The 134757-nt window shown below is 52.3% G+C and overlaps 10 protein-coding genes, 2 long non-coding RNA genes and 1 pseudogene across 21 annotated transcripts in view; 5 read left to right on the top strand and 8 right to left on the bottom strand.

Annotated features, from left to right (window-relative positions):
• Positions 1–2241, bottom strand: part of SAXO3 (stabilizer of axonemal microtubules 3) — a 2709-nt gene extending 468 nt beyond the window's left edge. Inside the window, exons 1-4 of the mRNA XM_059152742.1 lie at positions 2025–2241; positions 1547–1747; positions 1283–1447; positions 422–549 (exon numbers count right to left, since the gene is read on the bottom strand). Coding sequence (XP_059008725.1) covers positions 422–549; positions 1283–1447; positions 1547–1747; positions 2025–2180 — 650 coding nt within the window. The 5' untranslated portion in view covers positions 2181–2241. The remainder of the gene's footprint in view (positions 1–421; positions 550–1282; positions 1448–1546; positions 1748–2024) is intronic.
• Positions 2242–3871: 1630 nt separating this feature from the next.
• Positions 3872–7127, bottom strand: NTF4 (neurotrophin 4). 2 transcript variants are annotated; one of them, XM_059152743.1, is made up of 3 exons: positions 6980–7127; positions 5866–5989; positions 3872–4817 (listed from the first exon to the last, which is right to left on the bottom strand). In XM_059152743.1, the coding sequence occupies exon 3, from the start codon at positions 4803–4805 to the stop codon at positions 4170–4172; it is 636 nt and encodes a 211-aa protein (XP_059008726.1). In that variant the 5' UTR covers positions 4806–4817; positions 5866–5989; positions 6980–7127; the 3' UTR covers positions 3872–4169. The 2 variants fall into 2 exon arrangements, with proteins under 2 accessions (XP_059008726.1, XP_059008727.1); XM_059152744.1 differs by lacking the exon at positions 6980–7127 and adding an exon at positions 6415–6890.
• A 324-nt stretch (positions 7128–7451) lies between these two features.
• On the bottom strand, positions 7452–13455 carry KCNA7 (potassium voltage-gated channel subfamily A member 7). Its single transcript, XM_059152741.1, has 2 exons — positions 12843–13455; positions 7452–11907 (listed from the first exon to the last, which is right to left on the bottom strand). The coding sequence occupies exons 1-2, from the start codon at positions 13395–13397 to the stop codon at positions 11092–11094; spliced, it is 1371 nt and encodes a 456-aa protein (XP_059008724.1). The 5' UTR covers positions 13398–13455; the 3' UTR covers positions 7452–11091.
• An 8601-nt stretch (positions 13456–22056) lies between these two features.
• Positions 22057–37974, top strand: SNRNP70 (small nuclear ribonucleoprotein U1 subunit 70). Of its 3 annotated transcripts, none has more exons than XM_059152784.1 (10): positions 22057–22269; positions 23013–23169; positions 24712–24774; positions 24888–24942; positions 29996–30060; positions 30226–30288; positions 30954–31035; positions 34269–34370; positions 36985–37072; positions 37182–37974. In XM_059152784.1, the coding sequence occupies exons 2-10, from the start codon at positions 23023–23025 to the stop codon at positions 37804–37806; spliced, it is 1290 nt and encodes a 429-aa protein (XP_059008767.1). In that variant the 5' UTR covers positions 22057–22269; positions 23013–23022; the 3' UTR covers positions 37807–37974. The 3 variants fall into 3 exon arrangements, with proteins under 3 accessions (XP_059008767.1, XP_059008766.1, XP_059008768.1); XM_059152783.1 differs by having other exon boundaries at positions 37155–37974; XM_059152785.1 differs by lacking the exon at positions 22057–22269 and having other exon boundaries at positions 22991–23169; positions 37155–37974.
• Positions 37975–38460: 486 nt separating this feature from the next.
• Positions 38461–42308, bottom strand: LOC131818372 (uncharacterized). The gene is made up of 3 exons (XR_009348794.1): positions 42219–42308; positions 39021–39140; positions 38461–38727 (listed from the first exon to the last, which is right to left on the bottom strand). It is a non-coding gene; the product is annotated as an uncharacterized LOC131818372 (long non-coding RNA).
• On the top strand, positions 41761–45650 carry LIN7B (lin-7 homolog B, crumbs cell polarity complex component). The gene is made up of 6 exons (XM_059152786.1): positions 41761–41894; positions 42294–42412; positions 42689–42760; positions 43801–44010; positions 45031–45194; positions 45541–45650. The coding sequence occupies exons 1-6, from the start codon at positions 41858–41860 to the stop codon at positions 45560–45562; spliced, it is 624 nt and encodes a 207-aa protein (XP_059008769.1). The 5' UTR covers positions 41761–41857; the 3' UTR covers positions 45563–45650.
• C16H19orf73 (chromosome 16 C19orf73 homolog) lies at positions 45581–46496 on the bottom strand. The gene is given in 3 exon segments (XM_059151244.1): positions 45581–46111; positions 46113–46253; positions 46371–46496. Coding segments are annotated over 3 exon segments (798 nt in total).
• A 112-nt stretch (positions 46497–46608) lies between these two features.
• PPFIA3 (PTPRF interacting protein alpha 3) lies at positions 46609–69124 on the top strand. 4 transcript variants are annotated; one of them, XM_059152778.1, is made up of 30 exons: positions 46610–46904; positions 51077–51331; positions 51605–51706; positions 52082–52246; positions 52605–52679; positions 53013–53087; positions 53415–53636; positions 55667–55813; positions 55921–56055; positions 56463–56546; positions 56681–56812; positions 57431–57493; positions 57659–57738; positions 58003–58147; positions 58688–58881; positions 60157–60379; positions 61059–61222; positions 61352–61479; positions 62199–62292; positions 62631–62712; positions 63415–63615; positions 64847–64909; positions 65072–65098; positions 66175–66350; positions 66754–66851; positions 67041–67216; positions 67306–67374; positions 67606–67777; positions 68171–68242; positions 68331–69124. In XM_059152778.1, the coding sequence occupies exons 2-29, from the start codon at positions 51092–51094 to the stop codon at positions 68227–68229; spliced, it is 3591 nt and encodes a 1196-aa protein (XP_059008761.1). In that variant the 5' UTR covers positions 46610–46904; positions 51077–51091; the 3' UTR covers positions 68230–68242; positions 68331–69124. The 4 variants fall into 4 exon arrangements, with proteins under 4 accessions (XP_059008760.1, XP_059008764.1, XP_059008761.1 ...); XM_059152777.1 differs by having other exon boundaries at positions 46609–46904; positions 68171–69124; XM_059152780.1 differs by having other exon boundaries at positions 58694–58881; positions 68171–69124.
• Positions 62419–62517, top strand: LOC131819011 (U6 spliceosomal RNA; annotated as a pseudogene).
• Positions 69125–69292: 168 nt separating the features above from the next.
• On the bottom strand, positions 69293–73965 carry HRC (histidine rich calcium binding protein). The gene is made up of 6 exons (XM_059152782.1): positions 71094–73965; positions 70948–71018; positions 70402–70470; positions 70094–70148; positions 69610–69646; positions 69293–69429 (listed from the first exon to the last, which is right to left on the bottom strand). Exons 1-6 carry the CDS (start codon positions 72886–72888, stop codon positions 69393–69395), a joined length of 2064 nt encoding a protein of 687 aa, XP_059008765.1. The 5' UTR covers positions 72889–73965; the 3' UTR covers positions 69293–69392.
• A 300-nt stretch (positions 73966–74265) lies between these two features.
• Positions 74266–111994, top strand: TRPM4 (transient receptor potential cation channel subfamily M member 4). Of its 4 annotated transcripts, XM_059152774.1 has the most exons (25): positions 74267–74419; positions 74717–74784; positions 78797–78971; positions 79288–79468; positions 79651–79814; positions 80080–80263; positions 83658–83719; positions 83861–84052; positions 84357–84456; positions 87657–87769; positions 88069–88410; positions 88553–88687; positions 93915–94044; positions 94223–94368; positions 95553–95665; positions 96035–96112; positions 99462–99893; positions 105779–105911; positions 106046–106220; positions 106550–106727; positions 110340–110533; positions 110796–110928; positions 111117–111189; positions 111292–111397; positions 111627–111994. In XM_059152774.1, exons 1-25 carry the CDS (start codon positions 74396–74398, stop codon positions 111629–111631), a joined length of 3636 nt encoding a protein of 1211 aa, XP_059008757.1. In that variant the 5' UTR covers positions 74267–74395; the 3' UTR covers positions 111632–111994. The 4 variants fall into 4 exon arrangements, 3 of the variants coding, with proteins under 3 accessions (XP_059008757.1, XP_059008758.1, XP_059008759.1); XM_059152775.1 differs by lacking the exons at positions 74267–74419; positions 79651–79814; XR_009348792.1 differs by lacking the exons at positions 111117–111189; positions 111292–111397; positions 111627–111994 and having other exon boundaries at positions 74266–74419; positions 110340–110637.
• An 888-nt stretch (positions 111995–112882) lies between these two features.
• LOC131818371 (uncharacterized) lies at positions 112883–116253 on the bottom strand. The gene is made up of 2 exons (XR_009348793.1): positions 115940–116253; positions 112883–115593 (listed from the first exon to the last, which is right to left on the bottom strand). It is a non-coding gene; the product is annotated as an uncharacterized LOC131818371 (long non-coding RNA).
• Positions 116254–117048: 795 nt separating this feature from the next.
• On the bottom strand, positions 117049–132234 carry LOC131818765 (orphan sodium- and chloride-dependent neurotransmitter transporter NTT5-like). The gene is made up of 12 exons (XM_059153420.1): positions 132155–132234; positions 127492–127749; positions 127172–127329; positions 126939–127065; positions 126609–126787; positions 125601–125711; positions 125155–125396; positions 119753–119939; positions 119180–119381; positions 118906–119065; positions 118298–118463; positions 117049–118083 (listed from the first exon to the last, which is right to left on the bottom strand). Exons 2-12 carry the CDS (start codon positions 127709–127711, stop codon positions 117598–117600), a joined length of 2238 nt encoding a protein of 745 aa, XP_059009403.1. The 5' UTR covers positions 127712–127749; positions 132155–132234; the 3' UTR covers positions 117049–117597.
• Positions 132235–134757: the final 2523 nt, after the last annotated feature.

The following is a 134757-nucleotide window of genomic DNA, read 5'->3' as shown; positions in this document are numbered from 1 at the left end:
GCTTCGAGGCAAGGACACATTTGTAGGATTCGGGGACCCCTCAGGAAGGATAGGGGCTGGGGAACCCCAGCCTGGATTCCTGGGTCCTGGAGGTCCTTAAGGGCCTGGGATCTGGAGTTTTCGAATCCAAGGGAAGGAGTATCTGGGAACCAAAACAGGCCCCGCCCTGGACCCTCAGGGTCCCACCCCTGGTCCCGAACCCCTTCTTGGGCAAGTGGCAGGTTTCGTATTCCTGAGAGTTGACACTAAGGAAACCAGGGCGCTAAAAAAGATAGGGGCTGGGGTCTGAACTTCGGTTTCTTGAGCGTGCGGGAGCTGAAGGCTGAGGCACCTGAGTCGGACAAGGGGGAGCCGACACCCGGGTTCGGCGTCCCGCCGGCCCACGCTGGGGGGGCGGCGCCGAGCGAGGACCCAGGCTCACTTAGGGTAGGTCCGGAAGTCCTTGGCCGAGGTGGTCAGATAGAGCTGACGGCGGTCCAAGATGCCCTGGTCAGACACTGTGAAAGGCCGGCCGGCCAGCTCGGGGTTCTTTGTCCAAGGGATTAAAGCCTGAGGAGGATCCAGGGAGGAGGGATGAGCAAGAAAGGTTTCATACCGCATTCAAGGCCCTGGGTCGCTAGACTCAGGATTCCGCTTCGACCCAACAGACCCTCACACCCGCCCCGAGAATCCAAATCCTTCCTGACCAATCGCAAGCTAGCGCACTTTAGCTTCGCTCCCCATATCAAAACCCTTATTAGGGTTACTCCAAAATCCAAACACTTGCGGGTCATCGAACACAAAGCCCAGGCCCCAACCACATAAAAACCTTCCCAGCTCCGCCCCCAGACTCCTGGCTTCCACCTCCCGTCCCTGGAATTCAGCCGCACCTCGGGCCACCTTTCCTCGGAGCAGGTCGACTCCGGGAAAGCCTACCCCCGCCTCCCGACCTTGGCTCGGAAAGTTCAAGACCCGCCCCCCGCCTCCGCGCCGGGACCCTGCGCCTCCAAACTCCCTCCTACACAAGCCCCCGCCCACTCGGGATTTACTTGCGGTGGCCTCAGCCTCAGAGCTGGGATTTCGGTCTCCAGGCCCCTCCTCCTCCTGACCCTACCTCAAAAGGTCCAAGCTACACCCCCATACTCTGTAACCTGATTCCGTTCCAGACCTTTTGCCCACGACCCCAGACTCAAAATTCTCCACCCCAGGGTCTGCTAGCCTGGTCCCCAGCCGCAGAACCCCTCCGACCCCGCCCCAGGCGCTACAAGCTCTTTCCGCGGTGGCAACGGGTGTTCTCCTTTACCTGGGAAGGGCCTCCGCGAAGGTGCTCCGCAAGCTCCAGGGGCTGGGGCCCGACGTAGAAGGTGGGGCGCTGCTGATCCGGGTCGGGCCAACCCGTGTACTGCGCCCGCATCTCACTGCACTGGTGCTTCGTGATCAGCGGGAGGCGCCAGCCAGGGTGTCTGAGCTGCGGGAAGGCGACACGGAGATCCAACGTGAGGGTGCGCGGTACTCCAGTGCCATCCCCAGCCCTGTCCCCTGAGACCTCTGCATCCCAGAACGTTACCTTTTCGTCTAAATCCTTGATCCCCACAGTTCTCGTAGGGTCCGAAGGCTCTGGGGCCCTGGGCTGTGCGTACGGCCCGCCGTGCTGCTTAGGCACGTAAGCCGAGCCAGAGGTTGTCTCCCATCTGCTGATGACCTCATCAAAATCCCAGATGTGCAAATCCTGCTTGGCGGCCGGTGGCAGGGGCTCCGCGACCGTGTACTGGGAAGAAGGACGTCAGCTAAAAGAGTTAAAGTCCGGCCCGCGAGCCCTGACCTCTCCCAGTCGGTCCCCAACCCTTTCCTCCCCCCAGTCCCAGGCCTCCAGGTTCCCTGGACCCTCTTTTTTCAGATCCAGGACTCGGGGACACTCCTGCTTCAGTCAGAGAGGAGCCCGCGCCCCAAACTCCCTTTTCCCTCGGCAGGTGTCTGGACCCCCAGGCCTCTCCTTCAGACACAGGAACCTGGGTCTCCTGGCCAGGAACCCAGGGTCCTCTCACCTGCACAGTGGGCGGGGGAAAGGAAACAGGCGGGATAACGTGGTGGGCGACACCACTGCTGGTGAGATGCCAGTTGGGCCAGGATCCAGGCACCTCGGTCCCAGAGATTGGGGACCATGGGGGACCGTAGCGCAGAGCTAGGGTCCGACCAGCCATGGTCCCACCCCTGCGGGGGAGCCACGCCGGGGCAGGCTTGTTGTTCCTGTTGCCCCAGGTAACAGAACCCGCCCATCCTGAGCTCAGCCAATGGAAGGCCTGCAGGTGTGTAAATGGTTGGACAGAGTGAGAAAGAGACCCAGGGTCAGAGCGACTGGGACTTTGAGGGAAGGGCACAGAAACTCAGAGAAATGGGGGAGGGGAGTCCCAGAGAGAGAGTGAAGGGTTGAAAGGGGGAGGAAGGAGGAAGGGGGAATAGCTCAAATTGTAGGGAATTTTAGAGACACAGAGAACCCCGCCTGGGGGAGACGGAGACCCGGAGGGGGAGGAGGACGGAGACCACCCACTGCCATCAGGGAATCCATGAGAAGCAGTCCCCTTTCCTACGGGGTCCCAACTCTCTCAGCCCCCTCCTCCCTCTGCCAGGCCTGCCTACCTCAGGGGTAACGATTTCCAGACTTCCCCAGGTCTCTCCCTCCCTCCCTGTGTGTGCTGGAGGCGTCAGCCCAGGGCTTGGCCTTCATCTGCCCTGCCTGCCTTTGATTTTGTTGAAAACTTCCACCTGGTTATGGGGGTGGGTGACGAGGGAGAGACCCACAGACACAGACACAGGGAAATACTTAGCAAGAAGAGAGGGGGAGGGGATGTGGAAAGAACTTTGATGAGAAAGAAACACAGGCAAGAATGGATGAGAAACAGAGACAGAGAGCTACTGACCCAGACACAAGAGACAGAGAGGGAGGTGACAAAACGGAGAGTGGGAACCACAGACCTAGAAACACAGAGATGTAGAAATAGAGGCAGCCGGAACCGCTCACCCTTACCCTTCCCAGGGGCCCAGTCTGTGTTGGCGGAGGAATGGGGGGTGTGTGTCTATGGTCTCAGTCCTTAGCCTAAAGCTGGTTCTAGAAGATATTTTGTGTGTGTGTGTGTGTGTGTGTGTGTGTGTGTGTGTGTGTTGGCAACAGGCTTAAGGTATGGACTGGTGATACATGAAGGGGGTATCCTGAAGGTGTGGGGTGTGGGGTCTACTCCTGACTTCCCTTGTCACTTCCTCACTTTAAAGACCTTTTGGTCAAGGGCTCTGGCTTCTCAGCTCCCATTAGCTCATCTCACTAACCCATTCTTCAGATGGGGAAAACTGAGGCTATCTTCTGCAACCTGATCCCAGGTCCCACTGAACTCCTCGTTCAGGCCCCTGGGGCTACTTCTTCTTTTGGATTTTATTGAACCACTCGAAGCCTACCACTGTCCACATGACCCCTGATCCTAGCCAGGAGTCAGGTCAATTGGTCCGAATTTTATACCATACTCAAGCTGGATGATTCTAAGGTCTATTTCTTTCCCAAGATGGGGTAAAAGTTGGGACAGAAACTCCCCAACAGGGTTAAACTCTCCAGCATCCTGACCTCTTATCATTCAACCTTGCTTGTGCTCCTACTGTGATGGCTAGCTTACTACCTTAAGACAGAACATTCTAAGCCAACACTCTCCCCATGTGACCAAGTAAGATTTCTCATTCAAACCCCAGCTCCCAGCTGGTTGCTTATGTGTCCGCTTTTATACTCCCCCACCACTTCTTGATGTATCACTTCCTTGTCACTCTCTCCAGGGTGAGCAAGATGTCCTCCGAGATCAAGCAGTTAGCAATTTAGAAGCTGAAGTTCCTCCGATGGTTAAATCCACCAGAGTTGATCTGACAAATTGTGTATTATCACTGATAAACAGTAGACACTCAGAAAGTATTGGATATCATCATCATCATCATCATCACCCTCAAGTTCATCCAGAAGAACTCCTATTCACTCTTCAAAACCCCATTTGGTTTCACTGTCTTGTATGGCTTGAGCTCTCCAACTCGGAAAGCTGTGATTTTGTGACCATTTCACAAGTTCCCAAACTGAGGCCCAGAGCAGTCAGGCCGCCCCTGTGGTCCCTCAGCATCCAGCTATCTTCTTCCTCTGCCTGCCCAATTCCTGAGCAGGGGCCTCAGGCCCGACCAGTCCGGCTGAGGAGCGTGCAGACGCAGGCAGTGTCAATTCGAATCCATCGCCAGCCTACACGGCCCTGGGCATCAGCAGTCAATGCCCGCACGTAGGACTGCTTGGCCTTACACTCAGACACCCAGTGCCTCCGGTCCACACCCCGGCAGCCTCCCCCACCCCCACCAGGGCCACTTTCCTCAGCAGTGCTGTCAGCCTTGCAGCGGGTCTCAAAGAAGTACTGGCGGAGAGGGCTGCCTCCAGCCGCAGGAACCTCGCCCAGCACCTCCACCTCACGCCCACGCAGGTCCACAGCTGTCCGGCGGTCCGTCACCCAGCCGCTGACCGCATCACACACAGCCAGCTCTCCCCGGCGACTTGCTGGTGCTGTCTCGCTCACCCCTCGCCGACTGCGGTTGGCAGGGCTGCCTGCTGGCTCCCCAAAGGCCCCAGCCTCCAGCAGGAATAGCAGAGGTGGTCCAGCGGGGGTGCCCCTGGACAGAACTACTCGGGGGGACAGGAGGTCCCATTCAGGGGCTAGAAATGGGGGCAGTGGTAAGGGTGGAGGATGGGACTCCATTGGGACACTGGGGAGGAGGAAAAGGAGGAGGATGGGGAGGGAGCAGGAGGGGCTGGGGAGCATCTCGCTGAGCACCTGAGGATAGAGAGGGAAGCTGGGGTTAGAGATGAGGATAAAAACTTAGTGGGGGAGGGGGGTAGAGGTTGGGAACTCCCGGGGTACCTGAATGCCAGAACTATGGGAAGCCCTTGTTCTAGAACCTTGGGAGGACCTTATATTCTAGGACTTACATAACACCCAACTTCTGAATTAATCATAATTATTCTACTACTATTGCCAATAATAGCCAACAAATCAGAAAATGGAGAAATACAGGCTCAGAGAGGTGAGTGACTGATACCAGATCACACAGCCAGCAAACGCCAGAAGTAGGAGCCCCGTCAGAGCAACTCTGCCCTGAATCCTACCCTTACCTACAGCCTTGCGGGACCCTAAGTCCTGCAGCCTAGAGGAAGTTTGAGGTTTCAAATTCTAAGAAAAACCCCAAGTTCAGCTCAACACTGCCACTGAGAAGGTAAGACATTTCCTCTCCCGTGTGGGGCCTCAGTTTCCCTATCCAAGAAATGAACCGGGGGAACACCTGAGTGGCTCAGTTGGTTAAGCATCTGCCTTTGGCTCAGGTCATGATCCCAAGGTCCTGGGATCAACTCGGGCTCCTTGCTCAGTGGGAGCCTGGTTCTTCCTCTGCCTGCCGCTCTCCCTGCTTGTGCGAGCTCTCTATGACAAGTAAATAAAATCTTAAAAAAAAAAAGAGGGACGCCTGAGTGGCTCAGTTGGTTAAGCAGCTGCCTTCGGCTCAGGTCATGGTCCCGGTGTCCTGGGATCGAGTCCCACATCGGGCTCCTTGCTCGGCGGGGAGCCTGCTTCTCCCTCTGCCTCTGCCTGCCATTCTGTCCGCCTGTGCTTGCTCTCTCTCCCTCTCTCTCTCTGACAAATAAATAAATAAAATCTTAAAAAAAAAAAAAAAAAAGAAAAAGAAAAAAGAGGAAGGAAGGAAGGAACCAGCGGCTGGGAGATAGTGGTGAGGGCGTGGACCCTACAGTTTCTCTGCAATATTCTGGAAGTCTGTGGTTCTGGGAAAGTGGTGTGGAGAGAAGTAGGAAGCATCAGGTGGTTACCAGACCTGTCAGCACCCCGTCCACCTCCAGGCTCCAGTGCTGGGGGCCCCCAGGCTCTGGGGGGCCCCTGTGGGGGACACAGGTGGTCCCCCCTTTCCTGACATCTCAGGAGAGGGAAGGGGCAGCCACCTAGGGGAAGAAGGGAACAGGCAGGTTGTGTGAGCAAGTGGGGGAGGAGGCCTGAGCACTCCCCTTCCCAGCGTTCCTCTTAAAGTGCAGGGTACCCAAGAGTCAAGGCCGCGCCCCCTTCCCAGAGGCCCCTTCCCTGACCAGGTGATGGCTCCTGGCTGGGATGGGAAGCAGATGGGGGAGGTGAGGAGAGAGGCGGGAGTTAGGAGGGTGGGGGCGGAGGGGGGAGGATAGAGGAGGCTGGAAAAGATTACATCCTCCACGGCCCATTCATCTCCCAGACAGGGTGGGGGTGGCGCTGGTCTGGACACCCGGGTCCCTGAGGGCCCACACTCAAGAAGCCCTGGGTTCCTGAGGCTGCTTCCTGGAATGTTCTATCCTCACAGGACAGGCCGGGGCCCGTCCAAGACGTCTACCGCACATACCTGGAGTGGCTGCCTGCCTTGGCTCCGAGATGGGGAAATGGAAAGAAGGGTGTGAAGAGACCCAACGATGCCGATCCAACCAGGACCAGAAGTCAGCTACCTCCTCACTCAGACCAGAAGTCCCTGTTCCCGGCCGCCACCTCACTCAGACCCGAAAGTCCTGGTTCCCCGCCTCCTCCTCCTTCAGGAGTCTAGATCTCCAGCTCCCTCTCTCACGTGCTGGCGTCCAGGAGCCCAGCACCCTCCTCCCTGAAAGCCCGAGCAGTCCAGACCCCCAGCGCCCTCCTCCCTCAGACCTGGGAGCTCTGGAGTTCAGGGCTCTCTTCCCCAGGTATCCAGAATTACGAACTCCCAAAGCCCTCCTCCCAAAGAAGATCTGAGCTGGGGGAATGGTCTCCTGAGACCCCTCTGGGGGTAACCGGCGGCATGTCTGGAGGACTTCGCTCCTGCCTCAGTTTCCTCCGCCAAGCCCCGCCCCCTCTGGCCCCGCCCCCGTCCCTCCCTACCCGGGGGCAGGGCGACCCAGCCGCCGGAATCCCGGGGGAGGAGGCGCGGAGGCTCTTACCTGGGGCGCCCGCTTCGGCTTCTCCGCTGCCCCTAGCGCAGCGCGGCTCCTCCTCCCGCTCGTCGGCTGCAAGGACGCCAGCTCGCCCGCCGGCTCCTCGCCGCACACTCTCCGGCTGGCCCGGACGGGGGCGGGGGCGGGGGCGGGGCGGTGCCCGACGGCGGAGGAGGGGCCGGGGGATCCCGCCTTCCAGACGCGTGCCGGCACCTCGGAAGGCCGGCCTGGCTCGCTCAGCAACTGGCCCGTCTCAGCTCCGGGAGGCCAGGCGCCAGCCCCCTGCTCCCTCAGACCCAGGAGTTCTGACCCCCAGCCCCTCCTCCCTCAGACCCAGGAGTTCTCATCCCCAGCCCCTCCTCCCTCAGAATCAGGAGTCTGGGCACCCCCAGTCCCTTCCTCCTTCAGACCCAGGAGTCGGGATCCGACCCCAGCCCCTCCTTCTTCAGACTCAGGAGTTCTCACCCCAACCCCCTCCTCCCTCAGACCTAGGAGTCCTGACAGCAGCTCCCTCTTTTCCTTAGAGCCGGGAGTCTGGGCCTGAGATTTCTTTGCGTTGTGTTGCCAATTAAGTGTCAATCTCTGGGCAGATTCCCACCCTCTGCTCTCATCCCCACTTTCCCAGGAGCTCTAGGCCAGACATTAACCAGCTGGACTTGGGCAGCGATAAGGCCCCAGGCCCTGGGAGACAGTGGATATGGTGTTGGGGGTGTTCTCCCACAGAGTCCCCTCTGCTGGAATTTCCTGGGTGGGGACTGGGGAGAGGGTCTGTCCTGAACTCAGATAAGAGAAATTCAAGGTATTATAGGACTCAGAGATAGACAAGGATTTGATGTGGGAACACAACGACCTGCTTGGAGGAAAAAAAAAATGAGTGACAAAGGGAGATGGGAAAGGCACAGAAATGGAGAGAAAAGGGGGGGGACAAAAACCTAGAGAGAGGAAAGACACTTGACATTTGAGAGAAGGGGACACAATCCCAGAAGGGGGACAGAGACCCAGTGAGAAGAGAGAGATCCTCAGACAGACTGAGGTCAGATGGAATTAGAGTCCCAGGCCCTCCACCCCTCCCCCAGAGCTATTTTAGGAGGAAAGCTGATATCCATCTTGGGAGGGGCAGGGGGTCATCCCATACCCCTCCATCAGCCTAAATATAGCATGGCAAGGTGGCAGGAAGGGTGTCCCCGGATTAGGGTGTTCCCCTCTCCTTTTCCCAGTCCCCGCCAAGGCAAAGGCAACGTAGGAGGCTGTGGAAGGTAGCTGTGGGTTGTTTACTGAGGGTGGAGGAGGGGCACTTCCCAGTCTGAGTGTCCCCTGGGGTTACTTCCCTGACCTCTCCACACTTCCCCCCAACCCCATCCCTAAGCACCCAACAGGTCCCACTCCCTACCAGAGACACTCTATGTGACTTCTGGTCTCTGATGGGGTCACACAGGTAAGTTTTCAAAGAAAAGTAGACCAGTCTCTGTCCCCCTCTCCCTCTCTGGGCCTCTAGCCCCGCTCCCTCTCTCTGGATCTCTGACCTCTCCTCTCTGGTTGGCTTCCCAGCTTCTGCAGATCTCTGGAGGGGGTCTCTGACTCCCCCCTCCTAGGTCACTGCCCTCCTGCTCTCCCTTTGCCCCTTCAGTGTCATCTCTCCAGGTCTTGGTTCCTCTCTGCATGTGTCTCCTCCTCTTCGAGTCTCTGCTGGGACCCAGACTCTGCCTTGTGTCTGTCACCGTGAGGGGGTCTATCTCCATTTCTGTCTCCAGATGTGACTTTCCATTTCAGAGGGAAGGGACCACCTACAGATTCTATGGCTTTCAACCTTGATCAAACTCTTCCCACCATCTGTCCCTTCTACTGTCACTCTGTATAAAAAAGGGAGTTGGATTAAATCACGGGTTTCCAGACTGAATTCCGTAGCTGCATTCTGAGTCACCAAGAAGGACTCCGTGGACGTGTGTGTCCCTCAGACCAGGTCCCCTCGGAGGAACCACACCGCATCAAAGTAAGATTTCACTGGACCCAAAAAGGGAGGGGCCAATAGCTGAAAATAAAAACACCACCACTCTGTAAACCACTGGTTTTAATAAATTAATAAAAGTAAAGGACTTCAGATGATGTTTTGGCACGTAGGAAGCCCTCTAGGTGTTCGTGATTGAGGCATTCTCCTCTCCTCTCCTCCTCCAAATGCCCTTTTGGTACTGAAAGCCGCCTGAAAACGTTTGGCTTCCTGCCTTGGATCCCACCCTACCCTCTGAGCCTCAGTTTCTTGGTTCTAGAGAAACTCGGCCGGAGGACACCTGCAGGCTGATGGGACAGGGGGAGTCGGACAGCCTGCCATAAACCCCAGCTCCTGGGAAGTGCCATGGGACCCCAGGAAGCTACTCCCCTGCCCTAAGACTCTAGTTTCTCCCCTGGAAAATAGAGCTCCCAAATTTACCTGACATTCTTCCTGAGCTGTGGGAGGATAGGGTGGGGTTCCCTGATTTGGGATCCCTTTGTGATTCTGTAGAAGAAAGACTCTGCATATCTCTTGGGTTCAGAGGCACGGATTTTTTTCTCTCTATTCCTTTTTTGGTTCTCTTTCTCCGGGAGTGCCCTGGTTTGGCTCCAGCTCTGGTGCCTGTCCCTCTCCAGGTGTCTGACACACACACCCCCATTTCCATGTCCCACTCTTGGTCTCTATCTCTCTTTCTCCTTGGAGTTTCTGACCCCCCTCCTCTGGGTCTCCATCTCCCCATCTCTTTGGGTCTTTGTCCTTGTTTCCTTCTCCCTAAATCTCTCTTCCTCCCTCTTTGGGTCTTTGCTCCCTCTCTTCTGGGTTTCTATCTCTCTCTTTCTCTGAGTCTTTATCACTTCCAGGTCTCTGTCCCCTCATTTGGGTTTTTGTCCCCTTCTCTCCCATCATGCCTGTACAAAGTACAGATTCTTCCCCTTTCCCCTTCCCTTGCAGCTCTGAGCTCCATGGTTAGAAGAAAAACTGTAGGGGAGGACAAGTAGAGAGGGTATGAATGGCAAAATGAAGCGGGTGTAGAGTAAATGGAAGGACTGTCTACATCTTCCTAGCTCACCCGGAGGCCCTCTGCACAAACAACTAAATCTGGGGGTTCAGCACTCAGCCCCACCCCTTACAGTAAATGACACTGGGCAAGTCGGTTGTTTGTCTTGCAGAGTCCCTAATGCCACACTTTCTCCCTGATACATGATTCTTCCCCAGTGTTGTTATTCTTGGGTCCTGGTGCTACCATTAAATGCAAAACAAACCAACATGGCCCAGTGGAGCCCATACGCACAGTCCAATTCAACCTAACATTCCTACAGGACTCACAATGACACAACCTGGGGTAATTCACCTCAGCATACCCCTACGAGACTCATATGGTTATATAGTTTGATATGATTCATCTCAGTGTAGCCCCTCAAAACTTCCAGCTACATTACTCTACACAATTCAACCCAACAGAACCCTGAAAGACTCAGACCATCATACACACCCTGGCTTACCCTAACATGACCTAGAAAGCTCACATTCAATCACTTGACTCTTTGTATTTCTACGTGACTCACAAGTTCACAGAACCTAAAAAAACATAGCCCTAGAAGAATCACAAAGCCACAAAATTTTCAACATGTCTCAACTCAACTCCACAACACCATGCATGAACACGCACTCAGTCCCAACAATGCCGTGGGTGACCACCTAACTTGATCCAAAATGGCCCTAGGGGACTCATAAAACTACAGAATCCTGCACAATGCAATTGGACAAGACTCATCCAACTCAACAACACAGCCCAGCCCAACAAGGACCTAAAAAACAAAACTATGTGACCAAATCTGTCTCAACATTTACCATGAAAGACTCCGTAAGTCTTGCACAACCCAGTGTAGTACAAACCAAAGGAGCCTCCCCATCAACTCATTATAACTCGTGGCCATTCACCGTCAATTAAGGAAGTACCCACGGGAGCTACCAAACCACAGCTCAAGACCCAACAAGACTCAGTGTTCCCCAACTCATTACCACTTAACCTAGTTCTTCCTAAATCCAACCCCCTCCCCCTAACCTTCCCTTCTACCCCTCCCTCCCTCCCTCCAAGGAAACATGAGGTCCTGCAGACCTCAACTGTCCCTCACACTTCAGTGACCAAGTGTTTCCCAGGGGGGGCCCAGAGTGGAGGTGGTAGCTCAGGCATCTCCCCATCCATCAACCCCCCATTGACCTTGCCGTCCAGTGGGCCACACGGCTGCGTGTCCACATGGCTGTACATCCCAGCCTCTTCACCCTCTGTCTCCCGGTGGTAAAAGTAGCTGAAGTTGGAGACAATGACCGGCACAGGAAGGGAAATGGTCAACACTCCAGCGATGGCGCACAGGGAGCCCACTATTTTGCCACCCACAGTGACGGGTGCCATGTCTCCATAGCCAACTGTGGTCATGGTGACCACCGCCCACCAAAAGGACTCAGGGATGCTGGTGAAATGGGAGTCTTCCCGGTCGACCTCAGCGAAGTAGACTGCGCTGGAGAAGAGGACCACACCGATGAAGAGGAAGAAGATGAGGAGACCCAGCTCACGCATGGAGGCCCGTAGCGTCTGGCCCAAGATCTGCAGGCCCTTTGAGTGCCGGGACAACTTGAAGATTCGGAAGACACGTACTAGACGGATGACTCGTAGTATGGCCAGGGACATGGCCGGCTGGCCTACACCCCGCTGCCTGGCTAGCTCGGTGCCTAGCGCCACAAAGTAGGGTAGGATGGCCACAAAATCGATGAGGTTCATCACGTTCTTGAAAAAGGCCGCCTTGCTCGGGCAGGCCACCAGGCGCACCAGTAGCTCGAAGGAGAACCAACAGATACACAACGTCTCCACCACAAAGAACGGGTCATCGAAGGGCATGCGAGACAGGGGTCCGGGCACTGGGCTGGAGCCATTCAGCCGAGCGGGGAACTGCAGGGAGGAAGGGGTTCAGAGAGGACCACACCAGGGCTGGGACACACATGAACAGCCACATTTGTGATTCAAATGTGCAACTACTTCCATACAAATTGGTCAGCAGTCATTGCCCCCAGGCCTCCAGTGACCCAGCTGTCCTAGATCCCTTTCCAGAGCTCTAGGGATCATGCCTGTGCGGCTGACCTTATATGGTCCCTGATCCTTCACTGGGGGGGGGGGGGGGGGCTCCTTAAAGTGAGGTCTCCTGAGTGAGGCTCCATCCAAAGTCCCACTCCCAGCTTTGATTTTCCAGATGGGGAGGGTCACCACCCAGGTCATGCTTCCTTGTGCTCTGCCCTCCCTAACCAGCCCCTAGAAGCCCAGACTACAATGGCTAAACACCTTGTTTGCTCACCAAGCCCTGTGGCCCTGGCTCTCAGGGCCCTCTCAGCCCCACTTTGTGACTGATTCCTCCCACCTGGGTCCTCTGTCTCCAGCTCCCTCAAGCTCCACTCTCACCACCTCTAGCCCGTCTTTCTATTGGTTACTGCCAGCCGCACAGACCCCTGATTTTTAGGTCTCTCAGCCCTCAGCTTCATTTCTTAAAGTAGGGGTCTTCCTGCCCTCCCGCCCTTGTCTCAACCCTGCCCTGTGATTGGCAGATTCGCCTGCTTAGATCCTCGGGCCCCGCCCCCATGAGGCTATCCCTTCCCCGCCCCCAGCCCGCCTTTAAAAGATTGATTCCCCCGGTCAGGCCCTGTCCCTAGGTTGCACACCTCTCGAGCCCCTAGCCCCACTCATCACGGGCAGGTATCGTGACAAGCCCCTCGGTGCCCGCCCACCCACAGTCGGGCCCCTCCTTCCCGGGAGGCCCCGCCTCCCCGTACCCCCACCCCGGCTCGGCTCCTCCCAAGCCCCGCCTTTCTCCACCCAGGCTCCGCCCCCCTCACCGGGCCGGCAGCCGCTACCGCAGCGAGCCCCGGGTTGTAGCGGTCGTCGCGGAAGTCTGGCAGCGTCTCGAGGCAGAAGACGACGATGGAGACGAGGATGACTAGCACGGAGACGACGGCGAGAACGCGCGCGGCCTGCGAACTCTCGGGGAACTCGAAAAGCAGCCAGAGCTGGCGTGCGAAGGCGCGGCGGGGCAGGGGGCGCTCTGGCTGCATGGGGCAGCCCTCGTCCTCACGCAGGCGCGCCAGCGCCGCGGTGCCTAGCCCGTAAAAGGCCACCTCCTCCAGGAAGACGTCGAGCGGCACGTGCGCGGGCCGCCGCAGCCGCCCGCCCGACTGGTAGTAGTAGAGCACGGCGTCGAAGCTGGGCCGGTGCCGGTCAAAGAAGTACTCGCGGCGCGCGCCGTCGTAGAAGCGGCCGCGGCGCGCCGGGTCCCCTAGCAGCGTGTCCGGGAAGCGGCCCAGGGTGCGTGCCCGCGTCTCGAAACGCATCCCGGCCACGTTGAGCACCACCCGCTCGCAGCAGCCGCACGGCGGCGGGCAACGCGGCTCCATGGCGCGCGCAGCCCCGGCGACCCGCGGACGGACGTGTGGCCCCGACGCCCGACCCGGCCCGGCCCGGCCCCGCCTCGGCCGCCGCCGCCGCCGCCCCAGTCTGGTGTCCGGTGTCCACGCGTAAAAATAGCCCGGCCGTCCGGCCAGGGCGCGGGGGAGGGGGCGCCTGACCCCGGCGGGGCAGAGGGCGGCTGTGCGCCCTCTGCCGGGGTGCCCTCCCCTTCCCCCCAGCCGCAGTTCCCCGCGCCCATCAGGCTCTCCAGTCCCCTTTCCCTTGGCCCCGCGTCTCTCCGGGTTTCCCATGTGTCTCTCGTGTCTTTTTTACGAATATCTGAGCCCCTCTGTTGGAGTCACAAACTTCCACATCTTTCTAGTCATCTGTATGTCTCTGCGGCTGCCTATGTCTTCATTTTAAGTCTCTGTCAAGGGCTGTTTCTCTGGGTATCTCTATCGGTCAGTTATCTCTGAGTTTTGCCATTCTAGAGGACTCTCTATTCGGGGTGTATGTGTCTGTCAGTTGTCTGTGCCTTGGTCCCTGGATCTCCGCCTTTGACTCTTTCTTAGGGGCTCGTCTCAGTTTATCTGTCTCCCTTGGTCTCTATCTCTCCCCTCTGCTGGGATCTCTTTTCATTATCTCTTAGCACTCTGTATCTCTGTCCCTGGGTTTCCCTGAGGCTCCCCTTGGGTCTCTTTTCCTGTATTCCTTTAGTATTGCGAGTTTCTGTCTCAAGCGCCTCAGGCGCTTGAAGACTCAGGGTCTCTCAAGTCGTATCTCACCGTAACTGTAGGTCGGCTCTGCCACTGCCCTGGTGGTTGTCCCGTCCTGGAGACCCCACAGCAGCTGCAAGCCATGATCATGTGTGCCCCACACCCCGTTCCCTCGCCAAGGTCTTGTCCACCTGTATTCTCGGTAAGAATTCGGAGACCCAGCGAAGCGTGAGCTAGAGCCCTGGGTAGCGGAGAAGGAGGCCGGGCCTGCCAGGAACAGGTGGGGGTGGGGTGGGCTGGGTAGATGACGCAGGGTCACTCGAAGGGACCAAAGGACAGACAGACGATGGCCTTCTAGTCACCGGTGTCCTATGACACCGCGCAAAAATAGCCCCATCTGATAGGCTTGGGGGGAAGTGGTGGGGATTAACGGTTACCGGGACTCATAGGAATGGGGGGGTGTCCCGAGCGCCCTCTGCTGGGCAAGTGCAGAGAAACACCAAGGTTATGACTCCCTGTGAATGCTGGCACTCTTTCTCCTCCATCTGCAATTTCTGGGAAGCTGTGTCACCATCCCTCTGGATTTCTGAGTCCCTTTCTCTGGGTCTCGCTCCTCCCTTTGTCAGTGTCTATGTTTCTGTCATTCTCAGAGACCACAGAGAGACCCCTCTCCTTGTGGGTCTCTGAACTCTGTGTGAACTGGTCTGTCCTTCTTGCTGCCTTGTCTTACACCCTCCTATCTGCAATGGCTACTCCTCCTTGCCACTTCCAGACCATCCATTCTTCCTCCCTTAGCAACTCTGACTTTTTTTTATTTAATTATGTAAGCTCTACGACGCCCAAAGTTGCATGCTCTACGGAGCCAGCCAGGCGCCCCCTCCCTCAGCTCTTTTGAACCTCAAGCTACCCACACACACTTCCCCCTCCTTCCCTACTGAACTTACCCCTTTCCCTCTGGCCACTCCAGCTCTTTCATGGAAGATTTTAGATCCAGGTTCTCTATCCTTCATTCTAAAGCTACTGTCCTAATCCCTAGTAATTTCTTTTTTCTTTTTTTTTTTTTTTTAAGATTTTATTTATTCACCTGACAGATCACAAGCAGGCAGAGAGGCAGGCAGAGAGAGAGGAAGGGAAGCAAGCTCCCTGCTGAGCCCGATGTGGGGCTCGATCCCAGGACCCTGGGATCATGACCTGAGCTAAAGGCAGAGGCTTTAACCCACTGAGCCACCCAGGCACCCCAATCCCTAGTAATTTCAATATCCCCACAAATTATCCTACAAAAACCTAACTTGTAACTAGATTGTCTTTTCCAAAACCACACCCCTTTTCTGTTTTACAAGATAAATCCTGAATCTTGCCACTCCCTAGCTCATGGAGACCTTGTCTCCAGGTTTTGGTGACTCCCCCAACCAACTGACCACCTTGGGGGTAACACCACGTGCAACTCTCAGCCCCACTCTTTTCCTTGGGACACTGGCACAGTGGGGCTCCCTGCTCAGCTGCGACCCTGCTTCTCCCTCTCCCAGTGGTAGACCACTGGGTACCAAAACAGAATGAGAATACATTTGCTTGGTTTCAAGCCACTAAATTTGTAGTAATTTTTTAAAAAGATTTTATCTATTCATTTGACAGACAGAGATCACAAGTGGGCAGAGAGGCAGGTGGGAGGTGGGAGGGAAGCAGGCTCCTCGCTGAGCAGGGAGCCTGATGTGGGACTCGATCCCAGGACCCTGGGATCATGACCTGAGCAGAAGGCAGAGGCTTTAACCCACTGAGCCACCCAGGCTCCCCTAAATTTGTGGTAATTTATTACAGCAACAACAGGAAACAGTTTCTCCCATTCCTCTGTATCATTCCTTTCATTCCCATGTTGTAACATCTTCATTTGTTACTTTTCTTAAAAAAGTTTTTGGGGCGCCCCTGTGTTGGGGCGAGGAGGGGCAGAGGGAAGGGAGAAGCAGACTCCACACTGAGCAGGGAGACCAATGCGGGGCTCGATCCTAAGACCCCAGGATCATGACCTGAGCCAAAGGTACACGCTTAACTGTCTGAACCCGCCCCCCCCCCCAGGCGCCCCACAACCTTAGCATTTTTGAAGAATTCTGGTCATTTATGTTGTAGACTGCACCTCTGTTTATCTGGTGTTTTATCTTGACTAGGGATTATAGAGGTGTTTTTTTGTTTTTTGTTTTGGAGTGGAGGATACCACAGAGGTGAAATTCCCTTCTCATCCTGTCATATGGGAGGCATGTGATACGTCTCACTGCAGGCAATGGAAACTTGGATCACTTGGTTAGGGTAGTGCCTGCTGGGTTTCTCCACTGTAGAGTTATTGTCTGCCTATAATTTTTTTTAAAGATTTTATTTATTTGACAGCGAGAGATCACAAGTAGGCAGAGAGGCAGGCAGAGAGAGAGGAAGGGAAGCAGGCTCCCTGCTGAGCAGAGAGCCCGATGTGGGGCTCAATCCCAGGACCCTGAGATCATGACCTGAGCCGAAGGCAGCGGCTTAACCCACTGAGCCACCCAGGCGCCCCTGTCTGCCTATAATTAATCAACATTTGGGGGAGCCAACTTTCTTGTTCTGTCACATTTATTGAGCTTGAGTTGACACACAATAAAATTTACCCTTCATGGGGTACACTTCTGAGTTCCGGCCAACATCTACAAGGCCACATCACTGTGAGTGTAAATCAAAACATAGGAAAGTTCTAGCACTCCTTGAAAGTTGCCTCCCGCCCTTCGTAGTCAACTGCTTCCCTTCTAACAGCTCCTGGAAACCATGGCTCTGTTTTCTACTCCCACCCCCGTCCCTGCAGTTTTGCTTTTCCTAAAATGTCAAATAAATGAAATCACCCAGTCCAGAGTCTGTCACTTGGCATAATGCATCAAAGGTTCATTCTTATTGTGTCCGTGGGTACTATTCCAAGCCATGGACCGATGGTCATTTGTTGTTCTGTTCATTTGAGTTCTATTTCATTTTTTGGTAATTATGAATAAAGCTGTAATAAAAATCCATGTACATGGTTTTGTATGAACATGTTTTTCAGGTTTCCTAAATAATTAGTTAAGAATGGGCTTACTGGGTTGTGTGATAAGTGGATGGGTGGAAGGGTGTCCTTTTTTTTTCCCATCAGGAGACAATTGTGTCAGAAGACTCTTTACTTTAATATCTTTTTTTTTTAAAGATTTTATTTATTTGGGGGTGCCTGGGTGGCTCAGGGTTAAGTCTCTGCCTTCAGCTCAGGTCATGATCTCAGGGTCCTGGGATGAGCCTGGGATCTGGCTCTCTGCTCAGCAGGGATCCTGCTCCCCACCCCCTCGCCTGCCTCTCTGCCTGCTTGTGATCTCTTTTTAAAAAAGATTTTACTTATTTATTTGACAGAGAGAGATTACATGTAGGCAGAGAGGCAAGCAGAGAGAGAGAGGAGGAAGCAGGCTCCCTGCTGAGCAGAGAGCCCGATGTGGGACTCGATCCCAGGACCCTGGGATCATGACCTGAGTTGAAGGCAGCAGCTTAACCCATTGAGCCACCCAGGCGCCCCTTTAAAAAATATTTTATTTATTTGACACAGAGAGAGCACAAGCAGAGGGAGTGGCTGGTAGAGAAGCAGGCTCCCCGCTGAGCAGGGAGCCCAATGCAGGACTGGATCCCAGGACCCGAGGATCATGACCTGAGCTGAAGGCAAACACTTAACTGAGTCACCCAAGCATCCCTAGCAAAGCCATAATTTTGAATGTATCCGAATTTCCAGTTCAGATACTCAGCAAGGTCACAAGCTGATTTGCATAATGTGGCTTTCTAGACAATCATCTCAAAAATATTTGTTGAAACAGAGCCACTGTTCTTTTTTTTTTTTTTAGATTTTATTTCTTTATTTGAAATAAAGAAAGATTTCACAGTAGACAGAGAGAGTTCACAGTAGACAGAGAGGCAGGCAGAGAGAGAGAGAGAGAGAGGGAAGCAGGCTCCCCGCTGAGCAGAGAGCCGGATGCGGGGCTCGATCCCAGGATCCTGAGATCATGACCCGAGCCGAAGGCAGCGGCTCAACCCACTGAGCCACCCAGGCGCCCCGAGAGCCACTGTTATTTATGGAGCCATAATTTTGACCAAACAACAAGTAAGCAATTGTTTTCACAGGAGAACATTTTTTAAAAGATTTTATTTATTCATATGAGAGAGAGAGACAGCACAAGCAGGGGGAGAGGCAGAGAGAGAGAGAGAGAGAAGCAGACTCCGCAGTGAGCTGGGATCCTGACTTGGGGCTCAATCCCAGGACCTGGAGATCGTGACCTGAGCCGAAGGCAGACACTTAACCGACTGAGCCACCCAGGTGCCCAAGTGTCTTTCTTTTCTTTCTTTCTTTTTTTTTTAATTTTATTTATTTATTTGGCACAGAGAGAGAGAGAGATCACAAGCAGGCAGACAGAGAGGGAAGCAGGCCCCCCGCTGAGCAGAGAGCATGATGCAGGGCTCGATCCCAGAACTCTGGGACCATGACCTGAGCCAAAGGCAGATGCTTAACGCACTGAGCCACCCAAGCGCCCCGTGTCTTTCTTTTTAACAACATTTTCTAATTCCAGTTATTGGCAAAGAGTTCTGGCATCAGTTAATGGCAGCAACACTGTGGCGAGCATCTGCATTGTGCCGAGAAGGTAGATCAGGACTTAATCCTTTATTTAATAATAAGCGAATGTTAAAATGTTCAAACGTGGCATTTTGAACTAATTTCAGACTTACAGAAAAGTTGCAAATATTGCACAGAGTCCTCATATATCCTTCACAAAAATCTGCAAAAGTCTTTTTCCATAACCATAGTACCATTATTTGTTAGGAAATTAACACTGATACAATACTATTAACCAATCATCCCACAAACTTTACTTGAACTTCACAGATTTTCCACGACTGTTCTTTTTCTGCTTCGTTGTCTAATCCAGGATTCCATGTTGCATTTATTCGTCTCCTTAATTTATTCTAGGAGTTTTTTGGTTTGGTTTCTTTTGTTTTCTTAAGTAAGCTGTATACCTAAGGTGGGGCTTGAACTCACCATCTGAAAATCAAGTCTCATGCTCTAGCAACTGAGTCAGCCCAGTGTCCCATCTGGGAATTGTTTTTTTTTTTTTTTTTTTTTTAAGATTTTATTATTGGGGCCCCTGGGTGGCTCAGTGGGTTATAGCCTCTGTTTTCAGCTCAGGTCATGATCCCAGGGTCCTGGGATTGAGCCCCACATTGGGCCCTCTGCTCAGCAGGGAGCCTGCTTCCCTTCCTCTCTCTCTGCTTGCCTCTCTGCCTACTTGTGAACTCTGTCAAATAAATAAATAAGTAAATCTTAAATAAAAAAATTTTATTATTTATTTGAGAGAGAGAGAGAGAGAAAGGAGGGGAGGGGTAGGGGGGAGGGAGAGGAAGAGAGAAAGAATCAAGCAGACTGTGCTGAGCAGGGAGCCTGATGTGGGGCTCAATTCCACAACCCAAGTTGATGACCTGAGCCCAAACCAGGAGTCAGATACTCAACTGACTGAGCCACCCAGGTGGCCCTAGGAGTTATTTTTACTGGGTGAGCTCCACCTTCACAATATATCCCTAACCCCAACACTTCTTTCCACCCCACTGCTACCATCTCAGTCCAAAACACCATCCCTTCCCTGGAAAATGCAGTCTCCTAACCATCTCCCTGTTTTTCTTCAGTCCCTTCCCTACATTCTTTCTGTCCATAGCCCATGAAGCAATCACTTAAAAATCTTTTAAAAATGTTTGTCCTCCTGATCAAAACCCTTTAATTACTTCCTCTTTCATTTTTTAAAAGATTTTATCTATTTATTTATTTGACACACAGAGATCACAAGTAGGCAGAGAGGCAGGCAGAGAGAGAGGAGGAAGCAGGCTTCCCACTGAGCAGAGAGCCCGATGCGGTGCTTGATCCCAGGACCCGGAGATCATGCATGACCTGAGCTGAAGGCAGAGGCTTTAACCCACTGAGCCACCCAGGCACCTCTCCTCTTTCATTTCAAATAAAATCTGCCTCTCTCTCATGTAGTACTCAGCTGCAGGCAAGGATTACCAATGGCTAGTGAGACAGGCTGGGGAACAGAGTGTTTGCATGGTGGCAAAGTTTTACCACCCAGATTACCAAGGGAACGATGTACTCTTAGAAGGAGAGATCTGGTAGTTAGGTCCTTGACCAAGTGGCCAAACTCAGCATCGGAACAGTGCGACCATCTCATGTTTTGGACCTTCAAGTGTGATGCAAGATAAAGTTCACAGTATTACTAGGGAAATGTTCTTGCCAAAAATGCTTAACTTCAACCTATTCAAAACTTCAGATTCAATTTCCATTTTACAAGCGAAACAGGGTTAGTGGAACAAACTAAACACCATGAGGAGACAATGAGACAAATCCAGAATGTAGGACATTCTACTGAAAACTGGTCCAGACTCTGGGAAAGCCCAAGAACAACAACAAAAAAGGTGTCTGTGTGTGTGCGTGTGTGTATCCAATATTAAAAGAGAGCAATGCAGATATTCTTGGGTCATTTGGTAAAATCTGAATATGGGCTGGAAAATTTCCTAGGGGTTAAAATAATTTTGTGGTTATGCAGAAGATCCTTATTCTTAGGAGGCACCCACTGACACATTCAGAAGTAATGTGCCACAGTAATTACTTGCGCATGGTACGGGAAAAAAAATACATAAAAATAAAGCAGGTTTAGCTTCATTTTCCTTAAACTTTTTGTTTTGAAATAATTTCAGAATCACAGATAAGATCCAAAAAATATGGCAGAGTTCCACATACGTACATAAATAAAACAAATATCAAGATATTTTTAAAGTATGTGCTTTCATGTTACATGTTTCTTGAACTATGAAGTTAGTTAAATTTTGTAATAACTGCCATAGTTTTATTTTTTAAAATTTATTTATTTTTTATTTTATTTTTTATTTTTTTTTAAAAGATTTTATTTATTTATTTGACAGAGAGAAATCACAAGTAGTCGGAGAGGCAGGCAGAGATAGAGAGAGAAGCAGGCTCCCTGCTGAGCAGAGAGCCCGATGTGGGACTCGATCCCAGGACCCTGAGATCATGACCTGAGCCGAAGGCAGAGGCTTAACCCTCTGAGCCACCCAGGCGCCCCTGCCGTGGTTTTATTAAACAAGCCATTGCATCTATCTGAAAAACTTATACAACACTTAACTCCTTACAGGTCTACAGGGTCCCACGTAACACGGCTGCCAGCTCTCAGATCTCACGGCCAACAACTTGGGATTCCTGCCAACTGTCCCAAATCAGGGCCTTTGCACTTGTTGCTCACTCGTCTAGATCTCCCTTCCATCCGAATCGGATTTCACCTCTCCAGACGAACCTTCCATTATCTCCTTTCTAAAACAGTCCCACTCTCACTGCCCAAGGCCCTCTCCGAAATTTATTCCTTTTAAATGCCTTATCGTCTCCCCCAGTAAAATGTAAGCTCCAAGAGGAAAAAGACCGCCTTAGTCACGTACTACATCTGCACAGCCCAAACAGTGCCCAGCATACACTAGCCGGCGGAAGACCAGTTACTGATTTAGCAGGTTGGACTTCAACGTAATGACACCATTCACTTAGGGACTCTTTGCCAGGCGGCGGAGGGGTATTTCACCGTACAAGGCAACAGAGACATGCGTACAAGATCCGGGAAGTGTGTTAGGAGAAAGGGGCGGAGCATCGAGGAGTCTCGCGCTTAGAGGCGGTTGGAGCCGTGAGCACAAGATGGACAGGGCTCCTGCTGGGTGCGCTACCCGCGTGCGCACTACGGTCCGCAGCCCGCCGGGGCACAGGAGTTTAAGGCGCCCCGGAGGGGCGGGGAAGTGACCCGGCGCGTGCGCAGTACCCGCGCCAGGGCCAGGTTCCTGTGTGTGGGTTGTGCTTAATCGAGCAGCGCGTGCGCAGCGCGGACGGCGGAGGGATTTGCTACTTGTTCCACCCCTTGCCACTGTCGCCAGCCGAGGCCGCGCGGGCTCGTGAGCAGCGGCCTGGTGCGCGCGCTGGGCGGGCGACGGAGGCAGACGGACGCGGACGCCGCCGGAGTCGAAGCCAGAGCAGGAGTCCCTGCTGCTGAGGGGCCGCCGCAGCCGCCGCGAGCCCCCGGACCGTCGCCAGGCCGAGGAGGGCGCCGCGCGGCGGGTGAGTGTGACTGAGTGGCCTCATCGGGTGCGGAGCCGCTACCCACAACTCCCTGCGGTGGGCCCCGGTCTTTTCCCCGCGGCCGGGCCTCTTTCCCGCGCCACCGCACCTTTCTGCACCCCTTACCCAGAGTCCTCTGGGCACCTGGGCCCTCTTTCCGCAGCTCTCCCGCGGCCCCTTACCCACAGGCCCTTGCGGCGTGTTGCCTTTTTCTCCCTCGCCGCCTCGGCAGCCTGGACCCTTACCCACAATTCCTTTCGTCTGTGGGGGGCCTGGATCTATTACCCACAAGCCCCTAGCTCGAGGGGCTTGTTGCCTCTGAGCCCCTTCCTTGACCTGGGACTTACTGCGATTCCCGCCCCCATAACCTGTTCTCCAGGGTGGGGAGGGGGCCCTCCCTTGTAAGGATCCTTGATCCTCCCCCCTCTCCCGCCCCGGCACGCTCACAGGGAACCTCTCAGCCTCACGGCCCTTGCTCCGGACTCTTAACACTTAACTCCTCAGAAACTCTTTTTCAGTCTTTGTTTCCATGAGCGGCTTTACCCCGCCTTCACACAGCGCCCCCCCCCCCACCTGGTTTCTTTTTCAGACTGAGCCTTAGGATCACTCCCGTGTTCTTACAAAACCTTTTTTATATTGAGACCTTGCTCCTGGATCTCTCTTTTCTTGGGAGTCAGGGGACGGTAGGGGCCTCATCAGTACCCGGTCACCCTAACTTAAGCCTGTCCTGCTTCTGCTCTCAGACTTGGCAAGATGACCCAGTTCCTGCCACCCAACCTTCTGGCCCTCTTTGCTCCCCGTGACCCTATCCCATACCTGCCACCCTTGGAGAAACTGCCACATGAAAAACACCACAACCAACCTTACTGTGGCATTGCGCCCTACATTCGAGAGTTTGAGGTGAGTTCACTGAGCAGACTTGGAATGGTTTGGGTTCAGGGGGCTGCAGAGCTGGATTTGGGAGTCTGGTTTCTGGCCATTTTCTAGCCGTGCGATTTAGGCAGGGGACTCACTTTTTCCAATCCTGTCTTAAATAGTGTTGATACTGTATTCCTTGTAGGATTTGTTTTGTTTTGTTTCTGTTTTTTTTGTTTTTGTTTTTGTTTTTGAAAATTCAGGAACTAGCAGTTGAGGATTCAGGCTTTGGAGTCAGGCCATCTTCGGCTCACACGATTTATCAGTTGTGTGACCTTGGGCGAGTGGTATGTTCTCTTAGTTGATGTATTCATTTTTAGGAATGGGTAGTAGTATTTTTCTCACAATATTGGCAGGGAGTTAACTGCAAAACTTGGTACAGGGCTTGACTTCAAGTAGTCAGCAATCATCGATTTTACCATGGTCACCAGTTTTATTATTAATAGAATGATGTTCATATGGGCTTGAGATTTTCAGCTCTGTAACTGCAGGGTAAACACAAATACGTGGCTTGGGCTTCTGGGCCTCCCTCCCGTCTTTTAATTTGTAAACTGCGGGTGACAACATCAGAGGTGGGTCAGAGCACACCTGAGAAGGGCTGGCACACAGCCAGAAGTCAGAGGAGGCCAGTTCTGGTATCAAGTAAGAACGGGCCGCTGAAGGTAGAGGAGAGATAACAGGAGACTGGTTCTTCAGTAGGATTTGCTGCCCTTGGTGAACCGGTCCTGGGAAAATGTTATTAGCTAATTAAACTAATTTAGTGGCTGCAGGCCTGTGGCACCCTAGATGGCGTAGGTTATGTGGCAGAGTTTAATGAGCGGTTGGTGAGCCCTTCGAGAACTACCCTGACCATCAGAAGGTGTCTGGGTATTGCTTCTGGACTCCACTGTCAGCTCCTTTTGCTTCGACCCTGGTCCTGCTTGCCTTCTGTGATAAAGGACAAATCTTTTGCAGGGTGATGTTTATGTTTACAATGGAATGATTTTGATTTTCCTGTACCTTTAAAGAAAGACTACAGAATAAAAGATAGAAAAAAAATTTTTTTAAGATTTATTTATTTATTTGACAGAGATCACAAGTAGGCAGAGCGGCGGGGAGGTGGGGGGAAGCAGTCTCCCCGCTGAACAGAAAGCCCGATACAGGGCTCAATCCCAGGACCTTGGGATCATGACCCGAGCCAAAGGCAGAGGCTTTAACCCACTGAGCCAGCCAGGTGCCCCAAAAGATCAAATTTTTATTAAGCTCGGTGGGTGTAAAGCAGCTCTATCTGGTTACTGTAGAAGTTTCTGAATTCTTCCATTTTCTGTACTTCTCTTGTCACAGACCAGCAGAGGTTTGTGGATAGCATTTGTCCACAGACCCGTGTTTTTGATCTTTGCCACCCCCTCACTTCCACTGGCCTGGGAAATGTCCCATGTTTCTTGTGTGGAGGGGGCAGTGAGTGGCTGAGGTATCTATTGTTTTCTGGATCAGTGTCCCTTGCAACCTCTGTCCCTCCCACCCTGTCACCTCTCTTCTTGTTCCCAGGACCCTCGAGATGCTCCTCCCCCGACTCGAGCAGAAACTCGGGAGGAACGCATGGAGAGAAAGGTAGGTCATTTTTGCCTGTTGTCCCCACATCTTTTTTTCCTACTTTCTCCAGGATGTTCCCTGACATCAGGGCACTTCTGTCTGCATTCATTTGTACCCCTTTCTCCTGACAGAGACGAGAAAAGATTGAGCGGCGACAGCAGGAAGTGGAGACAGAGCTAAAAATGTGTAAGTGTCTCTTTCTCTTCCATCTCTTCTTCAAATGCTCTTGCATTTGTCTCCCACTGATCCACCCCAGGACTCTAATATGGGAAGGTGGGATGGTTCACTTTTTTAGTTCACAAAGTTGGCCAAACACTGGTTTAGGATGGGGTCTGGGTTGGCAGGAAGGGAGCCTTGAGACCTTGGGCTGGGCTCCCTCAACTGGGGAGCGCACATGGAGGGGCTGCCATGGTGTCATGGGCTGAAGCAGTGAGGCAGTTACAGCCCCACTTCTGGTCCTTCACCATGGGAGTTTTCCATCCCTTGCAGGTATAGGAGGAATTGGGACACAGAACCAGATACACTGTAGCCATTAACCAGACTTTACAAGAAGGGCACTTCAGCATCAGATGGTTCTGAGAAGGGCCTTACAGTCAGAAGACTTGGGCTTTCCTTCTACACCTGTGAGGCTGGTGAAGCATGTCTCTTTGGACCTTATTTCCTGGAGAGGCATGTTTCCTCAGGGCAATTATGCAGATGCCTAACCTTTTTTTTTTTTTTTTTTTTTTTTTTGTAAGATTTTGTTTATTTGGGGCACCTGGGTAGCTCAGTGGGTTAAGCCTCAGCCTTTGGTTCAGGTCATGATCTCGGGGTCCTAGGATCAAGCCTTGCATTAGGTTCTCTGCTCAGCGGGGAGCCTGCTTCCTCCTCTCTCTCTGCCTGACTCTCTCTGATCTCTCTCTCTCTCTCTCTGTGTCCAAAAAAAGGTTTATTTAGAGAGAGTATAAGCAGGAGGAGCAGCAGGCAGAGGAGGAAACAGGTTCCCTGCTGAGCAAGGAGCCCATTGTGGGACTCGATCCCAGGACTCTGGGATCATGACCTGAGCTGAAGGCAGACACTTAGCCAACTGAGCCACCCAGGCACCCCAACTTTTTTTTTTTTTTTTTTTTAAGATTTTATTTATTTGTTAGAGAGCACACAGGCAGGCAGAGTGGCAGGGAGAGGCAGAGAGAGAAGAAGGTTCCTTGCTGAGCAGGGATTCCCAGGAGGTTGATCCCAGGATGCTGGGATCATGACCTGAGCTGAAGGCAATGGCTTAACCCACTGAGCCACCTAGGTGTCCATTCTCTACCCTTTTCTAACAGTTTCTTTTTGCTCTTGGCATAAAGACCAAAGTCTCTTTCCTGCCCACTGTTTAAGACTTGTTGGGTACCATGCTCCCCTCGGGCTCTAGCCACAGCTGCCTCTTCTTTGCCTCATTCTTGCCGGAAGGTCTTGGGCTTTTGCCCAGTCTCTTCCCCCAGTCTGTGATGACACCTTGGTTTATTTGTAGCAGCCCTTGGTATCCCCGTTCAGCTGTGACTTCCTTGCTCAGGTGGAGTGTGTGCTGAAAGCCCCAAGACCCACTGCAGGTTGGTCACTTCGGTCTGCGTGGGGGATTTGAAGGGGATCTTTCTTCACTGGAGTTGCCCGACTGCCCCGAGAGAGCAGGGTTCGGATGGGGTTTGCTCACTTACATGGCCCCAGCCTGGCACAGGACCTGGCACACGGAACTGTTGGCCCCAGTTAGTCTGGGAGTCTTTTCGCTCAATTGTTAAGGCACAGGCCTTGCAGTCTAACTCACTGCGCTTTAACCCTCTTTCTGTCCCTTGCAGCCAAGTGACCTTGGGTAAATCACTTGTCCCCCTAGAAGTTATTTTCCCCCCTTTAGGAATGGGGTCTTGTGTTAAATGACCCCACCACCACAGAGGTGCAGTCAGCCAAATTCAGAATGTGTGAAATTATAGACAACAAATTTGTAACACAGTTTCTTTAACCAGTTAAATGACAAGGGAGGTTGGCAGGAAGCCAGACCTTATGGATTAAGGAATCAAAAGCTCTGTCAGCCACGTGGTGTGGGTGGAACTTGTTTGGATCTGGATTTAAATGAGCTAACTCTAAAAATCCAGTATTGAAACAATTGGCATTTGAGTACTGGGTCTTCAGTTAAGGAAGTAACGGGTTAAGGTGCCGCAATAGTGTGGTGGTTCTGGTTTCTTAAAAGTCTCTGTTAGGGATGCCTGGGTGGCTCGGTTGGATGACTGCCTTCGGCTCAGGTCATGATCCCGGAGTCCCAGGATCGAATCCCACATCAGGCTCCCAGCTCCATGGGGAGTCTGCTTCTCCCTCTGACCTTCTCCTCGCTCATGCTCTCTCTCACTGTCTCTCTCTCTCAAATAAATAAATAAAATCTTAAAAAAAAAAAAAAAAGTCTCTGTTAGAGGCAGAAATGGTATATCTGGGGTTTGATTTAAAATACTTCAGTGAGGGGTGTCTGGGTGGCTCAGTGGGTCTGCCTTTGGCTCAGGTCATGATCCCAGGGTCCTGGGATCAAGCCCCTCATCAAGCTTCCTGCTCGACAGGAAACCTGCTTCTCCCTCTCCCGCTTCTCCTACTTGTGTTCCTTCTCTCCCTGTGTCTCTGTCAAATAATAAAAACCCCCTTTTTAAAAAAATAAATACCTCAGTGGGATTGGGGTGCACTTGAAATGGATAGCCAAGGTTGATAATTGAAGCTGATTTCTATGGTTCATTGTATTGTTTTCTGCAGTCCTACATGTTTGGACTTTTGCATAATTGAAAAAAGCATGCATCAAGTACATTCCGGTTTTTATGCGTCTCTCCGAGAGCCTCTGTTCCCACTGCTGAAGCATGCTGTCTCTCATCGCAGTAAACGGCTGCCCTTCAAGGGGACCTTGTCCTTTCTAAAGCAGTTGGTCTGCATTCTATGATTGATTTCTCATAGCTTCAAGGCATGGCAGAGGTTATTACTCATATTTTTAAGACAAGGAAAATCAAGAATTGTTGAGGCCTAGTATGCTTACTGAGAGTTCTTTTTTTTTTAAGATTTTATTTATTTATTTGACAGAGATCACAAGTAGGCAGAGAGAGAGGGGGAAGCAGGCTCCCCGCTGAGTAGAGAGCCCAATTCAGGGCTCAATCCCAGGACCCTGAGATCATGACCTGAGCTGAAGGCAGAGGCTTAACCCACTGAGCCACCCAGGCGCCCCCTTACTGTAGTTCTGAAATACTCCCCCACCCCCAACCCAAAAGTCTTATGAGGTTTCCCCAGCACACAGTACAGTTCTTTGAGCCGCTGCTCAGGGTTCTACCTCGATCAGCCCTTTAGCCAAGGATTTCCCAAAGGCAGAATTTCTCTGCCAGCATGATGGAGCGCTCACTGGTGACCTGCCAACCAGCTCTAGTTCTCTGCTGCCGTCATTGTGCTGACATGTTCTTTTTTCAGGTACAGGGGTGCTCTTGGCTGGCTGCACTAGCTTTTGCCTTTAGTCACATTCATGGGCCCCTCGCGGAAGCAGGAACCACAGAGCCTGCCACAGTGTACCTGTGGTGCTGCTGGGCACCTCCATGCTGCCCGCCGTGAATTCCACTCCCCCAGGCAGCAGTCAGTCGTCCGTCCGTCCCTCTGCTGCATTCCTTCTGCACCTGTTCGACCACCTACTGCCTGGTGTTGGCAGATGCATTTCTTGTTACTGCCCTGAGACTTCTGGGTCTTCGATCAGGTGCCCTCATCCCACTGAGGTCTTTCCTGATTTTCCACTTAAAGCTCTCCTGCCTGGGTCTGTCACTGTCTGATAGAACTAAATGGTTGCCTTACCTTGTTGATGGTCAGCCTCCCTGCATTTGTGTCTGATCTCACAGTTCTCTTTTGGTCCGGTTTGCTGTGAAATCCTGGACACTTAACGACAGCTCCAGGCACTCACTAGTCCTTAATGGGTACCTGTTAAATGAGTGGATGAGAGCGTCCTGGTGCAGACCTAGAGACCAGGGCACAGAAAATGACAGCGCGGAGGGGTGACATAGGGTGAGCAGCTTAAGGGGGCAGGCGCAAAGATGGGGTTGTCTTCAAAGTCTGCCATCAGTTTCCAGGTAGTTATTCCTTTAAATGTGGGCTCAGTCTGTTGGTTTTTAGTAAATTCTCTGAAGTCACCTTGCACTTTGCAGTATAGCCATCTCACAGGAAACAGATCTGGAACTTTATTTCACTGGCTTTTTGCAACACCTGGACTATCTTCCTGAGAAGCCGGTGCCTGGACATTCAGCGTGGAGCCTGGTAGTTAGAACCCCCGGCCTGTGAGGTCAGGCTGAGGTGTAAAGCCGGGCTTGGCCTCTTCATTGCTCTGATGCTTCTTCCTCTTCCATGCTTCAGGGGTTGGCTTTGTTTCCATTTGCCAGATGATGAATCCTCGTGTCGGGGCCTGATTATATGTGCAATGAATTATTAATGTTCCTTTTCTCCTGTTCCCCTACAACACGGCAGGTTGTTCCTGAGGGTGGTACTGTGTCATGGAGGAACCGCCTCCGCTGGGCACTGGGCAGGGTGCCTCTGGGGCCCTGGCGGGAGTCGAGGGCTGTTGTGTGGGGTTGGGTCACCATAGTCTGAAAAGGATTTCTTCCCGGGCCTGAGCCTTCAGAATCCCTTCCGGAATGGGTTCTGTAGTAGATTTTGGCTCCTGTCTGCAGAGATGGTTATTCCTCCGTGGCCTTGTGGTCGGAGAATCTGATCAGCATCTTGTGCCCTGGCTTTCTCCCTGAGGCACAGAGGGAAGAAAGCAAGGCTCTGCCTCTCTGGGGCCCTCTCCCGGCCTTTGAGCTAAGGTTTTCCCACGGGCTGTAGTTGCGAGCTGTGCCAGCGGGTGGCAGTGGGGCCCTGCAGGTGATGGAGGAAAGCTCCCCCACCCCACACACACACCAGTGGCTATCTGGCTGCCTCCACAGAGGTGCCCCGTCTTCCCCTGGAAGGGACTGGAGCCTTTGCATGTATAGGTCTGAATGGCACTTAGGGTGGTCCTGCCCAGTCAGCTTGAGGTCAGCCTCCCCCTTCCCCTGTCAGCTTAAACTGACTACTCACAGAAGGGCCACCGTGCTCTAAGGCAGCTGGAGAGAGGAGCATGCCCAAGGTCTCCAGGTCACCAGCGGTTTTCCTCTATCTAACGGGCCTCTGCCCATCTGTGTGTCTCTGTCTTGCTGGGTGAGGCTGTGGACACTCAGTCCTTACACATTGTGTTCTTCTTGCGCAGGGGACCCTCACAATGATCCCAATGCTCAGGGTGATGCCTTCAAGACTCTCTTTGTGGCTAGAGTGGTGAGTCTGCAGCTCCCCGTCCCTGGAGTGCCAGAGGAGCCTAGATCCCTGGGCTGCTAAGAGCTTGAGTGTGGGACAAAGGACAATAGACTAAGTCCTGGAATGCTCTGAGGGCTTTGGGATGGTTCACTTCTCTGTCTTAACGTTGTGTCTGTCTCCCGATAGAACTATGACACGACAGAATCGAAGCTCCGGAGAGAGTTTGAGGTGTACGGACCCATCAAAAGAGTGAGTGAACTGGGGCTTTGGCTACTCGAATTGGGGCGCGATGCGGGGAGGGAGAAGGCCGGCTCCTGGCCCCAAGGATGTGTCCTGTTATTTTGGGGCTTCAGAGACCACGGCCTACGTTCACATTCTGAGTGCACTAACACGCAGCTGGCTTTGGGTAGCAGAAAGGGCGGCTTTCTGTTGATTTAGGGTATGAGTAGGCAAACTACAAACTTACTGTTTGTAAATATAGGCTTGTCGGTGACCAGCCGAGCCCATTTATTCACTGTTGTCTGTGGCTGCTGTTTCTGAAGGCAGAGTCCGGTAGTTAGACCCTGAGGCCCTCAGCTGAAGTACTTGCTGTCTGGCCCTTCAGAGAAAAAGTGTAAATGTGTGTGCTGACTCCTGTTTCAGAAGAAGGCTTTATGTTTAACCAATGTGTCTTAAATTCACTGAAAAGTCCCATGAGCGCTCTGGGCCTTAGCGAGGGCTGGGGATTATTGCGCACGTACTGCCAAGCCCGGCGCTGTGAGAGCCACAGTCATTCTGGGCTCCTGAGGACAGGGAGAGGGTCTGAGGCCTCTGTCGCTGGCAGCACCCAGCCCAGGGCCTTTGGCACAGGCTGATGATTGAAGGGGTGAGATTTCCTAGTCTGAGAACTGATTTCTACCTGCGGCTCCGCCCAGATACACATGGTCTACAGTAAGCGGTCAGGAAAGCCCCGAGGCTACGCCTTCATCGAGTACGAACATGAGCGAGACATGCACTGTGAGTACCTCCCGGCCTGAGCCCTGCGCTCTGACCCTCTCTCTCCTCTGCTGCCCAGCCCCTTCCCGTCGTCTGTCCCCACCCCCCACCCTGCCAAACCTGACATTAGCGATGTCTCTCCTCCTCCTCCCTCTGTTTCTGATATATCTTTTTTTTTTTTATATACGTGTTTTTTAAAAAACAAAAACCAAAATCCCCCACAACGTGTGTGTGTGTGTGAACCTGGGGAGGTAAGTGTCACACGTTGAACCTCAGGGGCAAGGAGGGAACTGGGTGGGGGCTGGGGCCAGCTGGAGGTGGGGGAGGGGTCGGATGTTTGGGGAGCCTCTCCCCATTCCCCCCACCAGCATTGGGGGCCGGCCAGGATGGAATGAGGACTGGCCTTTGAAACTGCCCTCTCTTTCCCTCAGCAGCGCTGGGGCTGGGCCACCCGACCCTCCGCCTCCCCACCCCTGGCCCCCCACCCTGTTCCTCAGCGGGCAGTGGGTTGGTAGGCATGCTTAGCGCCTGCCCCCACCTCTCCAAAGCCCCCTTTGAGGCTGCGGCGGCGTCCACACGGGCAGGGACGGGTGGTGGGGGGCGGGCAGGGCTGCGGCGTGTCCAGGGGCCGCCGTATTAATTGACTGTTCTTATTGTCACTGCAGCCACCACGCAGCTGGCTTGCAGCTGATGCTTACGCTCCCCTTACAACACCTCAGTGTATGGTTGGTATAAGGGTTTGTATCATGGGTAAGATCACTCAGCACCGCACACCAGCCCAGCTTAGCCAGGCAGCTCAGGAGCAGTGAGGCATCCCTCCTCCCATTCCCAGTTGCCCCCTCAGGCTCCCCGCACCCAGAACCCTTTCCTTGTTTGGGTGCCCTTTGTCCCTCCTGCCGACCCTTCCCCCAGTCCGTATATGCTCTCTGATAGTCTTGCTGATCCCAGGAAGGGAAGGATGAGCCCTGATGGGAAAGGCAGCTAGCCTCTCCGGTTGGGCTCCACTCAACCCCTGACTTAAACTGGCTTCATGGCGTTAGCGGCAGGGTTACAGGAATACTGCAGACCGGGCGCACTAGGGCGAGGGCTCCGTGGGGAACCCTTCAACCCTTTGCTCCTGGCCCCCGTGCTTTTGTGGGGCTGTCACTGTGGTGGCCCTGGAGAATCTTTTTGGTTGCTAGACTCAGGGTGCTGTGCCCCTTTTCTGTCTGCCTTATCATGGTTGAGGCTTGCCAAAGGGCTGTGGTGGCCAGCGGCTCTGCAGAGTGCATGGAATTGGGGGTTGGGGTGTGGGAGGGACCGAGTGACAGGCTGCAAGCAGCTGAAGGTGTTGCAGATTTTACTTAAGACCCTTCCACTGTCTAGAGACCTAAGAGAGGGAGAGAAAGAGAAGCCTAGAAGTACACATGTCACATGGTTTCTTTGTTGGTACTCTTGGGTTGGGCCTTTTCTGGGTTTTGGGATACTGAACCAGAGCAGGGTTCCTTTGCTTGACTGTGTTCCCAGTCCTTAAATCCCTTCTCCCCCACTACCCTCCTCTGGGTTTGGGGGCCAAATGGCCCCTCTTCCTCAAATCACGGGCAGCACTCCATCTCCTGGACCCCCCCCAGGCTGTCTACTTGTGTGCCAGCCTTTTGAGTGGCAGGTGGTGGGAGGGAGTGTGGAATTCGAGGTGGAAAAGTCCTGCTATGTGCTGCGAGGGGGTGGGGCGTGTGCTTAGTTTAGTGTGGACTTTACTGGGAAAGGTAAGGGCGGACAGGTTCACTAAGGTCTCCCCAGCCTTCTTTTTAAAAATTCAACAAGCTAGTCCCCAGGCTTTACCAGCTCCTAGACTTGACGTTAACCCTTGTCTCCCCCGTCTTTCAAGGCTTCCATGAGGTTTCTTTGGGGTCCACCACTTCCTCTGCCTGTCTCCAGGTGGTGCAGGAGATGTGGTTCCTCTCCCTCTTTGTGGCTCCCTAGAACCCCCCACTTCCCTTCCCTGTAGCTTTAGCTGACCCCATGGTGGTGGGTGTGGGGTCTGTGCGCGTGCTCAGGTAAGCTTGGGGGCTCCAGGTAAGCGGTCCCGTGTCCCCCCCCCGGGAAGCCCGCCTCCTCGCCAGGCCCCCAGGAGTTGCCGAGCCCCCCCCATCCCGCTCGGTTTGGACACCCGCAAGGCCGGCATCGGTAAATGGCACCTTTTTCTCTTCCTCTGGTTGTTATTTGGGGGGGAGAGGGCTGGGGCGGGGCAGGGTATTGTGGTTGGTTGAGGACAACTCCCTAGGCCAGGGCTGGGGGTGGGAAAGAGACCTTTTTGGCCTTCCCGACGCCCCGTGTGAGACAGGCCCGGGATCAGGCCTGCCCATCACTGTGCCCTGCCCAAGAGCAGGAACATGCCTCTCCCTGAATCTCCCCCTCTACTCCTCACCCATCCCGAGAGGCTCCGGCTGGGGTTGGCCTCCCAGCATGTGTTGAGCTGGGGGTGTGGAGGGAGAGATGGGATGGGGACTGGGATTGGGTGGCAGTCAGTCGGCTCAGGTAAGGCAGGAATTGTCGGTAGCACCGCACGCCTCCCATGCCTCCCTCCACTTTCCCTCTCCCCCAACTGCTGTAGGGGGCCCCTCCAGGCCCCCTGGGAGCACCATAACCCACCCTTCTGCTCCCTGCCATCTCCTAAAGATTTCTCCCACCCTTTTCTGGTTCATTTTCTGTTCTGATGTCTGTTACCCCCCCCCCCCCCCGCTCACCTCCGCCCCCCACCCCTAAAAACACAAAAAAACAAAAAGGAAAACCGGTGTGAACTGGGGTGCAGAGCGGCCCAGCTGGGCCTCCTGCCCCAGCATGATGGTTTAGGGTGCATGCCTGGGGTTGTGGAGGAGCCCTCCCCCACAGCAGAGTCCAGCCTTAAGTTAACCTCCAGTTTCTTTGCAGCAACTTTGGCCGCCTGGGCAGGAGGGGGCTGCTCTGTCAAATGGGAGTAGGAGGGGCCTGGGTGCCCAGGGGTATGGTGGTTGGGATGGTCTTGCTCCCCCCCAGTAGCAATTGGGGGATGATTAACAGGTGCCAAGATGGAGCAGGCCCCTCCTGGTTTGGGAGAGGGTTGGTCTGGCTGTCAGTTGCCTGGCTGGTGGGCGTGTGTGTGTGTGTGTGCGCGCAAGCGCAAAGAGTGCATTGATGGGGACGTGCGGGTGGGGATGCCACAGAGCTGGGCCCTGTCCTGACTAGAGGACCCTCTGGGGACTCCTCCCCCTCCCCCCTCCCCACGTCTGTTGCAGCCGCTTACAAGCACGCAGACGGCAAGAAGATTGATGGCAGGAGAGTCCTTGTGGATGTGGAGAGGGGCCGAACTGTGAAGGGCTGGCGGCCCCGGCGGCTAGGTGAGCACTTCCTGCCGGGACTGCGCCTGCCGGGACTGGTGGGCCTGACCCCCTTCTGCATCCCTCTGCTGCTTCCTATCTTCCCTTCCTTTTTCGCCTTGCCTGGCTGTTCATCATACCCTTCCCTCCCTCCGGCTTCTCTTGTCACCATCATCCTTCCTGATGGCTGTCTTCTCATTCTGGGTCATTGATGAGTTGGAGCACTGGCTTGGAGAGGCGAGTCTGAGACCAGATGTCAGTTTGTGCTCTTACTAATTGGTGCATTTGCCCTTCTTCCTGCCTCATTTCCCTTGATCCTGGAAAGTCGGGGTAACTGCAAAGTTCACTGAGTTCAGCACAGGATGCCTAGTTTGGCAGTTGGCCCACAGTAGGGCTCCTGAAGGTCTCGCTGTCACCCATATAGTCTTAGCTCTCGCTCCTTTGTTTATTCATCGGTTACCAGCTGTGTACTGTGCTTTCAGTCCGGAACAAGACGTGGACAGCCTCTGTCTGTCTCTGATTGTTACTCAGCCTGTCGGTCACAGTCAGTTTGGTTGCAAGTATTAAAAGCACATTTGAGGTTTTTAAAGCACAAAGGAGCTTTGTTGGGAAAGAATCCTGGGAGTCCCTTGGAGCCCAGACATGTGTGATGGTCCTCCCGTACACCTGGCGGCTGGGTCTTAGAGCTGCCCAGAGCTGCCCCTGGCGTCCCTGCAGCCCGCGTCCACCTTGTCTGCTGTCCCCGCAGACTGGTCTCATCTGTGCTTCCCTGCACAGGCCGTGTGCCTGCTCTGCCGTTTCCGCTTTACCCCTAGTCCTGGGTGCGTCTCTGTGCTCTGAGGTGCTTGGATCTCAGGGGCTCAGCGTGGGGCCTAGACCTGGGGCTGCCGGTCCTGCCATCCTTTCAGGCCTGTGAAGGACCTGCTCCTGCGAGGGTGAGTGACGGCTCTCCGAGAGAGGTGGTCCTACCCTGGCTGACACCTCAGGCGGGTGCGGGACTGCTGCTCTTCTCCCACCTCCCCGTCACTCTTCTCATCCTGGCCTGGCCAGGGTAACCCAGACCACACATGCACCTGCTGAGCCTCAGACAGGAGAGAGCTTCTTACCTTCCCTCATTTCTCTGGGGTGGCGTGAGTTTTTCAGAGTGTTCTGTTTGCACTTGTAGGATTCTGGAATCTCAGAGTCTTCTAGTTCAGCTGGCATTCAGACTTGGTGATAGCAGTACATCCTGACCCAATATATATCTGGAAAAATAGCATCCAGAACAAAAGTTCTGTGAGCAATAATCATCTTTTTTACAGGGAATATGTACTAGTATTTTATGTTCTGTTGTTTTATTATGTTTTCTTAATATATTGGTTGCAAGCCATCCGATAGATGATGGGATCCACAGCTGGATCGTGACCTGAAAAGGGGAGACAGTAGCCCGTGCTACGCCCTGCCTGTGATATTCCAGATGCTTGGCAGTGGTCTCTCCCGCCTAGAATGTTTGCTCTTCAAGCAGTCTTTCTCCTTTTTCACTGGCATTGCTAGAAGCCATTTCCTTATATGAAACTCGGGCCTGCCTCACTGAATCTTTCTTCCAGTCCGAGTGGTGCAGAGAGGGGCACGAGAGGGGAAGTTCTGGAGTCGGCTGGGAGCCCAAGCCCGGTTCTGCACCTTCGTTGCCAAGGCCCTGTGCAAGTGACTTTGTTTTCCTGTCTGCATAAGGTGTCTCCTGCTCCTTGGAGTCGTTGGGTCAGTCACCTGACTTTAGCACTAGACTTTAATCTTTTGGCTGCTCTACCACGTGCTGGTTACGGTGAGCAGAGCCAGTCAGTCCCAACCTTGATGGTGCTGAGAGTCTGCCAGGAAGGGCAGGCGCCCCTTAACTGGCACAGGTGTGTAAATGTGAGCTTCCGGAAGTTTCAGGAGGCTCATATGGTCTGTGAGTGTATGATGGCGGGCAGCTGAGTCCAGTAGGTCAGGGCAGGCCTGAGGAAGTGCCGCTCCGGCTAAGACAGGAAGGGTGAGTAAGTTAGCTCCCCAGGGAGGGTGAGATTCTAGGGAGAGATGAGTGTTCGCAGACAGGGGCAGAAAGGAGGCAGAGGCTGCGAGGAGATTGAGACCACCCAGAACGTAAAGAACCGGGGGCCCCTGGTTGAAAGGTGGGCAGTGCGAAGCCATTGGAGGCTTTGAGGCAGGTCAGTTCAGAGGGTCACTGACTTGGAGCGCTTGGATGGCTCAGTTGGTTGAGTGTCTGCTTCAACTCAGGGCGTGATCTCTGGGTCCTGGGGTAGAACCCCTTCCCTGCTCAGCGGGGAGTCTTATTTCTCCCTTTCTGCCCCACCCCCACTCATGCTCTCTATCAAATAATTAAATCTTTTAAAGAAAAAAGTTACCGGCTTAGGGCGGTGTGAGGCGGCCGCTGTGTGGGAAGGGTGTGCGAGGCTCTGCTGTATCTGGAGGCTGGGGCATGCGCTTTGGAGTCTGAGTGCAGGTGTTTCCCAGCTGGCACCTTGTGAAAGTCCTCACGTGTCTGTAAAGCGTGGCTTTTGTAATGTGGCTGCAGTCCGTCCTTTCGCTCTTCAGTGCCCATTTCCCTTCCCTCCGCGCCCTGCCCAGACTGACCCTCTCTCGCCTGCTCCCACCCTAGGAGGTGGCCTTGGTGGGACCAGAAGAGGCGGGGCCGACGTGAACATCCGGCATTCCGGCCGGGACGATACTTCCCGCTATGATGAGAGGTAAGATTGGGCAGCCGGTTTCCTGGGATGGGGGTGGTCACGTGGGGGAGCCCTGCCACAAACCTCTGCCCACCTCATCCAGGCCCGGCCCCTCCCCGCTGCCCCACAGGGACCGAGACCGGGACCGCGAGCGGGAGCGCAGGGAACGAAGCCGCGAGCGAGACAAGGAGCGAGAACGGCGACGCTCCCGCTCTCGGGACCGGCGGCGGCGCTCACGGAGTCGCGACAAGGAGGAGCGGAGGCGCTCCAGGGAGCGTAGCAAAGACAAGGACCGGGAACGGAAGCGGCGAAGTAGCCGGAGCCGGGAGCGGGCACGGCGGGAGCGAGAGCGCAAGGAGGAGCTGCGTGGTGGTGGAGGTGGTGGTGACATGGCAGAGCCCTCTGAGGCCGGCGATGCGCCTCCTGACGATGGGCCTCCTGGGGAGCTGGGTCCTGATGGCCCTGATGGTCCAGAGGAGAAGGGCCGAGATCGTGACCGGGAACGACGTCGGAGCCACCGGAGCGAGCGGGAGCGGCGACGGGACCGTGACCGAGACCGGGATCGCGAGCACAAGCGGGGGGAGCGGGGTGGTGAACGGGGCAGGGATGAGGCCCGAGGTGGGGGTGGTGGCGGCCAGGACAACGGGCTGGAGGGTCTGGGCAACGAAAGCCGAGACATGTACATGGAATCTGAGGGAGGTGATGGGTATCTTGCTCCGGAGAACGGGTATTTGATGGAGGCCGCACCAGAGTGATGAGGGCCTCCCCCTGTTTTGTTTTGGACCTGTTCCTACCCACCCCCTGCTGTCATCCTCTCCCCTGACCTTGGCCACCACCTAAGTTTGCCAGCCAAGGGTACGAGTCTCCTTATTTGTTCACGCCCCTCAGATTTAAAAATAAAATTAATTTCCTGTTGATAATGAGCACCTTGGTTTCTTCACTGCTCTTCCTGTCTTTCCCCCACCAAGGTCGTCACCTGACTGTTAATAGCCCCACTTGGGTTTGTATCAGGCCCTGGGCTTTATGATGACCTAAGGCTGGACCTATCCACACCACACCAGACCTGCTTAAAATGGGATAAGGAGGTGTTCTCTAAGGGTTCCCTCCATTAGGATTTTTGGTCCCTTTGTGATTTCCTTCCTCCTCTTTTTTTAATGTCTGCCATACATTCCCTTTGGGGCCATCCCTGCCCTCGTCTTGGTGGCCAGGTGGGGCTCCAGACACTATTGCTCAGTGGGAGCCGCAGGTTTACATGAAAGGGAAGCTGTCGTCGGAGTTGGGAAAGCAGGGAAAGGCTGAGGAGATGAACCAGGAGCACAAGCTGCAGAGGGACAAGATTGGGTGCCACAGAGCAGTTGCACAAGGTGGGGAGTACAAAGGGCCTGTGGTTAACGATAGCAAGTTCATGAGTATTTTTAATTTTGACTGCCAGTGTCAGTGGAGGATTAACAAGAGTCCAGGAGAGCTTCCATCAGCAGTTGAGATTGCGGCCATTTCCAGAGGGTGAGGACACGTCAGGCTGGTGACCCCTTGAGAATGAAGCCAGTGAGTCTCACAGAACCCCAGAGGGGCTCGAGACCACAGCTGCAAGTATGAGTGTAGCAGACTCCAGAATCGATGCCTAGAACGGCTGTCCTCCATTTCAGCCCTTGGGATGCCTAGGAGCTGGACATTTCCTGCGTAGGCAAATACAGGACCTATTTTTGTGTCTGAGGATTTTCTGTTGATAGGTAAACTTGGCCTGATAACCCAGAGGCAGCCTGTCCGCTAGATCTGACACAAGGATTATGCTTTTTAACTGCCTCGTTCTACCTAAGCATGCAAAAATGACAGCCAATGGAAAAAATCCTGCAGCAAGAGACCACAAGCTAAATAAAAAAAACTGGTTCTGGAAGGAAGAATTTAGGGACTAAAAGAGAACTCCGTGCCTCTAGTTAGTATATGCTCATAGATATCTCAGATACTGTACCTGCGCTTCTGGAATTGGCCGTGAAGAGCAGGGTTTGGGGCTAGCGTGGCACAGGCAAGTTACACGAAGCCCGGACAAAATCCGCGGAAGGTACTGGGGAGCTTGACTGGAGGGTGATGCCTAAGAAAGGAAAGCACACAGATGAACCTGTTAGCCCTCCCTGTTCCCTGAGGGCATTTGCCACTTGAGCCTAGGGGAATAGACTCAGAAAGTGGCAGTCCGCTGAGTTGAATTCACACAGGTTAGACCGCACAGGTTGGACTTAAGGGCAGAATTTCCGGATGGGCCGCTGAGCCCCCACAGTTCCATGGGCAGCCTTCCCTCAAGACATTTGCCAGCTGCTAAACTGCTTGCTGTCTGTGTAAGACCTGCCAACAAAGGGCTCATCAGAAAGCAGTAGCTGGATGCTAGCGAGCTGAGCAGAGGTGGTAGCAGCCACTTGCACACTTGCATTTGTGGTGGCCATGCGGGACATCTCTGTGGAGATCTGAAACTGGACCCATTGGGATTACAGGTGATCTCCTTGCTGGGAGAGGACTTAGCCCTTTGGGGGAAGATCTAATTCAAGAGCCTCTGTGATTTCTAGTACACAATGCTCAGCATTTACTCAAAAACCATTAGGTATTCTAGAAAGAAGACGTGAGTTGCTGAAAACCAAGGGAGAAGTAGCCAACACCCACACATTCTGCTGCTGGGAGTTACCAGAGAGTGAAATAACCACAGGTTCATGAAACAAGGAAAGGATGGAGAGCTTTGAAGAGATCTGCCATCTTTAAAAGAAAAAAAAATTTTTTTTCAAACTTTAGAACTGAAAATAACAAATTAAGAATTTAGGTGCATTTTGCAGTTCATATACTACATAACCCAAAATGTTTTTGTTAACAACACATTAGAAGTTCTAACGGGGAAAAGAGACAAACTTTCTTGAAAGTAAGAGGAACTTCACAATCTCTTAAGGAAGTTAATGATACATGTCACCAAAACAAAGGTTTACAGGAGAGGAAACAGGATCCATTTCAGAGCAGTGAGGGGAAAAAACCCCAGGATGGCAATTTCTAGAGAGCGGTTAGTCCAGGCTGGAGTCAGGGCTCTGACTCAGGTTCCCAAGGACTTTCAGAGTAAAGAAGGTTCAGTTGCTGAATGGATGGCATTTATCATTTCACGAGGTACACAAACCAAGCCATCGTGCTGTACGTACCCCTTAACCTGCTGCAGTGATGCATGTCAATTCCTCTGTAAACCTGGCTAAAAAGGACTGAATAAAATATGCTGTGATGGAAAGTTTGAAAAGTTGGGAATGTCGTGGAAGAAAAGCAGACTGAAGTTGCAAGAATAAAGCTGTTCAGGAAAGGAAATGTCATCACAGAACACTCCTAGGCCCTCTCGTAAACAGTCAGTACTTACCATGTGAGCACTTTATTGATTGCCCTAAAAACTGGTAGCATAAACCTACCATGGGAAGAGAGCGGAAAGGTTGTAAGAGCAGAAAATCAATACGTAATATATTACTAACACCTAGAACTGAGAAACAGGTTACTTAGATATACAAGCAAAACATCTCTAAGTTGTTGCCTCTTGCAGCGGGGAGACTTAGGACATGCTTTTCGATATTAGCCCTTCTGTTTGATTTTGTTTTCATTAAACTTGTTAAAACGAGAGAAAGATACTATGGAGAGGGATAGACATACCTGCTCTAGTCCTCTCACTTGGCAAAAGCCCTTTTCAGGATTCCATTTCCCCATCCAGCTAATCCTGCTGATAGGCAACAGTCAGCCTTCTCCACAATCTTCTCCACCTTTCCTACATTTCTCTGGCCTCTCTAGCGTATGTGATACCACTGCCCACTTCTTTTTTGAAAGCACTCTCTTAACAGTTCCTCCCACCTGGATTTGCTCCCACTTTCCTGCTATTCTTTGTCTTTTTCCTAACTTTGAAATGGTAGAAGTTTCAGGAACTCAGCCCTAGGTCCTCTTTGTTGTATATTACCTTGCCGCCAGCTAATGAACACAGCCGATCACTAAGACAGGGCCAGACATTTCCAAATCTGTCCAGTTGTCGTCCTTCCTGTCTCCTGACCTCCTCCAAGCCATCACAGGATTGCTGGGGGAGCCTTACTCGCTGGTCCCCCTGCTTCCTCTGTTGCTGCCATCCAATCCAGTCCCCACACTCTGGCTACACGGATCTTAAAATACGCATTTGAATATCACTTTTAACTCTTAGGAGTTACCATGACGTCCAAGGTCGTCAGGTGTATGCTAAAACCAAGGTCGTGTATAACCTGGATCCCGCCTACCTTCTCACCCTCACAAACCACTCTAGTTTTTACTTCGCGGGTTCTTTCTGCTGGAAAATGATTCTCGCCCCACCTCCCGATGATCTTCCCTCCAAGGACTAGGTCAGTGGCCCTAGAACACCTCCTCACTCCTGATTTCTCATCATAGCCGTAGTTGGTAGTCTACCTCCCCTCCTCATAGACTAAATTCCTTAAGGGGAGTGGGCTTGTCTGCCCTGCTCAACATCGTGTCCAGATGTTTTAAAAACGTTTGTTCGATGAACGTGGTAAAAAGAGAAAGCGGAGAGACAGGTGTGGCGGGCAGGGCAGTGAAACGGAAGGAGGTGCAAGAGGAGGGGTCGCAAAGCTGACGGTTGGCGACCGTGGGCTGGGCCACCAGACAGGCGTGGCAGCAGGTGGGGCAGCCCGGGCGCCGGGATCCGAGCGCAAGTCGGGCCGCGCCCCCGCAGGGGGCGCCCGCCGTCCGGGGCGTGGCCTCGAGCAGCCCCGCCCTCCTCGCCGGAGACCGGGCAGGCGGGCGGCTCGCGGCGGCGGCGGCGCAGACATGGCTGCGCTGGTGGAGCCGCTGGGGCTGGAGCGGGGTAAGCGCGCCAGGGGGCCCTGCCCACCGGCCGCGGCCTGCGTCCGGGACCCCGGTCCCCGCCCCTCCACCGCGAAGCCCCGGCGGGTGGGCGGGCAGATCGAGCGGGGGTGGGCGGGGCGGGGCGCCGCGGTTTGTGGGTGTGGGAGGGTCCGTGGGCTTAGCGGGCCCAGGAGCGGCGCCCACCGCACAGCCCTTCCTGTGTGCGTTTGGGGATCCGGGGGCGCAGGACTACGGCCGCAGTCTCCTTTGCCCCCGGCGACTCTGCGGGTGTCCTACTGGGACTCGGCTGTCTTTCCTGGGATCTGTCAGTGCTCGCCCTTACTCGGTTTCTGGCCGCATCGCTCCGTGCTTATCCGAGTCTCTGACTCTGTCTCTGCGCCCCGCCCCCGCCCCGCAGACGTGTCCCGGGCGGTGGAGCTCCTCGAGCGGCTCCAGCGCAGCGGGGAGCTGCCCCCGCAGAAACTGCAGGCCCTCCAGCGAGTCCTTCAGAGCCGCTTCTGCTCTGCTATCCGGGAGGTGAGAACAGCGCGGCGCCGGACACAAGCGGGCGGCCGCGGTCCCAGTCGTTGCCCAGAGCCCAGGGACTACGCCTTCCAGCAGCGGCTGGGCCGGCTCGCCTTAGGGAGCCCGCGCTTCAGCTCCGGGGTTCTTCGGGAGTTGTAGTTTCCTTGGGCTCCGGGTTGCGGGGGGCGGGGCCGATCCTTGGGTGGGAGGATCTGCGGGTCTGGACTCTGCTGAAAGGAGAAGGGGAGTCCCCCTGGTGGTTCTCTGACGCTACGGCGTCTTCACCAGGTGTATGAGCAGCTCTACGACACGTTGGACATCACGGGCAGTGCTGAGATCCGGGCCCACGCCACAGCCAAGGTAGGTGACCCCTACGCCATCGCTCATGGTACCCACCGAACCGCCTGGTTTAGCTTAGTAACTTCCTAAAGTCAGTCATGCCTGTTTCTTCCTACATGATTTTTGCCAAAGCTGTGTACCAGTTTTTGTTACTATTATTTACTGACATTATAATCCCTTAAGTTGTACTTAAATGTCATTTAAAGGCATCTTTAGCAACTTCAAATGGAAACTATTGCCGCATACCTGACATGAAGATACCTTTTTTTTTTAAATTTTTTAAAGATTTTATTTATTTGACAGAGATCACAAGTAGGCAGAGAGGCAGGTAGAGAGAGAGGAAGGGAAGCAGGCTTCCCGCTGAGCAGAGAGCCCGATGCGGGGCTCGATCCCAGGACCCTCAGACCATGACCTGAGCCAAAGGCAGAGGCTTTAACCCACTGAGCCACCCAGGTGCCCCTGAAGATATCTTTTAACACCTACATAATGAAATAGCACGAAACACTGAAATCTTATCAAACTCTAGTTGTATGCTGTTTCTTGCTGCTTCCTGGAGGCTCTCAGCTTCTTCCAGCCCTTGTTTTTCTCTATTAAAAATTGAGATTGGGGGCGCCTGGGTGGCTCAGTGCCTTTGGCCCAGGTTATGATCCCAGCGTCCTGGGATCGAGCCCCACATCGGGCTCTTTGCTCGGCAGGGAGCCTGCTTCCTCGTCCGCTCTCTCTCTCTCTGCCTGCCTCTCTGCCTGTGATCTCTGTCTGTCAAATAAATTTAAAAAAAATTTTTTTTAAATTGAGATTGGCAAGAGTTGACTACTGAAGGTACACTAACACCAAATGGAGACATTCTCTTCGACATGCCTGAAGCATCCAGACTGCATTAAGAGAGACTCATTACAGTGCAAGCTTGTTTGAACTGTGGCAGGTGTCCCCTGTGTGGGGAAAGCGATCTGATCCAAATTGCTCTCCCTGGCCCAGATCCTCCCCCCTCACCCGCCTGCCCGCCCCCCCCCCCCCCCAGCCATGGAACGGCCCTCATCTCCCAATGCTTTCTCTTCCCCCAGGCCACAGTGGCTGCCTTCACAGCCAGCGAGGGCCACGCACATCCCAGGGTAGTGGAGCTGCCCAAAACAGATGAGGGCCTGGGCTTCAACATCATGGGGGGCAAGGAGCAGAACTCCCCCATCTACATTTCCCGTGTCATCCCTGGAGGTGTGGCTGACCGCCATGGAGGCCTCAAGCGTGGGGACCAGCTGCTGTCAGTGAATGGTGTGGTGAGTGGGGACTGAGGCTGGGCTCACAGTCTGTTCCAGGTAGCACAGTCCCTACTTTTCACATTCATTCAACATGCAACGATAGAGTACTGCGTGCTGTGTTCAAGGACTCCCTTCTTGGTGAGGGAGATTGCCTGGAATTGTCCTAATCTGGGGAGATCATAATGAGGAAGCACAAACCATTGCAGAAGCCCAAATGTGGCTCTCACCAGACCAGTGTAGATGAGGGAAGTTTTTGCAGGGAAAGGAACATTTGAGTTGGGTTTTGAAGGATGAGGAGGAGTTCTCCAGGCAAATAAGATAGAGAAGTGTATTAGCAGCTAAGGGTATTGTAGGTAGGCGCTGGGACTCTGCACTCCTCTGAGCTGAACAGAAAGGGCTTAGGTCTAGTGGAGGAGTGGAGCACATGGTTAATTAAAATCACTGCAGTTGGAAGTAGACGGCAGCACAGCTGGATCGGTAGTGGGGGTTGGCTACGCAGGGCCGGAGGGCCAGCCTGAGAAGGTGGGACTTTGTCTCAAGGGTTCTGGGGAGCCTTGGGAAGGCTGTGAAGAGGAGATGGATAGGCTCAGCTTGGAGGTGTAGAAGGATCCCTTTGGGACTCTACAGGGGACAGACTGAAGGTAGAGACTAGAGGCCAGAAAGTTCTAGGAAGAAGGCTAGGTAAAAGACCAGGGAGAGGAGGAGGCCTGAGCTGGGGCCAGGGTGGTAGGGGCAAAGAAGAGGGAATCAGCAAGAGGGAGAGGGCTGGGATTAGCAGGCTTTGGGGACGGAGGGGGATAAAGATGGACCTGGAGTTCTGGCTTAGTGAGGGAGGGCAGATAGGGCTTGTCCCCGACATGAACTTGCAAGGTTTTGAGGTTGGACACTGAGCCAAAAATAATTACTCTCCCCTGAGGCCACGAGGCCTTGACCTCTTGGGCTGGCACCAGGCCCACCAACAGTAGGTCCCATTTCCAGGGTTGGGGCTGGGGGAGGGTGGTAGGTCCCAGGCCCAGGTGTCTGTGCACTGCCCTGCAGAGCGTTGAGGGTGAGCAGCACGAGAAGGCAGTGGAGCTGCTGAAGGCAGCCCAGGGCTCGGTGAAGCTGGTGGTGCGTTACACGCCTCGCGTGCTGGAGGAGATGGAGGCCCGCTTCGAGAAGATGCGCTCTGCCCGCCGGCGCCAGCAGCATCAGAGCTACTCGTGAGCCCTTTGCCACCCCACCCCTGGGGTTTCTTTTGCCTCCTTTATCCCCAGAGTCCCAAGCCAGGCCAGTGATTTCGGGGACCTTCATGGCTACCCCCAGCCCTGGCTCCTCTCCCTGGGGTTCTGACCCTTGACCCCGACCCAGGCTCTCACAAGCCATTCTGGCTACATCCCATGGGGACTCCCAGCTCACTGTCATCTTGAGATCTGCAGCCTACTCTCTGGAATTCCTCAGTCCACTTCCCTGGGCCCTTGGCTCTGGAACCCCAGGCCTGGTTCTCTCCCAAGCCTCCCCAGGTCCCCTCCCCTGAGCTTGGCTCCCATCTCTTCACCCTCTTTGCAGGTCCTTGGAGTCTCGAGGCTGAAACCACAGTATTTGGACCCTAACCCCGCCCCCTTCCCTGTACAGTATTTATTGTCACCGGCTCCTTATTTAAAGATCTTTGATCCTCACTGAGTGTCTGTGCGTCTGTCCTGCATCCTGGGGTTAGAGTGTCTTGGGAAGTGGGGGAGGGAGAGAAGCTGAAGTCTAGAGCAGGCCCGGAAGAAACGCTTTTCAGAGTCTGAGAGCAGAGGTAGAGACTTTCCCCCAAGGTCTGAAGCGGGAGGCTGGCCCGCTTCCTAGGCATAAGTCCAAGGCGGAGGCTAGGACCCTGTTTGGGTCCAAGTGCGGGGTCACAACCGAAGATAACGCCCCCTAGCCTTGAAGAGAGACAGGGCGAAGGCCATGCGCCTTCAGTAGTTGGTCTGACAGAGGAGTCCTGAGAAGCTGCAGAGCCTGTGGGCGGCCTCTGTGTGGGCGGGGCGGAGCAAACCATTAGCTTTGCTCGACAGGGGAGCCCTGCAGGCCGTACTTATGAAAGTACGTGCGGGGTGGGGGGTGCCGTGTGCAGTTCCCGAGGTGGGCGCAGGGGGTGCAGAAAAAGGTGCACCCGCCGACCCGGCATTCACCCCACTTTCCAGCCTGAGCGCGTGGCTCCGGGAGCCGCCCCCGCCTTAAAATCCAACCTTTACTCCCACCTCACCGCCGGTCCTGCCCTCGCGTCCCGTGTGGCGCTAGGGCCGGCGCACGCCACCTCCGGGATCTGGGGTCGCAACTCGCATTCCACGCCGCGCGCCACTAGCTCCAGGTGACATCATCCCCTGCCGGGCTCCGCCTCCCGCCCCAGCCACCTCACGCCGCGCACTTATTGGCCGGCGCTCCTTGAGCTCCGCCTTCCGCTCTCCACCCGCGCGACCCCTCCCAGTCCGCGCGAAGGCGGGGTTTAGCCACCGGCCGGCTCCGACGACGTCTCCCATTGGCCATTCAGAGCCGTCTGTCAGTCTCCTGTTAAAGGGGCCACGACCGCACGGGAGCTGTTGTGGGGGGGGGAGGGAGGAGGAATTTTTTTTGGGGGGGAGGTGGGATTTGGGGGGCGCTGGTGGGCACCCCTGGATCTGGCGGCTGTGGCCTCGCGGGGGGGAGGCTGAACGGTGATAGGGGCAGGGGTCTATTTTAGGGTAGAGGGCTGTGAGACCGTGAGGGGGAGGGGGGGTCCCCAGCGCCCAAGCCGGAGCCAGAGACGCGGAGCCCGCGCGAGCGGCGGAGACAGGGCTCCGGAGCCACAGATCCGGGCCCCGGCCGCCGCCAGGGGCCCCGCCCGGTCCCCCCACCCCACCCCACGTCCCTCCTGCAGCCCAGCTCCGCCCGCAACCGCCGCGGACCAGGTAGGTAAGAGCCCGGCCCAGCCCGCTTGGCAGTACCCACCCCGGGGACCCCTCGCCGAGCCTCCCTTTCCTTCCCGAGATCCTGGACTGCCTTCTTTATCCCCGGGGGCTCTGGAGCCCAGATTTCACAGCTCAACCCCAGAGACTCAGGCGTGCCCCTCCCGGCTCTCAGAGTCCCCAACCGAACCCTAGAATCCCAGGCGTACTGCCGCCTGGCGCCTCGTCCAGGGCCCAGGAGCTTGGATTTCCCAGTTAAGCCCCGGCAGCCCTCTCTGAACCTACATCCTCCTCCTCGGCCCATTCCCGGGAGCTCCAGACACCTGCTGTGGCTGTGCCAGACCCCCAGCCAGGGCCAGCTGCCCCCCGTCGGGTGTGCATAGTCCCCTATTCGTGCACCCGGTCTGCCCATCTCCAGCCTCCGGCTTGAACAGCCAGCATCCTCCCTCGGTCCAGGCCGGCTCGGCAGCCGCCCTGGACTCAAGCCCGCTCTGGAGCTGTCCATGGTCAGCGCACTCGGCAGCCTCACCTCCCCCACCTCCTGCTGCTCCTGCTGCCGGGGAGGGGGCGCCTGCGGCGCCGGGGGGGGGGGGGGAATACCCCCCGCCGCGCCTTTGACCCGGAGATACCCGGGGCCCTCTCCAACCCGGGCGCCCGAGCCTCAGGGTTCCGCTGGCGAGCCTCCCGGCCCGTCCTCAGTATCCCAGGTTTCTGGGACCCCAGCTGCTTCTTAGGAGTCGGGGCTTCTGAATGTTCCTTCCTGGTCCACCTTAGGGACCTTGGCATCCAGGGATCTAGCTCCCACCTGTCTCTGGAAGCCCTGCTTGTGCTCATTCCGTCTAGCTGAAGGCCCTAGCTGGTAACCCCCACCTGCTCAGGACCTGGGAATCCGGTTCCCCAGGTCTTGCCCCCTTTAGAGACCCAGTTCAGCAGCCTCTGTGCCCCTCAGGCAAATATATCCAGCTTCCCCACATCCCAGTATCTGCCTGGTTAGGGATTCAGGCACCATGACACTCTCCCTTTCAGGAGCTTGGAATGCAATTCTTAATGCAATTCTCTGGCTTCTGCCCACCTTCCCCTTTGGACACCTAGATGCTTTGTCCCTGGTCCTGCATCCCCTCAGAGACCAAGGAGTTCAGAAGCCAGCTTCTGTATTGCCCACCAAAGCCATCTGCCACAACCTTCCTTCCCAACAAGGACTCAGGCTCCAAGCTTTCACTGTTCTTTATCTCCACAACGATTCAGAATTCCAGGCCCGTTAGCTCTTACTCTTAGGGAACCAGGTCCCCCGTCAACTTGACAATTTGAGTGTCCTTAACAAATCCCTGCCTCATCGCCATATCCTCTCAGGCACTGTGCTCCCTGGGCTTTCTCTTCTCTATTCCCAGATATTCTCTCTTCTTGAGATGTTTCCAGCACCCTATCATGATGTTTGTGTCATGTTGTCCCATCCTCTGTGTATATCTTCTCAGGCTGATGAACCAAACATACACGCTTTCCTCTAGATGTGTTCTGTGACCTAGGTTCATTAGATGACCCAGAACCTACCTACTGTCTTCTGTATTTACAGTTAAACTGTGCCCTTGCAATGTTCTAGGTTCTTTCTTAATCTTAGAATGCTCTCAGTCAGTATCTTCTGTTTTCGCCCACAGTATGTTCTCAATTCTAGGTTAGATGCTAAATTCTAGGCATGCATTTCCCCAGGGGAATTCAAATGTCTTGATAATGTCCCCAAACCAAATTCTGATCTCACCTTCTCTTCACATGTGTTCTGAATTTTTAGAAACCAGCACTTGCTTATTCTCTACTAAAATTCTATTTTAGGTGTGTTCTAGGTTCCAGCCACATCCTTGGCATTGTTCTAGATTCCGTTCTCCTCCCAGGGGCAGTCTCCATTCTAGAATATGTGTGTTCCAATTATATGCTCTAGCCTTTCTCCACATTGTGCTATCAGGTTTAAAATGCACTTTCCTATTTTAGATTCCATCCACGTCTACCGTCTTAAATCTAAAGGATTCTCACTGAAATGTACATCTTTCCTTTTCAGGTACTCGGTACTAGGCTTATCCATTCCTACCTTTTCTGTCCGTCTTTTCCCCAACATGACCTTCGTTTAGAACTTATCTCCTGGAGGACTGTGGGCTTCTTCCTCCATCTGCCACTTTAGCATTCTAAGCACGCTCTAGGCTTATCTCCTCTTTTGGAGTCTTCAGCTAGAAATGTCCTCATTTCCAGAACATCTCTCCCCCTTTCCTTTGCCAGCTCAGTCCTTATGCCAGTAAATTCTCAATTCCCAGCATGCTTCTGAATCTTCCCCCAAACACTTGTAAGTTCCGGGCAAACTCCTTGCGACTTTCTAGGGTTTTTTCCCCCACGCCCAGAGCATATTCTAGAGTCTATCTTCCACCTTCTATCTGTCATCTAGACACATGATAACACCGAGAGTGTGACCCCTGCTATATTCTTTGTTACACCTGCCTCCCTGATGGGTTCTGAGTTCTAGATGTCTCCTGACTACGTTTGTCATGCATCTCATTAGGTGTGTTCTTAGGTATCATTATGCTCCCCTCTGTGTTTGAGGTTCTTCGGTGACCCAGACCACTCTTTAATTTATTGGATTGCTTTTGACTGGTTCGGGTTCCAGACCTGGGTTCTAGACTATGCCCCTCTAGTTGGCCCTATGTAAGGAATTACCCCAAGCACACTGTACATGTGGATACATATGTCCTTTCTGCACTCTGTACTGTCTTCATGACAATGGCCTTCTAGATCCTACACCCAGCCTTGCTAAGTTCTATTCCTTCTCAGTGAATTGGAAGTTCTAGAGTGGCTTCTCGGAAACATCCTGTGTTGCACCTCCCGAGTAGGTTCTGGGTTTAGATACCATTTGGTTTGACTTGTCTCCTTATAAATATTGTCTTAAATCTGGCCTCTAAGTGCCGACATGCCGGTGTCTAGATTCCCGGGGCACCTCTTCAAAGATCCAAGGGTACAGGCATCTAGCTGCCTTCACTCCCAGTTTCCAGGGTCCTCCATCCCCTCCTCTTCTCACTGAAGTCCAAGACCCCAGTTCCAGGTTTTGGACATAGTCTGCATGCTGGGTGGGGCTGGGAACTATCCACTGTCAGAACCGGTTATGCCGCTGCCTGGAGGGAGAGAAGGAAAGGAGGGAATGGAGTGAAAGTCCCTCCTGCTTTCGACCAGGCCAGCTGGACCCGTCTGACCTGATGTGTGTGGAGGGAGCGGTTCAGGAGACCTCCCTTCATCTCCGCCCTCGGCTAATACAGGCAGATTCCTGGGGCCTGGGGGCCTGGACTCCTGGGTTCTGGGCGGGGTGGGGGGGGAGTGGTCTGCAGGCCAGCTGGAATTTCTGGGTCTGAGGATGGAGGTGGAAAGCTCGGATTCTTGTGTCCCTGTCTGATCCCCAGGATTGGGGAAGAGGCGGCTGGAGGCTCAGACTCCAGGGTCTAGGGGAGAGAAGGGAGCTGGGGACCCAGCCTCCTGTGACTTGAGGTAGGAGGGAGATGGATCTTGGACTCCTGGGTTGTGGGAGATGGCTAGCAAGTGGAGTGTTTTTAAGATTCTTTCTAGGAGAAAGAATTTTTTTTTTTTTTTTTTTTTAAAGATATCTGGAGCTGGGGTCCAGATGTCTGGGAAATTGGCGGCAGGAGTTGGGCTGGATAAGTGACGGCCATCCCTGTGACCCTGTACTAGTACCACTGTCCTAATTCTGTGGTCCCGGTTCTTTGACTTCCTGAAGGCATGATTCTCAGCTGTGCTTGTCTTCTCACTCATGCAGTGGGCTCCTGGGTATTTCCAGTAGGGTTAGAACAGGTGGACTGATTTTTCCCATTGACTGAGGCAATGGGTCACCTGGTTTTGGCTTCTCCGACAAGAGTGGTCTTAGATTTGCTGCTAGTGCCTGATGGAGTATGACTTCAGTTTCCCCAGATTCTCTCACCCACGTAGCTGGGCCTGATTTCCTGAGAGCAATGGGTTTCAGTTTATCCTGTGCCATGGTCAGAACGGATGGACCCCAGTTTCTTCTGTACAATGCCCGGGTTGCCCTACCTCAGTTTCCACTATGGAGTATCCCAGTGGCCGTGCCTCAGTTTTCTCTGTCAGTGCCTCGACAAGGCCGGTCTCTGTTCCCTGCTCCCTCCCCACTCCCGCAGGCCAGCACCGCCGCCATGATGTGCGAGGTGATGCCCACCATCAGCGAGGATGGCCGGCGGGGCTCGGCGCTGGGCCCGGACGAGGCGGGCGGCGAGCTGGAGCGCCTTATGGTCACGATGCTTACGGAGCGCGAGCGCCTGCTGGAGACGCTCCGTGAGGCGCAGGACGGGCTGGCTACCGCGCAGTTGCGGCTGCGCGAGCTGGGCCACGAGAAGGACTCGCTGCAGCGCCAGCTCAGCATCGCTCTGCCCCAGGTCTGGGCGGGACCGGGGCGGGGCCTGCGGGAGGCGGGATCTCGACCACCGAAGGCGCGGAGGGGGCGGTCCGGAAGGGGCGGGACTTGGTGCGTGGAAGGGAGGAGTACACGGTGGGGGGGTGGCCTTGCCGGTGATGGGCGTGGCCTGAGCCGCTGGAAGGGGCGGGATTTAGCAGGGAGGGGCGGGGCCTTCAAACTTCCAGGCCCGTGTAAGGAGGGACATGGGGAAAGGATTGATTTAATTGTCCCGATCCTACTCACATCTGGACAGGAGTTTGCGGCTCTGACGAAAGAACTGAACTTATGTCGGGAGCAGCTGCTGGAGCGGGAGGAAGAGATTGCAGAGCTGAAGGCGGAGCGCAACAACACGAGGGTGAGGGGTGTGGGGGCGGGGCCTAAATGGGGTGGGCGGGGCCACAAAGGTGTTGCTGCCTAACCCGTCTTTTTTTTAACCCATTTTGCCTTCCCGTCTTCTCCCTACTCCGACTTCCTGGCTGGTCTCCTCTGGTCCCTCCTTCCCTCACATCTCCTCCCTTACCTCCATAATTGTTCTTTTCCTGCACCATTCCTTCCTGGACCATGCCCCTACCTCTCATATACCTCTTTTATCCTGACTGCTCTCCTTACCTCTTTGCTTGGCTCCCTTCTTCCTCCGTGTGTCCGCCCCACCTATCTGGACTACTCTTGTCCTCGACCTTGCCTCTCTTCCCTTGCCTCTTTTTCTTGGCCCGGTGACCTAACCCTGTAGCTTCTCCTTGAACATCTGGAATGCCTGGTGTCCAGGCACGAGAGGTCACTGCGCATGACCGTGGTAAAGCGCCAGGCCCAGTCCCCGGGTGGGGTCTCTTCCGAGGTGGAGGTGCTCAAGGCTCTAAAATCCCTCTTTGAGCACCACAAGGCCCTGGATGAGAAGGTATGAGAATCGGAAGAGCCTGGATGCAGAACTTAAGCCCATGGTCAGCTGGGGTTGTCCTGGATAGGCGAGATTCCGGCTGTGATTGATTGGGGATGTCCTAAGTGGGAAGAATTTTAACTGAGATCGATTGGGACGGGCGACTCAGACTGGGACCCGACTGGTTGAAAAATGAATTTCAGTGGGGGCTACGGGTGGGTAGGGCTGCCTTGGCAACTGGTTGGAGCTGCACAACAATTATAGGTAGAGGAATGCTAATGTTGCCCTATCAGGCCGTCCCAGGGGTGTTGGGCCTCACAGTCAAATGTCTTAGATTGTGTCTGATCCCCACTTCACTCTGTCCTGCCCTCATCCCCAGGTCCGGGAGCGACTGCGGATGGCGCTGGAGCGGGTGGCGGTGCTAGAGGAGGAGTTGGAGCTGAGCAATCAGGAGGTGGGGGCGTGGCTAAGGAGGAGGGACTAAGGGGACTACCAATGGGGTGGAGCTGATTGAGTGGGTTGGGGCTAAGGGAAAGAACCGAAGACTGTGGAGGAAATAGTTGGATGGGGAAAATTAGGGATATAGGGGACAGCGCCACAAGGAGGCTAGGCGGAAGAGTAACAGTGGACTTATTCAGGCTGAGCAGCTAAGGAGATATATAATGAAGGCACAGGGTTTAAAGACGGACTGTGGGATGGGGTGGCTCCAGCAGGACCAGTGCCAGTGGGAAGTAGAGCTGCTGGCTCTAGGACTCTCTTCGTCCTGATCTCTGTTTCCTGTTTCCAGACCCTGAGCCTTCGAGAGCAGCTGTCTAGGCGCCGGTCCGGGCTGGAGGAGCCCGGCAAGGATGGGGATGGGCAGGTGAGAGGCGGTAGGCCTTCGCTCCCCTGGCTCTTCAAGGATCCCCATCCCTGTGACTTCCACTCAGCCCCCTGACTTTGTGATCATCTTTTTAATGTTTGGTGTGATCCTCACTGGCTCTATGACACCTGAAGTCCTAAGACCCTTACTGGTCTTTGACCTCTGATTCAAGTCACCTAGCTAACTTCTGCGACCTCTAGACTGACCTTTGATTAACCCCCCCAAACCCCCCCATCCCCTGCATCAACTTTATCCTCGTATTCTCTCTATATCTCTGTGTTCCCCACTCTGTGTTCTGTCCTTCTTCTCTCACTGTTCCCACTCCAGCCCCTGGCCAATGGCCTTGGTCCTGGCGGGGAATCGAACCGGCGGACTGCGGAGCTGGAGGAGGCCCTGGAGCGGCAGCGTGCGGAGGTGTGCCAGCTGCGAGAGCGCCTGGCGGTGTTGTGCCGCCAGATGAGCCAGCTGGAGGAGGAGCTGGGCACCGCCCACCGCGAGCTGGGTAAGGCCGAGGAAGCTAACGCCAAGCTCCAGCGCGACCTCAAGGAGGTGAGGCCGGAGCCCCTGGTGGGCTGCCCTCTGTCCCTCCCTCCCCCTAACCCTCCCTGTCCCCCTTTGCCCAGAGTCACAGAGCTCATAAATGGTGGAACCTGGAATCGGTCCACAAGCTGTGTGGACTCTCCTCTTCTCTGTGCCTCAGTTTGCTCACCGGTAGAATGGGATTTATGTCCCTTTCCAGGGTGTTGGCGAATGACACCTACATGGTAGGCATTCAGTAACTGGTCCGAGATAGGTTATCATTGGGAAATTCTTTTGCGGTTTTTTTTTTTTTTTTTGTCTTGTTTTGTTTTGTTTTTAAGATTTTATTTATTGGGCACCTGGGTGGCTCAGCAGTGAAGCGTCTGCCTTCGGCTCAGGTCATGATCTCAGGTCCTGGGATTCAGTCTCATATCGGGCTCCCTGCTCAGTGGACAGCCTGCTTCTCCCCCTCTCCCTCTGCCCCTTCCCCTGCTCGTGCTCTCTCGCTCTATCTCAAATAAATACATACAATATTTATTTATTTATTTATTTATTTTTAAAGATCTTATTTATTTATTTGACAGAGTGAGAGAGAGCACAAGTAGGCAGAGTGGCAGGCAGAGGGAGAAGGAGAAGCAGACTCCCTGCTGAGCAGAGGGCCCCACATAGGGCTCCGTCCCAGGACCCTGAGATCATGACTCAAGCCAAAGGCAGACACCCAACTGACTGAGCCACCCTGGGCGCCTCCATACAATCTTTTTTAAAAAAATAATATTTTATTTATTTATTTGAGAAAGAGAGCATGAACAGGGAGGGGTCTGTGGGACGGGCCATCCCACAACCCCTGGGATCATGACCTGAACCCAAAGCAGACACTTAACCGACTGAGCCATCCAGGCACCCTACTCTTGTGCTCCCAAGTTGAACTCCTCTGTCTGCGTTTCATCCCATGGTGGCTTAGGCCCCTTGATCCTAACTCCTGTGTCCCTGGGACTGCTGGGAAATGTAGGATATGGATGTTGGAAGTCTGTGGATGAGAAAGAAGAGCGAGCACTTTGTTTTTCATCGTTCATTGGACTTTCACCTCAGATTTTAAGCCTGGATGGTCCTGTTGGGGCTCCCAGACAGAAGTCCATCTTCCATGAGACCCTGGAGTCCTGACTTAGGTTTTTCTGAGCCTGTGCTAACATGGGCCTCTTGGGAGATATTTGCTCCCACGTGGAAGGGACTTTTGTTTTTCATGAGACCCTACGACACTTTCTCTGTAATTCTAAAGCTGGGCTGTGCTAGAATTTGCTGAAAAATCTGTCCTGGATTTGTTTATTTATTTATTGATATGTTTATTTCTTTCTTATTAGCTTCAGAGGTAGTATTTAGTGATTCATCAGTTGAATATAACTAGAATTTTTTTAAAGGTAGTTTATTATTATTATTATTATTTTTAAAGATTTTATTTGTTTTATTTGACAGAGATCACTAGTAGGCAGCAAGGCAGGCAGAGAGGAGGAAGCAGGCTCCCCGCGGAGCAGAGAGCCCCATGTGGGGCCTGATCCCAGGCCTCTGGGATCATGACCTGAGCTGAAGGCAGAGGCTTTAACCCACTGAGCCGCCCAGTTTATTATTATTTTGAAGTAAACTCTACCGCTAAGGTGGGGCTTGAACACAGCACCGCAAGATCGAGAGTCACAGGGCTCTATTGACTGAGCCAGCCAGGCGCCCCTAAGGCCTGGAGTTTTGAGGGGAGGGGACCAAGGAAAGGGGAGATTTCCGATCCCATGGGCTTCAGGTCATCCATATAGGGAGGGTCTAAGACAGTACATCCTAGACGCTCATGGGAGGTGTGGTACCACTGTTTGAACTCTTGGGTGGTCGGGGTCCTTAAGGTTGGCTATTCCAGTTCTTGGGAGGTGTGCTTCCGCCATTCTGATGCCCAGATAGTTGGAGACTTCATTTCCCAGGATACCGTGGGGTGTCTGGTCTGGGGTTCTAAGCCTACACTACCCCCCACCCTGGGGCTTGCTGGGAGCTGTCGTCCACGTGACCTTCTGCGGCCTCTGCAGGCGCTTGCGCAGCGGGAGGATATGGAGGAGCGGATCACCACCCTGGAGAAGCGCTACCTGAGTGCCCAGCGAGAGGCCACGTCTCTGCACGATGCCAATGACAAGCTGGAGAATGAGTTGGCCAGCAAGGAGTCGCTGTACCGTCAGGTAGGGGCACGGCCAGGGAGGGGACATGGGGACGAGGCCGCGGCCTGTGTGACCTGCTTCCTGTCCTTCCCCCTTCACCCCCCACCCCCATGTCTGCCCTCCCTCAGAGTGAGGAGAAGAGCCGTCAGCTGGCAGAGTGGTTGGACGACGCCAAGCAGAAGCTGCAGCAGACACTGCAGAAGGCGGAGACCTTGCCGGAGATAGAGGCCCAGCTGGCCCAGCGGGTGGCGGCGCTCAACAAAGTGAGGAGAGGTGTGGGGCAGGAGGGTGGGGGTGTGGGGTAGAGGGATGAGGCCGGGCCTTTGGTTTGGGGGGGTAGGAGACTTGCCTCGTGGATTCTGGGGAAACAGGCAGGGCCAGGGGTCCAGAAAAGGGAGGGAACTTGGAACGGAGGCAGGACCTGAAGGTTTGTGAGGGGTTGGGGGTTCTCTAGTCCTGACTGACAGGATGGCCTGGAACACAAAAGGGACAGAACAGACCCCCGAGGAAGGGACAGGGTGAGAATCCTACTGTGGGTCTGGAGTCTCTCAGGGGAGGAGCCTGGGGCTTGGGGGGTGGAGCCTGGCCCCCAGCCTTGGAAGAGGCGGAGCCTGAGCCTGACTGGGTCCTAGTGGGGCAAAGTCAGAGGCCCTGGCTTCCTGTCCATTAGGCTGAGGAACGTCACGGGAATTTTGAGGAGCGGCTTCGGCAGCTGGAGGCCCAGCTGGAGGAGAAGAACCAGGAGCTGCAGCGGGTGAGGGGGTGGACGACTGCAGAGGGGCTGGGGCTTTGAAGCTGGGGCTGGAGCTTAGATAAGGGGGTGGAGTTGGGGGCGGGGCTCCGCGCCGGGTGGGCTAGAGCGTCTCTGTCTTGCTGTCCTTTGGGCAGGCACGGCAACGGGAGAAGATGAACGATGACCACAATAAGCGGCTGTCAGAGACGGTAGACAAATTGCTGAGCGAGTCCAACGAACGGTTACAGCTGCACCTCAAGGAGCGCATGGGGGCTCTCGAGGAGAAGGTGTGCCCAGGACTTCAGTAACCTGCAATCCTAGACCGCCTCCTGCCACCATCCCGGGGTCCTAGACCTTTCCCCAAACCCTTAGCTGAAATGTCAAATCTGGGCATCTGGAATTTGAATTCAACAGACTTCTCGGGTCTGTACCTGGTCTAAACACCCCAACAGCTGGGTGGGTGCACCCACCCCCTGAGTTCTTGGCTTTTCCCCAAGCCTCTGACCCTTTGGACCCTCACACTTTGAAGATTATTTATTTATTTTAGAGAGCGGGAGCAGGGGGCGGGGGCAGCGGGGGAGGAAGAGGGAGAGAATGGAGGGGAGGTTGATTTCAGGACCCTGAGATCATGACCACAGCCGAAACCAAGAGTCGGATGCTCAAGGGACTGAGCCACCCAGGCGTCCATGGACCCTCAGACTGAATCTTTATTACACAGGATGCAGGATTCTGGGGCTCCCAGGCATTCCCCTCCCCAGATGCATCTTTGGCCCCATAAGCCCCATGCCCTCCAGCTCACCACTTATATCCACCTCATTCCCCTGGAATCACCTTTGACCAGTCTCTGGACTCTTAGAGCCCCTTCCAGGCTCCAGCCCCTTACTGCCCCTTACTGTCCTCCACAGAATTCACTGAGCGAGGAGATAGCAAACATGAAGAAGCTTCAGGATGAACTCCTGCTCAACAAGGTAAGGAGGGGTCTGGAGGAGAGCATATGGGGGCCTAGGACTGCGGACGTGGAGCAGACATTGCTGGCGGGGTTGGGGGGGTGTTGGCATCAGCCAGGCTGGGAGGGGCAATTCTTCAGGGGTGGGGTGGATTCTGACCTGATACCTTCAACTTCCTCCCACCAGGAGCAGCTCTTGGCAGAGATGGAGCGGATGCAGATGGAGATCGACCAGCTTCGGGGGAGGCCACCGTCCTCCTACTCCAGGTGACACTAGTCATTCTGCCTCACTCCCGCCCATAGGAGCCCCCTTGGCCAAGCTCATCCTTTCTGATCTCCACGTCTTCCCCACCTCCACTCCCTCTCCTCCCATGGCTTTCACTGACTCCTGTTATATTTGACACCTGATTTCATGGCCTCTGCCCTCTGACTTCAGATCCCTCTCCCAGTCCTCTGACCCCAGAGCTTTTCCCATGATGCCTGACCTCTCTGCCCCTTTCCTGACCCCTTGGTCTCTCTTCATGCCCATAGGTCTCTCCCCGGAAGTGCCCTGGAGCTCCGTTACTCCCAGGCACCCACACTACCTTCTGGTGCCCACCTGGACCCCTATGGGGCTGGCAGTGGCCGGGCAGGCAAGAGGAGCCGCTGGTCAGGGGTCAAGGATGAGCCCTCCAAGGTCAGCAGCCACTTTTGGGGCCCAGACTGAATAGGGGGTGGGTGGGCAACAGTAGAAAAGAGAGTCTAATAAGCAGGGCTCTGGAAGGGGGCTGGGCTGAGAAGCAGGGTCTCGTGGACCCACGTTGTATTTTTTCTCCTGGAACTCCATCCTCTCCACTTGCCTGATGTCTCCACGTGGATATCCTGCTACCTGGTGAGAACCTTAGCGGAATGATGAGGTGGGGAGAGGGGCGGTGAGTGGGGGATGAGCACGGTGTAAAATCCTAGAATGGGGATGCAGGATGAACAAAGGAAGTGGCCTGAGTCAAGGGAAAAGGGAAATGGTGGAATCAGGAGACGAGGTAGAGTCCTGGTTGGGGCAGTTGGTCAAGGAAAGGGACTTGTTAAGAGACAAAGCTGGGCTGGGAAAAGTGTGTGGGCTGGATCATAAGGTGAGGCCAGTCCTTGTCAAGGGACATGGGCAAGGTCATGGAAGGTGGACAAGGTCAGTAGAGGTGAGGGAAGCCCCAACACCTGACATCCTTCTGTCCCCACACAGAGACAGGAGTGGGAGCGGTCTGCCCCTGCAGGGTCCATGCCACCTCCATTCCCTGGGGAGCTGGATGGCTCAGATGAGGAGGAGGCTGAGGGGATGTTTGGGGCTGAGCTGCTCTCCCCCAGCGGACAGGCCGATGTGCAGACACTCGCCATTATGCTTCAGGAGCAGCTGGAAGCCATCAACAAGGAGATTAAGTGAGCGCTGGCCCAGTCCTCCTCCACCCTGCCCGAGCTGACCCTGTAGCTCCTCTGAAAGCCTGAGTGCATTTCCTCTCTTACTATCCTCAAGGAACTCCCCCACTCCCAACACTCCCTCTAGTAACTAGGAATCCCTCAGGATATACCCAGCAGCCTCCTCTGTGCTTCCTGTCTATATGTCCTCTCTCCAGTATTCATAATTTCCCAGCACAGCAAAGACTGCATTCCCAAAATACCCAGGTTTGCAAGCCAGTACACCAAGAATCCTTCAGCACACCCTCGATGTTATGGCTTCACACAACTAGTAGCCAGGGTCTCTCACTGCCTCAGGAATCTCAACACAACACAAGGTCCCCAGTCTCAAACACCAAGAGTCTCACCCTAATACTTCAAGAACCTCAATTCAAGATACCAAGAATTTTTACTTAATAGAACAGGAATCCTTGATTTATCACGAATCCCCTGGTAGACATAAAGTCTACCCTGGTTTCCCAGATATTGCCCTACTTGGCAATCCTCTAACAATGCACTGTCCATGGGCCCCTGCAAATACACCAGCGTGACCACCACTTTCCATCTAAAGTCATTGTGAGTTGAGGCATTGACTCAGATGACTCCATGAACTTCTCAGATCCTAGGTTGACCTCAGAGTCCCTGATCTCCTCCAATCTTATTATGATATTGCTCTTTTTTTCCTCCTTGGAATTGGACCTCTTTCCCTTAGTGATTTTTTTCGTTGTTTGTTTTGTTTTTTGTTGTGTTTTTTTTAAATATTTTATTTATTTATTTGACAGAGAGAGAGATCATAAGTAGGCAGAGAAGCAGGCAGAGAGAGAAAGGGAAACAGGCTCCCTGCTGAGCAGAGAGCCCGATGCAGGTCTCAGTCCCAGGAGCCTGAGATGATGACCTGAGCCGAAGGCAGAGGTTTAACCCACTGAGCCACCCAGGCACCCCCCCCCCCTTAATGAATTTTTTATGATTTTATAGAACCATGTGGTTGTCATCATGGAAGCCTTGATGCAGACCCTGATATTCCTGTTGTCCCTTATACCTCCATGACCTTCAGAGCCTCTCATGACCCCTTGACTGCCCTTGAACCTATGAGGCCATGATGAATGCACCAAGACCCTCTGACCTCATTATGCTTTCCTCAGAAATCTTTTCCCCCCTACCTCCAAGCCTTCCTGGCCTTTTGAAATCCCCAGTTGCTTGCCTCTGTCCCCATTGCTTGCTTCTGTTCTCTCACCCAGTCTGCCCCCTTTTCCTCCTCAGGCTTATCCAAGAGGAGAAGGAGACAACGGAACAAAGGGCAGAGGAGCTAGAGAGCCGGGTGTCTGGCTCTGGCCTTGACTCCCTGGGCCGCTACCGCAGTAGTTGCTCACTGCCCCCCTCCCTCACTACCTCTACCCTTGCCAGCCCCTCCCCTCCCAGCTCTGGCCACTCAACACCCCGTCTGGCACCACCTAGCCCTGCCCGTGAGGGCACCGACAAAGCCGTGAGTGTTCTGAAGTCTCATTTTGGTGGGGTGGTGGGGGGGTGGTGAGATTGGAGACAAGGCTCCCCAACCAACAGCAGCAAAACCCCCTCACACCAGTGATTTCTCAAAAGCAGCCTTCACTTTCTTTACAAGATCTAACTTAGAGAATGTAGTGGGGAGGCTGAGCCATGGGGTTTCTGAACCCTAAGTAGTACTTCAGTCAGATCTGGCCTGCTTTTACCTGTTTTATGCAGTACATGTCTTCCTTTTTTTTTTTTTTTTTAAGGTTTCTGTGACTAAACATACATTTGAGAGCTAATACTAGATCCTCAGAATGGATCTTTGAGGAGGAATAGGACATATTAGTCCCATTTCATTGCCTTGCACCCAGTTTTCTGACTTCCAGAATGTGTAACTCATTAGCTTTCCTTGAGCCTGAGCAGATCCCACTCCTGACACCAGAAGCTGGGATACCTCAAAACCGGCCGGTCAAGCTCCAGGCCGACTCATTGCCTTTATGTTTCTGCAGCTCACCCCACCTGGTCTAGGCTGCTTTAAGAAATGGTACCCCAAACTAGGGGCATCCCGGACACCCCCTCGTAGACATCCCAATGAAGGGATCCCTCTTCATCCCTAATGAAGAGCCCCAGCATGACTCCTCTAATTTATTTCAGCCTCTCGGCCTTTCTGTCCACAGAATCATGTCCCCAAGGAGGAAGCTGGGGCTCCACGAGGGGAGGGGCCAGCCATCCCAGGAGACACCCCACCTCCCACTCCCCGTTCTGCCCGCCTTGAGAGAATGACACAGGCCTTGGCACTGCAGGCGGGATCCCTGGAAGATGGTGGGCCCTCTCGGGGAAGGTCAGCAGGGACAGTGGATGGGATGAGGGAGGGGCTTGCTTGGGAGGGTGTGTTGGGGGAAGGGGCAAGGACTTTGCAGGGGAGGAGACATCTCAGGGGGTGTGCCCTCACTCTGTCCTGTTCACCCAGTGAGGGCACCCCAGATTCCCTGCACAAAGCCCCCAAGAAGAAGAGCATCAAGTCATCCATAGGCCGTCTCTTTGGCAAGAAGGAGAAGGGGCGAATGGGACCACCAGGCCGGGACAGCTCTTCTCTGGGTGAGGACCCTGATGCGAACCCTGTCTCCTTTCCTCTCTCCCTTCTTTATTTCTTCTCTTCCTTCCTTCTTCCTTTTCACAAATTCACTTGACATTCATCTGAGAGTTTTCATTCATTTGGTAGTTCAAAGGATGTGAAAGGGTCAGGACTCTGCAGAGGTAAAGGAAGAGGGACAAGGACAGGGCCCTTTGAGGCCTGTCTGGGTTACTGGAGGTGGGGAGCTAAATGAATGTTATTATTGCATTTACCTATTTTTTTAAATAGAGAAAGAGAGAGGACCACCTAAAGGCAGGGCAGATGGTGTGCTGGAACCTGCTTGTACTGGCTTGTGAAAGCCAAGAGTTTAATTTTCAGGGGTTTTATGGGCTTGCCTGACCTTACATCGGTAGCCTGAAATCGGTGGGATTCTTTACATCATGGGAATCGGTGAACACCACAAATCGGGGAATATGCCCTCCCTCCCTCCCTCCCTCCCGTGCAGAGAGTGGTGAAACTGTTACCAGCATCCCTCTGCCCCCTTACCAAGGCCAGCCCAGTGAACCCAGCCCTATGCTGGGCACGTCTCCAGTTCCCACCCGGGAGGTGGAATCACTTCTTATTTGGCATTATCACTCCCCTGGGGCCTCTGCTTCGCTGGCCTCCTTCTCAGCACCCCTGACCTCAGAGAGTCTCTTTCCTATTTGAGACTCTCCAAACTCTGGTCTCTCCCTGCTTTCAGCAGGAACACCCTCAGATGAGACACTGGCCACAGACCCTCTGGGGTTAGCCAAGCTGACGGGCCCAGGAGACAAGGACCGACGGAACAAGAGGAAGTGAGTGTGTGTGTGTAGGGTGGGTTGGGGGTTAGGGGAGGCCACTTACAGAGAGTCACTTTTTTTTTTCTTTGCCCCGTAAACCTTCTACGTCTTCTACCTTTCATAAAAAGTGCTTTGCGGGCTCAGTTTGGCAGCTGCTGTACTAACAGTGGAACGATCCAGAGATTAGCATGGCCTCTGGACCAGGATGCCAGGCAAATTCATGAAGCGTCCCATTGAGAACTAGAACTGTGCTTTGAAAGGGGTTTGTGGGGAAGGGCCCCATCCAGGAAAGCTGGTGGGGGGAGGTGTCTCTGTCCCTGAGAGCTCCTACCCTACTAGGCCTCTGTCCCCAGGCACGAACTTCTGGAAGAGGCCTGCCGCCAGGGCCTGCCATTTGCTGCTTGGGATGGGCCCACCGTGGTCTCCTGGCTGGAGGTACTGGGACCCGAAATGCCCCGACTCTTGATCCCCAACTCCTGTGACAGCCCTGCCACTCAGAATCACCACGGGCCACCCAGCATCCTCCTCCTGGCCCAGGGAGGGTGGGTGCAGGGGGATGAGGCCCTGAAAGACTTCAGCCTTCCTGTTGATCTGAACGCCTTCCTCCTCCTTGTCCCCCTCCCCCTGCGCCTTTGTCCGTGCCCCACTCGGTCCTGCTGTCCTGTTGGCTTTCTCTGTTTGTGTCTCCCCACATCTCTCTCTCACTGTCTGGGATTATCTGGGCCTCTCTCCCCATCTGTGTTACTGTCCTTCCCCGCATTTCTTCCCACGTCTCTGGGTCTTTCCACGTGTCTCTCCCAATGTCTTTGCTCCCTTCCCTCCCCATCCCTCTTTCCCTTCTTTCCCCAACCCCATCCGGTGACGGTGATTGTGACTCTGGCGACTCTGACGTTACCCTCCGGTTCCCCTGCCTCATCCCCCCCTTTCCCCGTGTCCCCTTTGACTCCCTCTCTTCTTGTTTGCCTTGCCCCATCTCCATCGCTGCTCACTGACCACTTTCCCGCCTCTCCCATCTCCCTCTCTCCTTTGCTTTCTGTATCTCTCCTGTCTCTCTGGTGTCTCCCCCAATGTTGTCTCTGTCTCTCCCTGTGTGTCTCTTCCTTCCCTCTCCCCGCCTCCCGTCCTCCTTCTGTCCAGCTGTGGGTAGGCATGCCTGCATGGTATGTGGCTGCCTGCCGGGCCAACGTCAAGAGCGGGGCCATCATGGCCAACCTGTCAGACACGGAGATCCAGCGGGAGATCGGCATCAGCAACCCGCTGCACCGGCTCAAGCTGCGCCTGGCCATCCAGGAGATGGTCTCCCTCACCTCGCCCTCAGCGCCCGCCTCCTCCCGCACGGTGAGCGTCCGCGGGCCAATCCCACCCCTTGCCGCCTTGGGGCCCCGCCTCTTGCCCTCAGACCAGCCAATCCTGGGCTCGCGCACTTCGGCCCTGTCTCTCAGACTCTCACCCCCTTGTGTCTCAGCCCGATTGGATTATTTTTGCGGGGGCGGGGGAGCCCCTTCTCAGGTCTCCCAGCCTCCCCTCTACCTCCGTCTGTCTTACATAGACAGGACCCCATCCCCATCCGGGGGAGAAATCCGAATTCATATGGTTCCTTACAAACTCGTTGATGAGCGCCCCCCACCCCCACCTTCTCATCCTCGAGGTCTCAGCTCAAATGTCACCGCCTTCAGGAAGCCTCCCAAACTCAACGATTAAACTAGTCACTTGCCCCATCACCCCAGTACATTAACACCTAATTTCACTCCCTAGTGTTTATGGCCTTCTAATAGTTTATCCTTTTGTTCCGTCCCCAAACATCTGCATGCCATGCCCAATCCGGCAATTGTTAACTACTTGTCCGAGTTGCTGTTTGCGCGTGCGCCCCTGCGTGCGTGTGTGTATCTGAGACCCTCCAGTGTAATTTGTGGACACCATTACTGGTTAGTCCGCAAAAATTACTTCATCGGGTCATCTTCGAGCAGTAAGAATGTTCTCCCCCGCAGGCACTGCGCCTTTATACCTAAGAACATGACCATTATTGTCAGTTTCAACTCTTAAGTCCATTTTCAAATTTCCCCGCCTGTGTCCCAGACCCTACAACTGTGCCTGGCTCCCATTAGGAGCTACAGAGGAGTCTGAATCCATGTGTGACATCTGAACTTATGGGGCTGTTGGGGGCAGGTGCTCAGTAAATGCGAATACACAGCCCCTTTACCACACTCCAAACTTTTGTCCCACCCCACTGCTGTATCTGCCCCCTTGTTCTGAAAGTCACTTTACACACACCTGCAAGAGATCGGAGAGGTGATGAGCCCAGGGCCACACAGCCATATACCTGGGCAGGCCCTCAATTCAAACTTGAACTTGCCAGACCTCAAAGCCCAAGTTCTTTTGCCTGGTACACAGCAGGTGTTCAATAAATGACCTTTCGGTTTCTCTTTCACTGCCTGGCCCACAGCAGTGACGGGCCTTTCTGAGGCAGAAAGCAGAATGTATGTAAGTGGACCTGGTCTGGGCCTCTAAGAACATCTCTCCCCCACCCAGAAGCCTTCTCTCAATCCCCATAACACCCCTGGCCCCTCAGTCCACAGGAAATGTGTGGATGACACACGAGGAGATGGAGTCCCTGACGGCCACGACCAAGCCTGTGAGTGACCCCTGCCGGTGGCCTTGGGGGTGGCATTGACTCTCCTGGGGAGGAGTGCAGGGGGGGCGAATCTCCGTCTGTTCGTCCGTCTGTTTGTTCCTCCCGCCCTCCGCCGGCCCCTTAACCCATCCCTTCTCTCCCCTCTTCCTACTAACGGGTCAGGAGACCAAGGAGATCAGCTGGGAGCAGGTAGGGGGCGCGGGGTAGGACGTGGACGCATGAACAGGCTGTGCACGCTGCATGCGCGCCCCTCTTTCCCGAAGCCCCGCCCCCTCTCTGGAGCGTTCCATCATCACCGCGGGGGGGCTGCTGCGTGGAGCCGGGCTCTGGACTGTCTCACTGTGGCTTGGTGGGGGTCGGTGGAGAAGCCTGGACTAGTCCATCATTAGCGTGGGGCTCGGGCCATTCCATTATCGTGGGTTGCGGGGGCTCTAGGGGCTGATCCAGTGCTGTAACTAGGGGGAGACCTTTTCTTTCTGATCAAGGGGGACTGGGGCTGTTCCAGTGTCCTGAGGCAAAGGGGGGAAGCATCTTGGGGAGGGGCCGCAGGTCAGGCTGAGAAGTTGTCCGGGAAGGAAGAGCTACACTTTGTTCTCAAGAAGGGAGAGGCGTGAACTCCCCTGAGGTAGCCAGCTAGGTTGGACCTGGGTCTTCCTTTCCAGTGGGGTGGGGGAAGCGTGGGGGTTGTGGGGGAAGGTGTTGATTGCTTCCTTGCGCGGAGTGAAGGACTTTGGGCTGATCCAGAATACTGTCCTGGGGCAGCTATGGCATGAGACTGGTATTTTTGAACAGTGCGAGAGTGATGGATGGATCCATTATCGTGTCTTGTGGGGACAGCTACATTGAAAGAATCGTTTGTTCCTACTGGGGGAGAGCCCAAGAGGTTGGGCTGATGCATTGTTCGGAGCTGGGACTAGTGCTTCTCCCCCTTGACCGCACCAGTAGCCTGAGGCTCTGGTGGGAGAGCAGCTTCTGCTTCCCAGCAGGGGGAGGGTCTGAGATGCTGCAGTGCCGGCAGGTGCACAGGTGATGGTGATCCTGTGGGTCCCGGGCCCACACTCCCAGGAGACAAGGGTCTGCTCTGTTATTAGGAAGGTGTAGGAGACCACTGGATGGGTCCATCGTCCTGAGCAGAGGTTGACCGATGTCCTAAGGTGGGGTGGAGAAAGAACGACCTTGGGTCAGGGGGTTGGAGCGCACTCTCCTACGGACATGGGAAGGGGTCAGAGGGCCTGACCCCTCCCCCCACCTGCCCATGGCCCCAGATCCTGGCATATGGTGACATGAACCACGAGTGGGTGGGGAACGACTGGCTGCCCAGCCTGGGGCTGCCCCAGTACCGCAGCTACTTCATGGAGTCGCTGGTGGACGCCCGCATGTTAGATCATCTTAACAAGAAGGAGCTCCGGGGCCAGCTCAAGATGGTGGACAGCTTCCACAGGTGGGGGCTGCCTGGCCAAGGGGGACAGTCCTGAGGGGAGGCCTTGCTCCTAGAGAGTCGTTGGCCGGTGGGACTGGTGACGGGAACTATCTGTGGCCCTTTCACCCGGATTCTCAGGAAATCCCGAGTTCTGTGTCCCTTCCGCCAATAAGGCGGCCTGCTAGGAAAAGTTCATGTCCTCAGACAGCTTGGCTCGTTGACCCCACATCCTGTCCAGGTTATCCAGTAGGAACTTCCTGTTGGAAATACCCCAAGTCCTGGGAGGGTCAGCGATCCCAAAAACTGACCCAGTAGAACAACTCCCCAACCTTTCCCAGAAGACCACAGCCAGTGGGGAGGGAAGCAGCAGCAGCCGCTGGAGTTGTGAAGGCTCCTCTGTGACCCCGCTTTCCCTACTGCCCAGGGTGAGTCTGCATTATGGGATCATGTGCCTGAAACGGCTCAATTATGACCGGAAGGACTTGGAGCGGAGGCGGGAAGAGAGTCAGACCCAGATCCGGGGTGAGTAGAAGCATAGGAGTCTCCTCCCCCCCTCCCCACACCCGGTGGAGGAGTTTGGAGCAGGTGGGGAGAGGGTGTGATTAAGGGGGGGCGGGGCCAGAGTAGGGGGCGGGGTCCGGAAAACAGAAATGGAGGAGACCTGGGGCTTAAATTGGACCAGCCGGCCACTGAGAGTCGCTTCTGTCCCAGACGTGATGGTGTGGTCCAACGAGCGGGTCATGGGTTGGGTGTCCGGGCTGGGACTGAAGGAATTCGCCACAAACCTCACGGAGAGTGGGGTGCATGGGGCGCTGCTCGCCCTGGACGAGACCTTCGACTACTCCGACCTGGCCTTGCTCCTGCAGATCCCCACACAGAATGCGCAGGTGAGCGGCCGCTCGGCCCGGGGTACACGGGGCACCCCCCCACCTCGCAGACTGCACGCTGCTACCCTTCTTCTATCTTTCGTCCCCAGGCCCGGCAGCTCCTGGAGAAGGAGTTCAGCAACCTCATCTCCTTGGGCACCGACAGGAGGCTGGACGAGGTGGGCGCAGCTGCAGTCCCGAGGCTCAGACCCCGTGGAGGCTCAGCTGCTAGTCATACCTGCGGGGCCTGAGCTGAAGGATGGGGTTAGACCGCACGGGCCGGAGGCGGCTGGAGGCGGGGCCAGGGCAGCGGCTGGGCTAAGGGAGAGGTGCAACCCGAGGGGGGCGGAGTCAAAGGAAGGGGCTGAACTCGTGCGGGTTGCTCATCGCCGCTTGGCCTTTATACCTAGGACAGCGCCAAGTCCTTCAGCCGCTCCCCGTCCTGGAGGAAGATGTTTCGAGAGAAGGACCTCCGAGGCGTAACCCCCGACTCAGCTGAGATGTTGCCCCCCAACTTTCGTTCGGCCGCAGCGGGGGCCCTGGGATCTCCGGGGCTCCCTCTCCGAAAGCTGCAGCCCGAAGGTGGGCGGCTCCCCAGGGCGATGGCCCATCCTCCCTTCCCCCTGCTCGGGGTGGGAAAAGGATCAACGTTCCAGAAGCCTCCCTCCAGGTTCTGTGAAATGGCCTAGTCCTTTTCGCCCCGACACATGACGAATGGATTGCTCAGTCTGCCAATTCCCTCCTTCGGGTGTGGAGTGGATTAACCCCCACCCCTCTCCGAAGTGGGAAATGAATCCGCCCACAGTCACCTGGGGCACCTTAGATGAATCCGCAGCTGCGGGAAAGGGAGGGAAACCGGCGTGGAGCTGGGTGTTCGTGGTCATCGCGGGAAGGGAAGTGTGTGTGTGTGTGTGTGTGTGTGTGTGTATAACACGCGTGCGCACCAGACCAAACCACTGCTCGCTCCCCCTCTAGGCCAGACTTCTGGGAGCTCCCGGGCAGACGGCGTTTCGGTCCGGACCTACTCCTGCTAGTGTAGGCCTCCAGGTGAGGACTGTCCTGGGCGATCTTGGGGATGTCGGGGCGGCACTATGGATCTTCACGGCTCCACGTACTGCCCCCGGCGTCAATGCAGGTGACCTCACTCGGATGGAAGAATCTTCCAGAGGCTGGGCTGTTCCCCCTCCTGCCCAGAGTATGGTCTCGCCGGGGAGAGCGGGCGGGGGAGCTCGCGCCGCGGACTGGACCATCTGTACAGACGAGCGGGGAGTGCGAGTCCCCGCCTCACAAAAGGACTGGGCCTGGACCAAACCACACGAACTGGACTGAGAGGGGGAACGAAGAGGGCAGGAAGAAATCCCGCCCCAAACTTCCGCCTCCCTTTTCTCTACTTTGTAATTTATTGATCAGTTTCCGATGGGAGATGGATGCCCTTTCCCCGCGGGAAGGGAGCGGGGCTTCCCTCCCAGGCCGCATGCTAGGAGAGGCTGCCCGCTCCCCTTTCTCCTCCCCAGTCGCGGGGCCCAAGTCTTCCTTCTTCGTCCGAAAGGAGGGGAGGGGGGACTCGCTGCTACAAGCCTCGCGCCATGTGCCACTCATCCCCGCCCCGCCGCGTCAGGTCGCCGGTGCCTGGGGTCAGCTGCGGATGGAGTCCCTTCTTCCTCCCCAGTGTCTCGTGTCCCCGGGGCCTCTCCGCCCCCCGTGCTGTGGCCGTGTCCGTGCCCCGGGGGTAGGGGGTGCAGAACTGCGCTCCCGGTTCCCCTCCGGCTCCGGGGTTTGCATGGGAGAATCCTCTTTCCACGATGCCACTGGGCGACGTGGCGTGGGGGGAGGGAGGACGGTGGGGGAGCCCTCGCCCGAGACTCTTGGTCGGCCTCCCTGCCCCAGGCGTCACTCAGTGATCACGGGTAAAGAGAACTGTTTCAAAAAGCTCCCGTGTTGCCTGATTTATTTGTCAGGACCTTAGGAAAACCGACCTCCTCAGGAAACCGGGAGGCCCGACCGCCCCTCCCTCCCACCCATGAGTTTAAGTCCCAAGTCCCCACCCGTGCCTTCACTGGTGCCCCGAGAATCCGGACCCCACGCCTGACGACGAGGTTTCGGGGAGCATGTTTATTCATACTGCAATTCAATAAATACGGCTCATGGGAAGGGGGTCGGAGGACCAGGCCGGTGCGTCTGCGCCGCGGCCGGATGGTCAGGGTTCCGGAGTTTCCAGCATGTCCGCCAGGGCTCTGGAGAGGAGGACTCGAGGTTAGCCCAAGTGCCCAAAGCTCGCCCCAGGCGCTTCGATGGGGATGTTAACCTGCCCATTTTTACCGACAGGGCAATGGAGTCCCAGGGTCGTCCAATCACTCAGCGGGACTGCGCCTCTCTAAACAGGGCCCTCAGACTGCCCCCCTCCACACACTTACTGGTACAGGGAGGAGGAGAAATAGTCGACGTAGCTTCCTGTGGGAGAAATGATAAGAGGCTTGAGCGGTACACCACAGGCGAAATTAGAGGAACCTGGAATCCAGACTAGCTCTGCCCCCCCACCCCCTGCTCCCCCTTGTCCTAATTCCTTCCCTAAATTGAATTCCTTCTGTTGGGACGCCTTTCAATCCTGTGCCTCTCTCCTTGCTCCTGGTGTTCCCATTCTCCTGAAGCCCCTTTTTTTCCAGTTCTACCTGCTTTAGCAGGCCCATCCCTCAACCTGCCTGCCACCTCTAGCCTAAGTAAGGCCTCAGTATCTTAACCCCACCCCTCCCTCGGCCCAGGCCCCGCCTCTCCGCGCGCGCCCCGCCCCGCCCGCGGACTCCCAGCCTTGGCCACGCCTCCGCGCTTAGCCACGCCCTGCAGCCTCCCCGGCCCGCCTGTTGGACTGGGCTCTGCTTCCACGGAGTTTGCCTGGCTTACCCGGCGTGCAGACCGTTTCGCAGACCAGCGGGCAGAGGTAGCAGAACTGGCAGTGCTGGGGGCGGGGATGGGGAGAGACACAAGTGTAAGACATGGTCTGGGTGGAGCCGGGTTGGGGGCGGGTGCCGGACAGGGGCCCTAGTCGGAGGTTAAAGTTAGAGGTGGGATCGAGTCAAGGTAGCACCAGGGATGGGGATAGAGGGTTGGGTCAGTCTGAAGGCAGCGGCGAGGATTTGGGACTGTGGGTGTCCAGGGGGCCCCCGGCCGTCCTGGGGCCTGGTGGAACCTGGGTCCTGGGAAAGTGTCACCTGGCACTGGTCGCAGTGCTCCCCCATGTTCTCCTCGTCGCAGTGACAGTTCTCACATTCAGTGCATCTCTGAGGACGGGAGGATTCAGGTCTGGGGATAGCATTTAAGAGCCACCCGCCAGCCCTTCACCCTGCCCCCTGGACATTTCCCCAGCTCTCCATGCTCATTACCTCCCACACTGAGCTCAGCAGCTTCCCCCCTGTTCCCCTCTTGCGAGGTCCCCCTGTCGCTGTGGGCTGGACCTGTGGGTGTTTTCTTCATGCCTTCTCCCTGTTCTCCCCACAGCCTGCCAGGCCCCAGTCCCATTCCACCCACCCTCGACTCCGCCACAGACCCTCTCCTCCATCCCTGAGTTGGCAGGTACAGCTCAGGCCCCACTTCCTCCCAGACCCTTGCCCCGGCCTCCTCAGCTTCCCAGCCTCCAGTCTGCCTGCTGCATGGCCCCAGAAGCATCCTTCTTCACCTGGCACTGCCCCCAGGCACCTTAGAGCCCCGGGACAAATTCCAGGGACAGCCTGGAAGATGGACCTGGGCTGGGCACTCACATTGCAGAAGGAGCAGTAGCCGCACAGGGACCCAGGCTGGTAGTTGCTGTACTCCTGTGCCCCCTGCAGATCTGTGGGGACAGGAGAGCAGCAGTGAAGCACGCTGACTCCGCTCCTCCCTGCCCTCACCTGGCCAGACCACTTACCTGCCTCCTCGCCACTCTGCTCCTCACTGGAGCCACGCCCGGCCACCTCCCTCCTGGCCATCGGGTTAGGGATGATGGTGAAGGGGAGCTCCTCTTCCTCCAGCCCATCTTCCTCCTCTTCCCCCTCCCGGTGGTCTTGGCTCAGTGGGGTCTGAACCTCAGCCCTCCCTTCCCTCTTCTCTTCCTCCTTCTCTTCCTCCTCCTCCTCCTCCTGGCTCAGGCTGAGGCCATGACCTTCCTCCTCATCTTCTTCATCCTGCTGATCTAGGCTGCCATGGCGGGTGCCTTCTTCTCCCCGTTCTGAGCTTTCATCGTCTTCCTCGTGGGAGCTCTGGTTTTCCTCCTTCTCTCCCTCCTCAGAATCTCTCTCCCTCAAATGGCTTCTATCCTTGACCCCCATGTGTTCCAGGGGCTGGTGGCTAATCTCATCTTCCGCAGACCCTCTGTGGCCAGGCCCTTCATCTTGGTGGCCTTGTTGCTTGTGGCTGGGAGCCTGTTGATCAAGCTTGTCAGAGATGTCCTCATCTTCATCCTTGGGGACTCCGTGGGCAGGGGCTACTGACTTATATTCATCTGGAAAGTCGTCCTCCTCCGTGCTCTCGGGGCCCGGGTGTTGGGAGCTTGCAACGTGGTGGCTGAACATGACTGTGACCTCCTCTTCCTCTTCCTCCTCGTCTCCAAGGTGAGTATGTCTGGGAATCTGGTGCCAGTGTTCGGTGGACTCATCCTCATCCCCATCTTCGTCTCCATGGCCTTGGTGTCTGTGGCTGGGGATATGGTGATGGTGTTCGTCTGAGATGTCTTCGTCGTCTTCCCTCCCATGGCCTCGGTGCCTGTGGGCCTGGTGTCCATTCTCAGTGGACATGTCCTCTTCCTCATCTTCTCTGTGGCCTTGGTGTTCGTGACTGGGGCTATGATCATTGTGTTCATCTGAGAGGTCTTCATCCTCTTCCTTCCCGTGGCCTCGGTGCCTGTGTCCGTACTCGGTGGAGATGACCTCATCATCATCATCACCTTCTTCTCCATGGCGTCGGTGCCCGTGGCCGGGGACATGATGGGGATGTTCATCTGAGAGGTCTTCATCCTCTTCCCTCTCGTGGCCTTGGTGCCTGTGGGCCTGGCGTCCGTACTCGGTGGAGACATCATCATCATCCTCATGGCCTCGGTGTCCGTGGCTGGGGATGTGATGGGGATGTTCATCAGAAGCATCTTCATCCTCTTCCCTTCCGTGGCCTCCGTGCCCATGGGCCTGGTGTCCATACTCAGTGGAGACCACCCCTTCCTCTTCATCTTCATCATCCTCTTCTCCGTGGCCTCTATGAACGTGCTTGATGGTATGATGGTGATCCTTGCTGGACTCCATTTCATCCTCATCCTCGTCTTGGTGGCTGTGGCTTCTGTGGCTGAGGAAGTGGGGCCCGGGCTCATCTAAATCATCCACATCTTCGCTCCTGTGGCCTTTGTGCCCATCAGCCTGCTGAGCATGTTCGGCGAAGACCTCCTCATCCGGGATGTTCTCTTCTCTGACCTCGTGGACTTGGTACCTGTGGTCTCCGTGACTATACTCCCTGGAGACGTCCTCATTCTCATCTTTGTGGCCTCTGTGGCTGTGCATGGAGTGGCCAAAGTCACCAGACATGTCCTCTGAGGGCCCCACGACTCCCGCATTGTTGTTCCAGTTGCTGGGGCCCGGCCCAGCCCCTCTCAGCTGCTGGGTCATGGCGGGGGGGAGGAGCAGGCTGGCCACGGCCACCCAGAGGAGAGAAGTGTGCAGCCATGGCCCCCGGTGGCCCATGGGGACAGACAGGCAGCAGAGCTTCTCCTAGGGCTGGCTGCAGCTGCCTCTGTGGTTCTGTGGACGAATGTTGCGTTCCTTGCCCCTTCTTGGGTCCTTCTGGTTCTTTCTGCCTGTGTCTTTCCTTTGCTATGTCCCCTGTTGCCTCTGCCTGTCTGCCTTCCTTCTGGCCCTCACTGCTGGACCCCCCTCCGAGGCTGTCTCAGGAGCCCCCTCACCCCCCTCTCAGGCCCTCCCTCCCCACCTCCCAGCCAATAGGGTCTCTCTCCTCCCCTCTCTGTGGCTAAATTTACTTTCTGCCCTGAGTTATTCTGGGTCAGTCCCCGCCTGCCCCTCCCCTCCTGGTCTTCCCCCTCCCAGAGCTGGGGAAGGGGCAGGTGAAGGGGTCTTAGCCTGGCCAGGACTGGGGACCAAGGGCTTGACTTGGCTGCCAACAAGGTCATGTTTGGTAGCAGCAAAGATAATGGGTAGACTTTTAGTGGGCCAAGTTGGGGGGAGCCTAAGACAACTGTGGGGGCTGGAGGGACCCATCCGAGAAGAGAGACCTCTGCCACAGAAGGATTGGGGATTGGATTCTGGGGAGTTTCTGGCCAGAGGGGGAGCCTTTGCCGAGAGTGTGGATGACAGTATGGAGGCCCTGGACAGGGGTGGAAGGACCTCTCTCCAGCACACACACCTGTGACCTGCTGTCCCTGGAGCCAAGGGCAGGAGACCAGGCCAGGCCAGCGCTATAAATACAGCGAGGGGGAGGTGGGGGGCTCAGGTTACCCAGCTAGGCCGCAGCTGTCCCTGTCAGAGCTGGCAGGAGACACGTGGCCCTGCCTGTCTGTGGGTCACTATCTCCCACTCCTCACCCTGTCACTATTGCCCTGGCCCTCTGGGTCCCCAGCCCTCTTTATGGGACTCCCTCTCTCATTTCTGCCACCCACTGTTCCCCAGCCACAGGATTCTACTATCTTCCTGTCACTCAGAGTGTCTGCTCTCCACCGAACTCTTTGTTTTTCTCTCTCTGAGGCAGTGTACCCCCCCATCTCTGTTCACCTCCTTTCTGATTCTCTGCTCCCTACCTAAGTTTTTGTGCCACCCCCCCCACCACCATGGATTAATGTACCCCCTTCCCTACCTTTGGCATTCCATCTTGGGTCTCTGTTTCCCTCCTCCCCGCCCCAATCTCCGTTTCTCTCTCTCCTGCCTCTGACATCCCTTTTCTGGGTCCTGTCCTCTTCTCTCTGGTTCCTTTTCCCTCTCTCAGTCTCTTGTCCCTTCTCTGGCTCTCTGGCCCCCTCTTTCTGGCTCTCTGGCCCCCTCTGGGTCTTCGACTGGCCCTTGCGACTGCCCCTTTGCCCCGCCTCTCGTTTTCGCGTCCGCAGGACTCCCCGCCCCACCCCCCAGACCTGGCCCCGCCCCGGCTGGGAAGTGGCGGATCCGGTTTGTCCTGGGCGGGTCTGGAATCGGGGTTGGTGGAGGGAATGTGGGGAGCCGGGTAGGTTGCGGCGGCTGCAGCAGCATGGTGGGTCCAGAGAAGGAGCAGGTACGGCGGCCGGACTCCCGGGCTTGGCCTCCGGGTTCCCAGCGAGGAGGGTGCTGAAGACCCAGATTCTTGGTTTAGACGAAGGAAGGGGTTGGGGTGCGGGATCCCGGAGGTTGGGGGGCTCTGGACTCCTGGGTCCTTGGGGACAGATAGGAGTGGGGGGCCAGGGGAGTCCTGAGGCTGGGAGAGGAAGGCGCTGGGGTCCCGGACTCCTGGGTCCGGGGAACGGTGCGGGATGGGGGACTCGTATCCATAGGATTGAGCTGGAGCCCTCCCACCCCTTGTTCCTGTCCCCAGAGCTGGATCCCCAAGATCTTCAAGAAGAAGACGTGCACGACATTCATCGTTGACCCCACAGATGCGGGGTGAGGAGTTCGCCCCTGGGATCGACCCCAGAGCGTCCCCGGCCTGCTGACCCCGCCCTCCTGTCACTGCGGTCACTTCCAAGGGCGTGCCCTGGTGGCACTCTCCCCAGTGGGACGGTTTAGGGAGGGTTTGGGTTCGTGCAGACTCTTCCAACTTCCCTTTGGGCAGGGTCAGTGTTAAAGCCCCAGGCTTGGTTCTGTTTCTTTCCTTCCCTGTGTCTCTTCTCTGTGTCTTCTTAAGTCACTTTCTTTTTCTTTAGGCTGTTTGTTTCATTCATTCATTCGTTTGTTCTTCATTCATTCATTCATCCAATAAGCCTGCAGTCAGTGCTCCCAAGGGACCGTAATTATCAGGAGCACAGGCCCTGGCAGGGTTCAGATGTCACCCGGGACTGGTGCTGTATGGCTTTGGGTAAATCCTTTCATCTCCCTGGGCCTCATCTGTCACCTGCACATAAAGCCAGGCCCTACGTCTTGAGTGGGCATTTATTGTGAGGATTTAAACAAGTACCTGCTTGTGAATTTCTGGAACGGGGCCCAGCATGTCGTTGGTGCTGGAAAATGCCCACGATGACCCCTGGAAGGTAGCAGTTACTTCGGGGGGAGGCCCTGTGCTTGGGCTTGGTGGCTGGGGACACTTGCATGAGGCCCGTGCAGCATTTGCCTATCTCGGGGAGCCCCCTAGCTTTCAGGGACGGTCTCTCCAGTGGATTCTGGCTTTGAAGTTGTTTTCAAGACCATCGTTGGGGGCATGGGAGATGTCACCCTTCCTTACTTAGTGAGTCTTGGGAACATAGTAGTTCAGTAAGGCTTGCAGTGATGCCCAAATAAACAGACGGATGTTACTGGGGGCGAGTGCTCCAGACCTTTTTACTGGTGGGGAGTGTGGCCAAGGCAGTGTAGGGACCTCTGGTCTGGTGGGATGAGGACTAAGGCCGAGAGGTGGGAGCTTGGAATGACGAGCAGCTGGGCCCTCTCCGGTCTGGCTGTGGCTGAGGAGGGCACACAGGGTGTCACAGGTGGCTTCTGGAGGAGGAGGGGCTGGTGAGGCGTCTGAAGGATGAGCTGGCAGCAGGGAGAGGAGAGCGTGCATTTAAAGGCGTGAGAAGAACATGTGCAAAGTTCAAGGTGCGGGAGGTCTCCATGGAGGAGGGCAGGCCAGATGTCACTGGGCCTCAAGAACCTGGACCTTGGCCTGGGGTGCTGGGGAGCAGTGGGAGGGGCGGGATCAGCTCCGAGTGTGGAAAGAGCCTCTGGGGATTGTGTGAGGATGAAGAGGAGTTCGAGAAGCCACAAGAGAGGCTGGGTTGGGAAGAGGCCTGAGCCGGGGCTGAGCCAGGGCAGCAGGACTCCTGGCTGGCTCAGTTGTGGGGACACAGGATGGGGATGGGGACAGGAGCTTGGGGACTGCTGGATTTGAGGAGTAAGAGGAGGGGAGGATGGGAGAGGATGGGTCCTCTACATCTGGTCTGCGACCCGGGAGATAGTGGGGTTGTTCCCAGGATGGGGAATCCAGGAGGATGAGTGGGTCTGGGGAGTATTTCCAAGCTCAGCGTGGATCTTCACGTGTCAGGGGCCTTGGAGGGGACTAGAGGACACCGCAGACCTGGGTCTGTGACTTCTGTCTAGCATTCAAGAAGTCTTAGCTGAAGATGGTAACTGAAACTGTAGAAGGTGAAATGTTGGAGCGGGGGGGATATGTGCAAAGTTGGGGAAGGTGTGCTAGCAACTCTATAGCCTTTTTTTTGCACAGAAGAGAACTTTAATTTTTTTTTTTTTTTTAATTTGTAAAGATTTTATTTATTTACTTGAGAGAGAGAGAGCACAAGCAGGGGGAGCAGCAGAGGCAGAGGGAGAAGCAGGCTCCCTACTGAGCAGGGCACAGGGCTCAATCCTAGGACTTCGAGATCATGCCCCGAGCCAGAGGCAGATGCTCAGCTGACTGAGTCACCTGGGCGCTCCCCCACCTGATGCTTCTTTCCCCTAAATTACTTTCTTGGCCCCTGGGGCATCAACTTTGAGATCCATGCAGGGAAGCCATGTCTGGGCTTCTGGGAACACCTCCACTCGAGGGAGGCACCGAGAAAGAGAAAAGCTACAGATGTGGCAGGGACAAGGCAGCCAGGGGAGCAGGCGAGCCCTGCCAAGGGACAGAAAAGGTTTCTTAGAATCAGTCTTTGAGCTGTGACCAGTGCCATTTTATGGTCACACGAGACCTGAATAGAGGCCGTTGTGTTTGGGGATATGCTGGTCCTTGCTGATGTTGTCAGAAACAGTGTCATCTTCAGTGGCCACATAGAGAAAGAGGGGTAGGAGGTGAGAAGTGCAGAGTGGGGATTCTGCCAGTTCTGTCCACCAGAACTTTCTGCAATGGGGGAAATGTTCTATATCCACGTCCAGTATGGCAGCCACTGGCCCCATGTGGCTCCCAAGCACTTGAAATGTGGCCAGAGTGACCTAGCAACTGTATTCTTAATTGTATTTAACTTTAATTTATTTAAATGTAATGAGCCACATGTGACTAAAGTCAACTAGACTAGACAGCTTAAGTTCTGGAACATTCCATGCAGAAGTTTTATCTACAAGGACTAGTGGGAAGTAGATGGAAGGTAATGAATGGGTCTAGGGATGGGATCGAGATAAGTGAAAGGACCAAGAGGGTCACCTGAGGCATGCTGGGTCCCTGGAGATGGACTCAGAAATGAGAAAGGATGTGTCCTTCACTGTACACACTGCTCCAAGAGCCGGGCTGAGTGTGCTCCGTCCATCCCAGGTGTGGATTGATAGCCGTTGTTTCAGCATCTTTACAGCTTTTAACAGATCCGTGTACCCCCAGTGGTATTCTGTGAAATTGGTCCTTAAGTCAAAGCTCACTCTGCTTTTGTAGACTGGGGTCTCCTCTGCTATCTGCAGTCCCGTCTGGAATCAGGACCAAAGAGATGTATCAAGTGAATTCTTCATTCCCCAAACCTATGTTGCTTGCTCTTGAAAACTCTGAGGCCCATCCCTTGTCCATTTATTTAAGGGACGCAAGGGCTACTTGTGCATTTAAGGGAAACATTAGTTTCGTCTCTGATAACCATAAATGAAAAAGCTTCCATTTGCTGCAAAGACAAAGAAAGAAGCCACAGAAGACCGTCACAATGAGAAGCAAATGAAGGTATTTTCCTTCTAACTGGACGGTGTTGGCAGCCCAATTTTCGGAGACTTCTCTCTGTTTAAAAAAAAAAAAAGGAAGCAGGGCAGCAGGGCTCCTGGCTGGCTCAGTTGGTGGGAGCAGGCAGCTCTGGATCTATATAGGCCGTGGGTTCAAGCCCCAGGTTGGGTGTAGAGAGTACTTAAATAAGTAAACTTAAAAAACAAAAACAACTCAGAACAGACAAAAGAGTAGCGAAGGGTTAGGCCTTGCAGACATTCTAGCGCCCCGGAAGCCTCCCCCCTTGACAGTGATGCGGCACCAATAAGGCAAGGTTGTGTGAAGCTCCGCCCCCCTTGGGGCCAGTGGTTTCTCCACGCAGCCCTCTGTTTAGTTCGCACCGTGTGATTTCACTGCCTTACTGTTGTCTGGATCTGAGGAGGAAATGGGGGCTCAGGGAGGTGAACCCTAATGTCCCACAGCTGCCCCCGCCTCTGAGTGCTCTCTGAAACCTCTGGCTTTTCCTTCTCGAGGGTTCTCTCTTGTTTGGACTGGGGGCAGCAGGCTGGCCCCTGATGGTTGGTGGTGCTGGGGCAGTGCAGCACGGTGAGGGGGGCCGGGGTTCCTCCCCGCTCGGCTTCCTTGAGCCCCTGTGGCTCCCTTCTGCTGGCCTGTTTGGCTCGGGCTGTACTTTGTCCCCAGCGCCAGGCAGCGCCAGAGTCCGCACGGACTATGCGTCTACCTGTGGGGAGGGGGGCGCTTCTACAGGATCCTTAGAGTCAGGGGTATGGAGGTGGCCATGGGTGTGGCCCCCTGGGGCGTGGTTCAGAATAGAGAACCCCTGGGGTTCATGCTCCCCTTACCCCTCCTTCCCAGAGGAGACTTGTGCCAGTGCGGGCGTCCCCGGAGCGCCCACCCGTCCGTGGCTGTGGAGGATGCCTTCGGGGCAGCCGTGGTGACCGTGTGGGACAGTGACTTGCACACCACAGAGAAGCCGACCGATGCCTACGGGGACCTGGATTTCTTGGGCGCCGGCCGCAAGGCCAGCAATGTGAGGCCTGCATGTCTGGGCAGGGCCGGGGTCGGCGAGCCGGGCTGCATACCCCCCACACCCCCGTCAGAGTCTGGGGTTGCCGCTGCTGAATGCTCTCCCTGTTTGCCCATCCCTGTCTTCCCCTCTCCCGGAATCTCTCTCCCTCCACCCCTGTCTTTTCTAAGTCTGTTGCCTTCTCTCTGGGTCTCTGTCCTTTCCTCCTGGGTTACTGTTCCCCTCATCCTTCTCTGTCTGGATCTCTGTTCTCTGCGTCTCTGTCCCCTTCTCTGTCAGTGTCCCTTTCCCCATGTCCTCCCCTTCTGTGTGTCCGCAGTTCCTCCGGCTCTCCGACCGCACGGATCCAGCTACCGTGTATAATCTGGTCACCCGCACATGGGGCTTCCCGGCCCCGAACCTGGTGGTGTCAGTGTTGGGGGGGTCAGGGGGCCCCATCCTCCAGACCTGGCTGCAGGACCTGCTGCGTCGCGGGCTGGTGCGGGCTGCCCAGAGCACAGGTGACTGAGGCTGGGGGCTGGCTGTGCCCCCTGAGTCTGGGGCCCCTGCCCCCTACTTCTCTGGGGTGGATGCGGTCTCCCCCAGCTGTGAGGCTATTTTGGTCTTCCTCTCTCTTCCCTCTTTCTGTCCCTGCACACCCGTGTCTCTGGACCTCACTGTCACTCTCTGGGTCTCTGGGCAGGGGCCTGGATTGTCACCGGGGGTCTGCACAGGGGCATCGGCCGGCACGTTGGTGTGGCTGTGCGGGACCACCAGACGGCCAGCACTGGGGGTACCAAGGTGGTGGCCATGGGCGTGGCCCCCTGGGGCGTGGTTCGGAATAGAGATGCCCTCACTAACCCCAAGGTGGGACCCGGAGTCTTGGAAAAGGAGGGGGTGGGAATCCTGAGTCTGTGGGAGGAAGTGGCTGGGGACCTGGATCCCTGGGTCCAAGGGAGGAGGGGTTGGGGGCCCGGACCCCTGGGTCTGAGGGAGGAGGGGCTAAGGGCCTAGATCCCTGGGTCCGAGGGAGGAGGGTCTGGGGCCTCTGACCAGAGTCTGAGGGAGGAGGGGCTCCTGTTTGTCCTGGTCCTGATGGAAAAACTCTTTGGTCTGGCCAATTGTCACCCAGGGCTCATTCCCTGCGAGGTACCCGTGGCGTGGCGACCGCGAGGATGGGGTCCAATTTCCGCTCGACTACAACTACTCAGCCTTCTTCCTGGTGGACGACGGCACCCATGGCCGCCTGGGCGGCGAGAACCGCTTTCGCCTCCGATTCGAGTCCTACGTCGCGCAGCAGAAGACTGGCGTGGGTGGTGAGTGGCTTCCTCCACAGGGGACCACGGTGTGAGGCTCAGGGTCCCCATGGTCCAGTCTGGTTGAGGTTTGGGGATTGAGGGGCTGAAGAGTTACCTTCAGTCTAGTACCTTCTCCCACTATTTGCTCTGTTTTTAAAAAAAATATTTGCCTCGAAATGTAAACGACATGAAAGCAGATGGCTTGGTAAAGTTTTAAGAAACTGAACCCATGTGTGAAACCAGCACCCAGATCAAGAAACCTATCACCGGCCCCAAGAAGCCTTTTCCTTCTGGCCGCGAGGGTCCCCCAGCCCTCCGGTAGCGCAGGGAGGGGTTCTGGCCGCTTCTCCATGCCTGTGGACAGAATCCTACAGCACCTGCACATTCTCGAGTCTGGCTTGTTGTAGTCTGTGTTATTTCTGTGAGATTCGTTGCACAAGTTGTGGTCAGTAAATAACTCACGGGTCAAAAAAAAACAAAAAAGCAAGAAAATATTTTGAACTGGATGGTAAGAAATGTATGACCTACAGAGCCTGTTAGGGATGCAGCCAAAGTGGTGTCTAGAGGGAAATTTGTAGATTTAAATGCATATATCAAAAAGGGAGGGTGCCTAGGTGGCTCAGTGGGTTAAGCCTCTGCTTCAGTTCAGGTCATGATCTCAGGGTCCTGGGATCAAGTTCCCCATCGGGCTCTCTGCTCAGCGGGGAGCCTGCTTCACCCCTCAACTCCACCTCCCTCTCTTCCTACTTGTGATCTCTCTCTCTGTCAAATAAATAAATGGGAAAATAAATAAATAATATCTTTAAAAAAAAGAAGAAAGTCTGAAAGTCAATGTTTTAACCCTCCAATTAAAAACAAAACAAAACAGGGGCACCTGGGTGGTTCAGTGGGTTAAGCCTCTGTCATAGGCTCAGGCCATGACCCCAAGGTCCTGGGATCGAGCCCCGCATTGGGCTCCCTGCTCAGCAGAGAGCCTGCTTCTCCCTCTCCCTCTGCCTGCCACCCTGCCTACTTGTGCTCTCCATCTCTCTGTCAAATAAATAAATAAAATACTAAAAAAAAAAAAAAAAAAGACCAGAGGGGCATGGGGTACCTGGCTGGTTCAGTCAGTGGAGCCTGTGAGTCTTGAACCTGGGGTTGTGAGTTCAAGCCCCACATGGGGTATAGAGATTACTTAAAAAAGGAAAAAAAAATCTTAAAAAGGAAAGAAAGAGGAGCATTTGTGTGGTTGTTAGTTAAGCGACTGCCTTCAGCTCAGACCATGATCTCGGGGTCCTGGGATGGAGTCCCACCTAGGACTCTGTGCTGAGCAGGGAGCCTGTTTCTCCCTCCCCCCTGCCCCTCACCCTGCTTGTGCTCTCTCTCTCTCACATGCTATCCTTCTCTCTCAAATAAATAAATTAAAAAAGAAAGAAAGAAAAAAGGGAAAACACCTCCACACATGTTTTTCCCCCCTCTTTTCCCCAAGCTGCATTGAATTTTATGTCACTTTTTGATATTTTAACGTGGTGTTTGTTTTCCCCTTTATTTAAGCCTGGTCCTTAAGTAAGGTTTGTCAGTTTCCTCATAAAAATCTCATACCTAGGGCGCCTGGGTGGCTCAGTGGGTTAAGGCCTCTGCCTTCAGCTTGGGTCATGATCCTGGGGTCCTGGGATTGAGCCCTGCATTGGGCTCTCTGCTCAGCGGGGAGCCTGCTTCCTCCTCTCTCTTTGCCTGCTGCTCTGCCTACTTGTGGTCTTTGTCTGTCAGATAAATAAACAAAAATCTTAAAAAAAAAATCTCATACCTTTCTGGATGAATTCATTTCCAGGTAATTTATCATTTTTATGAAAACATGAATAAGGGACATTACTAGTTTGGAGGAAAGTTTTTGATTTTTGTGTATTTTTTTGGTATCAATCGTCTTACCAAATTATCTTACTAATATTTATTTATTTATCCCCCTGTATTTATTTATTTATATTATTTTTATTATTTTTTACATTTTTTATTTCTTTTCAGTGTAACAGTATTCATTGTTTTTGCACCATACCCAGAATATTTATTTATTTTGAGTTCAGTTTCTCCAATTTTCTGAGAATCTAAGTCAGGTTTTCTTCCAATAGATAACTTTGTCTCTTCCAGCTTTCCGATTTTACTTCCTTGCGTCATTCCATTAGCTCAAAACTCCTGGATGAGTGTGAAAAGAAGTAATATTTATTTGTTATTTTACTGGGAATAGAATTAGTAGTAAACTGTCTTACATGATTTTGTTGTTAGGCTTTAGAAATGTATTATATTTAGATAGTTTATTCTTTCTTTCTTTTTTTTTTTTAAAGATTTTATTTATTTATTTGACAGACAGAGATCACAAGTAGGCAGAGAGGCAGGCAGAGAGAGAGGAGGAAGCAGGCTCCCTTCTGAGCAGAGAGCCCGATGTGGGACTCGATCCCAGGACCCTGAGATCATGACCCGAGCCAAAGGCAGCAGCTTAACCCACTGAGCCACCCAGGCGCCCCTTATTCTTTCTTTCATTTAAAGACTTTATTTAGTTGTTTTTGAGAGAGAGAGAGAGAGCGAGTGAGAGAGAGCAGGAGGGGAGAGGGGTGAGGGGCAGAGGGAGAAGCAGGCTCCCTGCCGAGCAGGGCATCTGATGCGGGGCTCAAAGTGAGGGCTTGATGTGGGACTCAATCCCAGGACCCTGGGATCTTGGCCTGAGCCGAAGGCAGATGTTTAACTGACTTAGCCACCCAGGCACCCTCTTTCTTTTATTTTATTTTTAAGTAATCTCTACACCCAATATGGGGTCCAAACTCACAATCCCCCTCTAGAGTCATGTGCTCTACCAACTGAGCCAGCCAGGTGCCCCTAGAGCTTCCTTTTTCTTATTTCCTTCGTTTCTGTTTAAACTTCCATCCTTTCTTGGCTCCTGGGCTGTTAACTAATTACAGGAGTGACTTATGCCATAAATACCTGCCTCATTTGGGAACCTAGAAGTGCAGGCCCCAGCCCCTCCCTTCCCTGGGAAGTCAAGTATTGCTGTTCAAAATCTGGTCCTGCCTAACCTGCTTAAAGATATGACGATTCCCATGGGGTGCCTGGGTGGCTCAGTGGGTTAAACCTCTGCCTTTGACTCAGGTCATGATCCCAGGGTCCTGGGATCGAGCCCCACATCAGGCTCTCTGCTCAGCGGGGAGCCTGCTTCCCTTCCTCTCTCTCTTTCTCTGCCTGCCTCTCTACTTACTTGTGATCTCTGTCATCAAATAAACAAATAACATCTTTTAAAAAATATATGATGATTCCTGTGGGCCCCAGGACACAGGATTAGGCAGGAGTCAAATTTGTCCCAGGGACTCATGGGAAATGTGGTTCTTTCCCATCCCTGGCAAGGACTCATGGGAGGTGACGAAGCCCCCTGCTCTCTTCTCCTCAGGGACTGGAATTGACATCCCTGTCCTCCTCCTCTTGATCGATGGTGATGAGAAGATGTTAAAGGTATAAAGTCTAGGTGGAGAGGCAGCTGGAGGCCCTGACTCCTGGCTTCTGAGTCTCCGGGGAGGACAGGGCTGGGGATCTGGACTCTGGGTGCGATGAACACCTTCCTTCCCTGATCAGACTGCCCTTTTTGTCCTGTAGCGGATAGAGAATGCTACCCAGGCTCAGCTCCCCTGCCTCCTGGTGGCTGGGTCTGGGGGAGCTGCAGACTGCCTGGCAGAGATCCTGGAGGACACTGTGGCTCCAGGGAGAGGGGAGAGCAGGCGAGGTGAAGCCCGGGATCGGATTAAGCGTTTCTTCCCCAAAGGGGACCCTGAGGTCCTGCAGGCCCAGGTATGAAGTTGGGGGCCCAGCTCTGAATCCTGAGATGGGAGGGAGCTAGGGACCCAGATCCCTGGGTCTTGAGGGATGAGGATACTGAGGACTTGGGAGCCTGGATCCCAGGGAAAAGGAGAATGGAGGCCCAGACTCCGTGATTTGAGGGTGGAGAGGCCTAGGGGCCCAGATTCCCAGCTTTTGGGAGTAGAGGGTGCCGGGGATCTAGATTACTAGGTCCTGGAGGGAATGGTCTCCTGTGACTCTGTGGAGAGGGACAGGTGGCATTGGGCAGGGGGGTGTGGAACGTGGTGTTCTGCAGGTGGAGAGGATCATGACCCGGAAGGAGCTGCTGACAGTCTATTCATCTGAGGACGGCCCTGAGGAATTTGAGACCATCGTCTTGAAGGCCCTTGTCAAGGGTAAGTCTCGAACCCGCAAATTCTCCTCCCCTCTCAGCTCAACTTCGGACACCTTTCCTGGTCTGGGGACTTTATCTTCTCTAATCTAAAGTTGGACTCCTTTTTATCTCTTTCCTTTTTCTTATTTCCCTTGGGAGCATTTCTTGGGGATTTGCATGGTGCTATTTGGACAGCTTTCCCATGATACTTTCATTATATCCCAAATTGTTTTCTTCCTGTTGGATTCATGTATGCACCCCTCCATCTGTCTGTACGGTGCTCTTTCCATCTACCCATTTGTTCCACTCATCCTTCATTCTTCTCTCCGGCCAATCATCCTTCCACCTGTCTGTCCACATATCCATTGACAGTTCCAACCACTCACTCTTCCATCCTCCCATTTTTGACCCATCCACCCATCCATCCATCCATCCATCCTTCCATCCACCCATCCACCCATCCATCCATCCATCCTTCCATCCATCCATCCATCCTTCCATCCACCCATCCACCCATCCATCCATCCATCCATCCTTTCATCTATCTACCCACACTGCCCTTTATTCCTTTCCTACGTGGCTCCCATATGCTAGGCACTAAGGGGTAGAGGAGTCAGAGATGAACCAAAGTACTGTCTCCCATGGAGGAACTGATATTTTACTACAGGAATGGCTGATGAAAACCAAAGTAGGCAGCAGAATGGCCACCTGGTAGAGGTTGGGGATGGGGATCATTTATTCATTTAACAAACATCACCCTAGGCTCCAGAGACTAAAGCAGGCCCATTTCTTGCTCTGAAGGACCACAGATCCTACCAGAGTTTTTTGGAAACAACCTTAAGTAAAATGGAAGACCAAAGCATGGTGAGGAAAACTGTTGTCAGTAAAGAGACAAGGACGAGGAGCTATTTAAATGGGTTCTGAAGAGCTAAGAATCCAGACTTAGTGAGATGGGAAGGTAGGGTAAATAAATGGTAAGGAGGATTCCAAAACTCTGTGGGGCTGAGGTGGGGGGGAGGGGTGTTTTACATGGAGTTTTACATGGAAAACATCCACTTAGGTAAAAACTCCACATCCCATAAAGGGCGACTGGCAGTCAGTGAGCAAACCTGATTCACTTCACAGCAGCCAACTCACCAGGCTCTTGGGAGAACAGAGGGAGGCCCTGGGAGAGGCATGGATAGTGTTATCAGTCCATTGCCTGCAGAAGTAGAAGTAATCCCATTCCACTGGGGATATTGGAGCCGGCTGGGCAGGCTCAGTGATAGCGGAGTTGACTGGGTGGGGTTTCGGCAGGTGAGGAAGGAAGTGGGGAAGGGGTGCATGCTCCCTGTGGCATAAGCCCAGGCATGGTGCCAAGCAGTTGGCAGACCTTTGGCCCATAATCCTCCATTCCTGCTTGCAGGGGTGTGTAGGGCAGAGAGGGTTTGGGGAGGGGCTAGAGGGATGGGACTTGGGGATTGGTGAGCTAGGGGATGTAAAGGAAAGGAGTGAGGGGCAGAGATGGCACGGGTTGCTGGGTGGGGGGCTGCCTCATTGACTGGGTGGACAAAGGGGCCAACCCTAAGATGCAGAACCCAGGGAGGGTCGGGGCTGAGCTCCATGTGGGGCATGGTGAGCATGAAGGGTTGGGGGGTGGTCTAGGTGATAAATGGAGAGATGTGTTAAGATAGAATAGAAATGAGATATATATATTTTTTTCTTGTCTTGAAACTGTGAGGAAAGTCAGGGAGATCTACAGAATCTTAGAAAATCCCACCGTGAATTCACTTCTCTGGGTTTTGAAAAGAAATATAGGGGCACCTGGATGGCTCAGTCGGTTAAATGTCTGACTCTTCTCAGCTTAGGTCTCAATCTCAGGGTTGTGAGTTCAAGCCCTGCACTGGGCTCCACACCCAGCATGGAGCCTACTTATAAAATATGTATATAAAGTTATGTTGTCCTAGGCATGTGACTGCCTCTCTCTTGACCTGTCTCCTCAACCCCTTTGAGTTTCCGGTGGCCCAGTGGCAGATTCCTCTCTGAAATTCCATCCCACAGTTATCACCATTAACAGTGCTGCCAAGTGGGGACCATGATTATTCCCATTTTATAGATGAGGGAGCAGAGGCTCCCAAGGTCCAGTGGCTTTCTGAAGATGCTTACTGGTGTTGTTGGAGCTGGGATTGGAACCCAGGTCTGCCTGCCTCAGAGCCCATTGTGCATCTGCACTCCACTAGATTGCGTAGTCCCGCCATTCCAGTTTTTGGAACAACCAAAATGGCGCTCCTTTGTTTCGGAAATTGATGTGGAGCAAGTGGACACAGAAAGCAAAACTAACTCCATGGCACAGGTGCTCTGGGCGCCAGCAGTGCCTAGACTTTGCTTGACTTCTCCTTGGAACCTTTGCTGGATGCTTCCGATTTTTCTGGTCCCTTGTTGGCCGTACATGTTTGGATGTGTTAATTGTTGCGTCAAAGTTTTAAAGGCCTTTGGTTTTCCTCGTTCTTCTTAATGACCTCCAGGGCCTTCCAGAGCACGGCTGAGGCTCTGATTTTTTCCCACCTCCTTTTCTGCTGCTCATTTCTCTGTCTTCTCACAAATACCCATATGTTTCTAGGAAATCAGAGTGACTCACGTTTGCTGTCCCTTCCTGCGCTTGCCTGCATGCAGACCTTAGCTCAGGCTTCTCCTGTTTCCTTGAAGTTTCTTTTCTCATCTTAGATGTGCACCTCCAAATCATGCCCATCTTTCAAAAGCCCTACCTGCATGCTGTCCTCTAGGAGGCGCCCTTGGATCACGCCACACCCCTGTGAGTGCCATCTCCCCTCATCATATTCTGTGCCCACCTGCGAGGGCACCAATCCCTTGGAAGGTAGTTATGTAGTTCCTGGACACACTTCTCTGGAAAGACCTCCTTCAAGGCAGGGCCTGTATCCAGTGTCTTTCTCCATCCCTCCCATTGCCTGGTCCATAATCTACATCAGTAAGTGTGAAATGGATACATGATTCCCTTTCCTTCTTCTTGAGGACTCTAGAGTGCTGGTCTGCTTTGTGCCGAGCTTAACGATCTTATGCTGGCAACAGCGTGACTATTTAAAGACCCCAGACGCTACCCAAAAACATCCCCTTCATTTGGGGTTTAATGTCACGTAATCTCCCACTGAAGCAAAGCAGACATTCATCTGAAGTTCCCGCCTCCCACCCCCGACTTCTCGCCCCCTCTCCCTCTCACTCTTTCAGCTTGTGGGAGCTCAGAGGCTTCAGCTTACCTGGACGAGTTGCGTTTGGCTGTGGCTTGGAATCGTGTGGACATTGCGCAAAGTGAACTCTTCCGGGGGGACATTGAATGGCGGGTGAGGGGGCAGGCCTGGGGGGCTGTGGGTCTTGACAAGGGGGATGCACTCTCTTCCCTGTCTGACTTCTTCCGCATCTGGCTCTGTCTTCCATTATTGTCCAGCCTTCTCTTAATTGTCCATCTGTTCCCATCTTTCCTCCCATCCATTCATCCATCCATACATCCATCAATCCATCCATCCACCCACACACCTGTCACTCATAGCTCTGTACCCCATCTCTTGTCCTTAATGTCTGACCTCACCTGGCATTCTGACTGTGTGCTCAACTCTTTCCCAATCCATCCCGCTCCTGCCAGTCCATCCACTTGGAAGCCTCCCTCATGGATGCCCTCCTGAATGACCGGCCCGAGTTCGTGCGTCTGCTCATCTCCCATGGCCTCAGTGTGGGCCACTTCCTGACCCCGGCACGCCTGACCCAGCTGTACAGCGCAGCACCCCCCAACTCGCTCATCCGCAGCCTTTTGGACCAGGCGTCCCACGGCACAGGCACCAAAAGCCCAGTCTTTAAATCCTCTGTGGAGCCCCGACCCCCTGACGTGGGGCAGGTGCTGCGAATGTTGCTGGGGGAGACGTGTGCACCGAGGTACAGCGCAGGGGGCGCCGGGGATCCCCACCAGGGACAAGGCTGCAGGGAGAGCGTAAGGACGAGGCCCGCGAGCCTGGGGGTGGGGAGTGGGGGGGAGGCACTGAAGGATCTGGGGGTTTGCCCCTGGATGAGGGTGGAGCTGGTGGTTGGGCAGAGTCAGGGGCTGGTCCTCACCACGCCTCCCTTGCCTGCAGGTAGGTCTGCTGTCGGACAGGGCCCCCTCTGAGCTCATGCTGGATGCCATCCTCGGGCAGGCCCCCTGGAGTGACCTGCTCCTCTGGGCGCTGCTACTGAACAGAGCTCAGATGGCCATGTACTTCTGGGAGATGGTGAGTGCTGCTTTGGTCTCGGATTCTCCTTTCTTCTGTATTCCTGTCCTTTATCCCTGCTGGACCCCAGGGCCTGAGCAGTAAGAGTCCCCGACCTCTAGCATCACCCTGGCCCCCATCCCAGCCTCCCCTCCCTGCCGATTTGTGACTCCACCTGCTACTTCTCCTTTTCACCCACCAATATCGTGCAGTTCTCCTAACCTGTGTTTTCCGCTAGCAATGCAAATTGCGTTTCCCCTTGTTCATACCTGAGAATCAGTCACGTTCTCTCGGAATGGTTCCTTGTATGGGGAAGTTTGACGGTATCCCGGAGCTGATGGGGAGTCATTTAAACGTAGTTACACTTGCACACTAGAGGCAAGGACATCAGCTAAGAAGGTAGATCTGGAAGCTTCCAGGAAGCCAAGGTGGGGGCCTAGACTAAAAACGTGTGGGATGGAGGCATTGGGACACATTTGGGAAATTTGAGAGGAAAAAAGGTCATAGGATTTGATTGGAATTTAAGAGAGAACCTATTTTTATGCTGTAGAACTATCTTGATGGGGGGGACCTGGGGGGTTCAGTCAGTTAAGCGTCTGCCTCCAGCTTAGGTCATGATCCCAGAGTCCTGGGATCAAGCCCCGCATCGGGCTCCCTGCTCAGTGGGGAGCCTGCTTTTCCCTCTGCCCCTCCCCCTGCTTGAGCTCTCTCTCTCTCTCCCCTGGCCTCTCAAATAAATAAAATTTAAAAAAAAAAAAGAAAAAGAAATATCTTGACAGGACTTCTTCAGCTTTGGGTTGTTTTTAAACCCTCAAGTCATGGGTTAAATATAGATTATCTTTCACTGAGGTAAAATTCATATAACATAAAATTCACCATTTGAACCACTTAAAATTGTACGATTCAGTAGTAGCCTTTAGCACACTCAGTTGTGCTATGTCTGTCTAGTTCCAGAACATTTTCGTCATCCCAACAGGAAACCTTATATCCAATTAGCACTCAGTCCCCATTGCCTCCTCCCCCAGCCCCTGGCAATGGCTAAGCTGCTCCCTATCCCTATGGACTTTGGAGTTGCCTCTTCGGGATGTTTATAGATCGGAACCTTCTCGTAGGTGGCCCTTTGCTCTTGATTTCTAATGCTTAGCATAGTGTTTCCACGGGTCATCCAAGTTGCAGGGCATATCTGCGCCTCATTCCGTTTTGTTACTGAAAATATTCCATTTGTCAACGTGTGATGTTTTGTTTCTCCATTCACCTCTTGATGGTCGCATGGCTTGTTTGGGCTTTCCGGCTATTGTGAATAACAGTGCAAGGAACATCGGTGTGCAGGTATCTGCTTGAGTCCTTGCTCTCAGCTGTTTTGAGGACACTTCGAGGAATGGGGGTGCCGGATCAGATAGTAATTTTAGGTTTAAGCTGTAATGGAAACACCATACTGTCTTCCACTGTATGTGTATGTACATACAGTGTACATACTGTATGTAACAGGCCGCGCCTTTTACATTCCCACCAGCGAGGCACAGGGGTTCCAATTTCTCCACATCTCTACCAACCCTTGGTATTTTTGGTTTGTTTTTTGTAATTGCTGTCCTCATGTGGCTTTGACCTGTTTCCTTAATGATTGGTGACATGGAGCAACTTTTCATGTGCTTATGGACCATCTGCATATCTTTTGAGGAATGTTTGTTCAGTCCTTTGGTCGCCCTCCCCTTTTTTTGAGAGAGAGAAAGTGAGTGGGGAGGGAGAGAAGGGGAGTCTTTTTTAAGATTTTTAAAAAATTTATTTGACAGAGAGAGATCACAAGTAGGCAGAGAAGCGGGCAGAGAGAGAGGGGGAAGCAGGCTCCCTGCTGAACAGAGAGCCCAACGTGGGGCTTGATCCCAGGACTTTGAGGCCATGACCTGAGCCAAAGGCAGAGGCTTTAACCCACTGAGCCACCCAGGTACCCCAGAGAGAGGGAATCTTAAGCAGGCTCCACACCCGGCATAAAGCCCAATGAGGGGCTCAAGCTCATGACCCTGAGATCATGACTAGAGCCGAAATCAAGAGTCAGATGTTTAACTGACTGAGCCACTCCTGCCCCCTGCTTTGCCCATTTTTTAAATTGGTTTGTCTTATTTTCTGTGGTTGCATTGTATGAGTTCTTTTTTTTTTTTTTTTTAAAGATTTTATTTATTTATTTGACAGACAGAGATCACAAGTAGGCAGAGAGGCAGGCAGAGAGAGAGGAGGAAGCAGGCTCCCTTCTGAGCAGAGAGCCCGATGTGGGACTCGATCCCAGGACCCTGAGATCATGACCTGAGCCGAAGGCAGCGGCTTAACCCACTGAGCCACCCAGGCGCCCCGCGTTGTATGAGTTCTTTAAATGCTCTGGATATTAATCCCTTATCAGGTATATGATGCAGATCTCTTTTCCTTTGCTGTGAGTTGTCTTTTAACTCAGTTCATAGTGTCTTTTGATTCACAAAAGTTTTAAATTTTGATCAAGTCCAATTTGTCTGTGGTTTTGTTTTTGCTTTTGGTGTCATGTCTAAGTAACCATTGCCAAATCCAAGGTCATGAAGTTTTATTCCCATGTTATCTTCTGAGGGCTTTATAGTTTTAAAATTATATATATTATCATTATTTAATCCTACCTGCTAATTTTTTTTTTTTTTTCAGCACAACAGTCTACTTGTTAATCTTACTGAGATTTCTTATGTGTGATGAGTCACTTCTCTTTGGCTGGTTTCAAGATTCTCTCTTTGGTTTTGGCTTTTGACAATTTTTTAAAAAAAAGATTTTGTTTATTTGACAGAGAGAAACACAGCCAGAGAGGGAGCACAAGCAGAAGGAACAGGAGAAGGAGAAGCAGGCTTCTCGCTGAGCAGGGAGCCTGATGCGGGGCTTGAACCCAAGACCTTGGGGTCATGACCTGAGCCAAAGGCAGATGCTTAACAGCTGAGCCACCCAGGCACCCCCAGCTTTTGACAATTTGATGATAATGTCTATCTATCTATCTTTCTTTCTTTCTCTCTTTCTTTTAAAGATTTTATTTATTTATGTATTTGACAGAGAGACACACAGTGAGAGAGGGAACACAAGCAGGGGGAGTGGAAGAGGGAGAAGCAGGCTTCCCGCCAAGCAGGGAGCCCGATGTGGGACCCAAGCAGGGTCCTGGGATCATGACCCAAGCTGAAGGCAGATGCTTAACAACTGAGCCACCCAGGCACCCTGATGATAATGTTTTTCCAGTGTGAATCTCTTTGAAAATTTATCCTGCTTTGTTTTCTTTGCTGTTGGATGTGTAGATTCATGTCTTTCATCAAAATTTGGGGAGTTTTAGTCCCCCAAACTCAAAATATCTTTATATTTCGAAATATTTTTAAAATCTCAAAATATTCTTTTCTAGCCCTTTCTCCCTGTCTTCTTCTTTGGGACTCCCATTATGCATATATTGGTATGGTTTATGGTGCCCCACACGTTTCTTCAGATCTGTGTATTTTTCTTTATTCTTGGTTTTTATTTTTTTGCACCCAAACCAGATAATCTCAACTGATCTGTCTTCAACTTCATATGTTCTTTCTTATGCCTCCTCAGAGCTGCTATTGAGGCCTGTTAGTGATTTTTTCATTTCAGTTATTGTACTTTTTATCTCCAGAATTTCTACTTGATTCCTTTTTGATAATTTCTTTCTCTCTGTTCCTATTCTTTGTTTAGTAAGACATCCTTCTCCTGGACTTCTTTCATTTTTGTCCATGATTTCCTTTAGCTCTTTGAGCATTTGTGAAGCAATTGATTTAAAATCTTTATGCAGTTAAGTCCAAAGTCTGAGCTTGACAGAGACAGTTTCTATTGATTTTTTCTTTTCTTTTCCTTCTTTCTTTTATCTATTATTATTGTTATTATTATTATTAATTTATTCCTGGGAATATGCCATAATTTCTTGTTTCTTTGCAAGCCTCATAGTTTTTTGTTGAAAACTGGACATTTTGAATATTATAATGTTGCACCTCTGGAAACCAGCTTACCCTTTCCTCTGGGATTTGTTGTAGCTTGCTATGAGCTATTTATTGGTGGTGGTGTTTGCTTAGTGACTTTTCTGCGCTATTTGTGTAAAGGCTTTGCTTTCGTGTATGCTTTGTCATGTGTGGCCACTGAAGTCCCTGTTCTGTTAGCTAGGTAGCCAGCTAGTGACTCATCAGAGAATTCCTTAAGTGCCCAGGCTGGGTTTGGGAAGCAAAACACTGCTGGGTTGCAGACGGGCTCCAAGTCGGAACTGTATTTCAATAATCAGGCAGGCTGTTTACAGTTCTGTCTTAGTCTTCACTTCCTGCTTTTGCTGGGGTGAAAGTTCAGCAAGAGGTAAAAGCTCAGGGTTTTCTTTGGACTTTTCTGAGCCTGCACCCAGTCTTGGTCATGCAGGTGGCCTTTCCCTGATCCACATAGGAGCTCTTCAAGCCCCTTATTCCTCAGAGTAGCTCCTTCCTCAGCCACTTCCCTCCCCACTATCCAGTTTTTGCTGAACCCTGACTGTTATTCTTGGCTTCAGTCAGCTGAGGCTAATGCATTTGTCTCGAAATGCTTTCAAACACCACCTGGGGAGCCATTTCTGCTTGGGGAAAAGCCCCCAAAACAGTGAAATGAAGACAAACCCTTGAGCTGACCCTCCAGGGACAGCTAAGTCCACACGGGCAACCACAGTGATTTGAGAGTCAGATATGATTCGCCCCTTCTGGTAGCAACAGCTTGCACTGAGAGTGTGGGCTGTTGCCCTCCAGGCTGCCCTGGAGCTGTGGACTTGACAGCAGTAGTTCACATGTCACAGGGCTCTTTTGCTGAAACTTGTGTTTTCTCTCTTCATTGAGCTTTCTTCTACTTGTTGTAAGTTTTATGTTCTGTTCTGGAGCTCTGAGAAAGTTGCCTCTGACAGCTTTTGGCAGTTTATCTGTTGCTTTTGTGGAGAGACACAGTCTTGAAGTTCTCTATTCTGCCATTTTAGGTGACATCACCAGCCACTTCCTGACCTGTCTCTAACCTCTGATGTCATTCTAACTCTGACTCAGCCCTTGGTCCCTGAACAACCTGCTGTGGACATTTTTCACCCGATGACCACCAGCTCCTTCCAGATTCATATACAAACACTACCTCATCCTTGGCCACTGATGACCCTGGTTAATTTCTGACTTCTGGTTCTTTCCTTTTCCTGTGACCATAGGTTTGCCCCCCTCCTCTTCCCCTTCTGTGAACCCTCTCTCTGCCTCTCCAGGGCTCTAACGCAGTGGCCTCAGCTCTTGGGGCCTGTTTGCTGCTCCGAGTGCTGGCACGCCTGGAGTCTGAGGCTGAGGAGGCAGCACGGAGGAAAGACCTGGCGGCCAAGTTTGAGGGTCTGGGCGTTGGTGAGTAAGGCATGGGTGTGGGGCGGGCGGGGGACAGGGAGCTGCCATGCAGGGGGTTGTGCATCTCTCCACTCCTCTTCTCCCAACCCTGCTCCTTCCTCCTCAATCCACTCATCTTTCCTCTCACACCATGTCCTCACTCCCTTTCTTCCCTCCCACGTAAATCTCCCGGCGCCAGACCTTTTCGGTGAGTGCTACCGCAGCAGCGAGAAACGGGCCGCTCGCCTGCTCCTCCGCCGCTGCCCACTCTGGGGGGATGCCACTTGCCTCCAGCTGGCCATGCAGGCTGATGCCCGTGCCTTCTTTGCCCAGGATGGGGTACAGGTAAGCACCTGAGGTGCCAACACCCCACACAGTTCCCACCTGGAAACTTCGGGAAGTATGGAGGAGAAGCCCCTGCCATCATGGGCAGTGAATGGTCTGGACTAGCCTCCGCTCTTCCTGGAGACCACCTGTCCTCCAGAAACTCTCCCAGAAGGGCTGCGCTTCCCACAAGAAGCCCCACCCCCTGCCACAGGAAAGCCATCCTTCCCACAGCAAAGCCCACCCTCCTAAAAAGTTCTATTCCTGAACAGAAATTCCTGGTGACCACCGGAAGTCCCATCTGTCACACAGGAAGTCCTCTCACTCCCATAGGAAATCCCATTTCTCCCAAAGGAAGCCCTAGTCATCTATAGGAAGTCCCTCCCACTTCCTTAAGGGGTCCTCCCTTCCAGATCTTGACAATTAGAATGACCTCACTGAACAATTACCTAGTGTTTTAGGCATAGACAAACTTTGGCTTAGGAAGCCCACCTTTCCCATAGGAAGTCTTCTCCTTCAGGAAGCCCTGCTTGCCTCCACATCTCTCCCATCATGTCCATCCTGACATTTAAAACTCTTCTCCGTATCCTTAATGTAAATCTGATAAGGGCGTGACACTGGCTGGCTCAGTGAGTTACAGCATGCCACTGGATCTCAGGGTTCAGGTCCCACACTGGGTGTAAAGCTTAGTTAAAAAAAAAAAAAGAAAAGAAAAGAAAAAAATCTGGTGGGCTCAGAGTCCTACCCTCAATATAGGAAGTCCACTTACCCCAACAGGAAGCCCCATCCTCACTTGTCAGAATGATTTGGCTGGCATTTCACCTACTTACCCAGAGCTCTTTGCTTCAAATAGTGGTTAAACTCGTGGATTCCAGCCTGGGCCTCTTGCTTAACCTCCCCGTACGCCATCTGTGAAAAGAGAAAATATCATTACTGGTTCTGGGAGTGTGGTGAGGGGGACGTGGGCTAACCTATGTGAAGGGCTTAGCCCGGTATCTAGCATGTTGTGTTAATGGTGGCTGTTTAACTCTACCAGCTAAAACCTTGGGCGGGTCATCCTCACCTTTGACCTCCTGCCCCCCATCCCCAGTAGTTCTAGTTGCCTGAGCACTTGTGCTGATGCTGCAGCTGTGGCCCAGTTCTGGCGTCTTTAGAAAGGGGCTGTGGGGTAGATTCAGGCTCCTAATCCTCCTCACACCCCACAGTCTCTGCTGACACAGAAGTGGTGGGGGGAGATGGACAGCACCACTCCCATCTGGGCCCTGGTTCTCGCCTTCTTTTGCCCCCCACTCATCTACACCAACCTCATCACCTTCAGGTCAGTCCCCTGGGATTAGAATGGCAGGAGGGGGGTGCTCGGTTTCTCCTTCCTGCTCACTTCTGGCTGCCTTCCTACTTGGACTGTCCAGTGCTTCTCCTCCCTGTTTGCTCTCTTTCCCTCCCCCAGGCTGGGGGCGTGTCTGGGAGGTGAGCTCCTGGGGGGGGCTCTTTGCAATGCCTCTGGGGAACAGTTTCTCTGCCCTCTGGCCATGGCTCTGGGAGAAGGTCTCTTTGGGCTGACTCTGGAAAGTGCCTCACTGTCTCCCTGCCAGGCCTCTGGGTGAAGAGGTTTGGGTGTCTTTCTGGAGAATTCCTCTTCCACTCACCCCTGCCCCCATTCCTCACTCTGTGCTTTTCTCCATGCCAGGAAGTCAGAGGAGGAGTCCATACAGAAGGACCTGGCATTCGACATGGATCGGGGCCTCAACGGGGAAGGCCCTGTTGGGTGAGTGAGGTGGGATGAAGTGGGTGAGGTGGGGCACCCTGGGCAGCTTCAGGAGCACCAGGTGCTGGCAACAAAGCCAGAGGGGAGAAGTGGAGCTTCGGGGGGTGATGGCTTCATGAAACCACTGAAGAAACCAAGGAAGTTTCCCAAATGCCAAGCTCGAGGCTTGGGTCCAGGTTTGGTTCTGCCATGAAGGAGATCCTCATTGTAAACTTGTTTACTTCATGTTACACGTTCTACCATCTCGATGTAGCAAGTGGAATCAGGTGGATTTGCTTCATTTAGAGATCATCCATCTTTTTTTTTTTTTTTTCTGGACTCCAAGGGTCTTTGCTCTTAAATCTCTATGCTGGGGTACCCAGGCCTAAGCAGGTATCTATCAAAAGTCTGATAAGGCTGCAGAGTGGAGGTGCTGAGGGACTTGGCTATGAGCTGAACAGACCTGGGTTCAAATCTTAACTTTGACCTTAGAAGTGACCCCAAGCCTCAGGATTCTTCTCTGTAAAATGGATCTGTGTGGAAAGCTGTGTCTCTGTCAGATAGGTTGGGCAGGGTGCAAAGGAGAACAGCTAGGGGCACCTGTGCAGTGCAGTCAGTTGAGCGTCTGACTCTGGGTTTCGGCTCAGGTGATCGCAGCGTTGTGAGATCCTGCCCTGCATCTGGCCCCACGCCCCACGTGGAGTCTGCTTGTGATTCTCTTTCTCCCTCTCTCTGCCCCTCCCACTTGTGCTCTCTCTCTCTCTCTAAAATAGGTAAATAAATCTGAAAAAGAAAAAGCATCCTACACTCTCAGTGACTGTCAACCACGAAGGCTTACTCCTCCTGCCCCATTTTTGGGTTGTCTGTGTCTTGGCTCCGTTCTGGTTTCCACTTTGGGATGAGGGAGCCCCTCCAAGCTGGGATGTGGCTGGTCTCATAGCAGAGGGAAAAGAGAAATGGCAAACCAGGTACTTACTCTTATAGCCTCATGTGGAAGGGACACACGTCACTTGTGCCCACATCTCATGGGCAAAAGTGAGGCATATGGTAATCCCTTGGCTCCTGGGCCTCTCACCGAGAGGGAACCAGAATATTCCATGTGGAGTAGCTCAGTGTGCCCAGCGCCTGGGGGAGCAGCCGAGAGAGAATGCGGAGAATGCATCATGGCGTCTGGCATGTAGTAAGTAGTCAGTTAATGGAGTTTCTTATTGATCCATGTCTCAGTTATCTTGCTGAGTGGTGGGTATGAGCATCAGGGTCTGAATCTCTGGTAGTGGAGAAAGGGGGGAGAGGCCCACATTTATGTTCCTCCTTGTCCCTTCCTTCTCTACTTTAGTGATGTAGTAAGAAAAGGAAAGGACCCTGGCCCCCAATATTCCAGAAGAAAAATGTTTCAGGTAACTATTCAAATCATGGTCAGAAGCCAGAAGTCTGTAAGACCCACTACATGCCTCGAGGAGCAGTCAAATTGAGATACATATATGCAAACATGTTTTTCTGAGACAATGCACAATGAATACAATATGTTTGTCAGGATAGAAGAGAAAACTGAGAAAGGAGTTGGGACCACTGAAAAAGGCTGGCTAGAAGTCCCTAGTGTCAGGACCAATCATGATGTCCTTGCCCAGGGAGTTCCCAACTTTTACATGATGATGATGATGATGACAGTGACGGTGACGACAGCCGATGCTACAGAACACTTACAGAGGGTAGCCAGTGTGCTAAATCCTTTTGAAAAACAGCTTATTTAATTTTCTCAACAACCCTATGCAGTACAGTCTATTATCATCCCCATTTCACATTTGAAATCACCAAGGCACTAAGTCATTTGCCTCAGCTCATGTGACTGGTAGGTGGTAGAGTTGGGATTTGAACCCAGATCTTGTTCCTGAAGCAATGCTCTTAGCTGCTGGGGAGTGCCACCTCCATGGTGAGCTTTGTAAAAGGACAGATTCCTGGATCCTTCCCCAGAGAGGCTCAAGATGGGCCCCGGAGTCTGGGAGGCCTGGTTGTGCCTGATTCAAGATGGCAGATGGCAGGAAGTTTTCTGACCACACGTTCTTGTTTCCAGGGCCCTGCAGAGGGTGAAACGTAAAATACCAGGTCTGTTTCCCCTCAGTGTTAGGGAACTTTCTGTCCTCTCTGCATCGTACTTTCTTTAGCTTTTATAATACTCTCCTCTTGTTTTCCTGAGAACAGCTTTACTGAGATAAAATCCACATATTATTCAGTTCACCCATTTAAGGTGTTACAATTCAGTGGTTTTTAGTATATGCACAGAACTGTGCAGTTGTCACCACAATCCATCTTAAAACATTTTTGTCACCATCACAAGAACCTCTGTACCCCTTCATGGTCACTCCGTATTCCTCCCCTCCCCTCGCCCTCAGTGGCCAATAACTTCCGTTATGGAGAGTTTCGTCTCAATGAATTTCCCTGTTCCTGACGTGGTGTATGAAGGGAGCCACACACCGTGTGGTCCTCTTTGATGGGTCTCATTAACCTAGCATCTTGCTTTCGGGATTGCTCCAAGTTGTGGCTCGCATTGGTACGCCCTTCCTTTTCAGCGTTAAATAATATTCCGCTGAATGGATAGACCACATTTCATGGACCCGTTTGGGCTGATGCACCTTTGATCAGTTGAGGCACATTTGGGTTGTTTCCACGTTGGGGTTGTTATCTTTCTGCTTGGTTTATGAGAAGATGCCTCCCCAAGCCAGTTTACTTTTCCCGTTAGCTGGTTGAGTTTGTTATCGTGTGTATTATTTATTTTGGCGTTGAGGTTTGAATGAAGAGTCAGGATGAAATTGGGACAGAGGATCAGAGCTCGGACAAGAAGGGTCAGAGAGGGGAGCGGACTAAGAAGGTCAGAATCCAGAAGCCAAATATGGCTGCTCGCTCTGAGGTTATATACAGGGAGCCTGGGCCGGACGATCTGACATCAGAATCTGTGGGGCGGACGTTAATACTCAGGCAGGGGCTTTCAAACCCGAGGAGCCAAGCTCATGAAAGTGAGGGGGTTGGAGGTCGGGTGGATGGTCCAAGGTCAGATGTAGAGTCAGAGGTTGTGAAGATGCAAGAAGAGGGATTCGGAGTCAGAAGCCAGACCAGGGTCAGAGGTCATTCCAAGGCCCCAGAGGTTGGAGGGTGGAGAAGGTCAGAGGTGGAAGGTCAGCAGTCTTGCCTGAAGGAGATCTTAGAGGGCAAAGGTTAGATATAGGGGGTCAAACGTCAAGGAGATGGTTGACCTGGGATTTGGTTTCAGGTACAGGCAGGGTTAGAGGTCAGATGTGAAAGATGAGAGGTCTTGGTGACAGTGAAGAGGGCCTCAGAGGTCAGACTGAGCCTCCTCCCTTCCCCCTCCCCCCAGGCTGGCAGAGCCCCGGGAGAAGAAGGCCGTGCGGGTGCTGGGACAGTCGAGGCGCAGCGGCTGCTGCGGGGGGTGCCCCCCTCGCCTGCGACGCTGGCCGCAGTTCTGGGGGGCGCCGGTGACCGCCTTCATGGGCAACGTGGTCAGCTACCTCCTCTTCCTGCTGCTCTTCGCCTGGGTGCTGCTCGTCGACTTCCAGCCTGGCGCGCCGGGCGCCCTGGAGCTGCTGCTCTACTTCTGGGCCTTCACCCTGCTCTGCGAGGAGTTCCGCCAGGGCCTGGGCGGCGGCTGGGGCAGCCTGGCCACCCGGGGGCCCGGGCCCGGCCCCCAGCAGGCCCCGCTGCGACGCCGGCTGAGCCTCTACCTCGCCGACACCTGGAACCAGTGCGACCTGGTGGCCCTCACCTGCTTTCTCCTGGGCGTGGGCTGTCGGTGAGTGTCCCCGCCACCTGCCGCCCCCGCCCCCTGCTGGGCTGGAGCCCACCCTGCTTTTCCATCCCGAAACACAAACCAAAGTCCCTTCTTCATCAACAGCATCGCCTCTGGGGGGTCAACGAGCAGTTCGCTCACACCTGGGTACCGGGCTTTAGGGCCGCGGCTGCTGTTTTTCTAGATCTGCAGGTTGGCGGACTTTTCTCTGGTCCCCCGACCTGGCCCCGCGGTGGCACCCGCAAAGCACAGTCTTCCTCCAGACTCCCGGCCAGGCGGGGGCGCCACACTCACCTTCCCCGCTCTGCCCCCGCCTCTGTCCCCGTCTCCCGCCCGGCCCTCCGCCCAGCCTCCAGGATGCCTCTGGCCTCTGGTCTGTCCGCACGAGGCTCCTTCTTCTCTGAGCTGCCCGGCCTGCCTCCCAGGGCTGCCCCGCACCCCCGCACCCAGTCCTGAGGGCGCTGCCCAGTGGCGGCCTGCCCAGCTCTGCAGGCCCGCGCCCCACTCCTTTCTCTGCATCCAAGCTCCAGCTCTTCGGAGTGGATTGCAGTAATAATCCGGGTTATCCTGGTAATCATAACACTGTGACCAGTGGGATGAGCTCTTAACCAAGGGAGGGGTTCCCAGTTTCCGCAAACTTCCTGGACCAGTTTTATCCCAGGGCAGTGAAACTCATTTCAGTCCTTTTCAGTTTGTTTTTAAAATTATTTCAACTTTGTTATTATTTGGGGTACATCGAACAACAAATATTTGGCTCTTCATTGGTGTTGTCTGTATTGAATTTTGCCAAAATCTAGGTTCTGTGTTTGCGAATTTTACATTCTGGCTTTAATGTCATTCGGGTTGTCTTCCTGGGTCAAATTTTATAGATTCACATTTTTTTATTTTTAAATTTTTTTTATTTATTTATTTTAAAAATTTTATTTATTTGACAGAGAGAGAGATCACAAGTAGGCAGAGAGGCAGGCAGAGAGAGAGGAGGAAGCAGGCTCCCTGCTGAGTAGCGAGCCCCATACAGGGCTCTATCCCAGGACACTGGGATCATGACCTGAGCTGAAGGCAGAGGCTTTAACCCACTGAGCCACTCAGGAGCCCCTAGATTCACATTTTTTTTAAGATTTAAAAAATCTTTTCAATCATCTCTACCCCCAAAGTGGGGCTAGACCTCACAACTCTGAGATCTGGAGTTCCCAGGCTCTGCCCAGGAGGCCACCAGGCGCTCCTACAGATTCAGGTGTCACCGGGGAAGCTTGAATGTTTTCACCTTTTAGTTCATAAAAATCTGGCTGTTTCTGCTTACTTCTTAGCTAATTTATAAAAAACAAATTGTCAGGAATTCACCTCAGATATTTCCTGTTGCCAAGACGGGGCTGTGTCATGTTAGTTCATTTCATCCATGGCTTCCAGATTATACTGTGTGGTGCCAGAGAGAGGGCAAAGGGCACGTCAAAACACCCTTGGGAACATGGATGTTTTGGGTCTTGGCATTCATGTCTTCGTGTCTTGCGCATGCTGTTCCCCCTTCTTCAAACACTTTTCCCCCTTCTCCTTGGCCAAGCCAATACCTACACTTCCTTGAGGCCTCCGCTTTGCTGCCTCCATCTCTGGAAGTCCTCCCTTATCCTCTCCCGACTCTCAGTCCTTCCCAAATGATGCTCTCGGTATGGCTTGTGCGGTCTCTTTCATCGAGAAAGATTCTAAAATCCTCAAGACACATCTGTCTGGGGGCACCTGAGGGCTCAGTCCATTAAGCCTCTGCCTTCGAGTCAGGTCATGATCTCAGGGTCCTGGGATGGAGCCCCGCATCGGGCCCTCTGCTCGGCAGGGGGCCTGCTGCTTGTGCTCTCTCTTTGACAAATAAATCAATCTTAAGAAAAAAAAAGATACTTAGCTCATCTCCCAGCAACAGAAAATATCTTTGAAATATAGCCTATTACCAAAGAAATGCAGAAGTATGTCCTCAGTGAACACGATTAAAGAAATGAGGAACATACAACAGAAACCACATCTCTCTAAGACTCCCCACTTTCTCCTTTGGTGCTGAGTTTGGTGCATTTTCTGCTTGTTATTTTTCTGTGTTTTTACATGGACAGATACACATACTTTTGTAAATGAAGGACATTATATTTCATGTATTTTTCTGCAACTCTTTTTCCTTTTTTTTTTTTTAAAGATTTTATTTATTTGACAGACGGAGATCACAAATAGGCAGAGAAGCAGGCAGAGAGAGGAGGAAGTAGGCTCCCTGCTGAGCAGAGAGCCCAATGTGGGGCTTGATTCCAGGACCCTGGGATCATGACCTGAGCCTAAGGCAGAGGCTTTAATCCACTGAGCCACCCTGGTGCCCCTCTTTTTCATTTTTAATATGTGCTGACATGCTTTCCATATCGGTATTTGCAAAGATACCTTAGTCTTTGAAAATCTGGCATCAAATTCCAGAAGAAGGGGTTTCAACCATTGTTGGCTAAAGATCAGACAAGACAGACTTCTCCTTGCCAGAATGGAATGAATGAATTCTTTTCATAAGGCAGTGAGACAAAAATTCTAAACTTCAAGAGGTAGAAATCAAGCCAAAAGTCTGGCCACAAAGTCTCATTTTCTACTCAAGGTAACATGACATTATAATCAGATACTAGCTGAGGAAATTTCTTTTCCTTTTATTTATTAACAATTATTATTATTATTTTTTAAAGTCCTAGCAGTTAGGACACTGTTCCTGTGAAGAGAGAAGACGAAGAGCTTTGTGGACACAACCTAGTGACTATTTCCAAGGACGGAAGGGACCTGACACCCCGTTTTATAATCTGGATCATTAACAGCAGTGACTCCCTCCCTACCTGTCTCCCCTGACAGAGGCTTGCTTCCTCTGTGCTGTTAGAGATGCTACAAAGTAACTCAGCATGAATAATTTATTCCAAGAGCAAGATAAGATTAAGTTTTGCAGGACACTATGCTTCTGTTTCTCTTATATATTTTTTAAAGATTTTATTTATTTATTTGACAGAGATCACAAGTAGGCAGAGAGGTAGGCAGAGAGAGAGAGAGGAGTAAACAGGCTCCCCGCTGAGCAAAGAGCCCAATGCAGAGCTCAAGCCCAGGACCCTGGGATCATGACCTGAGCCAAAGGCAGAGGCTTTAACCCACTGAGCCACACAGGTGCCCCTGTTTCTCTTATATTTTGATTAAAGTATCTTTTGAGGGGTGCCTGGGTGGCTCAGTGGGTTAAGCCTCTGCCTTCGGCTCAGGTCACGATCTCGGGGTCCTGGGATCGAGCCCCACATTGGGCTCTCTGTTTGGCAGGGAGCCTGCTTCCCCCTCTCTCTCTGCCTGCCTCTCTGCCTACTTGTGATCTCTCTCTGTCAAATAAATAAATAAAATCTTTAAAAAGAAAAAGTATCTTTTGAGATGAAAGAGCCATGTGCTATCATGCTTTAGGAATACCAGTGATATTTTATTTTTAAGATTTTTATTTATTTATTTGACAGAGAGAGACAGAGTGAGAGAGGCAACACAAGCAGGGGGAGTAGGAGAGGAGGGAGCAGGCTTCCTGCCAAGCAGGGAGCCTGATGTGGGGCTCGATCCCAGAACCCTGGGATCACAACCTGAGCCAAAGGCAGAGGCTTAACCCACTGAGCCACCCAGATGCCCCAAGGGTACATATATTCTTGACATGGATAGGTTTCCTTGTAGAATAGCTTCGCCCACATACACGCCCATCATCAGGGTAAGAGGGTGCCCCTTGAGGACGCACCTGACAGACAATACCAGGTATTTTCAATCTTTAAAATTTTATAGCTCTCAATTTAACCTTTAGATCTTTTTCTGTCTTTTTTCCATTCTGACAGGTAAAAATGACTTCTTGTTTTAAAACTTATGTGTCCCTGACTACTAGTTAGCTCGGACATCTGTTCATAGCAAATGGCCACTTGTACCTCTGTCAATGTCTTTTCATAGGCTTGCCGCCATTTTAGAAAAGACATGTTCATTTGTGTTTGTTGATCTCTTGTGTATGTGTATGGATGGGTCGGTGCTCTCTCCTAACCCTTGGTGTTGTTTGTTTTTTTTTTTCAAGATTTTATTTATATATATATATATATTTTAAAGATTTTATTTATTTATTTGACGGACAGAGATTACAAGTAGGCAGAGAGGCAGGCAGAGAGGAGGAAGCAGACTCCCTGCTGAGCAGAGAGCCTGATGCGGGGCTCGATCCCAGGACACTGGGATCATGACCTGAGCTGAAGGCAGAGGCCTTAACCACTGAGCCACCCAGGCGCCCCTTAAGATTTTATTTTTAAGTAATGTCTACATTTAACATGGGGCTCGAACTCACAACCCTGAGATCAAGAGTCGCACACTCTGCCCCCTGAGCCAGTCAGGCGCCCTAACCTCTTGGTGGTTTTATTTATTTATTTTTAAAAAGATTTTACTTATTTGACAGACAGAGATCACAAGTAGGCAGAGAGGTAGGTGGGGTAGGGGGAAGAAGTCTCCCTGCCAAGCAGAGAGCCCAATGCGGGGCTTGATCCCAGGACTCTGGGGATCATGACCTGAGCCGAAGGCGGAGGCTTAACCCACTGAGCCACCCAGGCGCCCCCCTTTTGGTGGCTTTGTTTTAAATACCTTCTCATTGTCTGCAGCTCATCTTTTGTATATTATCTTAAACATTTAAACTTTTGTATATTATCTTAAACATTCTTTTATTCTTTTCATTTGCATCCTGAAATAACCAGAGACTTCTAAAAAATGTGGCAAAAACAGTACAAAGAATTCCTCTGTACTGTTCACCCAGATCCTCAGATGTCAACATCTTCCCTTATCAAAACCAAGAGATCTTAAATTTTACCAGTTGTCCCACCAATGTCCTTTTTCTACCCCAGGAGCCAACCCAGTTCCTCGATCCTTCTTCAGCTTTTATGATCTTAACACTTTTGAACAGGCCAGCTCCGTTATTTTGTAGGACTTGCCTCTGTTTGAGTCTGTCTCAGGTTCCCCTGTGATCAAATTTAGGTTGTGCGTTTTTGGCAGATAGTTTTGCCTTTCTCTGTTTATTGTATTTATGTTATCTCTTGACGGACGGAAATTTTATCTTTCAGAGTAGTCAAACTTATCAGGTCTTTCCCTATGTTGTGGTTTTACACATTACTTGCGTAGAAGGTTTTGTTGTCTTGTGACATCTCATCCAGTCAAGCTCATGAAGAAATTCTGTATTTTCAGATTTTCATGTTTTGCCTTTTACTCTAGGTTTGTTTTTTTTTTTTTTTTTAAAGTACCTTTATTTTTTATTTATTTTTGAGAGAGAGAGTTGGGGGAGGGAGGGGAAGAGAGAGAAGCTTAAGCAGGTGCCACACTCAGCACAGAGCCAAAGGCTGGGGTCTTCTCAGGACTCTGAGATCATGGCCTAACTCCTACCGAGGCACCCAGGCGCCCCGTGCCTTTCACTCTAGGTTTTTAATCCACTCAGGGTTCAAGTACATGATGATGCAAATAGGGATACAGTTTTATTTTCCCAATAGGGGTCGCTGGTGCTGTTGGCCATCCGACCTCCCTCTGTGAACCGTGTTCTCGTTATCCACTCTCCCCGTGGGGTCATCTGTCTTCTGCTTACTTGCTGGAACTCTATTTTGCCCCTTTATAGGTTGGACAAATATTCCAGCAGGTTTTCCGACTTGATTGTTACAGGGGCCTCCCCAATCTTTGCCGAGACCCTGATTTATGTACTCATTCCTAAGCGGGTGCCAGTGAAATCTGGGTAAACCCGGGGTGAATCAGCAGGTCTGGCTGCGGCCCCTCCCGGGTCACCCTAAGCCTGGTGTTGGGAAGACCTGGGTTTTCCTTTGTACCCCGTGACCCCTAAGTGAGCCCTGCCGCATCTCCCCGCACCGCAGGCTGACCCCCGGCCTGTATGACCTGGGCCGCACCGTCCTCTGCCTCGACTTCATGGTCTTCACGCTGCGGCTGCTGCACATCTTCACGGTCAACAAACAACTCGGGCCTAAGATCGTGATCGTGAACAAGATGGTGAGGGGGGCAGGGTCGGGTGGGCGGATCCAGAAGAGGAAAGGGGCGGGGCATGGAGGTGTGGGCATGGGTGGGGCTAGGGGCAGGGTCATTCCAGGGGGCGGGTCCAGACTTGGTCTCTTTCCACCTCGCAGATGAAGGACGTGTTCTTCTTCCTCTTCTTCCTGGGTGTGTGGCTGGTTGCCTACGGCGTGGCCACGGAGGGGCTCCTCAGGCCCCAGGATCGTGACCTCCCGAATGTCCTGCGCCGCGTCTTCTACCGGCCCTATCTGCAGATCTTTGGGCAGATCCCCCAGGAGGACATGGACGGTATGGAGGGATGAGAGGATCTGATGCCGTCCCTTCGAGTTCCCCCTCCCAGGGCTCCCCGTCCCTGGGGTTCGTACCCCCCTCTAAGTCTCAGCCCCCCTCTCTCTCTAGGTCTCTGAGTAGCCCCTACTCCCTACATCTCTATGGGACTCTGTCCTCCTTTCTCTTCATATCTCTGTTCCCTGTCTCTGGGTCTCTGACGCCTCCTCTCTCTCTCTCTGGGATTCTGTCTCCCTCTCTCTGGGTCTCTTTCCCTCACACCCCTCTGAATTTCTGTTTTTCTCTGGTCTCTGTCTCCCTGGCCCATCTCTGAGTGTCTCCCTTCACAGTGGCCCTCATGGAGCATGTCAACTGCTCGTCGGAGCAGGGCTTCTGGGCTCGCCCGCCAGGGGCTCAGGCAGGCTCCTGTGTCTCACTCTATGCCAACTGGCTGGTGGTTCTCCTCCTCATCATCTTCCTGCTGGTGGCCAACATCCTGCTGCTCAATTTGCTCATCGCCATGTTCAGGTGAGGCTCAACTGCTCTCTGACCTGACCTCACCCAGCGTGACCCTTGACCCCAGTGTGACTTTCTGTCCCAGCTTGACCCAGACCCAGGTCTAATCAGTTCCATCTTTAGTCCCAGAGTTCAGACACTGCCCGGACCTGGACTGTGAACTCTGATCCTCTCTCTGAGCCCAGGCAGAACATGAAAAAAAAAATGTTTTTTTGTGGCAAAATACATATAATTTGCCAATTTGAAGTGTACCAATTCAGTGCCATTAATTAAATTCATAATGTTTTACAACCACTACCACTATGTACTTCCAAAAAATGTTATCGCTCCAGACACACAGTGTGTACCCAATGAGCCAGTGGCAACTTCCTGCTCCCCACTGACCCGCCTGGCCTCCTGGAGCCCGCTTTTTGTCTTTAGGAATTTGCTTATTCTAGAGGTTTCATATACGTGGATTCATACCATGTATATGAATACGTACCCCCCTCTAAGTCTCAGCCCCCCTTGTTGTATGTTGATTCATACAACATTTATCTTTTTCTGTCTGGCTTATTTCACTTAGCATAAAGTTTTCAGTGTTTATCCAAGTTGCAGCATGGACCAGTACTCTTTTCATGGCTGAATAATATTCCATTGTACGAGTCTATCCCGTTCCCTCATCTGTTCATCTGTTCATGGAAACTCGCTTGTTTCCATCCCTTCGCTCTTTCAAATGATGCTGCACTGAACGTTAATGTTCATGTACCTGTTCGAGTCTGTTTTTATTTCTTTTGGATATATTCCTAAAGTAGGATGCTGGGCATGCTGTGGCAATTCTCTTTAGCTTTTTGAAACTGAACGGTTTTCGACAGCAGCAGCACCATTTTCTGTTCTCATTAGTGATGTAGGAGAGTTCGGATTTCCCCACAGCCTTGCCATGAGTTGTTATTTTCCTTTTCAAAACAATGCTGCAGTCCTAGCTAGTGGGCGAACTGGTGTTTGATTTTTTTAAGATTTTTTTTTTAAGATTTAATTTTATTTATTTGACAGAGACCACAAGTAGGCAGAGAGGCAGGCAGAGAGAGAAGGAAGCAGGCTCCCTGCTGAGCAGAGAGCCCGATGTGGGGCTTGATCCCAGGACCCTGGGATTATGACCTGAGCCGAAGGCAGAGGCTTAACCCACTGAGCCACCCAGGTTCTCCTATCCCATTCTGTTGGTTGTCTTTTCCTGTTCTTTTTTAAAATATATTTTATTTATTTGACAGAGAGAAATCACAACTAGGCAGAGAGGCAGGCAGAGAGAGAGGAGGAAGCAGGCTCCTCACTGAGCAGAGAGCCCAATGCGGGGCTTGATCCCAGAACACTGGGATCATGACCCGAGTCAAAGGCAGAGGCTTTAACCCATTGAACCACCCAGGCGCCCCTTTCCTGTTCTTGATAATCTCCTTTGATGCACAAAAATTTAAAAGTTTTTTATTTGGGGGCGCCTGGGTGGCTCAGTGGGTTAAAGCCTCTGCCTTCAGCTCAGGTCATGATCTCAGGGTCCTGAGATCAAGCCCCGCATCGGGCTCTCTGCTCCCTCGGCAGGGAGCCTGCTTCCTCCCTCTTCTCTCTCTACCTGCCTCTCTGCCTACTTGTGATCTCTGTCAAATAAATAAATAAAATCTTTAAAAAAAAAAGTTTTTTATTTGTACTATTGGTGTCGTATCTAAGGACCCATCTCCCAATCCAAGGTAATATTCACTTCTATGTTTTATGGTTTTAGCTCTTATATTCAGTTTCTTGGTCTGTTTGACTTAATTTTGGTATATGGATATGATGTGGGGTCCAACTTCGTTCTTTTTGCACGCTGAAATCCCATTGTTCCAGGTCTCTGTGTCTAAGAGACTGTTTTATTTTTCCATATCGAATGGACTTGTCACCCAGGGACACCTGGGTGGCTCAGTTGGCTAAATGTCTGCCTTTGGCTCAGGTCATGATCCCAGGGTCCTGGGATCAAGTCCTGCATTGAGCTCCTTGCTCAGAGGGAGCCTGTTTCTCCCTCTGCCTTCTGCTCTCCCTGCTTGTGCGCACTCTCTCTCTCTGACAAATAAATAAATAAAATCTTTAAAAAAATTAGTTGGCCATTAGCCATTGTATTAGTTTCCTGAGGTTTCCCTAACAAAGTAACAAAAAGTGGATGGTGTTAAGTAACAGAAACTTTTCCGTTGCAGTTCTGGATGCTGTAAGTCCAAAACCAAAGTATGTGTAGGATTGGTTCCTTCTAAGGGCTGTGAAGGAGACTCTGTTCCCTGCTGGCAGACTGCTGGCAGTCCTTGGCTGGCAGACGTGGCAGTGTTCACTGCAGGTGTAGAGATACACAACTGATTTTTGGTTGGTGATCTGATGCCCTGCAACTTTGCTGAATTTGCTCTAGTAGCTTTCTTGGGATTCTCTGAGATTTTTGATATATAGGATCGTGTCATTTGTGAGTAGAAATAGTTCTATGTCTTCCTTTCCAATTTGGATGCCTTTTATTTCTTGTTCCTATTTAATTGCTTTGGCTAGAACTTTCAGTACAACAACAAAGAGCTGTGGTAAGAGTGGGCATCCTTGTCTTGTTCCTTATTTTAGCTGAAAGCTTTTAGTCTTTCTTCATTGAGTATGATGTTAGCCATAGGTTTTTCATAAGTACCCTCTACCCATGTTGAGGAATTTTCCTTTTAATCCTATCTGATTTTTTTTAAACCATAAAGGATGTTGGGTTTTGTCGAATGCCTTTTTGTATCTCGGCCACTTGAGAGGATCATGTAGTTGTTTTTTTTTCTTTTTGTTCTATTAAGGTGGTGTATTATATTGATTTTTGCATGTTGAGGCACCTTGCATTACTGGGATAAATCCCATTTGGTCATGGTAAATGATCCTTTTACTATGCAGCCGAAGTAGGTCTGTTGGTATTTTGTTGGGGATATTTGCGTGTGTATCCATAAAAACTATTGGTCTGTAATTTTGTTTCCTTGTGTTATCATTATCTGGGTGGGTAATGCTGTTGGCCTCACAGAATGAGTCACAAACTGTTCTCTCCTCTTTTTTTGGAGTTTTTTGGGAGAATTTGAGAAGGATTGGTGTTATTTACTTATTTAATGTTTTGTAGAGCTCATCAACAACAACATCTAGGCCTGGGATTTTGTTGTTGTTGGGACATTTTTGATGAGTGATGTAATCTCTTGTTATAGGTCTTTTGAGATTTTCTATTTCTTCTTGAGTTGGGTAATTTGTATGTTTCTAGGAATCTGTCCATTTATTTCATTTAGGTTATCTAATTTGTTGGTGTACAGTTGGGATAGTGTTCTCTTATAATCCTTTTTATTTCTGTAAGGTTCATAGTGATGTCTCCATTTTCATTTCTGATTTTAGCTATTTGTGTTCAGCTGACTTTTGAGCCTGTCTATAACCTCTACCCTAATTCCTGACACTGTCTCCCCTTGACGCCAGACATCTCTTTGCCCTCCTAATCCAGCTCCTACTAAGTGCATCCTGTAATACCTCTGACCTTAATGATTCTGACATTGGCCTGCTGCCTTGGTCTCAAAACATATTGTCTAATATCTAACCTTCATCTGCCCTCTTTGACCTCTGGTGACCCTTGACCTCTCCTCCCCACAGCGACACCTTCGGCAAAGTACAGGGAAACAGCGACCTCTATTGGAAGGCTCAGCGCTACAGCCTCATCCGGGAATTTCACTCTCGGCCGGCGCTGGCCCCGCCCCTTATCATCATCTCTCACGTGCGCCTCCTCATTCGGCACCTACGCAGGCGTCGGTCCCGCTTGCCGCCCTCCCCGGTCATCGAACATTTTCGTGAGAGCGGGGTTTGATGCGAAAGGGAAAAGCACAGGGGTCAGGCCCTGGAGAGAAGGAAGAGCACGGACAGGCTGCGGGAAGATGTCGGGGAGCACTGAGTGGTTAGAGATTAGGTGTTGGGGGGACAGGTGTTAAGTATTAGGGTGGGGCCTAGACCTGCACAGGGCGTGGTCTGAGTGGGCTCACCTGCGGGAGGCCTTGGCGGGGCTGGGCCAAGGAGGGGGCAGGCCCTCTGACTCTGCCCTTACCCCCCTGCCAGGGGTTTACCTCTCCAAGGAAGCAGAGCGGAGGCTGCTGACGTGGGAGTCGGTGCAGAAGGAGAATTTCCTGCTGGCTCGCGCGCGGGACAAGCGGGAGAGCGACTCCGAGCGTCTGAAACGCACCTCGCAAAAGTGAGGGCGGGGCTTCCTGGGGGGGGAGGGGGGAAGAGGAGAGAGGAGCCAGGTCCAGGTGGAGCCAGAGTGGGGCGAAGCCATAGTGTTGGGGAGGAAGGCAGGTCTGCGGGCCTGGGGCTTCCGAGGTGGGCGGGGCTAGCGGGCGGCGGGAATGGGCCTGATGCCCTCGGTGGTTGTGGTTGCAGGGTGGACACAGCCTTGAAGCAGTTGAGGCGGATCCGGGAGTATGAGCAGCGTCTGAAAGGGCTGGAGCAGGAGGTGAGGACTCCCGGGCCAGGCCGGGGTGTGTGTGTGTGTGTGTATGTGTGTGGCCAGGGTAGGGGGGGTGGTCTCTTACCCTCTGTCCCTCCCGCTCCCCAGGTGCAGCACTGTAGCCGCGTCCTGGGCTGGGTGGCTGACGCCCTGAGCCGCTCTGCATTGTTGCCTCCAGGGGGGCCGCCGCCACCTGCCCCGTCTGGGCCTAAAGGTCAGTATTGTGGGGTCCGTCTGTGCCTATTGCTGGCCTCTGTGGTCACCACCCCACATTCTGGGGCTTTTGCTCCTCTATCTCTGAGTGATTTTCTCCCGCGCGCTGCCTTTCCCTTGTCCTGGGGTGCACTCTGTTTCCTTTGGGCTTTTCGTGCTTCCTTCTTTTTGCCAGCCGCCCATGTTTTGCCGTCTTCTCCATCCCACCACCTGTTCTCTCTTCCCTCCAGACTGAGCCCTGCTGGCAGACTTCAAGGAGTCGTCCCCACAGGGAGTGTTTGCTCCTAAAGTCCTAGCTGGTCCTTGACCCTTGCACCTCGCGGTCTTGTCTTGCACGTGGGCCCCACGCTGGCGGAGGACCACGCGAGCTGCTGTCAGGACCCCCTCAGGGAGTGTTGATCCACGCGAACCACCCAGGCCCAGCTCCTCCCAGAACCGGTCGGACTCCGGGAGGCTCAGCCTCGAGCCCAGGCACTGCTCTTCTGAAGGCACTGCCACAGCCCGCTGGGCGGGAGAAGGCTGTGGGGTCCTGGGGTTCAGGGATCAGAGATCCTACCTGCAGCCCCCCACACTGGGGAAATAAAGCCATTTGAGAGGAGTGAGTCCAGTGCTTGATTCCTGAGGAAATGGCAGGTATCTAGATCCTTTTGCCATGGGGCTGCGTTTGAGGTCTTTGGTCAGTCTTTTGCCGTATTTTAGATAATCTCCAGGTCTGTTCTGCGCTCCCAGGTCCACTCTGCCTGTCTGACTCGGCCCAGCCCCTCTTGTGTACGCTGTTTTGGTGGTTCTCACTTCAGTGGGACAGAAATCCCAGCCGTCTGCACCCCCCGTTCCTACTTCCAGTGGAGAAAGAACTCAGTGATAATAAGCAAATTATTTCCTGGAGTGGGGGTGGGTGGAAGCTGTGTACATCTGCTTTGGCAAGAGGGGAACAGATGATGCAGATTTGAGTAGATAACTGCAGAAATGTCTTTAAAGAGTCTAATTAGTGGGAAATTGCAGGCCACGCGCACATGGAATTGAGGCAAATGTGCATCATTATCCATGCAGTTTAACTAAACCCATAACAAAGTAAACCGGTAATGACAAGACTGAACTGACAGCAGTTATTAGTTAAATAGCAAGACAACCACCAACAACCACCACATCCAGAAATCACAACCAAAACATCCTTCCTCCAAATTGGAGGAATTCCAATTATCTGCCACTTCGGGTGCAGAGGAGGTCTGAAATACCGCCAAGCGTTGTGTGGCATCCAGATTTCTCTGGAAGATGCCGCATTAATTCTCTAACCTAAGTTATAGTAATAATAATGTAAGTGACAATGGTGGCAATATTAATACTGTTTGACATTTAAAAAATTTGATTGCTTACTGCTAGTATACAGAAATACCACTGATCTCTTACTGATGTGTTCTGACTTTGCTAGACTCTTACTAGTTCTAGTACAATTTTTGCAGAGTGGGGTCTTCTCTGGATACAGTCATGCTGTCCATAAGTAGAGGCAATTTTATTTCATTGTTTCCAATTTGTATTTTTTTTAAATCATGGTAAAATATACAGGATATAAAATTCACCATTTTAATCTGTTAGAAGCATGGGAGTCCGTAGCATTTGGTACTTTCACAAAGTTGATCCGTGATGACCACCAGGTTCCACATGGGAACCTTGTACCCACTAAGCACTCATTGCTGCTGCTTCTCTCCCCTCAACACTGGCCTGGACCACCATTCTGTTCTCTAGCTCTCTGGATTTGCCTTTTCTGGGTATTTCATATAGATCGAATCATCACGTGTGGTCCCTTGTGTTTGACTTCTTTCACGTAACAGAATGTTTTTAAGATTTATCCATGTTGTATGAGAACTTCCCTCTTGCCTAGGACTGAACACTACCCTTAGTATGGATACATCACTTTTATTTTATCCATTTATCTGTTAATGGATGTTTGGGTGGCTTCTACTTTCTGGCAATTGCGAATAATGCTGCTGTAAACGTTCACGTACAAGTTTTTGTTTGAACACTTGTTTTCAGTTCTTTTGCGTCTAGACCTAGAGTGGAAATTGAGGAGCTGCCAAGCTGATTTTCACAGCGAGTGCAACATTTCATGTTCCCACCAGTGACGCAGGAGTTTCCAGTTTCCTCAAATCCTCCACAAAACTTGTTACTTTGCATTCTCTTTGGTTATCAGTATCCTGGTGGGTGTGAAGTGGTGTGTCATTTTGGGCTTGATTTACATTTCCCTAATGACTGAAGACACTGAGCTGCTTTTCCTGTGCTTCGTCCGCCATTTGTACATCTCTGGAAGGAATGATGTGTCAGTAATGGCCTCTGTCTAATCAGCTAGGAATGGGTGGGCCTTGAGGGAAGATGAAGATGAAGGCCCTGCTACCCAAGTCACCATCTGAGGACTGCCTGGGCTCAAACAGACGTTTCATAGTTTAGGAAAAACACATGGTTGGTCCCGAAGCTTCTAACTATAAAGAAGGTCCAGCATGGACCAGCCTTCACGGCCCTTACATGCGTCGCAGGTGGAAAATTTTGCTGAAGCTGATGCTTCACGACTCAAGGATGTTAGACTTCTAGGTCCATGTTCCCCAGAAGGAAAGCGCACAGCTGACCACTGATGTAGCACACAGTGGGGGAAGGAAGTCCAAGTGACCCTGTTTGGTGGGGCCTTTGGGCTAATGCGATGTGCTGTTTTGGCTTCTTCTATTAAGTGTATAATTGATATTTCGTGTGTCCATACTGTGAATGTCCTCCAAGTGTCAGGGGATTCTCTCATCCAGAGACTGGAGCATGCGTGGTTCTCTCTAGAACCGCGTAAAGAAACAACAGGTTCCCAAAAGGAGAAAGAAGAATCCCTTTTTCTGACTTCACGGCCGCCGCAGGACCCAGGGAGGCCAGTTCCCAGTACCACAGCGCCACCTGCCGACACAACCGCCGCGAACGCCGCTTTTGCGGAAAGGCAGCTGTTGATTTCCTCTTCAGCTCTCAGATAGAGGAGGCTCCACACGTGGAGGTCTCTAAAATCTCTATCCTTACATCTTCATTTTAGGGTCCGTCAACCTGAACTTGACAACCAGTAAGGTCTGAAATGGTTAAATGTAAATGGAAGATTCGAGAGCAGAGCTACCCTGGTCCTTGTGTTAATCCGTTTTGGAATTGAAAGAGGCAGGAGCCAACCAGAAGGAACTGTCCCCGCCACCGGCTCCAGGGGGCCTCCATTTACAAAGGTTCCCCTAAACGATTGCCTAGTTCGCTGTTGGAGCAAAGTTAAAGGCTGCTCGTATCCACTGGGCTGCGGCCGCCACCCAGCCCCAACGCCAGCCCTGGAAGACAGACTGACGTTTAGGGACTTTATATTTTCCCTACTCTCCACATGCATCTGGTATTATCGACTGTCAGGTCCACAAAAATCCACTCAGAATACATTTCTGACTATTTCTGACAACCTTTCTCATGTCCCAGTCCACACACCTTGGGCAGGAGTTTTGGTCAGCGAGTCTGGGTGTTTCCAGAGCAGCTTCATCTTGTCATTAGACTGAGGCCGAAGGGAGCAGAGAATTGCAGACTTATTTTGAAAATTAAGGATTCAGGCCCCTGGCAATTCTTGGGTCACCCTTCTTTCTGCTGGACTGCCTGGGTGGCAGCCTTGCCCGATGTCGGCCGACTAGGGAGTCCAAACTGAATTCTGCCTTAGCCACCGGCATTTTCTTGTTGGCCTGACGTGGCCCCAGACCAGGTGTTGGCAAACCATAGCCTGTAAGATCCTCTGGCCTTTGAGCTAAGAATGACTTCTACATCTTTAAAGAGTTATAAAAAACAAATAACAAAGAATATACAATAGAGACCCTGTGTCCTGCAAAGCCAAGAATACCATCTGGCCCCTTACAGGAAAGTCTGCTGACTCCGGTGTAAGCTGCAGCTACTTGCCGGCTACCGAGCAGCTTACCTAAGCCAACGTAATGGCCATCCCGGCCAAGGTTAACAACAAAAGCCCTCACGCATGCCTCGAGACCTCATTGCAGGGGGTCCAGAGGCTTCCACTCCACATCCGCCAAGATGACCAACCTCCCCCCACACAGAGGTTGCTTCAAATGTCCTCGTTTTCCTCTCCAGGCTTGTGGAAGCACCTCAGATTGGGGAATGGAGGTCACATGCCAGCACCGTAGCCACAGGGGCCAAGAAGTGGTTAACCTGGTACAGAAACGAGAAAGAAAAGGACCCCAGACTAGCAACCAGAAGACCTCAACTCTATTTCCACCTTAGTTGTGGACTGGTTATCTCAGGGCCTTTCTCTCTCTCCTTGAGCCTCCTGCGGTATCCACTCGCAGGCCCAGCAAAGGGCCTGTCTGTGCCTTCTCTAAGTGTTAACCAAGGCAAGGGGGCGGCTTGCAGCCCCTGGGACAGTGTTGCGCATGCCAGGACTCCCCACCCCTCCAACCTCACACAAAAACAATGACCTTAGAGCTAGAGCCCTGCATGGTTTAAGATGCATCATCTCCACTGGTCTGCAGCTCACCCGGCCAGGCTCTTCCCATACCTGGTTCATGGCGGCCCGTCCTGCCTCTGAGAGGGGAAGTGACGCAGAGGTGAGGGAGGGGAGAACAGGCCCTCTCCCTGCAGCTGGTTTCCGGAGCCACGTCATCCCAGACGCAGCGTCCCTGGAGGGTAAAGTGGAGGCAGGACGCCAGGAGGTGTGAGTCTCAGACACGCGAAGGGCCTGCGAGCTTCTGCCTGTGACCTTTTCGGGGCTCTCCAGATTGGGTTGTAGAAGCCATTGCACTGGGGATGCAGGAAGAAACATTTAGAATTTCTACTTATAGCTAATTTTTTAACAGAAATAAGCAAAATGAATTAAGCTTTATCAAGATGATGTAGAACGACAGTCGTTCACGAGTAGATTTTCTACACATGTTGGGAATATTTTCTCAAAAAATTGTCACCGATAAAGGAGTGTGATAAGCAATGTTTAGAGACCTCTGAGGCAAATAAAAGGCGTGAATGGGCAGGCAGAAATTTGGGAGGTGATTTGGAGCCAGAGTGGGTGGTGATGGGAGCTTGCATTGATTCTCAAGGTCATGGTCTTTGGGCATGGGGAGTTACCCAGGAAGATACAAAGAGATGTGGCTTCTAGAAGGTGCCTCCACCTCCTGAGCTGCCTTAACTCCATTTGGTGTTTGAAGAGGCAGGGTAGTGTTACTTATTCCCGCAGACAACCCTAAGAAGCTCTGAGTTCTCTAAGACTCCTTGGTCCTGAGCCCACAGAAACCACGTGACCTACCTCCCAATGCCCAAGTGGGTGAGCGACTCTACCCCAAGTCAGAATGAAGCATGATAGCTACCCACCTGATGCAGCTCCAGGCATGCTCCCCTCTTGGCAGGAGAAGTGAGATGATAATGATGGGACACATTCAGTAGTATGGTCCCCGAACCACGTTAGATTTAAGGGTTAACACACTTTCTGGATTGAGTAATACAGATTGCTGCAAAGTTCCCCAAAGGCTTGTCTCAACTCCAGAACAAGGAAGAACACAGAAACTCCATAAACTGTGTCCCAAAGGGAGAAGGAGATTGGAGTCACCAGACCGGATTCTCAGTTCACTAGAGGTTGCTGATTTGGAGGGTATATGGGCAGGAGGAGGCTGACAGAAAGAACACGGTGCCACAGCCTGTGCATGGGGTCTCAGCGGATCAATTTATTGACTTAGCATTATTATCCCAGCCCACTCTGAGAGGGTAGCTCTGGAGAAATCAGCCCCCCCACCCCGAGATCCAGTTTGGCGGTGGAGTTTGGGGTTTGGAGGGAACACTGTCTATCTCCATGATAACTGGAAAGGCTGGGTCCTGGCCAGTGCCATGAAGCCCATCCCCATTGTGCCAACGGTACTCCCCACTCACAGGGAGAAAGGAGGAACTAGGTCCAGCTCTGCGAACGGCTGAGTTGACTTCTTGGTCTGAATTCTTTGACCTCAGAGCAGAATGTTCCACTTAGCAGAACTGGTATTATTCCAGGAGAGGAAAGAGCTCCTGAGTTGTCCATTTCTTCCCAAGGCCAAATGAGCGGTTGATGGGCACGATTCCCATGTACCCCTCCCCCTCCTTTCCGGCAGAACCCATTATTTCTGTAGTAAAATGGGCGCTCATGCCGTCACCTGTTGGACAGATTCGCTGCCTTGGAAAGAGGGGTGGCGTCACCAGTTACGGAACAGAGTTCTCCTGCTGGTTTTCGTCTTTGGTCTTCACGTGCTGGTCACTGTTGTCTATGGGTGTTAAGGCCGGGCTCACCTGCCTTGAGACCGGAAGGCTGAAACTCCTCGTGGAGAATGTGGACAGCGAGTTCATGACAGGCAGGCTGAACCAGGAAGAGCTCTGGCTGCTCAAGGGCAAGCTGAACCGCCGCCATGAGTTCAGGTTCAGCCCCCTAGTCAAGGACAGGCTGCCCCTCTTGGAGGAGCTGTCTTTGTTTCCCTCCTGGGACTTCATGCCGTGCTTAGGCCAGGGCTTGGGGGGCACCAAAGGCATCTTTTTGGACTGTAGCTTTTCAAAGGGGTCAGAAGCAATGTGGTCCTGGAGGTACCACCAGTGTTGAAGCGGGTAGATGGGGATTGGCAGGAAGGCGAGGACGCTGAGGAAGGTGACCCAGCTTAGGGTGCCCTGCAGGTAGGGCTGTTTCACCTCCTGGCTCTGCAGGCAGAGAGAAGGGAGTGAGGTGGAGGAGGGGGGGGCTGTTAGGGGATTTCAATCCGTGTGACGTTGGAGATCAGGTTCCCTAGGGGCTGGGAAGCTGGCTAAAGGGTTCTTAGGGACGGAAGGAGCCCAGACCTAGGACTCTATGGAATGGGAGATCAGAGGAGGGGTGCCCAGAATGGGGGCAGGAGGCCAGGGAGGGGGATCTCACCATACTGCTGTTCCAGGCAATGTAGTAGGGGGGTTCTGTCTGGTAGAGCTGCATGAGGCTGATGGTGGTCAGGGCCAGCAGCCCAGGCAGGGTCACATAGCACCACAGGACAGTGAGGAAGGACCACAGCAGTCGGCCCAGATCACCAAATATTTCTTCCCTGACCCTGGGGTGGGGGCCATGGGCACAGATGTCTAGAAGGATCCCTTCTTTGGCCACCAGGGCCTAGAGCTCTGGGTATGACAGACCTCTGGTTCTCTCACCAGTTCTCAACTCGTAGGGGCTACTGGGTCCTGCTGGGCCCTCCCTGAGGCTGGGCCCTGGATCTGGTCTCCTCATGGGAGCCCCCTGACCCAAGGCTCCGGCCCTCTGCCTTCAGACTATCCCATGTGGCCCATGGTAGGGGAAATTGAGCCTCCTGCTTTCTGACTACTCTTTATGTCAGCACCCACGTGGTTGCCCTCAGATCACTCCCTCCTGCCCCCCATGCTATTAGCTAGACCCCCCTTGCTATGGGACAGACAGAGCAGACCATGCCCCCCCCCACCCCATCCTCAGAGACCTGGGATGGGCCCCTGGCTGGGTAGACCCCAGGACTTGGACATCACCTCCTAGCTCCATAGATCCAGGCCAGGGCCATATTCTGGAAGGCCACAATGATGATGAGGGTGAGCGGGACCAGGCAATCATCAAACAAGGACATTACGTAGCTGCCAGCGTGACTGGTGAAGATCAGGCTGCCCAGAAAACCTCCCAAGCAGACAAACACTGTGGCAAAGGCAGGTTTGGCCACACTGAGGTCTATGTGCAGGGGTGGGCCAGGGGTCAAAATGAGCCCGGGAGATTGGGATGGCCTGGGGAGAAGGGTGAGAATCCATATACCTGATAGCAGCTTGGGATACCTCCTGAAGATGGAGATGGAGTTCTGGAGGGGATAAGTAATGCTTTCCAAGATCCTTATCAAGGTGTTTAGCCCTGTGATGACCAGGATCAAGAAGAAGAGGATGGCCCAGAAAGAGGCACCAGGGAACAAGGAGACGGCTTGGGAGAAGGCTGCGAATGCCAGGCCAGGGCCCTCCATGAACTGTGGGGGAGAAGGGCGCTCAGGCAGTGGTGGGTTTGGATGGGGGGAATGGTGCAGTGATCGAATAGCAATGTCTGTGTCGGGCAGAGGAAAGACACCTAGATGGGTGGGCTGACGGCAGAATGCTGAGTGTTTGCTGGGCTGTGTGAGCTTTACCTCCCAGGGCCTCAGTCTCCTCCTCTAACAGACTGGGATCCTAGGGTTGATGTGAGAATTAAAGTCAAGTGACCACTTAGCAAAGACCCTGGTACATACGCAGTGGTGGTGGAGACATGACTCTGTTGCCTGCCTTGGGCGATGCATGCAGTGGCCCCCAGAGGGCACTGGGGAAGGACACGTCGGGAAGCACCCTCCTGCCCCTGCAAACACACCTTTCCCTTCTGCGTCTTGATGCTGCAGGAAGGGGAGAAGCGGATGATCTGGTTCTGGAGGTGCTGAGGGAGGTGGCTGATCCACTCCAGGTAGTCCAGGGGGGGCAGGAGCAGGATGTCCTCCGGGGGCTTGGCATCCTGAGGCAGGACGCCCCTTTTTATCAGTTTCATCAGCTTTGAGACGCTCCTGAAAAGTAGCAGAGGCCAGGAAAGATGGTGACCAGGCTGCCCCCAACTGCTCTGCGCAAACCAGGGCAGCTGGGGACTGGAGAGGAAAGCAAGCGGTCCAAGGTGAGCGCAGCTGGTTAACAAGGGTCTGGAAACTCACCACGTGGACGTGGGGTGAACTGCCCTGGTTGTCCCCCTAAGGGACAGAAGCCCCTTCTGTAGTAGCTAAGATTCCTCAGTGTTACAGGTTGAAAACTGTTCCCCTGCCCCGGCTACATTCTTATGTTCAAGTCCTAACACTGTCCCACCCCCACCGCCGCTACCTGAAAATGTGAAATTACTTGGAAATAGGTTGTTACAGAAGTTATTAAAGATGAGATCATCCTGGGTGGCCCCAGATCCAATATGACTGGTGCACTTATAAAAAGGGGGAAAGTGGGGCACAAACGCACAGGCAGAAGCCACGTGCGGATGAAGGCAGACACCTACAAGCTAAGGAACACCAGATTGCCTGCAAAGCACAAGAAGAGGCACAGGACAGATTCTCCACCATTGTCCTCAGAAAGAACCAACTCTGCCAATACATTGACCTCAGACTTCTGCCTCAGAGCTGCGAGAGGACAGATTTTGGTTTTGGCCACGCAGTCTGTACAACTTTGTGATGACAGCCCTAGGAAGGAATACACTCAGAATCTCTCTTTTTGGACCTCAGGTTTGGAATGCTGCGATAATCAAACCCCCTCACAATCATTCTCCTCAACTAGCAGAGAAAAATCTGTTTAAAATTTTCCCTCCAAGTCTGAATTTCACTCTTTCTTTCATGCCTTCAGCTACTCTCATGTGTTTGACTAAAAACATTAAATATGGATATTTCTTTGTAAAAAAAGAAATATATGGGTTTTTATTTTAAACAACATGTGGCCTTCTTCCAATGGGTTGGAGTGTAGATTTCTTTCTTTCCCTTTTTTTTTTTTTTAAAGATTTTATTTATTTATTTGACAGACAGAGATCACAAGCAGGCAGAGAGGCAGGCAGAGAGAGAGGAAGGGAAGCAGGCACCCTGCTGGACAGAGAGCCCAATGCGGGGCTCGATCCCAGGACCCCGGGATCATGACCCAAGCTGAAGGCAGAGCCTTTAACCCACTGAGTCACCCAGGCACCCCAATATATGGGTTTTAAAAAATATTTTATTTACTTATTTGACAGAGAGAGAAAACACAAGGAGGGGGTGCAGCCGACAGAGAAGCAGGTTCCCTGTTGAGCAGGGAGCCTGATGCAGGGACTCTATCCCAGGACCCCGGGCTCATGACCTGAGCAGAAGGCAGATGCTCACCTGCCTGAGCCCCCAAAAATGTATGTTTTATGTGTCATCACTTGAGTGTCACTGTGTTTTGGTTTTCTGTTTCTTACTTTTCTTCCCTCAGTTTTTCTGGCAACATCTCTATATTGCTGAGTATATGTCTGGTTTGTTGTTTCTGACTGCTGCCCTCTGCGGCATTTGCAACCTGCATTTTATATTCTATTCCCCAAATAATGACACCACTCCCTGAGATGACAAACTGCCACAATAACCATCCATTAGGGCTTGTGTAAGGACTTCTCTAGGATACACACTTGGGAATGGGGATCACGGGGCCATAAATACTGTGCTTGCTTAATTTAAGGAAATGCTAACAGATCCTCAGCTGTCCTCTGTTCTCCTGATTAGAAAACACTAATAAAGCATACCTCCACCCTTCCTTACCTAAAGAGAGAGTAACCTATAGCCTTGCTCCTCTAAGTAGAAGCTCCGTGGAGGGGCAGCACACCTGGGAACTTGTTAGAAATGCAGAATCTTGGGGCGCCTGGGTGGCTCAGTCATTAAGTGGCTGCCTTTGGCTCAGGTCATGATCCCACGTTCCTGGAATCGAGCCCCACACTGGGCGCCCTGCTCAGCAGGAAGCCTGCTTCTCCCTTTCCCATTCCCTCTGCCTGTGTTCCCTCTCTCTGTGTCTCTCTCTGTCAAATCAATTTTAAAAATCTTCAAAAGGTCATGATCCCAGGGCCCTGGGATCGAGCCCCACGTCGGGCTCTCTGCTCTGCAGGGAGCCTGCTTCCTCCTCTTTCTCTCCCTGCCTGCCTCTCTGCCTACTTGTGATTTCTCTCTCTCTGTCAAATAAACAAAATCTTAAAAAAAAAAAACTTCATGGGGCGCCTGGGTGGCTCAGTGGGTTAAGCCGCTGCCTTCGGCTCAGGTCATGATCCCAGGGTCCTGGGATCGAGCCCCACATCGGGCTCTCTGCTCAGCGGGGAGCCTGCTTCCTCCTCTCTCTCTGCCTGCCTCTCTGCCTACTTGTGATCTCTATCTGTCAAATAAATAAATAAAATCTTTAAAAAAAAAAAAAAACTTCAAAAAAAAAAAAAAGAAAAAGAAAAGAAATGCAGAATCTTGGGTTCATCCCAGACTTACTGACTGATCTGATACTAATTCATAATACTCATTGCAGTTTGACAAGCTCTATATAATGAAGGGCAAGGGGCTCATGTGGTAGTTCTTCTAGGGCTGCACTAACACAATAGCCACTAGGCACATATGGCCATGTCAACTAAAGCTAATAAAGATGATAAAAATGAGAGGGCACCTTGGTGGCTCACCAGTTAAGCATCTGCCGTCAGCTCAGGTCATGATCCCAGGGCCCTGGGATTGACCACTGCATCAGGCTCCCTGCATGGCAGGGAGTCTGCTTCTTCCTCTCCCCCTCTCCCCAGTGTGTGGTCTCTCTCAAATGGATAGATAAAAATTTTAAAAATGATATAAATTGAAAAATTCAGGTCTTTGGTCACATTTGCATTTTTTGGCCACGTTCACCACATTTCGAGAGCTCTGGCTACTTGTGGCTGGTGTCTATGACACTGGATAGTGCAGGTATAGGAAGTTTCTGGCACCACAAAGAGTTCTACTGGACAGTGCTGCCTGAGGAGGTAACGGTTCTCATTGAAATCAACCAGAAGCTTTTTAAAAAACCAACTCAGTTCTTATTGAGCTATATCAGAGACAATAAAAAACACAAATATTAAATATTCACTTCAGTGAGTATTGAGAAGTCACCCAATTGAGATATAGAGTATTTCCATCACTCCACAGAATTACTTTGGGCCCCTTTCCAGGGCATTTGCTCCATTCCAGAGACCACTACGGATTTCCATCACTGCACATTCATTTTGCCTACTCCTAGATTTCATATAGATTTATACAGTGTGTACTCTTTTCTGTCTTGCTTGTTACATTCAGTATAACGTCTGACATTCATCCATTCATCCATGTCGGTGTGTGCATCAACAGTTCATTCATTTTTATTTGTAGATAGTACTCCATTTGTTGAATGAATGTACTAAGGATTGTTATCTGCTCATCTCCCGACAGACATTTGGGTTGCCTGGAGCTGTGGCCATTACAAATAAAGCTGAAGATTTCCTGCCCTAATTCTCTCTCCTCTCCTCACCTCCTGCAACTCCAATTATACATCTATTAGTCCTCTAGGTCACTGGGGTTCTTCTTCAGTTTTTCTCATTCTTCTTGTCCTTTCTGTCCTTTACTTTGTAGAACTTCTATTAACCCGGTCCTCAAATTAACTCATCCTTTATTCTGTTGGTTCCAATCTAAACTAAATACATCCAGCGAAAACTTGTCTTCATCTACTTTTGACTTCTAGAATTTCCATGTGGTCCTTTTCTAGATTTTCTGTATCTTCCCTAAAATATCTCCATGGCTTTCATTGTATTCATCTTTTCTCTTAAATTCCTTAACATATTTACAACGGCTGTTTTAATGTTCTTGTCTGCTGATTCTAATGTCTGGATGGTCTTTGGGTCTTCTTTTTTCTCTTGGCTATGGATTGTATTTTCCTGGGTTTGGGAATGTCTTGAGGGTTTTAATTCCATGTTGGACACTGCATAGAGAACAACATGTTATTTGTTTTATTTTGTGAAGTCTCAATACATTTAAGCCTTTTATTCCAGGAGGCAGCTAGATGAGGGCTATTTATTTAGAGTTTTCTAAGTACTGAGGTGAGCTGGGGTGGGGGGGCAGTTTTAATTAGTTGAGTTTTTTCTCTGCCTTCAAATGGGATCAAGGAGGTCTCCCTTTGCCCTCGAGCCATCCCTCCAACTTTCTGCATGACCTCCTCCTCCTGGCGAGGACTAATTTCTTTGATGTTGTCATTATTTGGATTAGAGTGGGCTGGATTGTTAGCTGTAGATGTTTTTGGTTTATCTATGCATTCAGCTCCAGTGGGCCCACAGATATGAGCACCATGAGACCATGGATAGTTCATCTGCTTGCTAGCCCTGTCTCTGTTGCAGCTTCTGCCACTTCTCCAAAACAATTCCTAGGTATAGAGAGGAAAACTATTGGGTCAAGCAATTTACTTGTTGGGGGCTTGTTGTGATTCCAAGAACTACTGACAGTGCATACTGTGATAAAAATGCTTGCCTGATTTCTTATCCATGCAAAGTCTCTCCATCCATGACAGGCCTGTGCCTCCAGCCACGTGCCCCCAGTTCAGGCGTTTACCCCCAGGTATAATGACATTCATGGCTCTTTGCTCACTTATGATGAACTTATCACTCTCCAGTATTTAGTTCATTAAAGCTCCTTTGTGTCCACTGCTCTTCAGTAATGTTACAAGGAAAGTATTAGCGTGTTTTTTTTTTTCTCATTTTTAACATTGCTGTATCAAGGAAGCATGGACTTTTGCAGCCTTCAACATCCTAACTGGAAGAGAAACTCCACCTTGAGATAAAAAAAAAAAAACATCCCCGTGCCTGAATGTACCCCAGATCAAGTAAATCAGAATCTCTGGAGGTGAGACTCAGGTATATAAGTGTTTTCTAAGGCTCTCCAAATGAGTCCAACATGCAGCTCAGGCCAGTAACCACTGATTGTGGCTCAGAATTCTGTAACAAGCTCCTTTGTGAGTTAAATAATTGATTTTGAAATCTTCTTTACACCATTTGCAATTTATGGAAGCCTTCGGACAGTCTTGCTCTGGGACTGTTTTCTTACCTATAAAGTGCTGGCTATTGGAATATTATAATTTGCCAGTTTTCTCTGAGAATATGTTATTATTACAACTATCATGATTGTTGTTGTTATCATTATTATTGGATAGGTCTGAGTCTGAAGGCCCATGAAGCTGGGGGATCGCTAAGGGAAGGAGACCCCCTATTGGACCTACAAGGTTGTAATTACTCACTTTTCAACACAGGTGGGGCCACTGGTGGTGGCCCAGAACCCCAGCACAATAAAGATGATGGATGTGACTAGCAATGAGGTCCCCAGATTGACCAGGGCCATCAAGGAGGCCACCTGGATATAGTTGTCTTCTCCAGCCTTGTAGGAGGAGAAGTTGATGGTGGTGCCCATGCCGAGGCCCAAGGAATAGAGCACATGGCCTCCGGCCTGACGCCACAGGTCCAGCGAGGCCCAGGCTGAGAGCTGTGGATGGGGATGAGAGAGAGAGAGACGTTTGGGGTTGAGCTTCGGAGTGAACCCATTGGTGAACTGGAAGAGGGATGAGCTGGGGTAAAGAGCAGAGGGATGAGGAACAGGCTGGGGCAGAAAGGAAGATGTCGGAGAAGGAGAGTCATTGAAGGACTGGGGAGTTGGGGGAGGGACAGGGTTTGGAGACCCCAGCCTTACCTCTGTGGTCACCATATGTCTGAGGCTGGCAATGGCACCCTCCAAGAAGAGACTTTGGATGAGGAAGCAGAGGAGGATGATGCAGGGAAGGAACACCGTGAAAACCAGGATCTAGCCAGGTGGGTCAGGACAGAAACCGGAAGTCAGGAGAAGCGGTGATGGGGGCGGTTCAGAGGCAAGCATTAACAGGGAACACAGGTCAGCAGGAGGAGAGATGGGCATGAGCTGGCTTAAGGTGGTATGGTGGGACAGGAGGGAGCTATAGGAGGATTATTCTAGGGAGACAACAGTGTTGTTGGGGGGGATCATCCGCCAATGAGCTTCTCCAAAGTGAGGGATGAGACCCCAAGTAAAAATGGTTTTGAGTGGTGGGGCGGCTGGATGTCATTCATTCATTGGCGAGGGTTTACGGTCTGTGCCTGAGTTAGGGCTGCATGAAACAGCGTCGTAGGTGATGGGGGAGGAACCCCAGCTGAGCAGAGATTTTTCACGCACTGAAATGAATTTTCCACGTAAGGAGAATATGATGCAGGTGCCAGGGGCACGGGCTGGAAGTATGGATTGGAAGAAAATAAATGGGAAATTCTGGACAGGAGCCGGTGGCAATCAGCTTTTTCAGGGATTAACAGGCGCTGTCAACGCGCAGGCAGGTGCAGGATGCAAGGCTCACGGGGAGAAGCCCCGGTCTGCTCTGGAAGGTGCCCACTGCTATGCCTTGGGGGTGTGGGTTGGTGAGAAGCGAGCTGGGTCAGTACAAAGTCCCATTCCGGCCACGGGCCAGAGGGAAGTAGTTCTTTGTGAGACGACTGGTGGCTGCCACAGCCTGGGGAGAGTACGGCACCTTCCTCAGGACCTGGGTGGCGAAGCCCATCATCTAGAAGTGGGGGAGGGTCATGGGAATTAGAGAAGAGGGGTCAACAGGAAGGAGTTGGACAGCATCGGGGCAGGAAGCCGGATACTTGGATTTGCGAATGTGAAGCGGTAGAGTCCGTGGTCAAGGTGGCTCACCAGCATTGAAGTCTTTAGCCCTGTGATCATGATTAAGAAGAGGATGCACCAGGCTGCAAAGATGCCCAGGGTGAGCTGCAGGACGAGGGCCTCGACCCCTTCCTCAATATGGCCTGAGGCACTCAGGGTGCTGTGGTACCAGAAGTACTGGTGGGACACGGTCCGGAGGCAAGAGAGGTCTGGGGAGCACGCAGGCGTTTAGGCACCACCTCACTCGGTGTCTTGGCCCTGCTCTTCGCTGCCTCCCTTTGGGCTCTCATTCCCCGTCTCTTGCTCCCTGGTGCCCTTGCCTCCCATGGCCCTGCCGGCCTTTTCTCTCCCTCTCCTCACCAGTGACATTGATGGTCTTCACCGGTGGGCACTGGTTCCAGGGCAGGGAGTTATCGAAGGAGTTGCCCAGGTAGGAAATGCTCCATGTGATGATGACACTGTGATACAAGCTTATCAAGATGCACACCTAGGGGTGGACACGGTGGGCCTGAGGGATAGGATGGACAGAGACGGGGGAGCTGGACACCATAAGGGCTGAGTGGGGATGCCGGTTGGCTGGGCCCCTCATTCACCAATATGCTAGCGTATCCTATGCCGCCCAGCCAGGGGACGAGCTGCTTCCAGACCCGGATGTTGTCCACACGCAGCCAATGCCCCATGATCATTTCCATGTACAAGAGGGGAATCCCGAACAAGCAGAGCATGAAGAAGTACATCAGGATAAAGTTGCCTGAAGGAGGGAGCCAGGAGCTGTGATCAGGCAGCCAGGAGTCCCGGCCCCCCTCCTCTTCATCCCCTAGAACTCTCTCCCCCACCACCCAGGACCCAGGAGTCTGGGCTCCAAGCCTTAACACTCCTTCCCGAAACTCAAGATCCGGGCCCCTGGCCTCACCTCCTCCATTCCGATGACACAGGTAGGGGAAGCGCCATATACTGCCCAGCCCAATGGAGAAGGCCATCTGCATCAAGACGTTCTTGGTTCGTTTTGTCTGAGCAAAGTAGTTTTGGGTCTTGGTGGCCAGAATCTCCCTGGCTGTGAGCTTCCAGGATGGTAATGAGGAATTTCTGGGTTGTGTGTAAGTCTTTTCTTCTGAGAGTTCAATGGACCTCATGATTTTCTTCTTACAGGCCAGCCAACTCCTGAGGGAATCTTGGGGTCACCAAGAAGAACAGACTTTAAGGTCTTTGTCTCAGAGACCAGCCTGTAAAAGTTCAGGACAGCAGGGTTTTAGAGCAAACAAAGGGCCAGAATTTAATTCTTGGTCCTTCTCAATGGCTGAACAAATAACTTCATCTCTGAGACTCAGGTTAGTTTTGTTTTTTTTTCCTCATCTAACAAATAGATGAATTTCAAAATGTTTAATAACTGTTACAGTGTGAGCACCAGTCAGAAGGACATTCCAGCACTCAGGTTCCTCTCCTTTCTCTTTCTGGTCTATTTGGCCCAGCTAATGCACACAGGGCTCTGGGCCAGCAGTTCTCAAACCCATCATAACCACAAAACCTCAAAACACAGACTCCTGCCTTTCCATCTGTCAGCCTCACTCTTCCAGACTGATTCAGTAGATCTAAGGTGGGGTCTAGAGGATTGGTAGAATTCGAAAGCTTCCTTGGGGTTCCATTTCAGGACAGGCAGCATAAAGGCTCTGTGGAACCATGCCTCTGTGACCATGGCCAAGAAAGAAACATTCAAGGTCTTTGGAAATTGTCCTAAGGGCATGTAGCCAATGAAGAAACATTTATTCAAGAAAATCTGGTAAAACTCATTAAGAACAGTGAAGCATCGGATGGCATTGGACCCGCAGCCTGCTCCCCACCCCCTCCTGACCCAGTGCTATGGAAAAGCCATAGGGCTCCCCCTCTCCCCAGGTCACACTCAGAGGCTACAGCATTTTCCCAGAAAGGGCAGACCACCAGCATTTCGCATTTCTTTTTGGCGACGTGTTGCAGACACTAAATTTCAGGCAAGTGTGGTATAAGTAAAAGTCAGGAGCGCCCTTCTACTCTGCCCTCATTTCTGGCATGACATAACTGGGAATATGGGGGCCTTGGTCTCCCCTGACCCCCGCTCATTGGTGAGGTGGAGGTTATATGGTAAGAGGGGCAAGTCATAAGACCAGAGATTAACGCTCCACATAGCATCCTGCTCCAAAAGCACTCAGAAAGAAGCAGGCCACTGTTCCAATCCAGCTTGGAAGACCTTGTCCATGGGAGAGAGACAGGCCTTCGGAACACATGAGCCCAGAAATGTTTCCCAGAAGAACTAACTTCATTTGAAGCAGAATCTGAGGAAGTTGGAGCCTAAGGGCTAAGGGCACGCTCAAAATCAGCAGAGGTTTTGGTGGTAGCAATTGAGAGGAGGCTGGTAACTTCATGAAGACATAAGATAAATGGTTACATATGAGACAGAACTAAGAAAAGAGACAGGTAAGAAGATCCATTCTGGGGTCAGAACAAACCTCAAACATTGAATTCAAATACTACTCCTAGAAAGTAGACCGAATTTAATTGCATCAGATTGTGGAACAATTTGTGCATCAGACCATTGTCAAAAACAATAGAGCCATTGGCTGGAAATTCATGGGTCCTAAAAATGAAGACGCAATAAAGATAGAGTTTTGTCATCAGAAGCCCTGTGGCACAGGAAATACTACAGTGGATTCCTCTGTAAGAGGGGACATTATCCTAGATGGAAGGTTAGACGTGCAGAAAGGAATCGACAGTAATGAAAACGTAAGTCTGTGGATAAAATGGAGAACACAAACAGTAACATCTTACTTGGTTTTAATTAAGTAAAGAATAAGAATTACATGACATCAAAGATTCAGAGGGCGGCAAATAGAAGAGAATTGCAAGTACTTTGTGTTTTCCAGGAAGAGGATAAAAATACTGCAAGTAGGGATACAAGCCCCCGCTGACCCCACAATCCAGACATAGGGCTCTGAGGGGCTTCTGACCAGAGTCACAGGGCCCTTAGCTATTGTTGAAGGAACTTGTAAAATTGTCTCAGGAAATACCATCAAGTTATCTCTTGAAAAGTCTATGGGATGCTGTTCTGCCCGAGATAACAAATCTCACGGGTGGTGTTTGCAAGAAAATACAATAATTTGCAGCTTAGCAGTAACCACAGGATGTAAAACTTCTGTCTTTGTACTCTAGAGATGACGTCACTAATGCAGTCTGCCCAGAGTGGTTTCCAGTTCCGGGGCCCTAAAGCAGAGCAACCGCGGCACAACAGCTACACTGAAACCAGACAGGAACATGCCAGAAGGGACAGGATAGTCAAGGAAGGGAATAGAGGGGCGTCTGGGTGGCTCAGTCGGTTAAACATCTGCCTTCGGCTCAGGTAATGATCCCTGGGGTCCTGGGATTGAGCCCCACATCGGGCTCCCTGCTCAGAAGAAAGCCTGCTTCTCCCTCTCCCTCCTGCTCTGCCTACTTGTGCTCTCTCTCAATCTCTCTGTCAAATAAATAGATAAAATCTTTTTAAGAAAGATTTTATCTATTTATTTGACAGGCAGAGATCACAAGCAGGCAGAGAGGCAGTCAGAGAGAGAGGAGGAAGCAGGCTTTCCGCAGAGCAGTGAGCCTGATGTGGGGCTTGATCCCAGGACCCTGCGATCATGACCTGAGCCAAAGGCAGAGGCTTTAACCCACTGAGCCACCCAGGTGCTCCAATAGATAAAATCCTAAAAAAAAAAAAAAAAAAAAAAAAAAAAAAAAAAAAAAAAAAAGAAAGGGAATAGAGTTAACCCAATCTTTAATTAATCATCATGATCCAAGAACCCGAATTTTCATCTTTTAAAAACCCTTGCTTGCAATGACATCAGATAAAGGCCTAGTACCTGAAATCTATAAAGAACTTATCAAACTCAACACCCAAAGAATAATCCAATCAAGAAATGGGCAGAAGTGGGACGCCTGGGTGGCTCAGTTGGTTAAGAAGCTGCCTTTGGCTTGGGTCATGATCCCAGGGTCTTGGGATCAAGTCCCACATCAGGCTCCTTGCTCGGCAGGGAGCCTGCTTCTCCCTCTGCCTCTGCCTGCCTCTTTGTCTGCCTGTGCTCGCTCACTCGCTCTCTCTCCCACTGTCTCTGACAAATAAATAAATAAAATCTTAAAAAAAAAAAAGAGTTAAAAAAAGAAATGGGCAGAAGACATGAACAGATATTTCTGCAAAGATGACAGCCAAATGGCTAACAGACACATGAAAAGTACTCAACATCACTCCACATTAGGGAAATACAAATCAAAACCACAGGGAGATACCACCTCACACCAGTCAGAATGGATAAAATTAACAAGTCAGGAATCTACAGATGCTGGCAAGGATGCGGAGAAAGGGGAACCCTCCTACACTGTTGGTGGGAATGCAAGCTGGTGTCGCCACTCTGGAAAGCAGCATGGAGGTTCCTCAGAAAGTTGAAAATAGAACTACCCTACGACCCAGCCACTGCATTACTGAGTATTTACCCTACAGATACAAATGTATTGATCTAAAGGGGCACATGGACCCCAATGTTCATAGCAGCAATGTCCACAAGAGCCAAACTATGGAAAGAACCTAGATATTCATCAACAGATGAATGGATAAAGAAGATGTGGTATAGATACACAATGGAATAGTATGTAGCCATCACCCCCCCCCAAATCTTGCCATTTGCAACAAAATGGATGGAACTAGAGGCCATTATGCTAAGTAAAATAAGCCAATCAGAGAAAGATAATTATCATATGATCTCACTGATATGAGGCATTTGAGAAACAAGAAAGGATCATAGGAGAAGGGAGGGAAAATGGAAACACCAAAACCAGAGAGGGAGACAAACCATAAGAGACTCTTAATTTGAAGAACAAATTGAGGATTCCTGGAGGGGAGGGGTTTGGAGGGATGGGGTGGCTGGATGATGGACATTGGGGAAGGTATGTGCTATGGTGAATGTTGTGAATTGTGTAAGATGAATTACAGACCTGTATCCCTGAAACAAGCAATACATTATATGTTAATTAAAAAAAAAAAAAACCTGCTTGCAAGCTATTGGGGAGTTTGGGACTTTTCACCATTAGCTCCTGGTTCTCCTGGGTGGCACCACACCAGGAAATTCTTGGTGCCAGTTTTTATTGGCTTGTTTAGCATCAGGAGGACAAACTCTCATTGGGTTCGCTTACAGTACCAATAAACATTATCTGATAAAATGTATGCATAATTATTATCTAGGGGAACCCTTAAAAGAATAACAAAAATGTTGGGGCACCTGGGTGGCTCAGTGGGCTAAGCCTCTGCCTTCGGCTTGGGCCATGATCTCAGCGTCCTGGGATCGAGTCCCGCATTGGGCTCTCTGCTCAGCGGGGAGTCTGCTTCCCCCCTCTCTTTCTGCCTGCCTCTCTGCCTACTTGTGATCTCTGTCAAATAAATAAATAAAATCTTAAGACAAAATAAAACAAAGTTCCTATGTTTGGATTTTAAAAACCACATTTAAAAATAACCAATGGTTAAAGAATTTATCATAATGGACACCAGAAAATATTTTGATGATAATGAAAATACTACATACCAAAACATGGAGGGGGTACCTCGCTGGCTCGGTGGATGGAGTGAGCAACTCTTGATCTGGGGCCTACACTGGGTGTAGAGATTGCTAAAAATAAATAAGTAAACAAACTTTAAAAAATGGGATGCAACTGAAGCCATATATTAGAAATTTTAAAAATATTAAAATTAGCGGAGACTCCATTCCTGGAAATTAGGAAATAATAGCAAAATAAACCCCAAAATGAAGAAGGCAGGAAATAATTAAAGTTAACAGGAGAAATTAACAAGACGGAGGACAACATACAATAGAGAAGATCAACAAAATCAAAGGTTGGTTCTTTATTTTTTTAAGATTCAATTTATTTGAGAAAGAGTATGTAAGCAGGGGGGAGCAGAGGGAGAGGAAGAGAATCTCAAGCAGACTCTGTGCTGAGCACAAAGCTCGATGTGGGGCTTGATCCCACAACCCTGAGATCATGACCTGAACTGAGTCAGAGGCTCTACTGACTGAGCCACCTACAGACCCCAAAGGTCGGTTCTTTGTGTCTTTAAGACAAGTAAATTTGATAAAAATCTCTAATAGGACTTGCCAAGAAATAGAGAAAGCACAAACAACCATTGTTGGAATAAAAAAGCATCATCATCATAAATACTGTAGGTATTGAAAACATAATCAAACACTCCAGTAAAGAATTCTATGCCTGTAAGTTTTGGGAAAAAATAATACTTATGCATGGAACCAGAAGAGACCACAAATCGCTAAGGAAATGCTGAAAAACAAAAACAAAACTGGGGGCATCACGTTACCTGATTTCAAGCTTTACTACAAAGCTGTGATCACCAAGACAGCATCGTACTGGCATAAAAACAGACACATAGACCAGTAGAACAGAGTAGAGAACTCAGATATGGACCCTCAACTCTATGGTCAAATAATCTTCAACAAAACAGGAAAAAATATACAGTGGAGAAAAGACAGTCTCTTCAATAAATGGTGCTGGGAAAACTGGGCAGCTATGTGTAGAAGACTGAAACTCAACCATTCTCTTACACCATACACAAAGATAAACTCAAAATGCATAAAAGACCTCAACGTGAGACAGGAATCCATCAGAATCCTAGAGGAGAACATAGGCAGTAACCTCTTCGATATCAGCCACAGCCAACTTCTTTCAAGATATGTCTCCAAAGGCAAAGGAAACAAAAGCAAAAATAAACTTTTGGGACTTCATCAAAATCAAAAGCAAGAAGAAACAGAAATTCTGAATTGTTCTATAGATTTTATTTAAAAAATTTTTATTTTTAAAAATATTTAGTTATTTAAGAAATCTCTCTGCCCAACATGGGGCTTGAACTCACTACCCTGAGATCAAGAGTCACATGGCCCTATGACTAAACCAGCCAGCTGCCCCTGTTCTATAAATTTTTAATAAACTATTTCTGTAATTAGTTACTTTCCTCCAAAGAAAATTTCAGGAGCGAATGATTTCACTCATGAATTGTACTAAACATTTAAGAAATAAATACTACTAATCTTGCATAAAACCTTCCAGGATAGAAAAATTGGCGAGACCAGCATAACCTTAATACCAAAATCTAGCCAAGGGAATAATAAAAAAGAAAATCACATATCAGCGTCAATCACGAACACTGATAAAAATGTCTCAAATACTGGCAAGTCAAATCCACCAATGTATAAAGACAATTTCACAACACAACTGTGTTGAGTTTATTCCAGTAATATGGGCGGGGGGGGGGGTTAGAAGTAAAAAATTAATCAATGATAACATAATATAGGATAAAAATAATACAATAATTCATTTGTGAAAATATTTTACAAAACCTAGTAATAACCATTTATTTAAAAAGAAAAAAACAACTTGAGGAAACTAGGACTAGAAAGGAACATCTTTAATTTCATAGAGGTTATTTACCAAAAAAGCTTACAGCATCCACTGTACTTAAGGATAAAATGTAAAAGGCTTTCCCTTGGAGTTTGGGAATAAGACAAGGATGCCCACTCTGGTCCCTTCTAGTCACACTGGATTTAAAGTTTAGGCTGATTGGGTGCCTGGGGAGCTTAGTTGTTAAGCCTGCCTACAGTTCAGGTCATGATCCCAGCATCCTGGGATCAAGCCTCCCGTCGGACTCCCAGCTCAGCGGGAAGCCTGCTTCTCCCTCTCCCACTCCCCCTGCTTATGTTCCCTCTCTCTCTCTGTCAAATAAATAAAATCTTAAAAAAAATAAAGTATGGGGCACCTGGGTGGTTCAGTGGGTTAAGCCTCTGCCTTTGGCTCAGGTCATGATCTCAGGGTCCTGGGATCGAGCCCTGCATTGGGCTTCTGCTCAGCGGGGAGCCTGCTTCCCCCCTCTCTCTGCCTATTTGTGATCTCTCTGTCAAATAAATAAATAAAATCTTAAAAAAAAATAAAGTTTAGGTTGATTGATAGCATTCATGGTTCCAAGTCTTCCGTTTTCCCTATACCCATCCCCTTTGCAATGTGATTCTGCAGTTCCTCTCACTAATGAGACCATCATCTACTTTCCTACCCTTGAATCAGGGTTGCTATTCAGAGCCTAGCCTGCAAAAGACCTTTCTTGCTGCTGCCCACTCTCTTACACTTT

The sequence above is a fragment of the Mustela lutreola genome, chromosome 16 (genome assembly GCF_030435805.1).
Source record: "Mustela lutreola isolate mMusLut2 chromosome 16, mMusLut2.pri, whole genome shotgun sequence".
NCBI classification, from domain to species: Eukaryota; Metazoa; Chordata; class Mammalia; order Carnivora; family Mustelidae; genus Mustela; species Mustela lutreola.
Note: the sequence above shows the minus strand (reverse complement) of the source record. Positions and strands in the feature narration are given on the sequence as shown.

Bases quoted from the DNA above. Each gene is read 5' to 3' on its own strand.
- PPFIA3 (XM_059152777.1), top strand. From the start codon at position 51,092: ATGATGTGCGAGGTGATGCCCACCATCAGCGAGGATGGCCGGCGGGGC. The intron at 62,293-62,630 runs GTGAGTGTGTGT...CTCTGTCCCCAG, and splicing joins GACCGACGGAACAAGAGGAA to GCACGAACTTCTGGAAGAGG. The intron at 67,375-67,605 runs GTGGGCGCAGCT...CTTTATACCTAG, and splicing joins CCGACAGGAGGCTGGACGAG to GACAGCGCCAAGTCCTTCAG.
- NTF4 (XM_059152743.1), bottom strand. From the start codon at position 4,805: ATGCTCCCCAGCCCCTCCTGCTCCCTCCCCATCCTCCTCCTTTTCCTC.
- HRC (XM_059152782.1), bottom strand. From the start codon at position 72,888: ATGGGCCACCGGGGGCCATGGCTGCACACTTCTCTCCTCTGGGTGGCC. The intron at 70,149-70,401 runs GTGACACTTTCC...CCCCGCCCCCAG, and splicing joins AGCACTGCGACCAGTGCCAG to CACTGCCAGTTCTGCTACCT. The intron at 69,430-69,609 runs GTAAGTGTGTGG...CCTCCTCTCCAG, and splicing joins TTCTCCTCCTCCCTGTACCA to AGCCCTGGCGGACATGCTGG.
- LOC131818765 (XM_059153420.1), bottom strand. From the start codon at position 127,711: ATGAGGTCCATTGAACTCTCAGAAGAAAAGACTTACACACAACCCAGA. The intron at 127,066-127,171 runs GTGAATGAGGGG...GTCCACCCCTAG, and splicing joins TAGGATACGCTAGCATATTG to GTGTGCATCTTGATAAGCTT. The intron at 119,940-125,154 runs GTGAGTAATTAC...GCTACTTTTCAG, and splicing joins GGCCCCACCTGTGTTGAAAA to GAGCGTCTCAAAGCTGATGA.
- TRPM4 (XM_059152774.1), top strand. From the start codon at position 74,396: ATGGTGGGTCCAGAGAAGGAGCAG. The intron at 94,369-95,552 runs GTAAGCACCTGA...CACACCCCACAG, and splicing joins TTGCCCAGGATGGGGTACAG to TCTCTGCTGACACAGAAGTG. The intron at 106,221-106,549 runs GTATGGAGGGAT...CTCCCTTCACAG, and splicing joins CCCCCAGGAGGACATGGACG to TGGCCCTCATGGAGCATGTC.
- LIN7B (XM_059152786.1), top strand. From the start codon at position 41,858: ATGGCTGCGCTGGTGGAGCCGCTGGGGCTGGAGCGGG. The intron at 41,895-42,293 runs GTAAGCGCGCCA...CCCGCCCCGCAG, and splicing joins GCCGCTGGGGCTGGAGCGGG to ACGTGTCCCGGGCGGTGGAG. The intron at 42,761-43,800 runs GTAGGTGACCCC...CTCTTCCCCCAG, and splicing joins GGGCCCACGCCACAGCCAAG to GCCACAGTGGCTGCCTTCAC.
- SNRNP70 (XM_059152783.1), top strand. From the start codon at position 23,023: ATGACCCAGTTCCTGCCACCCAACCTTCTGGCCCTCTTTGCTCCCCGT. The intron at 24,943-29,995 runs GTAAGTGTCTCT...CTTCTTGCGCAG, and splicing joins GGAGACAGAGCTAAAAATGT to GGGACCCTCACAATGATCCC. The intron at 37,073-37,154 runs GTAAGATTGGGC...CACCTCATCCAG, and splicing joins ACTTCCCGCTATGATGAGAG to GCCCGGCCCCTCCCCGCTGC.
- KCNA7 (XM_059152741.1), bottom strand. From the start codon at position 13,397: ATGGAGCCGCGTTGCCCGCCGCCGTGCGGCTGCTGCGAGCGGGTGGTG. The intron at 11,908-12,842 runs GTGAGGGGGGCG...TCCTCCCTGCAG, and splicing joins CGGTAGCGGCTGCCGGCCCG to TTCCCCGCTCGGCTGAATGG.